Source organism: Synchiropus splendidus, chromosome 8 (genome assembly GCF_027744825.2).
Source record: "Synchiropus splendidus isolate RoL2022-P1 chromosome 8, RoL_Sspl_1.0, whole genome shotgun sequence".
Lineage (NCBI taxonomy): Eukaryota > Metazoa > Chordata > Actinopteri > Syngnathiformes > Callionymidae > Synchiropus > Synchiropus splendidus.
Genome location: NC_071341.1, coordinates 23,633,106 through 23,777,284, shown reverse-complemented (window position 1 = coordinate 23,777,284; position 144,179 = coordinate 23,633,106). Strand labels below are relative to the sequence as shown.

Sequence of the window (144,179 nt, the reverse complement as noted above, 5' to 3'; positions counted from 1 at the left end):
GTTTGTGTGTGGAGTTGGGTTGACAGAGGCGACGACTCTCGCATCCACAAAACTCTTCCCTTCCACCGTATTCAAGAGAATCGCTTGGACTCACCTTCATTAGTATGTAAAACTGGCTACATGTTTGAGTGCCTTTGAGCCAAACAACACGTTGCTTCCCATCACCGACGCATTTCCAAAATTGTACCTTCCTAATTCATCTTTTTTCAAAGCCGAACACAAACAACTTGGAGGTACTGTAATGTCCGGAATATAAGACGCTACCTTTTTTCTCGTGGTCTGAGCCCAGCGGCTTATACAACAGCGCTACTAATATATGGATTTTTACAGGCTGTAATCCGATTAAATTAGAGGCGATGGATTCCATGAAATCAGAGGCTTTTTATCGACCCTTAAAACCCTCAAAATGTGCTGTTTTCGCCCCCGTATCCACAGCTCTGGATGTCCTGGAGGTCTGGAATCGAGAAGCAGCCGCTGAGACCAGCAGTGGTGTCGGAACCGTTTTCAAAACTAGTTTTGAAAAGTGTTTTTAAGCCGGTGCACCGCTGACCTGTCCACAGCGCAGACAGCACCACTGAACCTGTGGCTTATAGACCGCCTCGGCTCATGGATGAACAACATCTGTTTTCCTTCTTAAATTTAGTGTGTGCAGCTAATATTCCGCTGCGCTTTATATTCCAATAATTACAGTGTATTCAGTCCAAAAATAAGGTTAGAAAATATGACATTTACAACACAGGTATCCAGCACTGGACCTTTCTGGGTGAAGTTTGCACATTCTCCCTGTAACTGGTGGGTTTACTCCGGTTTCCTCCCTCTGCCCAAAGACATGCTCACGAGGTTAACTGGACACTCTAGGTGTGCATGTGTGTGAATGGTGCGTGTGATCTGTGATGCACTGGAAACTTGTCCAGGGTGTATTCCTGCCTCTCGCCCCCTGACGCTGGGATAGGATCCAGGACTCTCTGCACCCCTGACCAGGACTGGTTCACTCACGATGTATCTATGTATGTATTCAGTACACAAGCTAGCCAAACCTAACGTGATGAAAAGGTGAGGAGCAAAAGTGAATTGACAGTCTGAGTTGTACATGGGTGAATGAGGTGAGGAGCAATTATAAATACAACCCATCCTCGCGACCATGGCGTCACATACTGACTAAGTGGACTTTTGCGTCCTATACTGACGACAAAGGCAGCCTTCAACATAAAGTGTAACGCAGAGGTGTTTCAATGGACTAAAAGAAGGTTTTGCTTCCATCAAGGCGGAGCAGCGTGTATCATGTGTTGACACTGAAGCAGACTGGATGTCAGCTGCTATTTATAACCCCTTACGGGACTCTCCTCCTGCCGCAACTATCAGTACTGTAACTATGCATGGCCGTTCAATGGGCTTTAAATAGCAATGTGACAGGTTGTTAAACATAGAATGAATGGAGCGCCATCCCATCCAATGACTGACCCTAACCCATACCTACATTTTTTTTCACGTCTCGTCTGCCAGTGCGTCAACATGCAGCGCTGAAGTCTGCCTTTTTTCATCAGTACAGGATGCAAAAGGCAACTTTCCCAACATGCAACGACAGGTTGCATAAATAACAAGGCATATACATATTACTGCACTGCTAACACAGAAGAGTGTCAGCAGCATTGTAACATCCAAATCTCTCCATTGTGGGAATGATGAAGTCAATCTAAGAACAAGGTCTTGTATAGATATGGCATCGCTGTAGAGATGTATGTGCCAGCAAAGTCACAGGGTGGAAAGCGGAGTTGGATGAGGATGGAAACAAGTTGCATTTTCCCTTGTCTTGTCTTCCAAAAAGTAATTTCTCAGCACGCGAGATCGTTCAGCAGGAGTTCAATCCAACATTTGGCTGGCTTAGTTTAGGCATTTCATGTGAGTCGCTTGGCTTTGCGTGCACTTAAGCTGCCTGAGCTCATACATGTCTCCGCCAGGGTGTCGACAAACATCAGCCGGCCTTATCTCCAGCCATCACAAGCCACGGAGGGAAGAGGGGGCTAAACCAGCTGCAACACGAGCAGACACAGTCTTTCAACAAACACATTGAAGAAGTTGTGCAAAACGACGCGCTCAAACAAACACGTGTCTCTAAATACCACGGCGTAGCTTCAGAAGAGTCAATTCTCCTGACAGTGACCAAGACAACAGCCATGCGTTTAACCAGGAAGACAACAGATACATTTGACGAGCTGCACAGCAGTGAGTCCAAGACTTTAAGCACTGACGGCAGTGAGTGGTGCAGCTGACACATACTGGGACGCAGTAATACACCATCTGTCCCAATATTGAAGTCTTGCCGCTCATGCTAGATTGCACACCAGGGCAATGAAATTGAAACCGTCGCTATTTCAGCCAAAGTCAGTTAAGAGTCCGATTTTGTCAGCGGCAGATTTCACGGGGCACCGGAGCCTCAGAGAAAGTCAGTGTTCCTACAGCACACTGCGTGTTGCTGCGCTGAGCCATATTGAGGCGCCTGTGGGGGAACGTGGCGGCACAGAAATATGAGCAGCGAGGCACATCTCAAAAGAACACCAGATTGGCATCTGTTACCAAGGCTGGGCAAAAATGGAAACGCGATGAATTGAACCTTCAACATTGAATCGGGTCGATACATGATGATCTCAATCTTAACTCGTTTAATTCTCTCAATATGTGTAAGTGTTTCAGTGGATTATTTATTCTCTTTATAAATTCAACTTGACTGACTTGAAGGCCTCGGGGTAAAATGCACGGCCGACCACTGCTGGGGTCTATTGGGCCGCTGGTAGCAGAACACGCTAATGTGCTAGCACAGGGCTGGCCAACCAGTCAGAGAGTCAGAGCCCCATGGTTTTACTGTGTCGCTGAACAGAGCCACATGCTACAAACATGTCAGGCTGTGAGGCTTCACCTGAGCAGCTGGTCATGTGACTTAGCAGCAGTACAGCGGTTAAAGCACACACATTTTAAAGTTCAGCCATTTTCTCATTGGAAATATCAAGCGGCATAGATAGAAATGTGTATTTGACTCCTCTATGTTTGGACGTGGCTCCTGCCACCAATAACGTGGCCCCGGTCTGTGTGTGTGAGCTCTCCTCTTCACTCCACTGAATTCAACGGACCTCACCTCCATCAACAGTGAATCACAGGTGAAACACGTGCCAGACCTTTAGTTGAGGGAAGGACAGAGTCAAACGTGGGACTGAGTCCTGTCAGTGGTGTTGATGGTGGATCTGATGACGCTCCAAGTCTGAGGACCCACACTCACATCGGCACTGAACGTGTAAGGTTTATTGTTTATGTTTCAAAGATAAACGCAAGTCAAAGTCTTTTGACATTTCGCTGGAATAGCTCTTACTCTTTCCTCTTATTTCGTGTATAAACCATCATCTCAACAGCAACTTGACCAAAGTCACAGCCAGTCTGGCGGCTCAGTTGCTGAAGAGCCGCGTGAAACTGGGGAAAGAGCCGTGGGTTGGCCAGGCCAGGTACATGGGTTCAGCAACGAGTCTCTGACAGACATTTGACTGAAGTCGATTGTGGTTTGAAAATAAAGCCTGAAATATTAAGCTCGTGGTTTGAATGGCTGCTCAGAAGAGCATGTTGCTGAACTCATCCATAATTCCTTCGAGAGACGTAATCATGGCTGTGAAGTTTGGAGCTCTAAATGTTGTTTCAGTTGCAGCTAATAAAAAGCCGTACAGTACGTGCACATGCCATCTGACATACGAATATGTAACACAACTGAAAGCATTTCTATCATTTATTGAGAACGGCTCAAAGGTGTTAGCTTTCGCTGGACGTATATTGACAACATAAAGGTGTCATGTTTTCAAACGCTATTGAACCCAGGAACAATGTTTTTCTGGTATAAATAACTGAAACAGAATCGGGCCCCAATAAGGAAATTATTTACGACGTAAAGCCCAGATTTGTGGATCTAGGCTACCGTGTCCCTCCCAAATCCTGTTTCATCCCATAAAAACACAATGACTTGATTGTTGATGGCTTGAGAAAATCCAGCTGCTGTCTGTGTTCGCCAATAAGCCTCCGGTGATGCTTCCTGTTTTTTTGTCAGCGGGACAAACAAGGTAGCTGTTGCAGGTAAGCCTCGGAAAAACAACACGTCTTGTCCTCTACAAAGCAAAAAAGGCGCACGCATCCAAAATAATATTTGCTACGCCTGCAGTCTGGAGCCGTCTGCTTAAAATACTGACGCTGGGAAGGTCGAGCCAATGGTGTCCCTGAGAGGACACCAGCGGGAGAAACTGCTTATATATACCAGGCTGGCAAAATAAACAGGTTTATGAAAGGTTAATGTTCAGGTCAGCAAAACACCTGCATCAACTTTAAAGTTCAATTATACAAAACAGCCCACAGTGACTAAACTCGTCCTCACCTGCGTTACTCTGCACCGGGTCGCAGTTTCCATCGTGAGCAGGCTTTCAGCTAGGGGCCTGTCGGAACATGAAAAAATGGCCGCCCAGTTGTTCTCAGCAGGACGCCCTGTCCGATCATTAGTGCCTGGATCATGCCTGACTCGTGTCAGGGTCATCACACTGGTTACGATGAATAGAGTGTTTCTGAACTGTAATTTCGCCAAATACGATAGAAATTTGCCGTTTTTTTTTAACAGTTTCGCAGTCGTAGCTCGGCCGCCATATTTGTTTACCGGTGTAATCTCGTTGTTATCCACATCTGGCGAGTCGCCACACTGAGATTGGTGGGATGTCTGACGCTGATGGCAGGAGGAAACCACAGATAAGTTCCACTCGTGTCACTCATCCTGCCGTCTCACTGAATTTGACGGACTTCGCACCATCCACAATGGATCACAGGTGAAACACATGGCAGACCTTTAGTTTAGGGAAGGACAAATCAAACGTGGAACTAAGTCCACCGTGTTGATGGTAGATCTGATGTCGCTCCAAGCGACTCACGTTGCCATTGAACGTGTGGCGAGGTTTATTGTTTATGTTTCAAAGTTAAACACGAGTCAAAGTCTGACAATCTTTTGACATTTCGCTGGAATAGCTCTTACTCTTTCCTCTTATTTCCTGTATAAACCATCATCTCAACAGCAACTTGACCAAAGTCACAGCCAGTTTGGCGGCTCATATGGTGAAGAGCCGCATGACGCTGGGGAAAGAGCGGCATGTTGGCCAGGCCTGCCCTCCACTGAGTGCCAACCAAGTAGTTAAGTGCCACTCGGAATATTCGGCTCAACCTCGTCATCTGGCCTCACTGCTAAAGTTTATCTGTCCTTGTTTGTGGTGTTACTCTAATGTCACACGATGCTCAAGCTTCTTTCTTCATCACAGGCTTCCTGCATCTGTTGCTGGAACATTACAACACCACCCAAAGGCCTGGCGTGTGTACTGCACCATGTCACTTTGGCCCCAGAGGGAGCTGCAGTGTTGTTTCCAAAATTCTCCTGCTGTGAGTTTTCCTGTTTCAAACAGCACTCAAAGATATACGCCTGCTATCTTTCACAAAAAGACATCAAAGTCGTGACCACCAAATGACTGTCAGCCGTGAACCACTCAGAAGGAAACCTGGACGCCCACAGGAATTTCCCTGACAACAACCGTTCATTTCTGAAGGAGGGGTTTGCTGAGGACACAAACCATGGGAATACAGACACTGAATTCTTTATGGATCTATTTAACATGGATTGACAAAAACCTCAAAAAAATAATCCCGTTTCATGCAAAGAATGGTGAATAATATTTCCATAAGCAGCTTTTGTTGCTCTGGAAAAAAAAAAAAGTGACGGTGATAAAGCAGTTGGGTTCTGGAAAACGAATATTGCTGATGCGGGAAGGAGAGGTGACGTTTTAACAGCTAACTGTTTTGTTTTTGCCTCAGATGTTTCAAGAACGCCTAATAATAACCTACCCTGAGTAGCTGGGACAGGATCCAGCCCCCTTGTGATCCCACAGCGCGACTGCACGTTGGAAAATACATGAATGAATATGCATTAAAAGGATCTTTTATTAACGGAATATGCTAAGCCTGTGCTTCACGTTGAACCCAGATGACCCCATCGCTCCAGTGACTGGATGGGAGTTAACACCCGAAACATCCATTTGTTTCCTACGTAATGCTGCATCTTTTTTTATCAAATTTGAAGAGAATTTGAGCAAAGTAAAGACTTGACATTCATCGAGATGGTGAGTCCAAGCATCAGTCCCATATGAGAGTATAAGAGCATGAGATTTCCCCTCGCTCACCATGATGCAGGTAAATAAGGCTGGATCATCTTTAGACAACTGACATGCACTGCATTGATTTATGCTTATTTGAAGCATGAACTGACACATGTTGCTGCTTGTTACTATAGGAAAAGAGATCCAAGGATGTAGAGGCAGGTTTCTTTTCAACATTGAGAATAAGAGCATTAGCGGGTCATGTGGGCATGAGAGATTTGAATTCAGGTATTCAGACGGTTCAACTGAATTCAATTATCTTTTGAGAAGCAACTCTTTCCCTCAATCAGAGTCAGTGGTTTCTGACACTGAGAGGAGCTCTGAACTCTCATTTAACTTGGCTCTCCCACCACGCTGCGCCACACGTGTTCCACCCAGTTTTGTGTTCGCGTGACCCTTTTTAAGGTCAGCATTTTGAACTCGAGGGGCATTTACTTCTTTTTTTTTTCCTAAAAGGAAAGATGTTTTTTTTACTCCTCTGACAGCAGGCAAACCAGCCCTTTGATGGTGTAGCAGGGAAAGATATTTCCCTGAGCTCTCTCCGAATGATCAAAGATATATCACTGCTATCAACACATTTACGTTAAAAAAACAAGTTATTTAAATGAACAGTCGCAGTCATGAACAAAGCCGTCGAGTTAAAGTCATAAAAAAGGTTACATTTAAATTAAGCTAAACCTCTATTTACTTCTCTGCAGTGCATCTGAAGTGTTTCAGGAACTTTCATTTAAAAGTGCACCAATAAATCGGAAGGCTAATGATGATCGGTTTTGTTTTCCTTTTTCAGCCGTGTTTGAAAAGGAGGTTCAGTTCCGCCCCTGCTGGAAGCAGGTTTGTCATGTTCCGTGCACCTTTTTAAGCTATTGTTTAACTAAATTTAACTAAAATGTTCAGGTTTATTGTTTTTATGATCCAAATGTTTGTTGAAATATTACGCATTACGTCATTTGAGTTTTGTGACCTTCAGTTTCCGGGGAGAAACCAGCAAAACCCAGTTTGAAAAAAACAGTTTAAGCTCGGTGTTAACCCCAGACTGTTTTGCTTTGAGCCCCAATAAATGTGTGCCCATTGAACCCGACGGCAACACCACGGCGTATCCAGCGCCTGGTTGTGGTTGTGTCAAACACTAAACGCAAGTCTCATCACGTCCGCAGCAACACCACATGTCCGATGCTTCCATACACAAAGCTAAAACCATACAGTTCTAAACATGACTCCAATCGATATGGAGTCTGCTCAAGGGCATCAGAGCAACAACTTTCCACGGCTTCCCTGGTTTGGATTGACTCGCCCCTCAACAACCGGGAGAAAACAAAAAGAATTAGCAAGGTCATAAAACAGGGAGCTTTATGAACATGGCAGGCATTAGTGCACACGCCTGCAGCATTCGCACAGATGGCACAAAGCTCTCAGCCCAAACACATTGTCAATCACTTCTCTGCCTCTCTGGCTGACGACTTGCATTATTTTTAGGGGCCGTGTTTAGACCGAGCAGGTGAGCGGCTGCTCGCCGCAGATCATCTGCGCCTACCTTTGATCTCCTGAGGTGCGGGCCTTTAATCCATCTTGCAGCGCAGGGCTTTCTGATCCGGCTGGTTGTGGTAGCCACTTAGCGTCTCCTCATCCCACATGCACTTTGGCACGGTGTTGCCAGCTCCGCTCCCTCAAGAACAGCGACTCTGTATGGACAAGAGAGGGGGAGAAACTGGAATCAAAACCTACAAGACAAGGAGACCTGTTGCTGATAATCTGCACCAGGGGTCGGGGACCGATGGCTCGGGAGCTAGATGTGGCTCTTTCGACGGAGGAGTCTGGCTCTGACCTCACAGATCAAAATACTGTCGGAAGTAACTGCAGTTTCCCTCACGTCCTTCCTTTATCCATCCTCCTCGGCATTTAAAAAAACTAGCACGTGAGGTGCCGTCAGCCTCAACATTTGGATTTTCACCAGTTCAGTAACAGTCAAAACTTTGCCATGTGCCTCCTTGTTTCTCTATCGCTCGGTGTTTTCTCTTTTTTTTTGGAGCCGGAGGTGTTTCCACCACAGTCTTGGCGGTGTTTATCTCTTAGGTGGTTACATTTTCCCCAAGACTCCTTGTGCGGCTAGCTGAGCCACCAAGTCAGAGCTACAGCAGCACTTGTTCCGCACAAACCTTCTTGCTGAAAACCATGTGATCAAATGCATGGCCACTATATACCTTGAAATTCAAATGTGGAACGTGTACAAAACGTGTACAACACAAGCACAACGTTTCTCAGTCCTGCACAAGCAGCTTCACTTCCTGCAAAATCAAGAAGCTTAAAAGTGATGAAAAAAGCTACCGGACAACTGAGTGAGCAGTTTGAAATCATCACAAAAGCCTGGAGCGACGGATGAAGATCTTCAACACTAAATACTAAAACATTGTTGAAGTGACAATAATACTCGGCAAACAGCTTATATTGACCAGCAGATGCCAACAGATGGCTGTGGCTCAGGAGGGACGTGATGCCAGGTGAACACAAGCTCAACAAACACTATTACCTGAAATAAATGAATTACAGAGGCCGTCGCGAAAGATCACGCTCAAGCCTTGACGGTAAAGTGTCCTCAGCAACAGCATGGTACGTCTTTAGCTTCAGTTTCTGAAAACTTGCTCGGTGCTATTCAGCTCATCAGCAAGTCCAAGGTCGCCCTTCTGCTGATGGTTTCCTTTCACTGTTTGCTCCTTACTCAGCCCCAGCGCCTTCCTCCTCACACAGCCAGTCTTGCATTTTCCACAGCCTCCGGATCTCATCAGCATTCAAAACAAGGGCGAGCGCAGATTATTGCCGGACAATCTTCATGCTAAATGAGAAAGTAAATGTCACTTACAAGAAGACCATTCATCTCATGTCACCGCCTTTTAACTGCGCCCTTACTCAGGGGGAATTAGGCGTCTTTGCGAGATCAACTTAATCACTGAGCACCACGATGAGATCACACACGACCGAGGCTCGACAGGAAGCATCTCACACGATGAGATCTGCGAGAGCACTCTGAGCTCGCGACATCAAAGGGACCGAGGCGTGCGAGGAAAAGGCCGCCAACACTGGAAACATGGCAGATAAACACGACACCTGGGGATCGCACCACCTTTCATACTCTTCAAGCTTTGTCAAGTATTCCCAAGCCTCGGCTTGATGACTGGTAAGAGGTAGTGAGAGGTACATGAGGTACTGTGGGAAAGTCTTGCACAGTTGATCAAACACTCTTCTCATTTTTCACACACCTTTGTTTGAGAATTCACGTGTTGCATTGAAATTGTTCCAATCCAAACATTATACAGCAGACAGCGCCATCTGGTGGCCTGTGAGAATCGGGACACTGTTTCATGAAACCTCATCGACCATCACTGGCAAAAGGAACCAACAATGTCAACAGGGCACAAGCATCGTTTAACAGCCGTAGCTAAAATCTAGACCAGAAAAAGAAACACCATCGGACTGACTGACCACCGACAAACGCACAAAGAGTCACAACAGCATGGGATTACAAAAGAAACAAATGCCATGAACAATCATTTCATGGAACAAACACACAATTTTCCAAAAATGCAAATCGTTTTTATTTGTTCTTTGTTTCCATCCACCCACTGAGGACTGGGTATTGGTAGGTATATTGTAGGGATGAACCGACACTTCTTGTTTTTCCAAAACAAGTAGTGTACAAGTACTTGCTTTTGAACACTCACCGAAACCAAGTATTTACGCCATTACACAGTTACCGTCCTGAAAATGAGGGCACTGTATGACAGCAGTGTCCGAAGAGAGTCAGGCAGAAGCTCCAGGCTTCTTGTTTATGACTGTTGTGTTCACGTAAACAAACAAAAACACTCAGAACTACAATCACAGTAGCTATTTGAGAGGAAACCCAAGGTTCTAGACCGACCACTTGCAATCCAAAGTATAAAGAATTAGAATCCTAGACGGTCAGAAACACGATCTGTCCCGTACCTGCTGCTCAGGCTTATTCCAGGCACTCGGGATATAGAGTCCAGCAGAAACGCTTTACGAAATCTATGCATTACCTTTAACACAATTTACAGTTGGGTAAGAAAGAAAGGTCAGATCAGCTGAGTATTTCAGTGCCTGGTGCCACTGCAGGATAATAATGGGGAACTTCTGAAGTGCTGACAGAGGCAGATTTGAGCCGACTGGGGAGTGCCGTGATGCATGCCTTCTACCTTCTTATTCATTCCTAGAATATTCTTCATTCCGCCTGCTCTACGCCGACCAGTGCACCAGCCACACTCCCGGCTCAAGAGTTTCAGGGAAGTTTTATCAGCCTCAGGATGCCATTTATTACTATAAACCCAGAGGGTAAAATGATAAAAACACTCCTCACTGATATTTAAAATATTGACCTTACCTGCGATGGAATTTAAATGTGACATGCAAGTCAAGAGAAGTTTTATGTGAAGAGTGGCAGCTGCAGGATAAGCTTCCCTCCACCGCGTGTGGACCTGAGTGGTTCCGATACACAGACACCTGACATTGACTGATTTCTATTCACTCTGCGTTTGCCAGGACAGAAGCCTGGTGATGGCATCGTGTCTCCTGTGCTTTTCCATACGCTCTCCAGACGTGTGCCTTCATCCAAACCATCGATTACAGAGTCCCACAAAGTGGTCGGATTATCAGCCTTTCTCCTCGCCTGCCTGGATCTGTGAATCCCGATGGGAACCACGTTGCTTCCTTGGTTCTCTTCTACTCTGGCACTGAGAAGCATTTCGCCCGTGACCTGGATTCAGAGAACCGTCCCCCTCCTCGTACTTGTTGGGCTCCAGGCGCTGATCTTCTGCTGCTGTCCTTGGACTGAATACCATGTGCGTCAGTGGTGTGTTGGGGTCCTTTTGAATCAGTTGTGTTTATGATATCAACGACCTTGAGTTGCGAGGCGAACAGCACACCTGTTCACTTATGAAAACCAGGCTGGAAGTTCGGACCAGAATCCAAACATCAGGCCATTCAACAAGCAAGCATCATGCCCTGCTGCTGAGCACTGAAAATACTTCCTCCTGAAAGTGCTTGAATGGAATGCAAACATATTTCGATCAGGTCCTTCATGATGATCAACTCACACACATGTGTTCCATGAACCTCACAGAGATGTATTGCCCTGAAATCAATGCCAGATGGAAAGGTCAGTGGCGCAGTATGGATTTCACTGTTTATGTTTTGGCATGACAATCCATCTGTGGTGCTGCTCTGCAGTGACAGCCAAATGAGACAATGTACAGGAAGATCAAGGACACGCCGAAGAGCTGTTCCACTCACTCTGCTCAAACGGAGGGTTTCATTTCTCCACATTAATATAAAGCCACCATTTCAGCGCGAGGTGTTTGCGCATCATATTGCGTGAGCCATCAAGCGGAATATATTGGCTTCTCTCGCGCAACACTTTTTTTGTTCCTGACGTGTAATTGATGTCATTACAAAGATTCATTTACCAGCGGTGAACATCGAGAGCAGATCGCACGATCACAGCAGATGTCATTCGAATGCACTCCAGGCTCCCAAAGCTCCTTTTGTCATCCGCTTGACATGGTGTAAAACGATTTGGACCGCAGGCTCTTTCATCTGAAAGACTTGACTGGACAATAGGACACTGCTCCACGACAGCTGACCATGGTGCAGAGAAGTCAGCCTTTCTATGCACATTCCACCGGAGAAATCTGCCTTTGACTGAACTGAAACACGCCTGGATGGTCTGTGATGGTCGCCATGATGCAGGTTTTGGACCCGTTGGGAGCCATCGCTCGCGGAGCCTGAGGCATACAGTGGAATGGAGTCCGTCCAGAAGCGTATCATTCACAGGCACAAGAGGACATTTACCATTCAACATAAGTAAACTGTGAACCAAATGTGCACACTGACGAAGATGTTTAACTGGAGCTGGGTGAATATCATGAGACATTTGTTCATATTGTTCAATATCACACTGTTCAATATTCATCTCGATTATTTATTTTTTGTGAGTGTTTTTAAAATTCCAGTTTCCTGTACGGAGAGCCAATGAAAGTAGAGTTGTTTTAACATTTTATTGACATTAAAAACAACACAGCAAGATGATAGCTTGGTGGCTAATGCTACAGTTGCCAAAAACACCAACAAACAACTAATCTACTCGACGTTTTATAGCCAATCGAGTTGCGATCTGACTGAGACTGACTTTTTTAATCATAAATCGTGAATCTCATTCCAGCCTGCAGCCACCCTGACTCTATTCGCTCCTTCAAATGTCTGGCCGGGACTTTAGAGTGTTGCTGCTGTTGCTTAGTTGAATAAAGATACTAAATGCAATTTCACTGCTTCAACCACAGTATTCAAATGCAATATTTTCAAATGCCACACTTGGTCTTTATCGCCATCTGCTGGATTCAGAACATGGGAAGCTTTCGGTTTTTTCAGGGCCTGAAGTCACATTGACCAGAAAATTGGTCTAACTGTCCTGATACATGCATCGGATGTATAGTCCACAACTGAAGAACAACGATCGCAAGATTAAACTCCAGTTGAATGCGTCTTGGATTCAGCCAACAGCAACAACAACTTCAGTTCTAAACTCTGGACTCGAGGTGGATCAGAGTATTGGACCAGACTTCCTCAGTTGAATTTGAATGGTGGTTGTTTTGCTTTTGCTCCAGCGGGGGCTTATCATGAGTGGCCAGCTGATGCGACTCCCAGTAAGCAGCTTGGCCAGGTGAGTCCTGGCAATGATGGTGGAAGACTAGCTTTCATTGCTCTTTCACAAAACTGCTTTTTAAGTCTGTAAGCTGCGTCAAGATCGTTGATGATCCCGCAAAAACTGGGAGGAACAATTAACCTCCGTCAATCCACGGCCAGGACTCATTTCGGCCTTCTTAACTCCTGTGTTTCCTCTTAATGCGCACGAGACTCAAATCCGCTTTGCTCCGTCGGAAGAGGCAATTTTGATGTCATTCCAGCATGGCCCCACTGTAAAGCACCTTTTGAACTGAAACAGACTGCGGAACTATTTTTGATGTACGAGTCAAGAGGCGGTTAAGTGGTCCTTAAAGACACACTGGCCGACTCCGCCTCGCTCGCTGATGTTTCATACGTAACTAAGAGGCAAAGAGGGTGCAGTTTATTTATTTCAGATAAGACGTCTTGACACCTGAATCTTACTTAAATTCGGCAGGTGATTCATTCATTGACTCGATTAATTGCTCAGCCTGAAGTTTATCTCTGTCGGCCTATGAAACCAGCAGGACACACATTTCACAGCTAACTTCAGATACGACTACTACAGTGCCTGAAACACTGGAGAAGCAACAGCAACAACTGGATGCTTTCAGATTCATGCTGAAGAGGTTGAGTGTATTAACTATGGCACATGATCACCATGTTTGTAGGCAGAACTTTGGCTGTGTCCAACAGCACTGAACACCAGCACTTGGTTATGAGCGCCCTCCACTGTGAAGCTCCCTCCACTATGAAGCTCCCTCCACTGTGATGCTCCCTCCACTGTGATGCTCCCTCCACTGTGAAGCTCCCTCCACTGTGAAGCTCCCTCCACTGTGAAGCTCCCTCCACTATGAAGCTCCCTCCACTGTGATGCTCCCTCCACTGTGATGCTCCCTCCACTGTGAAGCTCCCTCCACTGTGAAGCTCCCTCCACTGTGAAGCTCCCTCCACTATGAAGCTCCCTCCACTGTGAAGCTCCCTCCACTGTGAAGCTCCCTCCACTGTGAAGCTCCCTCCACTGTGAAGCTCCCTCCACTATGAAGCTCCCTCCACTATGAAGCTCCCTCCACTATGAAGCGTCCTCCACTGTGAAGCTCCCTCCACTGTGAAGCTCCCTCCACGGTGAAGCTCCCTCCACTATGAAGCTCCCTCCACTGTGAAGCTTCCTCCACTGTGAAGCTCCCTCCACTGTGAAGCTCCCTCCACTATGAAGCTCCCTCCACTATGAAGCTCCCTCCACTATGAAGCTCCCTCCACTAGGAAGCTCCCTCCACTAGGAAGCTCCCTCCACTGTGAAGCTCCCTCCACTATGAAGCTCCCTCCACTGTGAAGCTCCCTCCACTGTGAAGCTCCCTCCACTGTGAAGCTCCCTCCACTATGAAGCTCCCTCCACTGTGAAGCTCCCTCCACTGTGAAGCTCCCTCCACTGTGAAGCTCCCTCCACTATGAAGCTCCCTCCACTGTGAAGCTCCCTCCACTGTGAAGCTCCCTCCACTGTGAAGCTCCCTCCACTATGAAGCTCCCTCCACTGTGAAGCTCCCTCCACTGTGAAGCTCCCTCCACTGTGAAGCTCCCCCCACTGTGAAGCTCCCTCCACTGTGAAGCTCCCTCCACTGTGAAGCTCCCTCCACTGTGAAGCTCCCTCCACTGTGAAGCTCCCTCCACTGTGAAGCTCCCTCCACTATGAAGCTCCCTCCACTGTGAAGCTCCCTCCACTGTGAAGCTCCCTCCACTATGAAGCTCCCTCCACTGTGAAGCTCCCTCCACTGTGAAGCTCCCTCCACTATGAAGCTCCCTCCACTGTGAAGCTCCCTCCACTGTGAAGCTCCCTCCGCCGGAGCCTATATTGCGGTGCTAAATAGAGGTTAGAGGTGTGATGATGCTAACGTTAGCCTGGATGCTAGCCCACTGGTGTTTGTTCAGTAGAAATCCAAACCTACTGTTGAACATCCATGTTGTATTGTTGATGTTGTGGGACACGGTGGAGCATTTGGCTCGCAGACGTGTGACACCAGAGAAAGTCAACAAAGGGAAGAGTGGTCCTGGCTACTAACATGTCCCTGTTGACCTGTCCATCATTGTTGTGAAATCAAGTCCTTTGGTCTCCTGCACATCTCTCCACACTTCATATTCCCACTTGGTTTCAAGTCAGCTCCGGAGCTCCCTGGGTTTGAAGGGATCATTTCAAGTGGTGAACGGCCAGTGAGGAGGAGTGGGACACACGACACTGACGCACGTGACGCGCAGAGCCCAGTGTTAGGGGGAGAGATGGGACACAGACTTTGTCTTCAGCGGTGAGTCAAAGATCACCCCGGATACTAATGGCGGTGCCACACGAAACGAAAACCAACTTCCTGAAATGTCAGGCCTTTCTAAACCTTTAGCATCTTGATAGCATGTTGCAATTATGCGTAATTCTTTGGTAATGATTGCATGAGACTGGTCGTGTCAGTCCGTCAGCCCAACCATCTGTCCGTCTTCAGCGTTGCCTCCAGTTATGAAGGAATATAGCTTCCTATCAGTCTGTGCCATGACCCCAATTGGAGTGCCATATTCACTGCACCACACAGGAGAGATGAGCTGAGATGTGAGGAAGCAATGAGCGGCCCAGGCTGGCTGCAGGGGACCGATAAAGCTTTGAGCATTTGCAAGCTGTCATCAAGCGCTCTGATATCAACACGTACCACGTCTTGGCCACCAACCTGCAGGTGGCGGTCGGACATTCGCTGGAAGGGTTATTATGCAACATTTACAGCCAGGGAAACAATAGAGCGGACCGTTATCGTACAATTGCTTTCAGGACAAAAGGGCCTCACAAGCATCGTGCAGCTTCAAGTGAAAATAATGCAAGAGAAATGTACAAAAGGAAATTAAAACCCTCTTTGGAGCCATTATAAAACTGGGTCAACTAAAAACTTTTCTCTGCAGTTCTCATAAAAGCTTTTCCAAGCACTCACAAATGGGTTTATATCTGTGCCTAAATCCTCAGAGATGCACATGGAAATGGCACTTTGAGAGAGCACCAGAGGACTTCCTGTCACAGACAAACGACAGGTTAAGACACCTTGCTTGATCGCACGGTGTCAGACTCAAACTGGAAAACTACTGGGGAGTTTGAGACACGACACAGTTGGATTGTCAGGGTCACTGTTTGGGGCGCATGGCATTACTTTATACAGAGACAGCAACGTTCTGCATATATAGTGTCATATCATAGTAACATTTCTGTCTTTTGGTGACTCAGGCACTCGTTCTTTGGTTACGTGTCTGTAACCAGGAGGATTTGTGTTTGGACATTTTCTTGTCATCCTTCTTTGAAGAAGAGGTACAGTAGTGAAGGGCAGATGAGGCTTCATGAAACAGTGTCCTCATGTTTAGAGCTCAGTGGGTGGTGCTGTTGGTTTAAAGGTGATGTGAGGTTTCATTGCAATGGTAGTTCAAATGTCTGAGAAGACAGCGCCATCTAGTGGGCTCAGAAAATAAGGACAGTGTTTCATGAAGCCTCGTCAGCCCAGCACTACCTAACAAAATCTCCACTTGTGGGCCGAACCAGCCGCTCCACCCTCGCTCTGCGTTCAGCTAGCAGCACCAAGCCTCTCACATCCAGCCTGAATATTCATTTGGTATTGGGCTGAAACTGAAAACCATCCACCAGATTGATTGAAAGGTTCCATTAGTATGCCACGAGAGCCACCAGATCAGACTGCAAACAAGCACATCACTGGCTCGTCTCTGGTGGATCCTGAAGAAAGCACCACTTATCAAAACAAACCGTGAGGAGCTCGGAGTTCTTCTTCAACATTCTTTTCAGTGTATTCTTTTGAGACGCTGCTCTCTCATTTACATCCAGGACACCTGTCTGATGCACAACACTCCCGCTGCTTTCAGGTTAGACATTAAAGGATCCAGCGCTAAACAAGGTGATCTGCAAACACAAATGCTCATTTCAGGTCTGCGGATCATCACTTTCCGCCAGGGTTTAAGGATTTATCTCACACTTCAGAATCTCCCGCTGCATCACGTTCCACCACCGCCTCATGAAAACACAACTTGCACTCAGTGAGAACGTGAGCAGAAGCGCCACAGTAAAGTGAAGGTATATGTGGGGACCTAAAGGGGTTGCATTTGCTGGCAGGCTGCCACTTTGGGCATGGCAGGACAGAACAGGCTCATTTAGGTGTCCAGAGCTGCCACTGCTGAATGAAGGCAAGAGGGCTTCCTCTGCTGCTGGTTTCAGGGACGTGCCTGGAGTGTCGAGCAGCCCCCTTCCTGTGGCCTGGGGCCTTAAATCAGTTCTGCACTCGACACACCAAAGAGCAGCTGCCCACACACACACACACACGCTCTTCCTCACACTGTTTCTCATGGCCAAAAGAAAGGCCCTACTTGCTGACTGTAACTCAGGGGTGAGACCCAATGACAACACATTGACCTTGAACTGGAAGCCAGTTACAGCACGATGGAGATGCTAAATCAGATTTGATATGTACCGCCGCGGGTGAGTGCCGATTCTTCGACGGCGGCTTGGATGTTTCTTAAAACGCTCAGCTCACTTGTTATAGGACTCAGTTCAAAAAAGACGACTTCATCGCTGAGACCCCATGCTGAGCAACATCCACACCGGACGCTGGAATGAGGTGCTCAGAATGTATAGATTCCAATTCCAATAGGTTTTCCACAGGCCAAAGACCTTCAGATGTTCACTTAACCTACACTAGTTAGAGCCCATTAATAATGCACACGATGCCGTCTCAGGCTAATTCAAGATTGGACGCTATTAAAGCAATGCAGGTCAGTCGTTTCTCACAGCTAGTGCAGCGGGAAAAAGTAACCGGACGTAAACGGGAAGAGGCACTGCTAATCTGGCGCTGAGGATACACAACACGACATTTTATTCGTGGCCCTCGGGGGGAAGCTATGAACAGCTATCTACTTCCACAGTCACTTTGGCAAGACTTGGCTGAAGTGGCCGACGGGAGAGCGACAACATATGTGTACGTGAAAAACAAAATCCTTGGACAATTCTGACTCACCGTAAATTCTTCACAAACCTCAATATATTGACTTCGTCCAGACATCAGAACGCACGGTACATTACCAGAGAAAAGACTTGAGAAAAACGAGTCATAATGATGGATATATGTCTGAAGTTCTTTTTTTTTTTTCCATGTCACAATAGCCTACTGACATACTGCGTCACTTTAGGCATAGGCTTGGGGCAAAACCCTGACCCTTCAGCCATTGCGCCCTTCAAAACATGCCCTAAACATTTGCACTGAACTGACTCTGGTGTCTCTCTCTGATCCAAGTCCAACAGAAACTATGGTCTCGAGGTCAGCGAAGTCGTTTTGCCGTCCACTTCCATCCAAACTTTTGTCTATTACAGACGGCCAGCGTCCGACGTGGCGAAACAACAACAACCTGTAATGGCTCTTTGATGAGATGTTTGACCGTGAAGTCCAGTCGATATTGACGTCGGTCCTCAGAGTGGAGCGAAAATGAGAGGCCATTGCTGGAGTGAAATCTCTCAGTGATTTATTAGTTCATAAAAACCATCAATAAAGGTCGTCTGCATTAGGCCTGGACACATGGCAGTGAATCAAGAGTTTTATGTGACCACATCACATGCACGTGCTTAAACACGTTGGAAAAAACAGCGGGCGCTGGAGTCTGGGAGGGACTCGCGAACGATCTCATATCTCTATCAGGGCCAACATTGGTCTCTGAATTACAAGCAGACAAGCATCCAAGCCACTCGCAGCGGGCGCCCAGATGAACAGACTGATACGGCACAATTCAGCCGTCACTTTGTTTTCCTCCCAGTTGTCCACGCTAATTGTTCTTCACTTTCTCAAGGCAAAGAGTCATTACCGTTGCAGTGAATTTCAGCTTGTTCTGTCTCCATCTGCGGCTCTGGCCACCATTGCTCTGCCTGGCACACTCTTGTTTTATGATTCAAGATGACGGATCAGGGTGATCGAGTCTTGTGCGGCGCGAGTGCCAAACTCAGCTCTGTGTGCGGATGCAATGTCTCAACCTCGTGCACAGTGCTTCAACTCTACTGGCAGTGAACCTTCTCACCCGCTCACACACGATCAATCCAAAGACATTTACAAGATGGAGGCATCTCGTCTTGGATCGTTCATGATGCTGACTGCGCAAGGCCTTTGCAATGACGGGGTCCAGCACAAATTCACGATTTGTAAAGTGAAAAAAAAGGCGTAATAGGTTTGGAGTGGCAAAGATAGGACAGATTTTCTTTTGAGGAAGCGTTTTGCTGTTTGCATGTGCAGGCCTGTCTCAGCCTCCTGAGTCACAGAATGGTCAGCACGTTGGATTATCCAGGGCAGAGACAGTGAAGTCAGTGTTTTGTTCAAATAGAACATAACTGTGATGAAGCTGGAGCACACATACTCCTCAATGACAGAAGAAAAAGGGCTTTTTGGATCAAATGTATTTCTTTTTTTCATGCTATGGGTTTTAACATACTGATTTATGAGGAGGGACTTTCCTTCCTCAACAGGGTGATACATTAATGTCTATCATTTATCTCCGCCCTTTTTTGTCCATATCCATTTCCTGGTAAACAGTTGAGAAGCAGAGTTCCAGTGCGTCTCCTATCAAGCACAGAAGTTAAATAATCGGGACAACTACTGCCAAACGTATACCACGGACGTAACAGTCACACCACAGTGGCATGTCGCGAGTGCACCACAGACTGCATTCATCATCTATATACAGATGAAGTCGCTTGGCTGGAAAGGTGAGACAAATGGGACCTGACAAAAGCCTCTTTTGCCAGAGTTTCATGCCGGTTACGAGAGAATTGGCAGCGCTGTGCTAACATGTTAGCGCTCTCTGCTTAACCGCTGGAGGATTGTAGATACTGGACTAACACCATCTATGCAATGGATGGTCGTCAAGGGCTGTAAAACAGACAGTTGGATATGAGTTAATTGACACTGCTTCTGCACATTGGTCTGTGATAACGCAGGCACTCAATCGCTGAAACAATTTAGCCACCAAAATATTACTGACAGAGCCTGTTCTGGAACTTTGTTACTGCACATCAACCGCTTTGTTTATTTGTAAATAATATATATAGAAGTACAAGAATACAACCAGGGTCACCACTTTGACCAAACGTCACTGGGAAACTGATTTTTATTACGATTCATTTTAGGACACATAAATCACAATCGCGGTATAAATCGAATGATGCCAAACGCATATCGTCCTTGCCCTTCAAAACAGTGTGTGTGTACAAGTTAGTAATTTATTGCAATGCACTTTGGGGACATTTTGTGTCGACATTCAGGAGAAGATTTAGATAAAAATATCCACTACTATCTGAGACATCAAACCGTCCTCCAGAGAAATTCTTTCTGCATTATAATTGTTGTTTTGTTTTGTTTTTTTCCAAAATATTCTTTGGCGCCGGGTGTCCTGTGTGCAGTCCGAAGTTCATTCTTACGGCACCGTGGGAGGTCGGACGTTGTTAAACTGCAGAAATCAAGGATTAATGGCGTTTGAAAAGCTGGTTCAGAGATAAGCGCCCACATAATGTTTGTTCAGAAATATCATGAAGATGTTTTCCAGCCAGAAAGGATCAGGACAAAACTTCTAATCTAACAATTAAAGTGAACAAGATAATAGCAGGCCGGCTCTTTACATCTGATGAAGAATTTGGAAAGAGTCTGGAGAGTCTCATCTCCCCCTTTTTTTCACTCCAGATGTGACGGCGTTCTGCCGCCTGCCCCACAAATGAAATTCAATGAAATCCTCTCCAAAGCCTTCGCAGCCACTCCATCATAATGGCCCCATTGTGCACAACAAATCATTATTTCGCCTGAAATGTTGCTTTTTCTAACTTTTCCTCTGAATTAGTATGATTATTGACACCACAAGAGGAGTATTACCATGCATCTTCTTACAGACATAGAAAAGACCAGCAACAGTATTTAACCACAACAAGTCGCTCTATAAATCTGCATTTCTTAGTTGCCATGCGATCGAATTAGAAAGATGGCGCAGACGGCTGCCGGCAAGAACGTAAGAAGACCTGCAAAACAAACTCTAGATTTGCTTCCTCAGATGCCTAGAACATCTTCTTGAGAGCTGGACGGAGATGCTAGCTGTCAACAAGCCTGTCATTCCCCAAAACAATGAATCACAAAGTTTTAAACACTGTTTTACTTACATTTTGAATAAATACTTTTTCGACCACCCGTTTATTTTGATGAAGATTTTAAGAAAAGGATGATTTAATTCAGTCCTCTCAGGCGAGTGAATGGAATCACAGCTAGTTTAAAAAGCCCTGCTACATTTTCAGGGAACAAATGCACCAAATAAACAGGGGCGCCATCACAGGAAAGAAAAGGTTATAATTGGAAAGGACACCGCGAGTATTGTTCTTCTGACTCATAAAACATCCATTATTTATAATCCACTCATTCATTTTACATTCCTGCCAGCGAGGAGTCGGTGGGGGAAGCAAGCTCTCAGATGACGGCAGCCAGTCCATCATCTTGCACATATAGCAAGGGGGAATCAAACTTTCACATAACCTGGGGTCATGTTTGTGAGCGGTGGCAGGAAACCAATTTACTCACACAAAGACCAACAAGCTAAGAGGCCCGAGAGACATGAATACGGTGGGAAATAATTCTGCCAAGCTAAAGGCCTGGTAACTAACTGGGTTGGACCAGACACAAGGGTGCAGGACATGAAAGATCAGGGAGTATCCCTGAGCCCACATCGCCAGAGTTGGAAGCCACAGAAGGAATACTAAATGTACTACATCTATAAAACACTGACAGTAAAACTCCAGTGTGAGAGCGTGTGAAGTGACAAAGCAGGATGCCGAGGAGCAGCCAAGGTTAGAAGAAGGACAAACAGGTTTAGAAATTCCAAGATGAAGTTGATACAACTTAAAAACGTTAGGACTGCGAGGATAACACCGGTGATGTTGCTCTCTGTTTCGGTGTCCTGGCTGGCTGGATCAGTCGAGTATATAAACAGAGACAACAACTCTTCCCCCTCTGCTAAAGCCACTGCTGATTCAGGAAAAACAGGAGGCATTAGAACCAGAGTGCATTCCCGAAATTAAACATCGGCCGTGTGATGAGTAAGCACGATCATGTAGTTTCAAACACCACTTTCTTCCTGAGCACACTGAGAGGGAGGGCATCATCCTCAGCCTTATTTATTAGGCGTCTCAACGTATCACAGCTTTATCATCAGGCAGTTCAGCCGCTGCATTCCAATACGAGTGCGAGCATGAAGCTCTTTCACACACAGCCGGACACACACACTGCTCTTAAATGCATCAGAAATGAGATCATCAGAAGGACAGCAAGTGAGGAGGAGTTTGGAAACAAAGGTCCAGAAGGTGAAGAGGAGAGACAGTTGGAGACGAAGCAAAGAGGAAAAAAGGAGATGAAGAAGACAACCGGATGAATGAGGACTTGAGGGTGACGGAAAGTGGTCGATTGGTGCCTGTATCATGTCCTACTCTTTGTGTCATCACACTGGTTTCCAAGAAACAGGTGTTTCTGCCCAGTAATTCGGCTGAATATCATTGAAATTCACAGTTTCTTAGCCCTTTGATCGCCGGTAGCTTGGCCATCGCGGGAGCCATATTTGTTTATTGGTGAACTCTCCCTGTGTATCTCATCACATCTCTCGAGTCTCAACACTGGCAGCAAGGAGGAGCGCTGTTATTGATGGTACTTGTTTACAAACAAACTGAAAGAAAAAAACGAGTATTTTGGTGTTTTTTTCAAAGCGATCTTCAAGAATTCTGTTCTATTTACGGTTGGAGGCGTGGCTATCGACGTCCTGTGTCAAGGTCCTAGCTCAAAGGCAGGTGATGGCTGTGAGTAGGACGGACATGTTTGGAGGCAGATGACGACTTCCTGTTGCAAAAAACCCTGAAGGTAAACCAGCAGCAGAATCAGATTAATCCCGGTGCCATGAAGTGGCATTGGGCACACCACGGTGTCAAGTCTGTCACGGCTTTGAGACAAACAATTGCAAACAAATCACAAAATAAAAGGCTGGAAAACTAAGAAAAACAGGAAGACAGCTATGTAAATAAAGAAATAAACCACTGCATTCCCAGGTACGCAGCCTTTAAGGCATTATCTTGCAAGGACACATCTGGAAAACAGTAGCTGCAGAGCACTCGCCTCTTATCCACCAGCAGAATGTCACACACAGCATCTTTGCACTCGCCGAAGTACACACACTTTTATTAGAGAAACAACCAGAGAACTGCACACAAGGAATCCATGTGGACATACTTCAGGCATGCTGCTGTTCAGTCTTTACATTTTGTCGAAGCATTTTCTGACATAAAAAGGTGCAACACCTGTGTAATGGCTCACAAACATAGTCTTTTGGTATTTGCCATCCTCCTTCCCTGTTACTTATTTGTTCGGCCTCTTCAGTCACACTGCTCCTCTTCATGTCCTTCACCACATTCACGAACCTCCTTGACTTCCTGCGCTCCGACTTTAATACATCAGCTTGTGAGCGGCTCAAGATTATCATATATATATATATTTTTAAATGGCAGTAACTTTATAAAAAGCTGGTTGACGTTGAGTTAGACGCTTCATATTTAACCAGAACATCCTGCCCAACCAACTCAAATCACAGAGCGTTTTCCAGACCAACTGGTGTCCTTTGATAACAGTCTAATAAAAAATGTAAGGACGACTAAAGAGTGCAAAACAATCGGGCTGAGCAGAGATGGAGCCCTCTAAGCTGACAGGCTTATGCTCATGCTCACAACCTGTCAAAGCCAATACACCGTTTCATCTAGTCTGTCTGCTCCTTTACCTTCAGTCACAAGACGCACACAATAACGGACAGAAGAGGTGCGGGAACGCCCAGGAACGTACGCTACACAAGGCTCCACACACTTTGATCTGCCTCCCTCCCAGGTTTGACAGCACGTGGAGTCAGAAATGAACCACCACCCAAGTCAGTAAAAACTCTTCCACAAACCACATCAGGAACTGTTTCAGCCCAGTCAACATTTCCATTTTATTACAGTCCGTTCACTCCACTTGTAGTGTGAAGAGAGAGAGCCGACTCGTCCGCTGACTCATCGAAGGCACGGCCTCTCGGTGGAGACATTCACCTGAGCTGAAGGGTCTGTTCAACCAAACGTTCCTCATTATGAAACTCAACAAGCCCAATAAATCATGCGCATTAATTAGAAACCAGATATTTTTCTTAACTGCTGACACTATCTGTACGCCAACTGCTTCAGTGCTTATTTCACATCATCACAGAAAGACCGATTCATCAACACAGAGCAGAATAGAAGAGTGATAAAGTGGTCCAGTCCAATGACGGCCCCATTAGACGTCCCTCTGCGACACCGACCCAGTGTCACTGGCTCGGTCACAGACCAAGGAATGTAAAAAGGACATGTTTGTCAGATGTTTTTGGATGGTAATAAAGTCATGAACCCATATTCTAAATGAGTTTAAAATATATGAGCTGTTCATCTCGAATGAAACCCAGAAATGTCGCCTCTAGTATTCAGTCTTCCCATTCGCTGAGAAAGACAAGTTCGGTGTTCTCTATGAATGTTTTCAGATTCTCGCCACTGTCGATAAAATAGTGTCGTCCGTAGGGACGGGCGATATGGACAAAAAGTTATCGCGATAAATGTTGTAATTTCAGTGATAACTCATTCAGTTCAATAACGATAATTATAAGATAATGATCATGATCAATCCATGTTCCTTCTCCTCCATGTGTTGGGCACTGCAGTCTCTCTTGACACTGTTTCATGATGAAACTTGTCAGTGGAGTTTGTCTCCAACATCATTATTTGTTGATGTTTCAATAGAACAGCGAACTCAGTGCAGAGATGAGAAACTCAATGTTTCACGTCTCGGGTAGAAGCCGCTGGTGTCTGACAGGCAGCTCTGTCTGATGGTGGCTCGTAGCATTAGTGCTGCCTGTGAGAGTGTGTCCGCGATCAGTGAAGCCTAATGGGGACGCGGAAGAGGACGCTGCCGCCACTGTTTTCACCAGCGCAGCGGGAGACCTGCATGTCGTGCGTCGGAGAACCTGTGAGGACCACTCCATCTCATCAAAGAAACAGGGATCCAGAGACTCAGAGTCGACCAGTGTCATGATCAAAGGTTCCTTGGATTCAACATCACTTTCAAACTACCATGGTGAAGCAAAGTCCACCACACTCTCGACAGCTGTCGCATGCCGCGGAGCTGGAGAGCGCGGCGCTGTCACCCTCTCCTCATGTTCATGTGTGAAGGTCCAATGCAGCCAGTGAGCCGCGTGTTTATCAACTTTATCGTGAGGTAGAATTGTGTTTGGCGGTATATTGTGTACGATACGTTATCGTCCATCCCCAGTCATCAGCACGTGATCCACCTTGTATGGATCATTAATGTGTATGATGTTGAACCATTTGGCTCCCAGAACTGAGCCTTGAGGCACTCCACATTCTGTCTCTCTCTCTCTCTCTTCATTTAACATGATCTGCCTCCACTGTTGCCTCCGGCTCAAGTAGCTTCTAATCCAGCCTCAGGACCCTCATCTGAAGTGTAACTGTATTTCATGATAATGAAGCACTTTTCAGTTCAATGTTAGCGCAGGACTTTGCTTATCTGATAGCACATTCGATGGTTTATAAACTGGCATCCTGAGATCATTTACCCGTCCTCTGACAAGAGACTGTCTGGCCCTCAGTTTCCCTCCTGGTTTGATCAGTTGCCTGACCAGAGAGGGACTCGTTCTGAGCAAGTTGTGTTGAATGCAGGCGACTTTTCTGGGTGACAAAGTCTTGAGCCCATATTTCTGTCTCTCCTCCTCCACCAATATTCAGCCGGGAACGTGACGGCAGCTCATGAAGTTGGGAGTGACGACTGAAATATGGGACAATCCCAGCATGATCTCTTCCACAGCAGACGTCTCTGGAGACGTAGGTCCTTGTTTACATAAGACATGTCGGCCTCAATATGAGAAGAACATCATTTAGGTGTGAATGTGATGCAGTCCTTGGGGCATATTTATGGAAAAGGTGAAAAAAAAAAAAAAAGATTGGCGCTAATCTGCGCGGCGCCCTGCTACACGGAACATCCTGGGCTATATCATTTGAAAATTAAAGGCCAGACTCCAAAGGCTGCTGCTGCTCAGAATGGAAATTGGCTGCCACATGTAATATCTCGTGCGAAGGCATGACTACATTCACGTAATGGCCTCCTCTCACTCCAGAAGGGATTCACGGTGAAATTGGATCGGATGGAGGAGGAATAAATTCACACGCAGACAATGGCATGGACATGAATTCAGGCTGCGCTGGCGACGTTCATCTATACATCTACAAGACTCCATCCCGCTGTCAAAAGAAGTCTATGATATCACATTATAGATCTTTAAAGAGCGTTTCATCCCTCATCACGGCCATTATTCACCTCACACTGGTTTCCAGGCGCCAAGCCAAACGTCACCCAGACTGACAGTGAGATTCCAATGCATTTCACATGAGCATTGTTTCTGAACTAGAATACCGATTTGCCAGTTTATGCTAACGGCACAATGACCGATGACCTTCCCTGCACTGAACCTTCCACACAGGAGATAACCTTTTCAAGAAGCCTCCAAGCGCAGCTGATGATTCCACTAATGTAGATATAATGTGCTCACATTGACAGAGGAGCATTGGAGTCTCAAGTCATAAAAATCCATCGCACAAACCCATCGCTCTGAGCATCAGTGGCATCAAATTATCAAGTCAGGTGCCGTGAAATCCTCAACTGTTTGGGACCTCACACACAATGGTCCGGCGAACCCCAGGTATCGGGTGACTGTTTGTGGGTGAATGTAAAACAATTATGCTTCTGAATGTGATGCTTAACAGGAGAGTAGGGAAGAAACTCACCCAGAAAAGTCGCCTGCATTCAACACAACTTGCTCAGAACGAGTCCCTCTCTGGTCAGGCAACTGATCACACCAGGAGGGAAACTGAGGGCCAGACAGACTCTTGTCAGAGGACGGGTAAATGATCTCAGGATGCCAGTTTATAAACCATCAAATGTGCTATCAGACAAGCAAAGTCCTGCGCTAACATTGATCTGAGAAGTGCTTCATTATCATGAAATACAGTTACACTCTCCACACTTCATCTTCCCACTTGGTTTCAAGTCAGCTCCGGAGCTCCCTGGGTTTGAAGGGATCATTTGAAGTGGTGAACGGCCAGAGAGGAGGAGTGGGACACACCACACATGGGACAGTGTTAGGGGGAGAGGCTGAGTCCCATTCACGCGTATTAAGTGTAGTGTGTGGCACTCAAAACCAAGTGGTTGCGTTAAGTGCTAGTGTTCGTATGAGGAATGGGACACAGCCAAACACTGCTGCTCATGTTGAGGACTGCTGCTGGATCACTGTGGGAACCAACTCCTGATGAAGAGGAGCAGAGAAGAAGAGGGAACTTGTGCTCAAACCACATGTGCACTGCAATAGTGGGAGGGAAAATGTCTAACCCACTAACAAAGGGCATGAAGAACATACAACTTGACGGTTTACAAGGAAATGGATCTGACATAGAAGAAAGAAAGAATGAATCATTTCAAAGTAGTTATTGAATTGAATAATTCATTATTTGTTTCTTGTGCCATTTCAGATGGATGAATTCAAATATATTGTCATCTAGCTCAGTGAAACACTTGGACCTGAAGAGAAAGGTAGAAAATAATTGGTCGACTGAGCAACAATGCAAAGTGATCAGCCAAATTCATTTAAAGCAAGCGAATGTGTGCAACTTGAACCGTCAAGCCAATTCAATTATGTCATCAAGGATCCAGGTTTCTCATTAGTTCCTCATTATGATGAGTTCAGGGACTCGTGGAAGATGCAATAAAGACTCCACTGTTGGAACCACGCCACGAGGCGTTTCAGGGGAGGAAAAGGTGATGTATTTTTAACACTACAAATCTCATTATTGACAGCGCATCTCGCTCTTGCTGCTTCAGTTTCGCTGCCTACAGATGCTCACAAACTCAGCGGGTTAAGGCTGTGTCAACAGCAAAATAAGAGTTTGGAAACGCTATATTGACATTTCTCCCCTCTGCTCCAAAACTAGGCTGCAAATATAGAAATGTGTGCGGCGAGGAAATGAATAATTCCCATCCCAAAATATATGCTGAGTCGACGTGCCATTATTATGTCTTGACAACCAAAACCTGGAATATTTGGATCATAATAAGTGTTAGATTATATCTGTTTTCTGGCTAAGTAAAGCATTTGTACATCAGCTACTGGAGCTAATAATAATCTCATCCATTTCATCAACAACAACAAAGTAACTGTGAAAATGTGGTTTTCATCTGAAAAAGCAATCAAATCGAATGCGCTTTCGAAACCCAGAGAAAAACATCTCATTTGAAAATGTAATCATGAAGGATATTTAGCACAAACTATGGGAGCAAAACAGATTGGCAACAAAGCTGTGCAATGAAACGGCGCTGGAGGTCTGTCTGGAGTTGTTATAACTGCAACACGACAGTTGTTCCCTTGTCGTTGAAGAGACTTTGCGTTGCGTCTGCTGAGTGAAGGCAGCTTGCTGTTGTCGGGCCACATTCATCACAGTGTCACCACAGCTGAAGAGTTATGAATGAGATACAGTTCCTTTGGCAATGAACAGCACTGAGGAGAGCAAAACCCTGCTGCTCTTGTCTTGTTAGCAGCTCCAGAGAGGAGGAGAGGACGACTTATCTTCATCGCACAAGTGATCACCCAACCACCGGCGACGCTACGACGCAACACTTCACAAGAGCTCAAGCAGGTCAGAATCCGCTTTATGTCAGTGAGGATCCCACCAACTAGGAAAGTGCTTCGGTGCATCGCGCAATAATGAACAAAAATACATTTAAAATAAAATAAATAAATGTATAAAAAATATAAGTATGTAATAAAGAAATAAATCACAAACTACAATGGACAAAAACATCACTTTTCAAAACACAAATAAACCGTCTCAAGCATTAAAGTTTCATAAACAAACACCTCAACAGAATTGTTCATGAAATCGATTCCTTGCACCCGTCTCTTTTCTCTGTACAGTTTGAAAAAACTGACACAAAATGTTTTTGTCATTTTCACATCGATGTGACACCATTATGTGCTGTGCTAATCGCTTGACATTATTTTGACTTCATAACTGAAGAATGAAGGGCTTCTCCACCTTCTTTCAAGAAGGTATTTCTATGTTTGACAACAGGTTAAGAACAGGAGAATGATACGACTAGCTAACCGGATCGATACATCTGTAGCTTGAACTATTCCCACTGTGCTTTTGCCAACTGATAAGAGCGATGTCCAGGTGTTTCTCGCTCGCGTGGGTGGCACTGAGGAGCCTGGTGACCTTCTAACCACGGCATGCTTTTGAATCTGAAAGGTCTGCATGACTCTTGAACCATGAGGCGGGGCTTAGGGAGTAAGGCAAAGCTATACAGGCAGTGAAAAGAAAATACCGGCTCAAAAAACAATTGAAAGGAAAATAAATGTGGGACCCGTCCATCACATAAAAGACCTTTCACACAATTTAGAGTCACCTTTCAAGCAGGGGTTCTGTTGCCAGGCTTTCTCCCCTCCGCCCCCGAAAAGCCACAGGAGCTGCTTTTCACAGAGAAAATCCAAACGCATTTTGTGTGTCACTTTCTAACCGTGTGTGTGTGTGCATGAACGCGATGCTAATCATAGCCTTCCTGACACAAGCCTGGTTCTGCCAGCCACCATGAAAGGAGCAAACCAAATGAAACACATGCTCAAAGAAACTGTGGCAGATTATTAACCAACACAACTTCAAGCTCCGATGAATGTTTGTTTATAAACGGGTCCAAGCAACGCATGTGTCAAAACCTTTCCGCTGGTAATTGGAGTCAGCACTCGAAGCCACAAGGCAAAGAACAGGGGCGACTTGCACATCTGGATGACTAGAGGAAATCTGTGACTGCACATTATAGCAGGGACTTAAAGCTCATATGCAAACACAGTTTCATACACGAAGCCTAGACGTATGAAGTGCGATGATTCCCAAGCAACATAAATGTTGTGATCATTCGCTCCAGGAGCCATGAATGAAAACACTGCTTTAAAGTAGTGAAAAGACAGAGCCTTCTTGAAGGCATGTTCACACCAATACGAGCACAAGAGTGGTCGCTGAAGCAGGTTCCTCCGCCTCTTTGCTCACGTCCAACAGTGGCTGAATTAGCCGGGGGCGGGTCTAAAGTGAGTGGTAAGTGAAGATGGTGGATCGGAGAGGGAGAAGTGTAGCCCTCTCTCAACTGTGGCGGTCGCTTTTTAAAAGCAAAACACTATATGAACGGCAACATCTCTTGGTCCACCAGAGCATTCAGAGGCGAAACCTAACTTTCCCTACGTGCATACGTCACATTTCTCACCCTCCACACTAGCACTTGGGTCTGAGCGCCCTTCACTACGAGGTGACATTACATCAAGCGTAAATACAACCTAAGCTTCATCAGCCTCCGTGGTGTGTTGTGTTTACTGTATATCGAGACGCTGGAGACGTTTTGGAAACGCCAGCTCCAGCGTTTCTGTAACGCCTCGCATCGGCAGTGACAATCTTACATCAGTTGGTGAACCAACGGAGAAGAAATGAGCGTCAAAGGCGGCTTCTGTCGCTAGATCTGTTAGAGGTATGTCGACATTAACGTTAGCCTTTACGCTAGCCGACTGTTGTTTGTTCAAAAGAAATAACATTTAACATTTGTCAAGGTTGTTGGACGCTTTATGTCACTGATGTGTGACACAAGGAGACAGTAAACAAACGGAGGAATCACCCTTGTAACGAAAGTGTCCCTGTGGTCCTGTCCCCAAATCTTTTTCAGGGCGGTTTCACACTGCGGGTTCTGTCTCGGGTGGCCTGAGTCCCATTCGCCCCATGCTGTGTAGCCTCGCACCGCTCTGCCTCAGGCCATGTCTCATTTTTTAACCTCAGCTGGCGGCGCTCCGCGCTAAATAGCTGGTTTGTGACCCACGATGAAGCAGGTTTTAAGGAACCTGTTTACCACCATCGGCTTGACCTCCTTATTTCTTGGCCACAAAAATCGGGTGTTTAGTTAACACCTGCACACATCGCGAGTCCCGGACCGCCGCGCTACGCTCCCGTTCCCTGGCACCATTTTCCTGAAGCTGAGGCTGCACCTCAATATTCAGGGAGTTTGGAAAGTTGTTTTTGAACCATGTTGTGCTCCCAGACAGCCATCAGACCCTTTACTGCCCGGCATCTATCATGTTTGTGTGGAGTCACGCTTTGCGCGTAGTTTCCGGCGTCTCTGAGTCGCTCCCCCCCATGGAGACTTTCCTGAGACAAGGTGCAGCTCTCCAGTCGGGATCAAGTCTGCGGCACAAGTCCGACTCGCTTGTGTTCACATCTCGTGACACGACTGCGCAGTGTGAAACCGCCCTGAGTCATGTTATTCACTTCACACGTAGGTGTCCTGGGAATCTACCCGCACTTCATCTTCCCACTTGCGGAGCCGACTTTGGAGCGCCAGGAAGTCGCTCAGAGGCGGAGCGGAAGGGAACTGCCGCGGACTGTTCCTGACTGACAGAAGCTGCATTGAAAAGACGTCAGCTTCCGTCACTGCCGGTGCCGTTGCCATGATCATTTGTGCGTTTGTAACACGATATTGAACATGAATTTTTTCATGCATTGATTATCGTCAACAAGGCGACAGCCCCACAAGGCACCATCTTAGGAAATTGTCATTATTAATAATGTATTACCCAACGCAGTGATAAGCGTTGAAATATTTATTTCCAGACTCACCCCTTCAATAATTGAAGACCTCGTCTATGAGAGCAAGAGTCCAACACGCACGTCCACAGTGAGTGGAAACACGGTGATGTCTTGACAGAGCGCGGCCTTCCGTCCGCCTCACTGCAGTTATTCCCGTTTGCCACGGAACGGACGCGTGAAGCCAAGCATCACCCAGGACTGGACGTTCCATCGATTGATGCGGAGCGACACTCCTGCTTAACACAGCAATTACGTGCCAGCAGCGAGTCGCTCATTAAGGCGAGGCAAGGTCAGAGATAATGCACTCATGTTAATTTAACACATGGTGTCAAATGTTCACGCGTTTTCAACATCACAGCGCGTAATTACGTGCCACCACTCACCTAGCTAATTGATGCTATGACATTGCTGTCAATGAAAATTCAAAACTGAAATATTGAAGAGGAACACACCAACTGGACGGTGCAAGAGCAGCAACTCCACCTTCTATTGGGGGCCACACACACACACACACACACACACAGTGATAATCACGTCTGTTTGGGTCCCGATGTTGCTCCCTCCCAATCCAGGATGGTAAGACGGCCGGCTCTGAGGAGAGCTACTGGCAACAATCGTAAATGTTAAACACGTTCAGTACCTAAAACCTGGTAAGAGGCCATCGCTCCCGACCAGAGGGGAGGCCATCAGGACGCCTTCCGACAGAGAAACAAGGAAGCAAAGCAGGATGTTTACTGACTTAAAAATGCTAGTTTTTAGTCATAAGAATCGGCAGCCGTCCTCAGCCGGTCCGTTCTTTAATGTGTCCATGCGCTGCATCCTGTAATTCAGCAAGGATGATGCTTCTTCGGGTTAAAAAAAAACTGAAAACAAAAAATGTTGTGAGTTTTTCGCTTGTCGTGCTTGTCTCCAACTGGTTTCATCACCGAGGATCTCAGGAGATTTCTGGGGACGTGATTCTGGATCGATGGCGAGGCAGAAACTTTGTGTGCGCGACCTACCGGTGCAACATCTCAGACATAACCATATCCAAAGGCAGACTTTGTATTTTAGTGTCTGGAGTCTCTGACAGATTAAAAAAAGAAGAAAAGATTTTGAAAATCCTTACTGTATATGTGTGGCCCCTTAAGTCTTAAGGAGACCTCAGCTAACAGCATTATCCAGACATAAAACAGATGAGGGCTCTTCCTCGTCGACCATAACGGGTTTCCTTTGAAGTTGTCACTTCAGGGTTCCATTTGAAGGAAACAGCAGTTTTTCATTTCTCTAAAAGCTTCCTCTTTTTTTTCATTTGCAAATGAATTTCATGCAACGTTGTATTGACATGTTATTGTCAAAGTAAAACTAGTTTCTGCTGCATGTAAACCATCATGTTGCACCGCGATGGTAAAAATGAAAGCTCCCACGACTTCAGAATTAGGGTTTTTTTCAATGTTGCAAATAAATAATAGTTTGTATGAATAAATCATACAAATGTGAAGTATACATCTGTGCGCTTTTGCTAGTGATGGGCTGGTGAGGCTTCATGAAACAGTGTCCCCATTCTCAGAGCCCACTAGATGGCACTCCACCATTTCAATGAAACCTCGCCTGATTTTTTTATTTTAAAGGAACAGCAGCGCCTACTGAGCTCCAAAAACAAGGACACTGTTTCATGAAGCTTCATCAGCTCATCACTAGCTTTTGCATACCATATAATAATAAAAAATAAATAAATAAGGGAAGCTCTGCCAATGAATGAAAAACGATCAGTGAGGTCTCAACTTCCTGTCTGTTTCTACTGGACACCAGACGGAACACAGCTAGTGAGGACAGCTGCAGAACGGAGTGAGATTTGCTTCTCATGACTAAAAGCTCGTGTTACTGTCATCAATTCAATATATGTCAAAAGACCACCTGAAGAACTGAAGTAAAGAGTGCTGTAAAACCTGGTTTCCCAGGAGGTGCGGCTTTCGTACCATGCTGGCAAGACACATTTGGCAAAGGCAATATCAGTTGGATGGGAATCAAGAAACGGCCTGAGCAAGAGTCCAAGGGTGAACTGGAAAAGCACGCAGCGCAGACCTCTGCCAAGCAGCGAATTTCACCAGACATCATTGGCCGACATTTGACGCTCCTTCTTGATGGGCCGCTGGTGTCCGACTGTACTGTAGGGGGCTGGTATTTTAGCATGAGAGGTGTTGAACATCTGAGTTGGCAAGACTTTGTCAATGTCCTTATTAAAAGTCAAATATGACTGGCTCATTCTCCACTGTCAGCACAATGTTCCTCATGTTTCCAATGACAGTGGGAGTAGCCCTGCTAGCTAGGAAGCTTTCAATAGATCAGAGGAAAAACACGAACGATGTTGAGATTTGACTAGTGAAGTGACAAACCTGATGCACTTTATATTTCACACATAAGTGTGAATGTTACACAGCATTTAACTTGCAGTTTTGGAAACAGTTTTAACTGAATTTGTCCTTTCAAGTTCCAGATTTCAAGTTTTTTGTTGAGGGTCAGGCTCAAGTGAACAGTGAAGACTATCACAATATCATGACATGATCATCTCATCCTGATGTGGATTGTACATCGAAACCAAACAAATCAGATTTGAATCTTTCGAATGAGTCTTAATCCAGAACACCACCAATTGTCAGTTTATCGCCCATCTTCACACTGAAATCCGTTGAAACCCCTCTGAGGTGTTTCACCGACAGAGACACCTTCTGCTGCCTGCCTGTGTTTGGTCACTGCAGGAGACACTCCAGAACATCCAGAGTAAGTGCAGCACGAAGCCTCAATATTATTTTTCAGTTTGCTTTCTCCTTTAGCTTCAGGCCATTTCTTCTATCACAGAGTAACTCGGCCGATCTAACAAGCAGAGTTTGGCTGCAACAAGGAGCGACGAGCATTTATGCCATTTACTGGCACAGAGAAGGCGAGTGAAGCACAAATTTCCCCGGCTGAGATCTGCCACACCACTGCTGACCAGGCATTCCAAGGAGTGCCGGGGGCACCTCACAGCCGAGGTGTCAGCCCAGAAAAACAAACCACACCAGAGTTATTATGTGACAATGTGGGAAAGATAACAGTTCCTGACGCTGTTGGAAGTGGTGGACGGACCTCTGTGTTCACAGCGCCCAACGTGAAGTGAAAGCCCTTCACAGGTATGCAGCTCTCCGCCTGATCCGCAGGTGTGAACGCTGCACTGAACACGCCATGCTGTCTGCAAGTGCACGTCGAGGTGACGCCGGTCAGGAAAATGAATGAAATCCCTTCTGATTCCAGTCTGAGCTCAAGCGGAGGAATCATCAGGTGGATCCATTCAAAACAGAGGTGAAAGCCAAACACTTGACTTCATTCCCTCAGTCGCTGCCTTTCTTGTCAAACCGACGCGTGTGCTGGTGGCCCCTGCTCAGCCTCCCTCCAAACACAAAATCATTACGCAGAAGACGCCTCCCGGGGCACTGTAATTAATAAGAACAATGTCATGGAATTAAGGGCTGTCTCCGCCGTTTATGACTTTGTCGAGTCTTTTTCTTCTCTTCCACCGTCTGCGCTCCCTGGTCCCTCCCGCCCCTCTCTGAACCCCATCACTGCCAAGGAAATTTGAATAAGGTGAAAGGAGAGGTCTGAGGCTGAAGATATGAGCAGAATAACCAATCACGCGGCGGGACGGCAGCAGCCCCTGAAGCACATCATACATGTATATATATATATATATATATATATATATATATATACGCACATCTATGCAGGTGAAACACTCCCACTCTTGTCTGGCCCTTTCAAATCTCAAATGCAGAGGTGCTCAAATGAAGATAAGGTGTGGGCCTGTCTCACAGTCTGAGGCTCCTTCTGAATTCCTGATTCCCCAGCAGCGCGAGAGGGCACGGCTGATTGAGGGCGCCACGTCTGGTGCGGTGACAGGCGGAGCAGGTGATGGATTTGATCTGGCCACGCTTCTGAAAACTCCACGTGACACAAAACGCCTTCAGAGCCATTCGTCTTGATCAGGTCAAATCGCGGAGGGCCCCCTGCGCCTCATCATCGCTCTCATCCATTAAAATGGGGAGGGTCTACTAGCTGACAAGGTCTGGAGCTCAGCAGCTGGGAATTTCTTAAATTGTCCCCCATCATCCGGGCGTCTGGCAGCTAGTGGGGCGTTCACAGAAGATCGAGCAGCGAAGCCGTAATGCCGTACTAGATGGACTTGTTTTTAGAGAAGCTACGGCGTTCAAGTCAGAGATGTTGGCGTCTTGCCCCTGTTGCATGTTGTCTACTGTCTTCAGGAAGGTTGGGCTTCTCTCTTCAGAGACCAATGAAGGTTTGTCAAGTGTGTTCTTGCTTTGTGTCCAAGAAAATCCACTGTGACACTGCTTACAGAACAATCCCAAGTCAAAGAGCAAAGAGTTAACCTAAATTCATGCTAACGCCAAACAACACATCTAAGGGAAAACAAGCTTTTCCGTAGTGTCAAAATACCTATATGTCAAAATTCAAATATAAGGACTCAGCACTGTACATCCTTTATTGGACAACCTTAAAAGGCGGAGCCTGACTGGCGGGTAAAGGCATGCTCGCATTGCGAGTCACATTTCTGGACATGTTGAGAAAAACATGGCGGGAAACTCCCCCTGCACTGGAGCCCCTTACGCCTAGTGATGGGTTGATAAGTTTCAAGAAACAGTGTCCCTATTTTCACCCGTCAGCAGGTGGCACTGTGGTTCAAAAATGATTTGAGTTTTCGATGAAAACGTTAAGGACGCACAAATTTGAAACTTGTGGGCGAAACCAAAGACAATTTTAATGGAATACTACAGAATACCCATGAATATTTTTACTACTTTTTTAAGAAGAGTTAAAAAGGTGTTTACATACATGTTTGTCAAAGAAAGTAAATTTTTTGCCATTTTTATGTTGCAGACTTTGGTTTGCAAATAATAATAATATTTTAAGAAACAAAGCACAATTTTCCATGATATAACAGGCTGATCATGTCAACAGAAGGCTCCAGACAGTTTGGTTGAACGCTCACTGCAAACTGCCATTCTTTTCTCACTCTCCAACACTTTACAAGAACCGAAAACTTCAACACCATATGCAGACTTTGGATCAGAACCACAGTGTCGCCATGGTGACGGTGAGAATGGGTGCTTCATACTTGAAGTTGGGTCACCAGCCGACCAGGCAGCGAGCTGCGGAGTTGGCGTTGTCACCACTGAAAGTGGAGGACTGTGTTGCCAGAATGGAGTCACTGAATGTTCGGTGCAGCCCTCGAAAAAGTTGCACCAAGTCAAACATTATGCATCAGACAGTGCCATCTAGTGGGCTCTGAACCCGAGGACAGTGTTTGACAAAGCCTCATCGACCCATCACTACTACACAGCTGAAGCACGGGGGAGACGCTGCTGTTGTCTTGACCCTCCATTCTGTCTTTATATGCAGTGAAAAACCTCTCATGCATCAACTAACCCAGGCTGAATTTGTCACCAACAGCTTCCTGCACCGACTGGTCATAATGTCATTGCTTTCACTTGACTGATCGCACAGAGAAATGGCCGAGGACCATTGCAACCCAGAACAAAGACCTCACTGACTCAGGTGTCTGATCATCTGCCTGTATAAACCTGTACCGGCTCCACATCAAGAGAATGTCAGCTCCGTATCACAGGTGGCGTTACTGGGTCAGAACAGTGAATCTGAAAAGGAACCACCCCTCGCCTTGTGACACAGCAGCGAAGGTCCCGCAGCAGAACAAATGTGATGCAGCACATTGCGCCCCACTAATGATAAGTAGTTGTTGGAACAGCACTCATTAGCAGCACGTGACCACAGGCCACCACATGGCTCCTGAGCCAAGTTCTTAATTCCTGACGGCACTTCATTAGAAGCGACAGGGAGAGCGACTTGAACTCAATCAATGACCCTGCTTTATTGATAGATGCCTATCTGACAGCAGGCAGCAATTAAAGTGTCCAAGGCACCACATGAAACAAGACAGAAAAAAAAGAGAAGAATCAGGATCCGTTCATTTGCAGGGTCGGTGAAAAGAGCCACAAACACCAGGTCTCACAGGAGCCGCCCAACACCGACGCCAGGCTTCATTTCGCCAGAAAACCCAGTATTCCAGAGAAGCCGGAGCCCAGTCAGCCGGCCACGGCGGTTTATATCTGCTGTCATTTAATGGTTGAACAAGCCGAGGAAATATCAGGATGACATTCAGCGGAAGGCAGGGGACGGGGCAGGCTGGGGGCAAGGCCCGTCACCGCACTGCAGACGTCTCCGGCTGCTGCCAAGCAATTTACATGTCATAATGACAAGCGTTCAGAAGGCGCTCTGGTGCGGGAGATACCGGCTGATCAAAGGCCATCAATGCAACCAGCTTAGCTGACTGGAATGAAGTTGCTTTCAGAATCGCCGGCCGTAATGAAGGAACGGAGTGAAGCACACAGGCCATGTGTTAGCGGGGCGGAGCCAAGACACTGACCGGGCCGGTGACAGGCAGGTTTAACTGAAAACCAACGACACCACATGCTCGGTGGATACCTTGTTATAATGGAACAAAATTAACAGGGAAGCGGATAAAACAGCGCTAGTTTTCAGTCCTCAAATTCTGAATGGGTAAGGCAACAATAGATTATATTTCGACATTAATACATCTGTTCTGTGATGGTGGGCTTCATATTGTACGGGCACAGTGTCTGGCTCTCTATGGGTGACCAACCAAGGGGCGTGTCCTGACAGTGACCCGACAATGGCCCTGTTCAGAGAGTGACCTGACAATGGCTGTGTCCTGAGAGTGACCAACCAAGGGGCGTGTCCTGACAGTGACCCGACAATGGCCCTGTTCAGAGAGTGACCTGACAATGGCTGTGTCCTGAGAGTGACCAACCAAGGGGCGTGTCCAGAGAGTGACCAACCAAGGGGCGTGTCCAGAGAGTGACCTGACAATGGCTGTGTCCTGAGAGTGACCTGACAATGGCTGTGTCCTGAGAGTGACCAACCAAGGGGCGTGTCCAGAGAGTGACCAACCAAGGGGCGTGTCCAGAGAGTGACCTGACAATGGCTGTGTCCTGAGAGTGACCCAAAAATTGGGTGTCGTGAGAGTGACCCACCAAGGGGCATATCCTCAGAGTGACCCGACAATAGGTGAGTCCTGAGAGTGACCCACCAAGGGGCGTGTCCTGACAGTGTCCCATCAAGGGGTGTGTCCTGAGAGTGACCCACCAAGGGGCGTGTCCAGAGAGTGACCCGAAAATTGGGCGTGTCCTGAGAGTGACCTGAAAATTGGGCGTGTCCTGAGAGTGAGCAACCAAGGGGTGTGTCCTGAGAGTGACCTGACAATTGGGCGTGTCCTGAGAGTGAGCAACCAAGGGGTGTGTCCTGAGAGTGACCTGACAATTGGGCGTGTCCTGAGAGTGAGCAACCAAGGGGTGTGTCCTGAGAGTGACCTGACAATGACTGTGTCCTGCGAGTGACCCGAAAATTGGGTGTGTCCTGAGAGTGACCTGACAATGACTGTGTCCTGCGAGTGACCCGAAAATTGGGTGTGTCCTGAGAGTGACGAACCAAGGGGTGTGTCCTGAGAGTGACCTGACAATTGGGCGTGTCCTGAGAGTGACGAACCAAGGGGTGTGTCCTGAGAGTGAGAAAAAACAAGAACACTATTTTTCTTCATCAAATACCGATCCAATCATTGCCGTATTATATATATGATGATATTCACTGTCTGCAGGAGGTTCCTCACGTAGGCGTGGAACTCGTGACCCAACCACCGCGCTGCTTGCACTACGACATGTATGGAAGAAAGTGGCGGTTTTTAATCAGCGGACTCTCAGCGCCGGCTGCGTGCGCACTGCTCAGGGACGCTTATTTTTCCCAATTTAATTACCCGAGCATCTGCTGTGTGCAACTTGAACGTGTCAATATTATTTTTGCTTGGGTCCTGTGTGTCCGCTCACAGTGCTCCGTCCTCCAGGAGCCATTAGCTGATGTTGGAGATGACAAAACCTAAAGACAGAAGCGCGGCATCCAGAGCCAGTGCTCTGAGTTCTGCTGGAAATTGGCTTGGGGTCAGAATAGGAACCAAAATAAAGAAAGTCTGGGTGCGAATTCACGCGCCTGCCTGATGATTTTAATAAACAAAGCAGCAAACATAACAAGCATGAATAATTAACCACTCCAGCCTCAAAAAAACTTGTTCTCCTTGTTTACAGCCAAACAACCAGAGACGAAGAAGCGTGCTCACAGCGTGAGCTCTGTTGTACCATTACACGTCTGCCTGGAACAGGACGCCCATGTGGAGGAATGCTGTGCTCCTCTGGGTGCAGCAGACACACACACGCACGCACGCACACGCAGCACTGGCAGCCAGATTAAGTGTTAAATATTGGAGCCCAGCTCTCCTGGACTCCACCTTAAGTCTTTCATTTGTTATCAATCACAGCCAGCTCTCTCAGGGATCTGCAATTTCCAAATAAATAAATCATTAGTGGCTTCAGCCAGAGGATTTATCAGTGTCTGCCGCTGCCGTTTCCTGCCTCTGTAGGAGTCTCCCGTCACTCCCAGCACATTCACATCAAACCGCCAACACAGGGAGGCCGGCGTCACTATGGTGGCGGAAGGAAACGTGCCACGCAGATCTGCTCCTCTGCTCCTCTGCCCGTGAGATGAGCAGCCACTTCATTACAGGGTACAGTTTTATAGACTTATCTATAATGGAATCTGGGATTGGTGGAAGATCCCACTTTCAAGCAGAGATGTCCCCGCTCATGTTTAAGTGCTGGGGTTAATTGAGTGACAGAGTGGAGGGGGGTGTTGGCATGATGCTGTGAGGTGAGGAGATGACAGAGCAGACGGCTCCAAACGTTTCACAGATGACACAAATGAAGCACGTGGTGCTCCAGGCTGCTCCGCACTTCAGAGAGCCTTAACACAGAAAACATCGATACACTCAAACATCGCAACACCAGATATTTATGACATCAGCATCTGAGTGATCGTGTGGTGTTGTCTTAATTTTTTAAGGTGGATAGATCAATATCTGAGGCATTGATACTTGGATATGCTGCAGCATTTGTGAGGTGTTTCACGCCAACATATTTTTCCTGTTCACTTCATTCCTCTGTCGGAGTGTGACACTTAACTGAAGGTCTGCCTGGCCTGACGTCATCACATCTTTTCAGGCCCATCATATTGTAATGACTTATCCAATTTTCCCCTTAAAATGTTGGCTCTCGTCACAATATATGGTTGAAACAGTATCGCAACATATCGTGTAGGGCTGAACGATTAATTGCATTTGCGATTATATCGCAATATGATAAAACGTGATTTTCTAACCGCAAGGCTGCGATTTGACTGGTCACGTGACTTTCACGTTGGGGGCGCAGCACAACGGTGAGCTTTAGCCATTGAGCTGTGAATTACGGCTTTAGCCTATGAAGGTAAAATGGGTGCAAAAGTGGCACATACCCGTAACACAAGACTCTTATCCATGCGTCAGAGGCACCTACGCGTAACTGCACATTTGCATCCGTAACCCCGTGGCACGTGCGTGTAAAAAGAAGATTTACATTCATACAAACGCGAAAAGTAATTTTGCCTTCATTCTCTAAGTGCACAGACACAAGTGGCTAAACACGAGCTCTTGAAACTGCAATTGTGACACAAGGCTAAGTTTTCCACCTCAACCACCGCCAAAACGTGTGCATAAGTTCCACACACTCGTAGAACACGATCGGTATTTGCGTGCACCCTTTTGCACCTCTTCTCACACCTGTAAATAACACTAATGCGCACTTGTAGAAGTGGCGGCAATACGTGCCTATTATTATTATTATAATACAGATTGATTTATTAGTTGTGTTTGCTGTGAAATACATGAGAAGAGGACCTTGAAAAATAATCGCACATTTAATCGCAATACTGAGAGAAAAAAAAAAAAAAAAAAAAATCGCAATTCGATTATTTTCCAAAATCGTTGTATCCTGTATCGGGATAGGTATCGCAAGACACCGGCCAATACACAGCCCTGCTCTCTGCACACGGCATATTCACAAGGAACATGAGGATGCTGGTTCGTGTAACGCTTTTTGCCACAATAAATATATCAATATAGATAACTACACCATTCAGTGGGGTTTTTTTTATGTCAACAATCCAATGAGCGGCCACTTGACTACTGCAGTGCGCGACAAGAGGAGTGGGAGGGGCCGCGCGGCGCTGCTGGTCAGGAGATTATTCTCTCAAACAAACCTCACATATAAAATACATGATGGCAGAAAAGGTGATGATGCTGGAGCACCACTGGGGATCTGTCTGTGCACGTGAAGTGTCTAATATTCGATGTTGGTTTGATATCAAGCTTGAAGTGACCCCCATTTCAGGCCCATAATAGCAGTAGGACTCCGACGAACAACAGTTCCAAGAGCTTGTTGTGGCTCGCCTGGATTACACCCATCACTCTCACTGATGCACTGATGAAGTCATCATTTTGGACATAAAGACTCACTAATATGCCACTGGAATATATAACTGGCATTTAAAAGGCATCCAAGAAAATAATCCAATAGTGTTATACAGTGAGACTGTGCTGCATTCCGCACTGTCCAGCCAAAGTGAGGTTTGTAACGTTGGTTGTTGCTTTCGCCTGTTGTTATATCCAGGTCCAACAGCTGCAGTTCTGCACCATAGGAACCACTGCTCGCATCGACTGTCAGGGTTCCTGCTGCCGCACCCGAGGGTAGGCGTCGCCAACACGCCCACACTGGCTAAAACTCTTCTTCTGTGGTCCATTTGTTGTCAAGTGTGACTGGTAAAAATAACTTCATCGTGGACCAGTGTTCAAGCCTCTTGTTTGCGACTGTGGCACGGCGTTCTTCGTCTGTCAGTAGAGGGAGACTGTCACACAAGTCCTGCGATGGTCTGAAACTAGGACAGTTCTGAACCTCGACAGCTGCGGTTCCACTCCCAGCTTTTCCCTCACAGAAATATGAACTGACCTTTTGAAGAGAGGACAAACCTCTTCCAAACCAATTCGGACAAGGACGTGACAAGTTACATTTCTAGAGAGCAGTGAATGCTCCAATCTAAATTAAACCTGTCACTTACTTCCGTCTGACTTGCTTTTCCTCTCACCACTCACTGAAATATCTGCTTGCTCCAAACACTGTAAAAAAGCTTTCCACTCTGACGTGCGCAGCGTGTTGTGAATCATTACACCGGCCTCAATAAAGGCTTCAGATTTAAATGTCAAGTGCTAAAAGTTGAGAGCCTGTCGAGAAAACCTCGGGGCTTTATTGTGCGAGTGATAGAACCCCAGTGAGTGCACTTCTGAGTGCAACGCAACACAAACAAAGCAGATCTTCCAGCGAAGTTTGTTAACAGACATTTCACGTGCAGAGTGGAGGCTCATCTCACACAAGAGAGACACGGGAGAGAAGTTGCTCACGTCATGTTGGCACGGGAATTGAACCCACAACATCCGTCCGTGTTGCTACCCATTCATCAAACGTCTTTAAAACCAGCATGAAACCTCACATTTTATACTGATAATATTTTCTAGAGTGTGATTATGTGAATGATGACATAAAGCACATTTAGAACAGAATATGAAAAGGGTGTTGTGTTCTTAATATCACCATTTGTGCTGCAGGTTTGCACCAACAGATCCATCAACAGCATTTTTTCCAAAATATATATTTTGACTGGCAACCATTTATTATTCATTTGAATAATAAATATTTAATATCCCTGTCATTGATGATTGACACGTCGGTCTCAGGTGTTCCGTCTGCAGAAATCCACCCCGAAAGGCAAAATACATAAACACACCACCGACACCGACTGATTTTTTTTTTCACTTGACAAATTCATGCTGCAACATGTTGCTCAGGTTTATGAAAGAATGAAACGTGCCTGAAGCTCAGATGACTGAATTTCCCAAAAGTTCTCCCTTCTAAACAATATTTTCTTCTTAAACATGAATCGTTCTGGAATTGCACACTCAAACCCCACATTGAAGTGACTTGAAAAGCAAGGCTCTTCCGTATTCACGCAGCAGCGACCAACTCCAATAAGCAGTAAACATTGTGTGTCCGCTCCGCCTATGAATATAACATGAATGAAGTACACGGCTCAGTACATAGTGACCACTGAAAGCCCAGAGATTAAGGCAGAAGGTGTTGGCAGTGTTAATTAAGTGATTCAAGGACATACTGCACAATGTGTCCAGGCACAAACCTGACACCACCCCGACCCCTCCATGAGCACTCAAAAAAAAACTGCGCACGTCGGCCATTTCTCCTCCACATTTGCTCGGTGAGAGCAAGCACAGTGTGTCTCACTGAAGCTCCACATTGTCAATTTGATCAATAGCACCGCAAGGCCAAGCGCATACCTTGGTTTTTCCCAGCGATATGAGCTTAAAAGATGGCTTTGTGTTGTCCACACACACACACGAGCCGATCCCACACAGGCCTGCACTTATTATTGTGTCGTTACTGAGATAGAAATATTGGTTTTCATGCCATTGCATGGGTCAACAAGCAGAGGAATGTGTTTATATGGCACGCAAATAAAACACAGGGGAAACAGCAGGGATAAAAATATATGACTTTTTTGATGACGGCGGTGGTGGTGAAATGTCTTAATTTATATAGGAGCAGCCCTGGAATCTTCCAGCCAAGGTCCAAGGTATTTACTGGAGTCTGATCTAAAACATGCCAGTGACTCTCCGTCGTAGAGTCAGTCGACGAGCTCGCTCCACAAGGACAGCCTTTGTGAAGCACCATGAAGAGCGAGAGTCACTCTGAAGCCACTCACCAGCCTCGGCTGGAAACAACACCACTGGAGGCATCGTTTAAGAGCGGCAACTCTTGCTGCCACCGCTGGCAAAACCAGTGCGATTCAGTCTGACTTACAACACTGTGTTGTGATGACAACTCCAGCTGGGAAGGAATCCAACTGTCATGGTGAGATCTGTGCAGTTCATCAATAATTCACATGTCAAAATGAAGGTCAAAATTCCTCAGCCCACCAGTGATGGGCTGATGAGGCTTCATGAAACAGTGTCCCCATTTTCTGAGCCCACTAGATGGCGGTCTCTGCTCAGAAAATCCTTATATTGGAACAACCGTTGCAACAAAAACTCACCTCTTTGTTAAACAACTGAGCTCTAAAGATTCACTGTTTCATGAAGCCTCATCTGCCAATCACTACTGTCCAACGGTACTCGTGAGTGGATGAGGCGTCATGAAACAGTGTCTTCATTTTGACAGACCACTGGATGGCACTGTCTGACGCATCATCTTTGGCTGGGTGCATTGAAAACCCAAATCCCTCTTGAGCCAACAGCGCCACCTGCATGTGGGTGAAAATGAGGACAGTGAAACTTCATCAACCCACCAGTAGTTGGCAGCACTGTCATTGTTGGTTTTATAAAAACTCACTCCCTGCACCAGCCGCCAGTCCTGGTCCAGATCCATTTCCCAGCTGTAGTATTTGGCTGGCCGGCCAGTAATGGACCTGGCCCTGTGTACAGCCGGGAGCAGGTTGAACCTGAACTCCCCTCTGCTCAAGATCAACCCATCAACTTGCTGTTTCTTCATTGAGAGCTTCATAAATAATACATTCGCAACTGTACTCTGCCTTGGTTCCCAATTGGAAAACAAGCAGTCCACACTCTAAAAACACAAACCCACACACACACACACACGTTTGGATCTCTTTCCTTGTGGGGAACGCTCACTGCCATAACCCTTTCCCCAGCCGCTCGCCCTAAACCAGACCATCCAAGACACATGGTTAACCTGAACCAGGACTCTGAACCAAACTGAAACCCAATTATATTGACATTTACAGCCTTAAATTCAATCTTGACAAAAATGTCCTCACAAGTAGGTGTGTTTCCAAGAAGTAGACTCCACAAGGATAGCTACGCAAGCACACCAATACACACACACAACACTCAGATGGTATCTGATTAAAAAAAATCTGGAATGTAACGCAATAGAATTAAAAGAAACCAGGCACATTTGTCAGTGTTGCAGTTACCACGAGTGAATATATGGGATGTGAGTCCAGGACCACGGTGACATGTCATTAAGATATTATTGATAGAAAGAAGGACTTCATTCAGGATCATTATTCCTTTGACAATTGATTAATTTGCCATAGCAGACAATTCCGCTGCAGCTATTGAACTTGGGTAACCCAGATTTATTCACCACAGAAGACGGGAATGATTCACTCCTCCGATGCCAGGAACTAAATGTGAGGATTTATTTCTTTCATTTTTTTTCCTCTCTCTCTGTCTCTCTGACTCTCTTTGGGTGAAGTATAGAAGGCTGCGGTGGAAGCCTGTTTCATGCTCAAGTCAATGTGTCATAGCTCAGACCCAGGCAGGGAAATCCAAACATACGACATGCAACCCTTCAGTTTCAGAAGAGGTGCAGAGCTTCCGTCCGAGTTTCCACCCACGGAACATACTTTGTTTCAGGGACAAGCTATAAAAGGACATACACTTCTTCATACTCGTATCTTTAGCCCACAAAACTCAGTTCAGCAGTCCTCCAGCTTCCTAGTAAAGCTCCCAAGAAAGGCTTTCATCCGCATAAGATGCCCAAACTGAAGAGCCTTTTTTCCGGTGCAAAGATTTTACTTTGAATATCTGACTACTTCTACCTCCTAACAGACTGGTTCTTTCCCTAAACACAGATTTTTACAGAACATACATTTTTTCAGATGCCGGTAACAACGTGAAAGCAAAGGTGATAAATGCCAGGCAGTAAATTGTTAATAAACTTCTCAAACTGCAGGGAGCTGCAGGAAAATTGTGCTTGGGAACAGGAGCGCAGTGCAGCGGTCCGGGGCTCGGGAAGTGTGCGGATGAGTGCACGAGTTCCTGGTCCACTGATCACACTGATGCACAAGACATGTCGCGGCAACAACAAACATGGAGGAATCCCTGAACAAAAGCATCTGTTTGCTTTGGTTCAGGGATCTCTCTGAATAAAATTGAAATTCTTTTACAAATACTTTGTAGACTTTAAAAGAGCTTTAGTTGAAATAAGGTGATATAAAAACTTGACCATTGATTTACTGTGCTGTTGTCAGACTGATGCAAAATACACAATATTCTGTTGTTGAAATGTACGTATGGCTCCATCATTTGATCCAGTAATATACCACATTCATTCACATTGAAAACTGTGGCTTCTTGTGGCAAATATTCTTGTACCATTAAACATTGATTGACATTAATGAATGACAAACTCTCTAGTCAATTAGATTCATTTTTTAATCGAATCCCAGCCCTGCTAAAAAGACAAGATGGCCTCCACGGGAGGTGACTTACCACATCCTGACTTGATGCAAACATGTTTTTATTTGGGGCCTACAAATCCTTTCGAGAGAGAAAAGGCTTTCTAGGCAGCAGGGACAGTGCTGTTTGTAATGGCGCAGCAATGTGAGCCAAAACACGGCTCTATCCCAGCGGAGCCATGGGCATTCATGTGGACCACCACCCTATTACAGGTGTGCGATGGGCTAAATGGAGAAAAATGATGTCCAGTCAAGCGGGCAGGACCCTGTCCCCGAGCAGTTGTTCAGCACTTTGATCTACAACTTGGGTCACCTTGTCCACACGTTTACCCCAACGCCGCGGCGCACTCGAATCCAATTCACAAAACATCAGAGCATGGGAAGATGGATCATGAGGTCAATAGCATCCAGCAGCCGCCCTCCACCCCCACATCTGTAACAGGGCTCCCTGGAGAAACCTACTCTTCAAGGCAAACACCTCTTCAGCCTCGGAAAGAGACCCACTCACAAACAGAGTTCACAGCTGCGACGTTTAAAATATGTTCAGCAGACGTTCATGCGCTAGTTTGATGCTGAACACAGCCCTGACAAGCCTCCCCCAACAATAGCAGTGTCACGTAGAATTTGAGTCACTCCGAATGACTCACACTTCAATGGGGATGTTGCTTAAGCCTGTTCCCTCGATGCTGCAATTTATGTTGTTATAAACAGCAAAAGGTTGGAGGACATTTTCGGTCTTTTTTTTTTCCACTACATTGAACAACAATTCAGCCGAGTAAACAAACTCGCTTCTCATTTGTGCCTCAGCCTGCTCCTCCACCATTATACCAAGCCAGATTAGCCTCCCGAGTCACTCCTATAGAGGTTATATGCAAAGGTTTTTGACAACAACAAACTCCAAAACCAACATGGCGACTGTGGAAGAAGCATTGATCATGTAGCTCTTGCACAAAAGAGGAAACAGAGGCAGGGTTGTGGGAGGCGGTGGTCGGTGAAGCCGTTAAATATATCACCACTGGAGGACGGAGAGTTTCCACCGTTGTTCTTCGTGTCTCAGAGCTACGTTTCAGGGAGTAGCAGCAACACTGCCCCCCATGGTTTCAGGGGGTACTGCTCTATTTCAGTGAGCTTTGTGAAAACGCGCAAAAATGAAGGCAGAGAACGGACAGAAGGCTGTGTCCGGATCCGGTCCAAACGTCCCATTTCTTAAATGCCACCCGTTTGTTGCAGGAACTTTGCTGAATGAGATCAAACCGTGCCGATTCTAGTGCCAATTCTACGCAGTGGATTTGCTGTTCCAATAAGCCACTGATGCCACACCGTCAACACTCGCCCCTTGTGCGATATAAAAACACCACTTTTTCAATTCCTCAGAATCTGAAGTTAAAGTATGTTGAAGTTAATGTCAGAAGAGATCGTCCTGATGCATGGGAGCCACCAGCGCTGTGCACCTTTCTAGAGTCACGTTCGCCCACTCCTGGGCCCTTTAAATCAGAGGGTCAGCTGATGCTCCGCCCAGCAGACCTGGGTACAGTGAAGGCTCTCGCTGATGACGCACCCCAGTGTGAGGTCAGGTCAGGAGCACCCACAGACGCCGTACGGTCACCACTCAACAAAGATTACCAGACTACCAAGGCAAATATCCAAGGCATTATTCGACCAGTGTTGCACTATAACAACCTGCATGTTTAACAATTGGAAGCCTGAGAATAGACTTTGGCGTTACAGGTTCAGGAAGACTCACTAACTGAGTGGAGATAAATTCCAAAAATACATGAACCACTTTCCATTTCGCAGGGAAGCACAATTTTAAAGCTAAATTTTAAAGGACAGCCACCGACGGCTGCTCCACTTCCAGCTGAGTCAAGTCCTCTACTTTCAGCCGGGTTTTTGGACGACATGACGGATCCTCACTCTGATGCATCGTCCAGGTTTCAGATATTATCTCCACTTCTACCTCAGCTTTGCTGCTTCCGAAGGTTTGGGACCATGATGAATCTCTGGATGACTTTGTTAGCATTTCTGAAAATGCTAACATTCATAATGAGTGCCGTCCAGAGAACGGTCTTTCCCCGACTTGATCACTGCTTCAGACAGTGACAGTTCCATTCATTCATCCTCGACCTTCATCCGTAACTGGTCGCAGGGTTACAGCAGTCTCAGCGCGGATGTCACAATGTCCCTTTCCCTTGTCACCGCAGACAGCTGTGACAGAAGTATTGAGGCAATGCACTGGGGATCCAGCATCTTCTGTCAGCCACTGACAAACTGAACATTTCTGGAAAACTTTATCAGTGAAAACCTCACATATGTATTTTCTATCATGTTGCTAATGTGAATGGAGGAGTGAGGAGTCAAGATACGACATTGAACTTCTCATATCGATACGTGTGTCTCTGTGCAAAGGTCAAAAACGCTCATGTTCCTGAGACTCCTCTTCAGTCTTCGTGGCCGTGGGCTTTGTGTCCGCACAGAGGGGTTTGGAGAGCACCTGACCTGTGATGCACTCTGCATTCATTACGTCTAATTCCTATTTTACCACACCGCTCATGTACCCGACCATCTACCCGCCTCCACGTCCAGAATGTCCGCAGGCCGCAACACTCCAAAGTGATTCATGATGGCATCACTAATAAACCTCACAGGAGAGCTCAGCCCAGGGAGACCGAGCGGAGGAAACACTGCAGTTTCTACGCTGCGTCAAGACAGTCAATCTTTTTACCAATCACGTTTTTCAGTCAGTAAACTGAAGCGTAAACAGCTCATCCAATTTGATGTGAGAAGAATCGAGAGCTCTTTGGTGCGTCAGCTTTCAAAAGCAGAAAAACACAGGCCACAAAACAAAGAAGAATCTGAACGTCACATTCATATTTCATCTTCACACGAACAGGACCGCAAAACAAACCCACTTCACCGGAGCTTCACTTTTTTTTCCCCATTGAAATCTGAAACCACCGGTTTTTAAATCATTATGTCACCGAGTCTTGGCGCCTGCGTTTGCTTTGTGAAATCCGCCTCGTTGCTATGGAAACCATTCAGCATTTTACATGCTGCCAGGGGGATTGCAAGACACCCCAACACACCCAGTCAGCATATATGAATGTGAAAGGAACAATTACAACATGCTGTGGCTGATGGCTTCCACCGTCTATTGTAAAACACATCCTCCCTCCTTTTTTGTCCTGACTCATTCAGTATGAAAGTAAGAATTTACACATTGTTATTGCTGCGCCAGGTTCTTGGGGATTCGGTGAACTCCGTTACCAACTGAATACTGGTGCGTGGACAATAGAGCATAGTTTTTGAAAGGTGCATGAAGTAGAATAAGCAAGTTTTACATCCATCACACCAGAACTCCATGGATCCTAAAACTGAAATCACATGACTCGACCTGAATCTGTCCCCCTCATAAACCGCCTGAAAACAAACAGCGCCGACCATGAATCAGTAGAGCAGGAGGTTGCGGGGGGCACCAAAAGCACGAGACCAGAGGAAAGTACGGTTCTGATGAACTCCAGTCACAAGCCATTTCAACAACAAACCGTGATCATCATGAAGAAAAGAGTCTGATCTGATGATGGAAAGCAGGGGTCATCGTTCCATCCTGATCCAGGGATCCACGCAACAGGAAGAATTGAAGGGATGGTGTAGCGAAGGCAGCCTGGATCACCACTTTGCCCAAACGTCACGATCCCCCTCAAATAAATGTTCTTCACACCATAAACTGGGGAACTGTCCAGTGACAAGTGACCCATTTCCACAAGTGAATGTAGGGTTAAAACTGTATTTTTATTTATTTATTATCTGCTAGGATTATAATATAGATAATAATATAGATACATAATATGTCAGCACATAAACAGACCTTTAACTTCAGTGTGCCGACCTGTAAAGGGACAGCAGCAGATGATCCCAGCAGAGTGTTCAGTCACGCAGGTGAGAAATGTATCGATGGGACGGATCCTCACTTGGAAGTATGCTTTTGAGAAAGTACTCCAAAGGAAACAAATTAGCCGTTATCTCTGCACTTCAGTGGCACTCAAACATGTTCATGGAGATTATCGAGGCAAGAATGTGGCCGTTTGAGAACATCCTGCTTGAAAAAGGTCAAATAAGATTGTATTTTAATTCAAGAGTGACGGTGCTAATGACGTTTGACAATGGCGTTTCCTTCTCTGACTGCATAATGTGGTCAGCATTAACATATTGAAGCGCTGTTTTCTGATCTTTCCCACCAGACCAGCAACTATGGCACGTTAAAAACCAACCCGGACGATGTTGGGTGGCCTGAAAAACCCACACAAACGGGACACGCACGGCATCCACAGGAGGACACGCGGGCCAGAGTTATCGACTCAAACCAAGGACCTGATGCTGGAATGACTCCGCCACAGTGTCGAAGCAAATGATCCATCGCCTTGCTGTGCAGTTATTGACTCAGACTCAAGTTAATATCCATCCATGCACTGAAAGTGAATCATTTCAAGTCAAGCAATCTTCTTCTCAGATCCACAAACCTCCAGTGGCTCTTTGACCCTGTAGAATACGGAGCAGTCGGCCCTTTAGACATTACACCTGAGCACCACCCGAGGCCACAATGTGAGGGTATCTTCTCCATATCGTCTCCATAATATAATCAGCTTGAAGAAAAGCATTCAATAACAGCCAGGATATAGTGGTTCTGTATGCAGCGCCACTTCAGCCGAACGGCAATGAAGCGCGGAGTGAATGAACCCCACTCGCCAATGAGAGGACCACAATGGAATCCATCATGAAAAATGAGCCAACACGCCGAGCCACAGGTGTATAAGCATCCTCCAGGTGGAGTTAGTCCTGTATCTGACCCGTCAATCGGGCAGTCAATACAGCTGCTCTGTCACCGCAGGCAAGATTCAATACACACAGACAGAGCAGGTGAGAGCGGGCGTCCGGAGGGGTGACAGAATGAGGAAGAAAACCAATTAACAAAGACCAAACAATGGTTGGTGGGTGAGAACAAGAAAGTGACTAGTCAATGGAAAGACATTTAAATGCTTTCTCTATGGTCGTCCTCTTCACTGCCCCCTGGATTCTTCAGAGCCACACGTCCATGGAAAGTATCCAGAGAAGACATGGATCAAGTCGGACTCTCTTGGGCAGATGACTGAGCTCTGCACCTTCTCTGGGGGAGATAAAACCCAGCCACTCCCCCGTTCACTCACTCGAATGCCTCCATTTCCCCCAAACCTGATCCTGGTAAAGGTGAGAACTGGGAATCTGAGACGTTTATTCGCCAGGTGTCAGAGAAAAACTGACCCGTGATGCAATTTAGAATCTGAGAAGCTGTGTCATCCTCTTGGAAAAACGATGGCAAATCTATCAAAAACAACATACATGTTTCTTCCTCCAGCTGTGGAGCTCCTGCTTCTGTTCCGGAGAGATTCATCTTGTTTCACATCGTGCTACTGCACTGCTAAATGCAAGAGCAAGTCGCCATTAAAAGGAATTGTTGGCCTTCAAAAGGGTATAGAAATGTGCGTCCATCACCATCTCGCAGGCGACTGTGTAGCGAAGTGTATCAGGTGGTTAAATTGGCAACATATTTTGGGGGAGCTAAATATTTGTCTACTCAGCCCATCCTCCAAATTCTCACCACAATATGACATCAGCCCATTCCTTTACATTTTGCTCATTTCTCTAAGCAAAAGACGCGTCAGGTCCGGCATCAGCAGAGGCGAGGACCCGAGGCTAACTGCCAGCGGGCAGAAAAACCAGCCAATGAATCTTCAAGTCGTGCTCCTCTTGTACACCAGACAGTGGTGTGATTCATCAGGAAAAGAAGTGGAGAGCATGTCTTGTGGAGAGTGTGCCTCTGAAACACGGCCCCGAGAATTAAGCTCCGCGCGCTGAGCTCTGCCTGCCCTACTGTTTCCATCTGAGGAGGATGCGTCCTGAACGGCAAAAAGTGGACGCCCTCCTGTCTCCACAGCAGGACGCGCTACATGTCCGATGTCCGAAATACAGGGCGGATCCCTGTATTTTCGCTGGGTATGATTCTCAACCCCTTTGGCCGTCGCAGGCGCCACATTTGTTTACAACCTCACAGTTATCCACATCTTGCGAGTTGCCACACGCTGAATTCACCTCTGTTAACGATTGATATTTGACTCTGATGTTTTTTATAAAAAGTTATTTTTGTAGAAATAGATGGTTACAGCTTCTTTTTTTACAAAGCACCGCTCAAACCTGATCCAGATCCTGTGAGCATGTTGTTTGTCGGTGTCAATACCGAGTACAACGGTCAATGCCGTGTCATAAAAAGGAGAGGACACATTGTGTCTTCACTGAGTTCATCCACCACATCACTGCAACATTTGAATTGTGCTGTGCTGAAACACTGATATTTAGTTTGGAGTTCACACATTTATAAGTTCCATGGAAATGGGGCGGAGTAATGATGTTTGTTAGAGACTCACAAAAAAAACCAACCTGAAATGTAGGTTACCTGAAAATATTATTATAATAACACACAAGCGTCTGAAGTACACAAGACTGAAAGTACAGACTGAGTGATCATTGTTGAGGAGGTTCCATTCTTACAAGACGCCAGACACAACACTCTAAGGAAAACTATTTAAGGGCGACGGAAGAACGACACAAATAAGTCTGGACCAAAAAACGGCAAATGACAAAAGGCTGAGCAGGAAGGGCAAAAGCTACGATGCCGTGAGGAGCAGAAAATGCACATCCTGTCATCAGAGGACCCGTTAAATTCCACCCAATCATCATTCAGAAGACATTACGCCGCACTTCTCTTCACCTTCCCTCCATGGATGCTCAGGAATCGATGTCTCAGCCGAAGGTTGCGTTACAGTCTTTGGAAGCTCCATTAAAACGGCAGGGGAAAAGCGAGGCGAGCTGGCCAGGAGCACGGCGCACCACAACATCAATCTTCAGAGAAGGAGCCCATGCATCCACGTGGCTACGCACAGCAAAGGAAAGGTGTTTCTCCTCTCAAATAAACAGAGAAAACCCTTGGGCTCTGGACCTTTGTTGTTTGAGAGAAATTCTTATGAACACTGTTGCTACTGTCTTTACTAACATTGACGCATGGAGTGCTGCACATGACATACACACGTGAAGACGATAAACGTTACAGAGGTCAGAACAACACAATCGTGACGGATAAAAAAGCGATATTTTAATTTGAGACGTAACTTGTGTAAAGGGTCATTTGTCAGAGGCATAAAAGACAAGAGAAGGCAGGAATGAAGAGTTAAAGAGGAAACTAACTCTGCAATGTCTCTGGAATAGTCACTTGGACGACAAGGATTTCACCCACCTTCCCATGAAAAACAACTGCTCTCTCAGGCCTATCAAAAGAAGTTTGTATTTTTTATTTTTTCTAGCTGCCTATGGTCTCAAAAGTGGTGGAATGAGAGGCGCAACATACAGCAGGAAGGGCTCCGCTTCCTCCAGCACTCTATACGCATTTGGATAAGACTCAAAAAAAGAATATTGATGTTTGATAAAATTCACATTCACAAATCAAAGCGCAGCGCTAGGCTTCCTGCCGAGCGGCCCGGGATCTAGGCCAGCAGGGGGAACACGCGGAGGGCTGGTCCACGAGATGGGAGATTTACTAGTCATGTAGCGGGATGCTTTCAAGAAGTCGGAATCGCAATATTCAGGGAGGAATACATAGGCTCCGTTTCTACTACTCGCTTGACGCCACAGCATAGTTTTCTGTGGAGGCCGATGTCTTCACATAACGTCAATATATATTTTGGTTAAGATTATAAATAACTATTATGTGTCAACTCACTTCAGAATCCGCTGGATGAATGATATCAAAATAAAGTTGGGAAAAAGCTTCTGAATTGCCCCGCTGTAACATGGGTGAAGCAGAAATAATGCAACCAAGGACGAAGCAACAGACTTTACTGACGTGCACGTTTGACCCCAAAAATATAAAAATAGTGTTGCACTTTATGGCAAACTACTTGCATGTCAGCATTAAAACACAAAAGCCTTAAATATGCAACATGATGAATGCTGTCACGGGTTAACAGCGACAAGGACAGAAGCAATTCACTGCACGTCAGTCTTAATAACCTTGATGGTGCAAATATCCGCGACAGCTCCGCGACACACACAGCCTCCAAACATCAGCGAATTTGTCCACAAAAGAGCGGGTGTTTCTCTGAAAGCTTAAACAACCCCTCCACGTCCCTCCAGGAAAAACATTCCGCCTTAAAAGTCGGCGTCTGTGGATGACATGTTTGGTGATACTTTTTAAAAACACGTTTGTGCAGAGACACAACTTGCCGGGTTCATGGGCAGATTCCTGCTGCGGGTGAGGGAGGCTTGGGATGACCACCATGTTTGTGAAACATGAACAAAACACCTCTCAGCTGCTCGGTGTGTTGACGGATGGAAATCCAATTCTATATTTGGCCATCATTTTGTTGATCACCAAAGGACAATGATGATGATGATGAAGAATGCTATATAGATATATATATATATATATATATAGGATACGTTTACCGCATTCTACAACTTGAAATGTCCAAAAAACCTTGCGTATTTTTCAAATCCTTTAGAAAGTAGAATTTAATCGATGTTCATTGCCTTAAAAACAAACGTCTCGGAGACAATTTTGTGGCAAAAAAAACACAAAAAAACACAGCGTTGCTTTGCTTTAATGTGTTATTGATTTGCAGCGCTGAAAGTCAAACCAACCTTCTGGCATCATAATCAGGCTCGGCTATTGGAAGGAGACTATTTATCTGTGTCAACATAACACCATGGAAAAACTGCTCCATTCTCCCTTTCACCAGAGACTCGGGCCATTTTCAAGTCATTACCGACTCCTTGCAGATCGACTCCCAGCATACATTGATGAAAACAGCCACCTCTACAAACAAGTCATAAGCCGTCATTAACTTACCGCATGAACATTGACTAAAGACTCGTGAGTCACCGTCTCACCGACACTATTCGGGCAGGGGATTGTTGAGACCTTCACAATTCAATTGGCTCATTCGGAAGCTATTCGATGTCGATTCAATTTGATTCCAGTTCAAATGCATTGATCCCAGTTCCAGACCAGGCCCACTTAAACCCCACGCCGGTTTGGGTGATGATGGGCAGATGAGGCTTCATGAAACAGGCTGCTTATTTTTAGAGCTCAGTAGGTGGCGCTGTTGGTTTAAAAATTAAAAGGTTGGTTCAAATTGAAACATTTCTCAGCAGAGAGCGCCATCTAGTGGCTTTTGAAAATGGTGACACCGTATCATGAAGCCTCATCAGCCCATCACCAGTTTCCAAGTTCCAGACCAGGTCCACTTAACGTCCACATGGGCTTTCAAGCCTCAGGTTTGACCTGTCTTGGTTAGCAAACTGCTAACGGCTCTGTTATGTTAAAGCCGTTTCCTTCGAGCGATAAATCCCGTCCTTTGATCTTTTTGGGAGTGCTACACTGATCAAAACTGGACCGGATGAAGGTGGTGGATAACACTTCTACACAGCAGCAGACAGCAACACCAGGCTTCTGTGTTCACCGCAGGCAAAAACCACAGGAGCAACAAAGCGTCCATTTGTGTCTTGCATTGTTTTTCCTTTCACTGAGTCCTTCACCTGCTCAGTAGTGCCATCATATGGAGGCTCGAAGAATTGCAGCTCCAGCCAACTTAGTGTTCCTATTCAGTCACAAAGTAGAAGTTGTAAAACAAACTTCTTTTTTTTCTGAAGTCATTGTGACGAAATAAATACACTGAAGTACTGAACATTCATTCACAGGTGAAATCTACTTTCAGGAAAGTCAGGTTGAATACAAATATACGTTTCTTGTAAAGCACAAGCTTTGAATAATTGAACATAAGGGCTGAAACCATTTGTGCCCAGTGGCCATTTCTTCTTCTTCGCCGCAGGTAGGTCAGGATACACGCAGGTACTTCATATTTGGCAGCCTGCCTCGCACATGTTCTCACCCTCGTTCATCACTGTCCTCGCAGCTGACGTGCACTGCAGTGGATATGGATCATTTTAGTCCATCAGATGGACCAATCCCAAAGGCACTTTCCAAAATAAGCCAGTGAAAAAGACTCGGCAGCATTTGTTCCTCGCGCAACACAACGGAAATCTTGACCAGAGGACACGATTATTATTAATACCAGAGAGCTGAGAACACGTCGACTGGCTGTTCACATTAAATTGATCAGAGCGTCTGGGCTGAATGTGCAGAGAAGGATTAAGATTAATGCTGTTTTTCAGTGAAAACTCATACTGGGAGATTCATTTCAGAAGACGAAAGGAAGCCGGCTACATGTTAATGCTAATGAAGGCCGACTGCGTGGATCGTCGAAACCCGAATCACAACCTGGAAAAAAAACGCTGTTCAAAATACCTTCAAATAAGTTCTCCATTCTTTGGGGAAGAGTCAAAGAGAAGCTATTTTGGAGGTTGAGCGCTTGAAGACCGTCCCTTGAGAAGCCACACACCACACTGGCATGAGCCGCAGCGGGTTTCCCGCTCTGCACCGAGGTTGACTTGTTACTCCCTTGCAGATATTTCATTCCTCTCTCGCCCTCTGTCGTCATGACTTCCACATTTCTTTCAAACACCGCAACTTTTAATGATGTCTTTCAAGAACATCATCCTGGATCATTACTAGCAAGGCTCATTTTTAGGTGCTTGTTAACGTAGACACTCTTTTTTTTAACTTAATGTTTATTTGTTGCTGAGCTAACTGTTCACTGAACTGTCTTCTTACAAGACATGAATTACCAAAGTAGACTTCTGTGTTTGTGATTATTTAAGAGTCAAAATCATAGCGTCAGTGTGGATGGCCTGGACATTTCACCGACACGTTCTAAACATCCTGTTCTGCACAGTAAGCGCAGACTAACTTGAGCTGTCAACACATGGAAGCCAGTGGCACCAAAACCCACCTTTTGTTGTTCTCCTTTCTCCATGGCAACAGAGCAACTCGGCTCCAGCACTATTGTTCTACCTGTGGTATCAAAGCAGCTGAGGCCAGTAACATGCACTCTTCGTCTTCACTGTAGACTCTGCTGTATTGACACCTATCAGTAGTGAAGGGCAGATGAGGCTTCGTGAAACAGTGTTTTTCTGAGCCCACTCTCTGCTCATTTTGAAATTGAACAACCATTTCAATGAAACCTCACCTCATTATTAAACAGCGCCACCTACTGAGCTCTGAAAATACGGACACTGTTTCATGAAGCCTCATCAGCCCATCACGCCCTATGAACCATGCATAGTGTGACATCATCATCAAGTGGCAGTCGACATGTTCTCCAGGACTGATAAACTCAGAGTAGGGTGAAATGCTTTGAAGAAGTTCATTTGAAGTGTTGAAAATGCCTTGACTAAACTGCACAGCAGCATTGACAGTTCAATTCGCACATCGCTTTGTGAATAAAATACATACTGCCAAAAGAATTGTTAGCAAGGTGGGTGAACCCCAAACACCCACTTCGAAGCACCACCACACTCTGCCACCCCAAACCATCTCAGTTTGAGGAGTGGTTAAGCTAGTTAAGTTGCCAAATCTGAGTTTGGAAACACACCCTGGAAGACAGTGAAGGAAAAACAGGAGGTCCTCAAGGACTCCAGGCGAAAAGTAGGGCGTCCCTTCGTCAGCACAGGGCGTCCCCGGGACACCCGCACGCCATGTTAGCGAAAAGCCTGCATAAAAAGTACGCAAACATGACAGTATAATGAGGACGATCTTGACTAGTACAAAGCAAGAAGATCATCCCCACTTCATTACACTTACTGGACTAGTGAGCAATGTGTCCGGTGATTATCCAACCATTGAAACAACCATCTGTGTCTTGCTTTAATGAGGAGAAATAATGTGAAACACCGTCGCTGATAATTGTGCACTATTCCAGATAACTCAACTTCATCTGCGTTTCATCATTTTGAGCTAAAAAAATGAGATTTCTGCTGTCATTTTAATAACCATGTTCTGAATCCATCACTTCTTCATACGTTGATTTCATATTTGCCATGAAATTGAAAACCACATTGTGCTTTGGTTTTAAATCTAACCGCATCTTTTGCCAGCGATGCACTTGCGAGATGGACTGTGGACAGATTCCCATCAGCCACTGGGCAGGAAAATGAAAATCACATTGCGGATTTCTTTCCCCCTCCGTTTCAGCTTGCAAGACACTATTTCTGTTCAGTGCGTTTCTGCTGACAGTCAGCCGGGTGAAGTCAGTTGGCTGGACGCTGTCCTCTCCGCACCAGAGGAGCTGATGCTGATCACAAAGAAAGCTCCTTTTCTCAGTGCATGAACGTGCAGCCGTCGGATCGCTCAGTCAACAGCCACCAACTTCACATGGACTCAACTTCAGAACAAAAAAATCGCTGAGAACAAGAGAAAAGCCTGGGTCAAACATGAAAACGTAAACCATAATGAAGTGAAAATGTTGGATCTTCCTGTGAGGCCTAGAATAACTTGCAATCTTCTACGTGCAGCACGAGAAAACGCCCCGATCGGTTGTGCAGCATTTTCTCAGTTGACTGCACCAATTCATTCCCTTCAGTTGATGAAGAAGCTGCTTGACTTAGATGCTCTTTGGAGCGACACCTGTTGCATGGTTTTAGTTCACTGGCGACGCAGCCCTTGACACAGAAGGTTCAAATTGCAGATGAAACTCCCTCCACTCAATTCAACACCAGAGGAATCCTCCGGTTGAGCCGTCAGCCTCCAACACCACCATCATCTGACCATTCAGACCAGACGAAACCACTCAAATGTTTGAAAGCAGAGAGAAATCTAACAGTCCTTCTAGGGCTGCAACCGTTAGTCGACGCCAACGTCAAAATCTGTGCGTCGATGCGTCGTGTTGCTATTGGTGAAAACACACACAGGATGGGCATCGAGAACTGGTTGTTATTCAGAGGCAGTGAGAAAATATCACCTTCTCTGGAATCATGAAGATATGTTCATGCTCTGTTCCTTTCATTGGTTCCTGACTCCAACTGGCCTCCGTAGTTGCATGTCACCACCTCCGACTGAGCGCCTCAGTCACAGTCACGGAGGAGTTCAAGCGGCAACGGGTCGTAGCGTTTTGTTTGTGAAGATACCACGTCTGAAGGATGAGCAAACCCCTTCCACACCATGGTAGAGTGATGGAAGAGTGTTCCGTGTTTGGTCTGTGACGCCACACACCCTCCAGCTAACAGCTAGCATGTGGGTTAGCACGCAGCTACCTTGTAAGAGGAGATGGATTTGTTTTTAATGATGTCACACACGTCACATCTGCACGACTAGAGTGACTTTTGTTTTACAGTGACGTAGTGAAGTGTCCTCAGTGTCTCTCCTCCTGATAATAACCAGAACTGAACTAGGGAGCTGCACTGAACACATGGTTTCAGATTATGATTCAAATAAGACCTTTTGATGTGGATGTTGATCAGATATTTTATATGGGATACATACGTGTTTAGTCATGGTTTTAAATGGACCGTTTTAAAGAGCTGGAGCTCTCTGTCGACTGTTTCATGCCTCATGCTTCACAGGGTTGACACATGTTCCTGGATGATGTGTCATGACTTTAATATACTTGTTTAATAACGTATCACAGTGAGGTGATTTAAGCAACTTTAGCTTCAACAGAGATTCAAAATAGGCTCAAACAAAGGTCATCGCGACTGGTCGACCCATCGAAAAACATCTTCATGAAACAGTGTCCCAATATCAAGAGCCCACTAGATGGCGCTCTCTGCTCAGAAATCTTTGGATCTGAACAACCATTTCAAATGAAACCTCACCTCATATTTAAACCACCTACTGAGCTCTAAACATGAGGACGCTGTGTCATGGAGCCTCATCTGCCCATCACCAGCTCCAGGTGGATCGAAAGACACGTGTGAGCACCTCTCCGCTCTGACTCTCACAAGGTCAGCACAGCAGCGGAGGCCGTCTGGTCGCGGGATCAGTCGTGGCCATTAATGCACACAAAGACTGAAGTCTGAACTCAGTCGGACAGATGCAAAAACCAAGAGTCTTTCAGAGACTGTGGCTGCGTCCCTGGCTGCGAGGATAATTAACCTTCAGCACCAGTCGCCGAGACTTCACAGGGTAAAGTCACCGCCGGCTTCAGAGATGGTGACGCAGGGGTGGAGACGTAGGCCAACGCTGTGGCTGTAAAACTCATTTATTAGCAGCTTATTTTGATGCAAATACCAACAGGCCTCCTGACATTTGACTGTCTGGTGGTTCACTAATCGATTTTTCCTTGTGAGAGCAATAAAGTTTCAATCATCATGTGTATTCCACAGAGGCTTCACAAGCATGACAAGATAAACACACGGCTCAGTCAAAGAAAACCTCCATATTCAATCAGCTAGTTTCAGTTCAACAGGCTTGTATCATGTCGCTTACGTGGCAGGACAGGAGCTGCCTTTTCTGACAAACTTTTGTTGGTCACTTTGCAGCGTAATTCTCATTCAACTCATCTGAAGCCCTCAAAGCACAGCATACACAGGCAGCACATGCTACTAGCTAAAACCCTCCATGGATATAAATACAGTCCACTGCGACACTCATGTCTGTTAGCTTTATGATCCACAAACATCAACATACGCGACACATGAAAAAGCAATGTTCGGTCCGCAACAAGTAGTGATGGGCTGGTGACGCTTCATGAAACATTTTCTGAGCCCACTAGATGGCACTCTCTGCTCAAAACTCACAACCATTTCAATGAAACCTCCCCTCATTTTTAAACCAACTGCGCCACCGAGTGAGCTCTAAAAATAAGGAGCCTGCTTCATGAAGCCTCGTCTGCCCATCACTAGCAACAGGAGAACGTCCATATTGGGAATGTGTCTAGCTCTCTCGCACCCTCAGATCAACTTAAATATTAACCATTCTGCTCATTACAAAGCCGCCAGTCACTCACGAGGAAACGGAGTCGCAGCTCATAAGTCACCTACCACGATTGATCTCATCTGACCATTTCACAGATGAGTTATTTGGAAAAAGAAAGATGAAGCTAGTCAATGCAGACAGCGGCTTGTTTTCAGCCAAATCAATGTAAAACAAAGATTGATCAGTCTGCACGTTCCCGTGGAATGAGAGAAAAACCACTCTATTACTGAGCCAATAAACCCCCCGTAAAAAGTGCAAAGTGACGGAGGAAGGCGGCGGCAAGAGGTGGCAGAGACAGTTTATGTTAGCGCCGCCATACCTCAGTCAGAGGCTGCCGGGATTCAAACACATGACCTCACACAGAGAAGCCATTCAGTTGCTGTGAGACTCTCATTCAAACACTGTCGTGGTTTCTCTCCGAGACGCAGTTGGGCCGAGTGGCGGAGTTTCACTGGCAGGTACCTCGCGACCCTCGCGGGAGGCCTCTGTTGCTGCCAATGAGGGGATCAACTGGCTTTTTTTAACTGGCTTTCGTCATCTTCTGCATTGATTCTCGACACACATCGCAGCCTTCACAAGCATGAAAGTCGATAGTAAACAGGGCTGCAGCAACGTTTATTTTGGGTTCCACCTGAGCATGGTATTAACGCGCGTATCAGCTTGTGTTTTATTCCTGGCTACTGAATAAATACACAGTAACAAGTGGCTTTAGCTTCAGTTTGATCATCTGTCCCCAGTGTGCACTGCCTTTGGATACAGTCTAGAATACTCACATATATATGGAGCCAGTATTGTACTGCACTGTAGAGTAGTGATGGGCTGGTGACGCTTCATGAAACAGTGTCCTGATTGTCAGACGCCACTAGATGGTGCTGTCTGCTGTAAATGAAACCTCACGTCATTTCTAAACCAAGAGCGCCATCTAGTGGCCTCTGCAATTTAGGACGCTGTTTCATCCACCCTGCAACACCGTTCACCTCACCGAGCCATCACCAAAGACACGTGCAACTCCAACACCACTGACTGATGGACCATAGTTTGGAGGACATGCAGGCGTGTCTGACCAATGTAATATTGTATTTACATCATGAAAGCATGAATAAATCAGTGATTTACTGAAGTGTGCACAGAATCTAGCTGCACCATTACTGCACCATGAAGACTAAAATACAGCTTAGACCAAGAACATACTGAGCAAACTGAGAATTAGTGGTAGAAAACTCTGGCCAACACATCTCCACCGATACTTACCATAATATCTGGACTAAAAGCCGCAACTTTTTTCTTGTGGTCTGAGCCCTGTGGCTTATATAACAACGCGGCTAATATATGGATTGTTACAGGCTGAAATCACATGAAATCAGAGGCTTTTTATTTACAATTAAAGCCCTCAAAATGCGCTGTTTTCACCCACAGCTCCGTCAAGAGAGTCGATCTCCTGGAGGTGTGGAATCGAGAAGCAGCCACCAAGACCGGCAGTGGTGTCAGAACTTTGAGCACACGAGCGCAAACAGTTTATTTTGAGGGTTTTAATGTTAATAAAAGATGTGAGACAGAGTACGTTCAGCTCAAAAGTCTGACGTGAACACAAGCGAGTCGAGCTTTGCTGCACCTTGTCTCTGGAAACTCTCCACGTGGAGTGAGCTTCTCACCTCAGGCGACTCTGCACTAGATGCTGGAAACTACGTGTACAGCGCGACTCACATGACAAACATGAAAGATGCCGGGCAGTAAAGGGTCTGACCGCTGTCTGGGCAAAACAACTTTGTAAACTCCCTGAACACTGAGTTGTGCAGCCGGGAGCTGCAGGAGACTGGAAGGTCATCATGCTGAACCCCGTGTTCAAAAGTAGTTTTGAAAAGCGTTTTTAAGCCGGGGCATCACCGACCTGTCCACAGCGCAGACAGCACCACTGAACCTGCGGCTTATAGACCGCTGCGGCTGTAAGAACAACATCTATTTTCCTTCTCACATTAAGCAGGTGCGGCTAATATTCCGATGCACTCCTTTGTCCGGAAATTACGGTAATTGTCCGTGTTGTACTTAACTACACTTCCAAAACTCTGTCTTCCTCATACTGAAGCACAAGTGAGATGTCTCCTTTGTCTTCTGGCGCCCCGTCTCAGCCTCCTCCAGCTTAACCTATCCAGTGCGTCCTCCCCAGCGCCCACCTGTCCTTTTCACGTCCTCCGATATCACATCCATTTGCCTTCCTTGTTTGTGTTTCCTGTCCAACATTCCTCGTCCAACAACATCCCTACAATAAAGAAGGACATCTGTATGCTGGGGTTCTCACGCGGCCCACAGGCCCAGCTCTCGCTCTGCCAACAATGAACTGATAAAAAGGATCACTGTCATAAACTGTCCTGCACAGAAATGAAGCAGAAACACGACATCAAAAATGCACCAAGAGAGTGTGAAGTCAACACCAGCGCTCCCCTTTCACCATCGGAAATCCAACGACAAAACACAAGCGGGCACAGGAGGATTCCAGAATTGAATTTGCCTCAAAGAAATTGGATAATCTGCCAGCATTTGTGCCGCGCACCAAGTGAGCCACCAAAGCTTCAGAGAGCACGGGGGAAACGGTAGTTTGAAGATGTAGCCCATGAGCCTGACCAAAACAACAGGAAAAACACTTTCACATTCCAATCATGACCCGCGGAACAGGACCGGCTTCTGACTGGGGAGAGGAACCTGGGTTGTTTTGGGCTGAGAAATGACCACCAGAGGGCAGCACTGGCTCCACCTTATGTCTAAATGCAAGCCGAAGAAAGGATTGTTTTTTTTGTCTACACAGATAAACATGTAACAAATATTTTACATTTTACTTGAACAAAAACAACTCACTTCACAGACATCAAGCAGTGTCATTACTTGTTTGAAGGCTACTTTTAAAATGGTCTTGTCTTTTCATTAATCCAACTAGTGGAGCAACCAGGTACTGCAACCCTGTGGGTTACTATCCTTTAGTGATGGGCTGATGAGGCTTCATGAAACAGCCTCCTTATTTTTAGAGCTCAGTAGGTGGCGCTGTTGGTTTATAAATCAGGTGAGGTTTCATTGAAATCAATTGAAATTTCATCAAGTGGGCACCTGAAATGGGGACACTGTTTCACGAAGCCTCATCAGCCCATCACTACTAACCAGCTTGTGCGATGGGGGCAGGGATCAAAACAGGTAGAGCTTGTGGTCTGTGGTCAATGAAAGTTCCTTTGCAGTGTCTACGAGCAGCTAGTTTCAATGATCCACCCTGTGTGTGTCTCTTGAAAACAACAATTACAGTGGTACCTCGGTTCTTAACCACAATCCGTTCCAGACGGCCGTTTGAGAAGCGAATTGTTCGAAATCTGAATCAATTTTTCCCATTACAATGAATGGAAAAAGAACTAATGCGTTGCAAGCCTTAAAATAGTCTTTTGTAGGAGTGAATGTAGAGCGTCTGCTGCAGGTGGCTGTTCCTCTATGTGTGTGGCCGCTTCATGTGGGAGGGGTTGCCGAGTGAGTGAGGTCTCTCCAGAAGTGAAGAGGTGCCCGGTGCGTGTCCAGCTCTGAATGTGCGCTTCTGTGCAGTTTGGCCGTGACAAAGTATAAATCAAATAAACCAAGTCACGCTCTGTCCCAGACTCGCCTCATCCCTGTCCCAGCTCCAGCCCACAACAGGACATCAAACCCTGGAGTGCTGCTCCAGCACCTCCCCTGTGACACTCTACCACGGTCCAGTGTGGAGACAGGAAAGGTTTTACACCTCAATATGAAGGAAAAACGGTCAGTAAATGGAGCTAACGGGACACGTCTGCAAACAGAGGCTGCGTTATACACAATAACAGAATGCATCATGGGTCAGCTGATCGGTCCACGCACGGTATGTTTCCTCCAGCTTTTTTTGGGGGTGTTCGAGTTCTGGATTTTCGTTCAAAATCCGAAGCAAAAAAAATCTCAAAATTTTGGTTTGAATTCCGGGACGTTGGAAAACCGAGGCACCACTGTATTTTCAAAACAGCATTTGAGAGCAGATATGAGCCCCACACGGTCAAAAGCAGATCGCTATCCCGTGGACGCCGCTGACCTACTCTGGGCTGCAGCTCTCAGCACAAACACTTGATGATCACAATGTCAGGTCAGACTGGATGTATTTAAAACAGAAGATAACCTTGTGTCTGAATCTCTCCAACAGTGACGGAGCAGTCAGAGACGGCTGAGGACGCACACCCACTTGTACCTGAGCACAGCCACTCACTGAATTCATGTTCCAAAGGAAAACACTATTGAACTGTATAGATATTTAGTTATACAGTGAAGAGTAGGAGGACGAATAAATGTATATATCATGGCTCACCTCCCTCCTCACACACACACACACACACACACACACACACACACACACACACACACACACACACACACACACGCACGCACGCACGCACGCACACGCACACAGACACGCACGCACACACACAGACGGTAGTTCTGTTCATTTACAGAGGGAAATAATAAAAGATAAAAAGATAAATTGCGCCACAGAAATGAGCTCACCATGGGACGTCACTTGGCTCCTAGCTGGACCTATGTTCTTTTCCTGCACTGAGGAGACGCCGCTACGAGCCACGAACAGAGAAACGACCCGCACTTTCACACTATTACGTTTGATTAAAGACAGCCGCCAGCGGTCTTTAGTGTTGCGTTTAATGACCGTGACAACGTCGGAGATTTGAGAGCGAAGCGTTTAGAATCTGGAAATAAAAATGGAGACTCTGCAGCGAATATTCAGCCGAGAAATGTTCAAGAACACACGAGGTGGAACACAGAAGCGACTGGCTTCCACAGCAGCAGCAATCATGATCCACACATCGACCAGGATTTGAATGCAACACCGGTGAGCGCGCGAACTTAAAGCACATTATCATTATCTCGGTTTAAAAAAAAATCATATTTTTCATTTGCAAGTTCGCCACTTGTAAATAACAACATGGTTAAAGTCGATTAAGCACTAATATATTTTGAATTAGTTCACTTGTGAGTGATTTAATGAGGAGAGAATTGGAATTTAATAGCGCAACTGTAGAGTCAAACGGAAATGTTACAACGGTGCGTTGTTTATACACATAATTACCAGGTCTTTTAGGCGCTTGTGACATGCGGAAGCGCTGGCGTTGCGTCACGGCCGGAAGAAACACGGAGGTCAGGACCGCGCAACAGGTAAATCACGTCTAATAATCCTCATGATCCTCACGCACTTCCCGTTATTTATAGCGTGACCGGGATGCAAGCAAACGTTGGACCACAAGGTGGCGCCAGACGGCGCCCTCGGATTTAAAAAGAAGGAATAAACGGTGAGTGACTTTAGTTTTCTATGAACTCGCGTTCAAAACTGTTCGCTAAATAAGGAGATTAAAAGAGATTAAAAACAGCCCTCTGGTCCCCGGAGTCAGTGACTCACGCCATCCCCGACTAATGATGCGATATTAACGCGTGATCCGTATCGCTTTTCACTTCATCCCTGTCAACGATCAGTCAGCGCTTCAACGAGCTCGGCTCCGTCCCGCTGACAAGTCACCATCTGCGCGCCTTTACGGGGCTCGCGCGCGGTCAACTGGGCTGCAGCGCGAGCGCCGGAGTGACACCAGCACACGGAGTCAGAGACACAGACGGGTAGGAGAGCTCAAATGCAGCCGCTCGCCACTGACACTTGAGGTGAAACTTGTCAAGTCCTACCTCATCCAAAGTGAAGGACCGGATCCTCGGTCCGCGCTGACGCGCTCCTCCGCCGGTCCGGCGCAGTTGTGCGGTAGTTTTCTGGAGCTGCGGGTGAAGTGCGTCCCCCAGTATAAACCGGTCCACGAGCTTCTGCCTCTTCACGCGTCCTCACAATCCGTGTTCAACGAGCGGCGAACGCGTCTTTGCGTCCGCTTGGCTTCCAGCTGACGCCAGCGGTCCTCGCTCACTTCGCGCTCCGAGCCCCAACTCGCGAGTTTCTACTCTTCCTGTTGACTCTCTCCATCCCCGCGCGAGACAAGCGTCGGCTTCTGAGGAGGATGCTGCGACTCCGGCATCCCACCGGCGCCGCCGAGGCCAGCGAGGGAAGAGAGAGCCGCAGCTCCGGAGGCTCCGTTCGGATGCTCCCAGGAAACACAGACGCCCGGCCGTGAGGCGTCCTCGTCAGCGGGCTGGATCCCCAGGATGCGGATGTCTGGAGCCACTGCGGTCCCGCGGAGATGCAGCGCAGACTGAGGCGCAGGCGGCCAGATCTTCTCTCTCTCTCTCCTGCGCACGCGCTCGCTCGCTCGCGCGCCCAGGCGGAGGAGCATGAGGTGCCCACCTCCCTGCGCTTCTCCACTGGAGATGGAGACGAGCTCTTTCTCACCCAGACGTCGATGCGGAGAATTATTTTATTAAACTCATAAAAACATTGAGGCAACTAAAAACTTTTTGTCACCGACATGTTCCTGTTGAAGCTTACTATATAGTTCAATGTCAGTCTTTAATGCAAGTAAGATAAAAGAGCCATTTCTCTCTTTCATTCCAGGGAGTCACAGGTGTCAGGAGTCGGCACCATCAGTGAGAGAGAGGCAGAGGAAGCCCAGTCCATCCCTCTCTCTCTCACACACACACACACACTTGGACGGTGAGAGGAAACCAGGAAACCAAACCAAGATCCAAATAAACCCGTGTGGTAACCTGCCCTTTCACCTCAGCAGTTGCTTCCTAAACGTACCAACCCAGAGGAGTCATCCCACTCCACCTGTCCCCAGAGAAACACCAGACCTTCCAGCAGTCCCAACACTCAGATTTACCTGTTGCTACGTTCCACAGGTAGAAGCAAGAGCCCCAGCGCTCACCTGGATGGATTAGCTCCCTCTGATCTGATGCAGACGCCTGGCTCACTGAAGGAGAGACAATACAGGTAAGTAGCTTCATCTCCTCAATGTTCAGTTGTTTCCCTGAAAACATGCTCCCTGCCTCCTTCATGTGATGCAATAAGGAGCAGTTTCATGAGGCTTCATGAAACCGTGTCCTTATTTCCAGAGCCCACTAGCACGCTCTGCTCAAACATTGGTGGATCTGAACAATGAAACCTCACCTCATTTTCACACCAATAGCGCCACCTATTGAGCTCTAAAAATGGGCCAGTGAGACCTCATGAAACAGTGTCCTCATGTTTAGAGCTCAGTGGGTGGCGCTATTGGTGTAAAAATGAGGTGAGGTTTCATTGTTCAGATCCACCAAGGTTTGAGCAGAGCGTGCTATGGGCTCTGAAAGTAAGAGCACTGTTTCATGAAGCCTCATGAGACCACCACTGCTGCTCCTTATTGCATCGCATGAAGGTTTTGATATTGGTTAGGTGAGGTTTCATTGGTTGTTCAAATCAAAACATTTCTGAGCAGAGAGTGCCATCTAGTGGGCTCTGGAATTGGGGACACTGTTTCATGAAGCCTCATCTACCCATCACTAGTGGGCAGGTTCCCCCGGAGACAAGCCTGTTTTCCTGAGGGAGACAGTATGGTGGACATTAGAGAGGAGGGAGCTGGCACCACAGTTCGCACATCACGAATGGCAACTTGGTTACATGAGTCTCCTACAGATGTTTGGAGGAACGTCTCTGCTCCCGGAACATTCAACCACACTGTCAGAATGTGACCTTATTTGCTGATGTAGTTCACTCCCTCCAGTGACTTCTGGCTCCATACACCACCTACTGACCCAGTGGGCGCGGGGACGGCAGGCAAGCATGTGACCTGAGGCTGTGTTTCGCTCCTGATAAGATTTTGAGTGAGTCCCAAACACCACGTTGACAGAGTCCCAGCTTTCACTGGGAGGCGGGAAGATAGTGGCTAATTCCCTGGTACAACAGCATTAAAGGCAATTGACTTGAAAATCCATTTTCACAGTCTTGGGAGGAAATAGATGAAGGAAATTGGTGCAGAACAGCTTGATTCACTTGTCCGTCACGGGGCCAGTGGCCAACACCGGCGAGCTGCTGATGGAGCAGCAGAATTGGAACATGACGGCTCAGTGGAAACGGTCCAGCAGAAGTGGCCGTGAAACACAGAAGGATTTTCTAAATCTGATGGAAACACGTATGAAAACATGCGTTTAATGTGTTAAAACATGTTAGTGGTGCACCTTGATACAGACCACCGTAGCAGCTTGTTGTCCAATCCCACAATGTGGTGAGGTAAAACCCTCAAGAAACATGAAGGTGGGCAGAACGTTGGTGGTCTAGAAAAGTCCCACAAGACCAAATGATGGCACGATGGAAGGAAAGCCTAAGTCAGCGAATGCTTAGGCCGGCGAGGATGGAGGCAGATGAGAGTGAAGATAAAACCCTGGTGCTTTTATTGCCACCACATCAGTTAGTGCAGGAAGCCCTTCCTTGCTCAAGTCACATTTAAGGTTTACAATTGCTGGCACCGAACGTTTCAGAGCCAACTATCGGGACAAATTCACCGTTTGGCAGACCCCAGACCACAGGCTTGTCTGATGGGACGCTCTTCAGAGAGGGAGGGTGACATTGCGTTGGATCCGGAAGGTGTGAAACTGGAACAGAAACAGCCTGATTATCGTTGGGCGAGTACCTTAGAACTCGCTTTCCAAGACTGACTAGTTCCTTTAGCAATGCTAATACAAGTAACATCCGACTTACGCCCGGGATCGGTTCCGACCAACCGGTCGTAAGTCAGTTTGGACGCGAGGGTTATAGGCACTACTGTAGTGGTAGATGGCAGTGTGAGAGTGAGATGCTGGGAGACTGTGCTGATACATTGAATAAAAGAAAATAAGCATCTGCTAGCCGTGGTTGTAAGTATGGGTGGACGTAGGTCGAGCAGGTCGTAAGTCGGATGTTACTTGTAGACGAGCAGTGAGGCTCATGGATGCAGTTCATGATAGCACATGTGAGGCGAGGTGGGTCCAACAGTAGATGGGAGAAGCTGAAACACCAAAAAGGAAACATGGAACGTGGCACGTGGCCCGAATGATTCCACGGACTGGGGGCCACTTCTCTGAGGCCGTTTCTTCTGGATGAAGCGTTGTGATTGAAGAGCAGCAGGACAACACCGAGGACAAACCAACAAGCTGTCAGATAAGTAGCACACATCACCTCCAGAGAGACGCTCCTGCTCTGACCTTGGCGCCAATCAACAAAGCGCCTGGAGCGGCCCCCCGCACTTCTGCACCTGTCGGGCTCCGGAGGGATTTCATGGAGCAACATCTTTGACTGGACAATGTTGTTGTTGCATTGTTTTCACACCTGCCCTGCTGCGCTCCAGAGGCCTGCTCCGAGGTTGAAACGGCGCTGAATCCCTCCCCAGCAAATGTGTGTTTAAATACCAGCAGCAGAACGTGACACTGGATATCGAGGGACGAGTGGGAATCATCCGTTGACACTCCGCCCCTCCTTCAACACCCCCAGCCAATCATCTCCCACTTGTCATTGGAGTGGACAGGCTGCGAGGAAATATGGAAGAGTGACCCCCGCTACATGCAGCCACGCAGCTCTGCACAAATCGTTGAATTACGTATCTCAGAAGCGGAGAAAAAACACATTTTCTGGGTGCCAGCATCTGATGTTCTTGAATGAGAGCCAGACAAAGGCTCTACAGGCAGGAACTCATCTGCAGACGTCCAGCGGCACCAAGACACAGCCTCAAGAAGAAGTAGCCCTGAATAAATCCTCGCACACGGTCCCTTCACCCACATGTGGAAGTGAATTATTACTCATGCAGTTTGCATCGCACACGACGGCGGTGGAGTCATTTATATACTATTAATGATATAGAAATCAAATCAGCACGCTTCAAGTGCGGCTCAATGACGTGACACCCGTCATTATACCAGGGCAGAATGGAAGCGTAATGGGATATTTGTGCCGACTAATCCAGGCACTGGCCGCGTGAATCTTGCACGAGCGCCCGGGGCCAAACGCAAGCACCACGATGAAGCAGCCTTTCGCTTTTCCCCCCAAATCTCAAGCTAAAGCTGAACGCCGTTATTCTGAGCATTCCGGGAGTTTCATCCGCCCGATGGCAAATACGATCGGATCTGTCGCAGGCGTGCTGCCACTCAGTGAGCGAGTCAAGCAGGAAATCCCACTCAGATTGAAAAAGTGAACCGCAGCTGCTCGCAACTCCAGAGACTGACGGATGGCTGGTGTCACCGCATCACGTGTGGTCTCTAGCACCATTCAAGGGCTCTTCTGACCGTCTTCTCAGGTTGATGCAGCGGGGTATTATGGGATGTTGAGCCAGAGATCGGCCTAATCTGCCTGTTTCGCACATGGAATTAAAACACGAGCATCGGACGTAAATCTGAAGAGAGCAATCTCTGTGGAAACCCAGGAGAGAGAAAGCTGTGAGAGAATCCCAATATTAAAAGAGAAGCCTGTCGCGATAACATCAAACATCTCAGGTCTGTGATGCAACTGTCACTGAGGAAAACTCTGGAGGCTGTAAGACCTAGTAGTTTTGGTAGTTCTGCCTGTCGCCTGAGTGAGATCTCTTAGGCCACAATATTCCTCCTTCACACACAAGTCAGGACCATCCTGGTGGATCATGTTCGTGAGTCTATAGCTCAGCAGTGTGTGTGTGACACCTGTCCAGGGGCACCTCAGGGGGAGGGGCATGACCAAGTCTTCACTTGAAATAGGATTAAAACTACTTCACTGGGAACATATTGCAGTTAAATAGATACAAAGAAAAGAATAAAATGAGACAAAGTGTCATGTTAGGTTTAAAGTAGTGTTGTTCTCGTGAGACTTCATGAAACTGTGTCCCCATTTTCCTACTAGTTGGCGCTCTCTGCTCAAAAATCTTGGGATATGAACAACCATTTCAATGAAACCTGCTCCTCGTTTTTAAACCAACAGCGCCATCTACTGCGCTCTAAAAATAAGGACACAGTTTCATGAAGCCTCATCGACCCATCACCAGTTTAAAGTCATAGCAAAAAAGCAGGTGAAGTTTCATTGAAATGATGTTTCAAATCCAAGCATTTTAGAGCAGAGAGTGCCATCTATTGGGCTCTGAAAATGGGGCCACTGTTTCATGAAGCCTCACCAGCCCATCACTAGTTTAAAGTACAAGTAGGGGAACCCAGCGGTTCAGTACTTACTGTGTCGGGCCACGGTTCATCTCCAGTTTCCTCCCTCAGATCCAAACCACATTCAGAGGTTCATCCCTGACTCGGCTTCTGGGGACCTGTCCATGGTCCTGCCTTGAGTTCAAGTACACTGCAGCCAGCTGCCCGTCCAGTGTAAGCTTTAACATCAATGATCAAGTGTAGCTTCTGATCAGGAGTAGTGTGATAGAATCAAGTACAAACTTGCATCATGTTGTCTGTGAGCGGTTTGTGATCGTGGCATTTCCCGCTCCTCACAGTCAGAGACCCAAAGAGGTTAAGCACCGCTGGTCCACGTAGAGGGAAAAACACATCCGGACGTCTCTCTGCAGCGCTGGTCTGAGAAGGATCGGATATGACTAAAGCACGTCCTGCATCTCGAACAGTTCCAAATATTTCCAAATGCCAGAAGCTGCAACAGGAAGAGGAAGGTGAAGAAAGTAAAGAAGAGCAGACTGACATCTACCGAGGAACATAAGCCCTGCGGTGTATCCTCGGTCCTGAGAAACTGTGCACAGTGCAGTGTAAAAGTGCAAAGTTGTTTTGCCATCACCAGGGAAATAAGATGCACTTCAAGATGCACTTGAATCCAGGGTGACATGAAGAGAGAAGCGCCTCACTTCTATCTTGAAAAAGATGGACGTTGTGAAGATGGATGGCCTGTTGAACTGCCAACAAAAACCACTCCACGGCTCTTCAAAGTGGCTATAACCAGTATTTTTATATGAAACATCAATTGCTTTCACGGATTGAATAAGAAATATCGCAGCTCTGCGCCGCTCCTCTCATCTCCACACAGAGGTAGCTGCCGCACAAAGAAGCCATTATTTCAGAACAAACCTGAATCACAGAAAAGGCTGAACTTCTCTAAAGGATGCCGTGACTCAAACGACCAACGCTGTGGCCCCAGCAACACTGCAGAAGCTTGGTGCTTCAAACCAGGGATGATAGGAGTATGAAGAAGGTGCTCACCCCTTCACTCGGACTGTCACACACAGTTCAGCTGGGCTTATTGTGTCGTCATGGCTGGACTCATGAAGAATGTTCTGTTGGAGATTTTTCGCATTTTACATCTATTCATCGATGAGTTTTTAGCTATGTAGTCGCAGTATAAATGGAAAAAAAGACAAGAAACACAACTGGATTTTTCAACTTTACAACCTGATGACGACTATTAAATGGCATAAATGAGCAATGTTGGTTTTTAAATTTGAACTTTTGACTGTATTGCATATTTACAATAATTCACCTATTTACAATAACAAATCTTCACCCTTGGCCTTTGTGTTATCCAGGTGTTGTAACTTTCTCACGCTTGCTGTGTCTGGAGCCGTGAGCCAAAGTGTGAAACCGTACTCTCCAACTAACTTTCTTCCAGAAACAATCGTTTTCTGACTCATTTCCTAAGTTCAACTGCCGCTCTGCTCCTGCTCTCTGTGCGCCTTGCATTCAGTGAACTTTTAGGATTATTATACAAGACACCATTTTTAAACGGACCCATTATTTAGGAGTCGATGCATCTGTGGGAGCTTCACAGCCAACGTCTGACTTATTGAATTATCTCGATCCAAAACAAACCTTTGAGTAGTTTCACTCATTTGCATATTAAACCCGGCATGGCATTGGCTGCCTGACAGCTTTGGACTGGACCGAACTCATTGCTTTTAAAATCCATTTGGGACTGGCCCCAGAGGACACTGTGGAAATGCTGACCTCCCTATGAGTCAGTCAGGATCCCAAAGGTGGGTCTGTCGCAGCCAGGATGAGAACAACAACAACAAACATGGAGGAATCCTTCCTGAACCAAAGCAAACCAAAGCATCTGTTTGCTTCGGTTCAGGGAGGTTTTTCACTACACAATGACCAGGGTTTCCACTGCTCTGAATGGACTTGAATTTCTTATACAATTGAAATTCCTTCACAAACATTTTCAAGACGTTAAAAGAGCTTTAGTTTAAATAAGGTGATATCCAAACTTGAATATAGAATATGGTGATTTATTGTGCTGTTGTCAAACTGATGCAAAATAAACAATATTGTGTTGTTTAAATGGCTCCATCATTTGATTCAGTAAAATACCATATTCATTCACGCGCACACACACACACACACGCACACGCACGCACATATATATACATATATATATGCTATACCTCCCTCACCTCCATCTATACCTATACGTCCATCTTAAATATCCTTGGCTGTGTTTGCGTCGATGCAGATCTTCAAATTTCGCTAAACTCAAGCGCCATAATTGAAACCATGGAGTCCATTAATGGCAGAAAAATTTAGCGACAAGGTGTTGGAAAAAGTGACCGGCTGTACCCTCAATGATCGGAGCTCCCAGGGACAAATATAATCCTCCCGTTTATGCTGAACATTGGAAGTGTCTGGAAAAGGTCATGCTCAGATCCACTGCTGTGGAGTGTCTCTCTGCTCTGGAACCACAGGCTCCACCACTGAAGGTTGAGCTTCACCAACAGTGGAGGCGCCTTGCTCCTCTCCGCACCACACAGCTCACTGTCCCTTTAAACCTCGTCGCTTTTGGCTTGTGCTGTAAAGAGAAAACCATTTCTGACTCACTCCTTTGATGGACTCATGTGATCGTTGTCAAACTGTCACTCCAAGTGTTTCCAACAGCAGATATGAGAAGTGACACTTCCTACATTACGGACGCTGTCACTGAAGACAAAAAGGCGCTGTCAAATTGTGCCGCGCTGAACGCAGATCGCTGATGGACGCCCGCTCTCGGCAGCGCCGCGGCGCTCGCGAGTGTCCGGCTCAGTCGTAAAAGTCCGAGTCTCCTGGTGTGAAATATGCTGTTAATGGGGCGAGGGAACAGTTTCAGCTGTGGCTGAGCATCTGACTTGTGGATCTGCCCCACTGACAGCTGAGACAGGCTTCTGCACAGTGGTGGTGGTGGTGGAGCAGGAAGGACATGAACACAGCTGCATTGATACATGCTCAGGCGCAGCTCGGCAATTTAACCAGCGCCTGACTCAGCACTTATTGACCAGGTCCTAAAATCCAAAACGAGGTGCATGTGCATGGGACGGAGTCAAATGTCAAGACAGGGTAAGTCACCTCTCCATGACGCCTGCAACTCGCCGGGACGCCGGTGACGCATCGATGCTGAAGTCAGACGCTGCAGCCATGTTGACGTATTGATTGATAAGAGCTGGCAAGGTGCGCCGAACAAAATACACTGACAAACCGGGACATGGATTGTCAGCAACTTCCCTTGTTTGCATTCAAAGCATCACTCTGTAAGCAGCAGCGCTGAATCCAGGACTGGAGTGAGTCTAGACACGGAGGTTCAAGTGTGGAGTGAGGAGGGAAAGTTGACTGGAAGCTAATCCTCTAATGGCCCAATTCAATTTCAGGGTGCACCAGGAGTGTGCGCTGGGTTCGCCATTCAAGGACAAGACCTCAGTGGAGGACGGAAAAATGTGACGTCCCGGGTGCGACTGTGATAACGGTGTCATTTCCGGACGATAAGCCTCTAACCCAAACACACGTCCCTCTTCCGCAGAAAACATCAGTCTCTTCAAGTCGAATCCTGCGATTTTCCGTGTGAATTCCCTCATCCGCCAATTCCGTCGGTGATTCTGTGATCGCGGCACGTCATAAGGTCGTATTATCCGCTGTCACTTGAGGATGTATTTTATCGCGTTGACCCCGATGTGCAAAGACAGTCACTTCCCAATTTTTCATAATTTTGTGACGTTAATTCGCGTCGCCGTCGACCTTTAGGCCATTAACAGGTGTACCATGTAGAATCAAAAGAGTTCCTCACCTAGCCTTGTGACTGCCCAGGGTTGTGTCAACTAAAGCCCAAGGCGTCAACATGCAACGCCGGAGGCTGCCTTCAGCGTCAGCATAGGACGCAGAAGTCCCAACGTCTATATATACCACACTCTGGGGTGAGTTTTAGGACACTGTCTGGTCTAACCCCTCGGCCTCAGCAAAAGCATTCCTGAAATACCGTAGCGATGCTTGTGCCCTGCCCGGTTTCAGAACCAAGGATCTATTCTGTTCACTCCGTCATGTGACTCGTGCAACACTGCGCCACCGTTGGTGAACTATGGGCATTTAAAGTACTAAGGAAGTGGAGTGGCTCCACTTTGCTTTTCAATCCACTGACTTCCGACCTTCCAAACGGCGAGTGAGACTCTACAGAAGCACAGCGCGGAGGTGGGACACCCTCATCGCCTAAAGTCGCAGCAATCATCACACCAGGCCTAAGAACTTCCGAACGCTAAGCAATGCGAAAGCTCCCAGCGGAACTAAGACGTAACATTGCCTGTGGTCTCTAAGGATGGAGGCACGAGCATCAGACCGACTTCAGGGCAGGAAGGGAACCTATCCTCCTGATTCTGCCTCAGTTTTCCCTGCGTATTCGGTCCAGAGGTTTCGGGCTCTTTGGCTGTGGCGACCACTGGAGTTGCCGAGAGTGATACGGGCTCCGTCAGCCGGCAACACATGAGTAACGTTGGCGCAACACTAAAGCTGTGGCTGTGTGATTCTGGTGCGGCCAGGGTCACGCTTCTGTTTGATGTCTCAGGAAGTGAAGTCCGCGTCACATCAGGAGGGGAACTGCATAACCTCACAGGGCACATAAAAGCAGACCCTTTTGGGGAGCCAGCATCCCAGCTCCTTGAAACTCCTGCATTAGATTGTTGGAATGTGATCAAACGAGGACGTAATTGATGCTTCCCGCTGCACAGAACTTTGGAAACTCGGTGCTGAGGCTCTCCCTCCCGCCACAGCGAACAGTCCCACCGGAGGATGAAAGACAGCACACATAAATATGTACACTTCTGAGGCGACCTGCCGGCCGCTGATGCACATCCATACATGCACGGCCGGAATCAAACCTGACAGCTGATGGATGCACAGCCTTCAGCCAAAGGTGGTTGGGTGTCCCCCGAGTTCCGAGCACAACCCGGCCGCCTGCTAAATATTCAAGAGAATGAATCAGAGCGGCGTTGCGCTGGCGCGTCGCGGCTCCATCCGTGTGTCGGCGCGTGCGTCCCGGTGTGTGCGAGATGACCTTCCACTGCAAATGTTGTGTGACCAAGCATTGAGTCAAACCCTGGTGATCCCGCAGACTGACAGCAGGGTAATGACTCTGGCTTTCCTCCAGTAGATACAAAGAGATGGGGAAACATGACATGAGGGACGAGACAGTCATTAACAATGGAGCAATAAAAGGAAGCAGAGGGGCATAAATTTCAAACTCCTTCTTCCCTGCGCTCTTGCTACAGACGGCCAACCCAAACACCGTTCGGAGAGCGATCCACCCGCGGAGACGGTCTGGAACCGGACTTAATGGGCTCCGCTCTGTGTAACGGACACGTGCGCGGCGATTCACAAGCTGCTGCCCAGTCACACTCTCGCAGAAGATGTTTGGATTCCGCTAAAGCATGTTGAATGTTGGTCAATGGGAAGACGCGGAATGAAGCTAAATCCAAACTGTTGGATGGAGAACTCAAAGCCAATACAAGTGGTTACGACGTCAAATGTTCTGAGGGATGGGAAGAAGACGAAAGGTTTGTTTAGGAGGAAATCGGATCCTCCCCGTCAGAGAAGGGACAACAAAGCCCTCTTTCGACTGGTGACATCAAAACATCGCAGACACCACAGTCGTCCTGTTGCAGACTGTATTTCTGTCACATCCGTTGATAAATTCATCTGAGAGGAAAGACGGGCGCTGGGTTCAAGATTCATTTATTTTTCTAAGTTTCTAAAACCTAAAGCTGTTTCACACCAGTGCACCGCCCTGAAAATCCGCCTCTCAATGCAGTCAAGGCTGATGACAGCGCCGCCGCACGTCAGGCCTGATGGGGAAGAGTTTTTTCTTTCTCTTTTGACTCTGATGTCAGAATTAAAAGTTTCTTGCTAAAGGCTGCTTGCACCAACCACAGCCAACCTTTGAGTTGAGCTAGACACGGCTTCCATGGTTCCAAGTGGTCCATGAACTACAGTCTACAATGAACATCGAGGTCTTTTTCTTGGGAAACGTGTCAAAGTCATGGCCTGGGGTGCAAATCTGAGCCACCAACTTTTACCAAACGGTGAAGTATTGTATAATATGCATTAAACCATGCACAAATGCACAAAGAACTGGACGTGGAGATATTGAGTCTTGGGACGATGATTTAGAACGTGGCACTCAGTTGGTCAGCTGTTCAAAACTGTGCTTGTGAGTTGAATTGAGAATTTGCTTCCATCCTGGGGTTTCAACGTGGTCCAGAAAGGGGCCACAGTGGGTGCAGGTTTCTGTTCCAGCCAAACTAGCACACACTGTTCAACCAATCAGGTGCAGCTGAAACAAACGTCACCCAATCAACCCTTTGAGGGCCAGTTTGAGACCTCTGTTTTAGGCCCGACAATAGCAAGCGAAGGGTCTTTTGTGGCTGCTGACCCTGCTCGCGATCACAGAGGCCAATTTGGTTTGTGTCAAGCGTTACGTGACTCCGGCTCCTCAGACAGAGACGGTGATGAGTCGTTGATTCGCTCAGAGCCACGTCCGAGCCAGAGCCCAGGCAGGGTCTGAGCGTGGACCCTCAGGGTCCCAGCTGAGATCCAACTGAATCAACAAAGCCTCACCTCGACCCCAGACCCTCGGAACCGACTGCATTTAAAGGTATTCAACACAGATGTGTTGCGGCCAGTGAGTTTGTTTCTCACAAGCCTTTTCAACGGAATTTTATTTTTAGCCTGACCTTGAACGAAGCCTCACGATAAGGATCAAAAGAATCATCCGAATCATCACTGTACCAGTGGGAGGAGAGCGCCATGCATTAGCTCCATCAGACCAGTGCGAATGATTCAGCTCCACTTGTCAGTCGACAGATTTAATGTTGTATTGTCTTTGTTGAAGCAGATTCTCTTCACGCTAATATTGAACTACAGCGCGGCAACATGCGCGGCAACATGCGCTGATTCCCTGCTCAGACTGAGCCTCCGGAAAGCCTCCATCCTGCTGAGCACGAGTCAAGGCGGCACACACCTCTCCACCCGAGCACAGCAGTCCGTTTGAATTAGCCCGGCTTGGTCTGCAGGAACACAAACACACAGGTCAGCGCCGACACACACAGCGTTATCTCTCGCCGCCGCGCAGGGATTCATCCGCTCCAGGTGTCAATCACAGGTCTGCACTTCATCAGGGGTTAAACTGTGCACATTACAATCTGGCTCTGTTCATTAGCAGCCACCGCGCAATTAGGACAGAAACGCTCCGCGCGGATTCTTCAAAACAGAGTTAGACAAAAGCCGCGCCGAAGCCGCTTCTCTTGCCCTTTCAACCCAAGAAGAATAAATTAAATGTTGAAGTTGAAGCCTCAACGAGAGTCGACCTTCAGTCAGAGCTGTGATCAGGTCCTGTGCTTTTTATTTCCTGGCCTTCTGATCCGGTTTTGGGTGGATTATCCGGACCCCTGACTGGAGTCCGTCTCTTCAGAACTCTGCCAAGTCTTGAGGTCGCACCAGCAGACTTGGATTCGTGGCCTTTCAGGTGAGTTAAAGCGTCCAGCAGGAGGCCTCTCCCGTGCAGTCTGGGCTGAGGATAATCGCTGGAGATGGCCAAACAAAAGAGTCCGGCTCAGTTCCGGTCAGACTTGGTTATTTGGTCTTTAGCTGTAGTCCTTCTGGAAGACTCTTTCTTTCCTGAAGCTGACAACCTGACGGGAGCCTTATTGATCAGCACTCTGCACAAGCATGTCAGGTAGATTAAATCCCTTGACCCCGGCGAGGTCTCGCCAACTCTGCCTCAGCCGCGTTTCGCCGTTTCCCATTGATCGTTGAAATCCAATCAACCTGTTGTTGTTCGGTTTGATATTCAGCTCCATCTTCTCAGTTTGCTTCCTCTTTTCTTCTATTCTGAGGAAGGCGGTTATTCATTTCAACCACTGGTCCATTTCCTTTTCCTGTCAGGTGAGGAACTTCCCAACCGCCTCAGCCACAGCCTCCTCCACCCCGCTCTGTCCTGTGCACCCACCCAGCCTCTTAAGGTGCATCCCAGTTCCCAAGTCCCAAATGGGAAGTGCTCGGCTCGGAACAGCGTGGAGATGAATGGCTGGTGTGGGTGGGATAAGGAGCGGGACATTCTCCTTTCTCTCCTCGCCACTCTGGCTGACGGGGTCCTGGATGCAAAAGCCTTTTGGTCCAGGTGCAGCCACATGTCACCATTTGTTCAGTCAGTACTACAAGTCCCTGGTGGTCACCGTCCCGTCTAACGCTTGCTGAAGGTCTAGTTCACGGCCCTCGTCTCATCAGTGCCATACTGAACACTGTTATCGGTCTGTGGTTCCAGGCCACCTGTTCTCTCACTGGCAGCTCCACTGGCCAGTAACATGAAAGTGATGTCACTGAACACTTTCCAGCACAGCACAGCAGGAGCAGGTGAAACGGTGTCAGTGACGCTAACCAGCGCGGCGGGACGGGTGCAGCTCATCTGTTGGATCCATGGACCTCAGTGAGTGTCTTCCAATGGAGGTATTTTGTACCACAAATAGTGCTGTTCCAGAAGTTTCACATTTTGCACAATGAAAAGCCAATAAAAATGAAAGGCTTTCCAATATGTCATGGCAAAACGACCCGGAACACATTTGCCAACATCGACTTTAAGCCACTCACAAAATTAATAACTGCTCTTTTTGAGCTTTCCTGCCGTTTGGTTTTCAGATTTCCAGGAGCTCCAATGTCAGACAGGGTGAAGGGAACTCAACTGTGTGGGAAACGCCACGAAGACCAGGGACGAAACTGTCTGGGGACGCCAGCTGGTAAATGGCACATTATCTTTAGATTTTCCATGATATCTTGGAATTCTGCAGCGTTACGATCTTTCTGGATGGATATAGTCCACAGGAAACTGGGCTACACAGGAGACGTGAGCAGAGGCTCAGCAGAGCGCCATCACTGAGCCGACTGTGTTGGCATTCGGCAGCCCTCTTCATCTGCAAGTGGAAGTGCGGCTTCCACGTGACAGAAAAGCGTTCAAGTTCTGGACCTTAGAGAGCAACACGTTGACAACCATGGAGACGGTTGGCTCAGGTAGACCGTTTTAAAAGTCCGAAATCAGCACTTTCTCGCTCCCAGTGTGTCAAATACCCACTTTTTGCAAGTGGACTTTTTGTGTCCAACGCCATTGTCAGACTTCTCTGTTGGAATCTGAAGCACAGGTGTTTCAACCAATTTTTCTGTGCTGCCTTTGAGAGTGAGAATGAGTTGCGTACAATGTATAAAAATTATAAAATGATTTGCAAGGATAAAAACCAAAAACTTCAGACTGAAGGCATAGGATCGAATAATGCGACAGAGGCCTGTGCAACCCATCCTCACTCCCACGGCGTCATATATTGCCGTTGGGACAGTGGTCTTTTTCGTTCTATACTGATGTCAAAGGCAGCCTTCAGCGTCTCATGTTGACACATACGAATAGGTGTTTCGATGAGTTAAAAAATGTGGTACTTCCCATGTTGATCCAGACAAGGGGAAAGGGGAGACAAGGGCAGAGGAAAAAAAAAGTTTGACTTCCTGTATAGCGTTCCAGGTGGGTGTGGGTCGCAGAGTGGGAAGGGAGAGTCGTGCGGAAGCTCTCTTCACTGAAAGATACTGGATGTCAGTTGCTATTTATGGACTCTTATGTGGCTCCCCTCCTACATGACGGCACCATATGTCACAGTGACTACCTACCGTGGACGGCGCCACATGTGCTTCAATTCAAAGCCTCAACATGCGACGCTGCCTTTGTCGTCAGTATAGGACGCAAAAGTCCACTTTCCCAACGTCAATATGTGACGCCGTGGGAGTGAGGATGGTATGGGTTGGTATGTGAGAGAGTAAGTGAATAACAGAAACAGGACAGTGGAAGAAACCTGACAAATATACGCGAAGAAGTCGAGTTAACACCACGAGCCCTAGATTTCAAACCTTATGGGTTTAAGAACGTGTCTTTCTGTCTATGGAAGTGATGATCTCTGGATTCCAACAACAAAGGTGCCAGAAAAAAATATGTTCTCTTCTGCAAAGTTTAATTCAGTTTTGAAAAACGCTTGTTAAGAATCACTTGTTAAACCACAGCCTTGTTTCCTGTCTGTTGTCTCAACCTCACATGCTCGTGGTTTTCCATGTATTCACAGATATCGAAGAGTCGGTTGGTCGGCAGAAAGGACAGACGTGAACATGACATGATGTGGTTGTGTCAGGTGAAGGAATGTCTTAAACTACACCTCGCTGAATTAATGTCGGAGCCTAAATTGGATTTGGAGACGCACTCAACACTCCCGTCTCACTGTATTAGATGTGCAGGTGTTTTTTTTTCATAAGTCACTGTTTACGAAAGCTGTCTCTGGAAGACAAACCTGTTCGCCTTCAACGCTCATGTAAAATTCATGCTCATGCTTTAAACATAAAGCGAGGCAGCGGTGGGGCATCAGCCTCACATAAGAGACAGCGTGTTGTAATAATGCGCTCCTCGTACCTGTGTACAGCGCGCACAATTACGCGCCGCATGTCGACACCGCAAGACGTATGGCGTCCGGACGCGGTGGGAGCCGGGAGACGCGCTCGCACTCTTCAGTCTCCTGTTATTAATGTCATGATTCTACAGGCCCGGAGCATCGCTCTTCATTGGATGTGCTTCTGTCTGGTGAGGACACTCACGGAGCCTCCTCCAGCCCAGATGTTTTGTCTCCCGGCTGCTGATCTTGCAACTAAGTCAATGGTGGCTGGGTATATACTGTACGTCACGGTCGTGGTGGGCAGGTGAGGCTTCATGAGACAGGCTCCTTATTTTTAGAGCGCAGTAGGTGGCGCTGTTAGTTTCACTGAAATGGTTGTTCTAATCCAAACATTTTTCAGTGCCGTCTGGTGGGCTCTGAAAGCCAGACAGGACTTCTCCACCAAGCAGGTTTGAATCCAGCTTCTGGGTGTTTTCTCTTCTCCTCATGAAGCTGCGATAGAGTCCCGCCGCCCGCGACCTCCCCGTAACGTCCACGTGGTTTCCCCTCTGTGATATAACATTGATGTAGCGAGCCAATAGATGAGGCTCTAAACATGTTTTGAAGTTTCGGTCTGAATCCCTGGATTGGTCTCCAGGCTGACGTCTGTATATTTGGGCGGATAACTGGGTCAGCGTGATCAATTCCAGAAACAGATCTGCTGTCAGCCGCGCTGAGACAGTCTCCATCCATCGCTGTCACACGCAGCAGCTCCAGCCATACGTCTGTCCAGCTGCTTTTTCCTCCCGTTGCTCTGGCTTTTGTTGACGTGGCCTCGGGTCCAGGAGCAGCAGAGGATGGAGGAACAGCTGAAGTTACCCAAGGAGCCGGAGTGGGTCGTGGCACCCGCTGCCTCTTTCCCTCCCTCCTCCATCGCAGCGCCTCGCCGTAACTAGACAAGGGCAACGCCGCCCCACAGGTGCCTGCTTATCATGGGATGGGTGGATCATTCGGCGGCGCAGCCAGGAGGGTCAGCGGCGACAGCACTGTTCCCGCAGCTGACACTGTAGCGCGTTCCTCCCACGTGAGGGAGCGGCTCCATTCATCTCCCCCTCTGTCTCCGCCCAGCGCCACGTTTTCGCCCCAGACTCACTGTCGTGCGCGGGACAGTGATTACTCCAGAGAGGCAATGGATTAATCCGACGCTGGAGCGCGCATTGATCTCCAGTCCCATCCATCTGATATTGGCTTCTGCTCAATTCTGGAGGAAAGAAGTGCAGCATCAAAATCAATCCCATTTGGTCCGGCCTGCCGTCGAGGGAGGGGCTTCCACGGAGGTAGCAACCAGTGACAAGGCGTCATCCAATGCCCTTGAATTAAGGTGACTTACTTCTGGGGGTCAATAAACTGGTCCTTAAGCAGGACGATTTCCAGGGCGACAATTATGAGACAATCTGACAACCTGCTTCAGTGATAACAAACGACCTTCACGCCTCACATAGAGGTCACACCTCAGGGACGATAACCTTCATATACTGAAGACTCAGGCAGCACCAGGACTTTCTGACCTGCAAACATGTCCATCTGGAGGTGATCCTTGGGACCAGCTCTGTCTGAACAGCGCCTCGGAGAGGCCTGCTCAAAGGTGACGCCTGTCGCTTGTGAGACGCTCGGTTTGAATCCACCGCTTCGCCATCTGGTGGCAGTAGTGGGTCATTCAATTGACGTCAGGCTCAAAGGAGCAGAAGAAAACAGCCTGAAGTTTGCGAGAGTGATAGTGGTGGCCCCTAGTGATGGGCAGATGAGGCTTCATGAAACAGTGTCCTTATTTTCAGAGCTCAGTAGGTGGCGCTGTGGCTTTAAAATGAGGTGAGGTTTCATTGGAATATTTGGCTCTGAAAATGGGGACAATGTTTCACTAGTGACGAGCCCCAGTCTTTAAAATTGTACAGAAAATACAGAATAAATAAATTACATTTATTAAAAAATATAAAAATATAAATATTAATAGCGGTAGTTTTACTTGCACTTTACATCTTCTTTACATTTTATTTTGGGAAAAAAGCCATTATTTATTTTTATTGTTATTTTATTTATTTTTTTATTATTATTTCACAATATACAGATATTGTTTGCCATATTTATTGTATCCATAACAGTTTGCATCAAGTGTATTTTTTTTATAATTTCGTAAATTTGATGAATATGACTTGAGTCTTGCTGGAGTTAAATATCTGCGACAATCACATGGTTTCATGTCATTTCACATGGTTTTGGTAAAGAGTGGTCAAGAGTAACATTGTGAATTCAATGGGCGCTTGCAGTTACGTTCTCTTGTCAAATAGTGATGGTCTCATGAGGCTTCGTGAGTCTTCATTTCCTGAGCCCACTATGTGGCGCTCTCTGCTCCAAAAATCTTTGGATTTGATCAAACATTTCATTGAAAGCTGCTCCTCGTTTTTAAGCCAACAGCACCACCAACTGAGCTCTAAAAATAAGGTCAGTGTTTCATGAAGCCTCATCCGCCCAACACCACCATCAAGCCACCACATCATCTGCAAACATCATTGGCCTTTCACAGAGTTTAAAGCGGTTCAAATCTCTTTCCAATATTTCAATACTGAAAAAGCCAGTTCCCTCCTGGATCTGACCAAAACACACATTCACGTGGACCAGCAGCCGCTCTTCATTAATCGCCTGCTGATTTATCCCGACGCAATTTGAACTGTTCAAAGTCGTCCTTCTGTTCCATTCTCATCTCCGACATAATTGCTTCTGACGATCACCAGGCAACAAGACAGTGATTTATGGCGCGGCGAGCCTCGGCAGGAGCGCGGTCCAACATGAACGTGGCTAATTCTGATGCTGACTGGGCTCAAGTCTGACCTCCCGCAGGCCCCGGTGATGAAGGGCCTCCAGGCCGCACCCTCCCGTGAGTATCGATGCCACGCTCGCCGCACACCATAAAAGCAGCAGAGCTGAGGTGAGGACGACGCCTGCTCGATGAATGATTTGCTGAGTGACAACTTCCAGCCTGGTCGCGGAGCAGTGGCGCGTGCAGCAATAATCCATAGATATGTGATAAATAAATCAGCCTCCACAGAAGAGGCGTTCGGAAACGCATTAGCATATTGATGGGAAACTCTTTTGGGTCCCTCACATGACCCGAAACACCCGCCAGCGAAGGAGAGAGCGCGGCTTCCACCGACGGGTTTGTCGACGTGAGGTCGTCTGCAGCCAAACGTAACCTTCGGCTTGGTTTTGTTGAACACTCCACAAACTTCATTAACCACAGCGGCTTTTTATTCTCGCTGGTGTGAAGTTTTGAAAGCAGCGAGTGGGACTCTCCTTCGTGTATTAATAATGCTGCTCTTCTCATGGTGCCTTGTTTTGTTTCAACATCCTCCTCTGTTTCTTCTTCCTTTCAACACATTTCCCAGTGAAACATAAGAAAATATCATGGATACTGAAGTCGCTTTTCTTAAACAACTAATGAGACAAACATATACTCATGCGAATCTTTGTATCTGTGTTTAAAAACTAATAAATCCAACAAGTCATTCATGAGATCTGCTATTAACTAATAACTGTCAGAGGCCACCAGGGGCAGCGTTTGCTGTAAAATGTTTGGACTCAAACAACTAATCCAATGAAACTTAAGTTCATCTCTAAACCAAAAGCACCATTTCGTAGTGACGGTCTCATGAGGCTTCATGAAACAGTGTCCTTGTTTCCTGAGCCCACTAGATGGCGCTCTCTGCTCTAAAATATTTGGATATGAGCAACCATTCCAATGAAACCTGCACATTATTTTAAAACTACCAGCGCCACCGACTGAGTTCTGGAGGGACACTGTTTCATGAAGCCTCATCTGGGCATCATTTCCGGAAATTGCTTTTGATGAGTTGTTCACGTCCAAAAAAGTGACAGCAGACAGCGCCATCTGGTGGCCTCTGAAAATCAGGACACTGTTTCATGAAGCCTCATCTACCCAACACAAGGAAGGAGAAAAAATGACTATTTTTGACTTTTACCTATAGAAATAGAAGCCCCAAAATATGTTCAGAAAAGTAATAACTTGACATATTTTAGAAGGAGACTCAATTTTAACTAGTAAGATGAAACCGGGTGGGGGAGGGAGGAATCAATGCCATTGTGAGAGTGGTGGTTTCCTTTTATTTTCTTCCCCTCGATGGTATTAAATTCACATTTTCAGACATGGAATCAAATCCCCGGGTTGCAGCTGCCTGCTTCATGAATAAAGTTTGAGTGAAGACTTGTGTACATCACCAGTCTGGTTCTGCTTCCTCAGTTGTCACCTTCTTCAGGAAAGGTGGGGGGGGGTGGGGCTCATGCTGTCATGGCAATCTGTGAACTATCTGGAGCTCAGACGCATGAACAATACAGCTGCTGGTGCTTTGACTTGCCTTTACTTCTCTTCTTTCTGGTGACCACGTCATGACCTTGAGCATCGAGGTTGACCTCTTCTCTGAGAGAGAGAGGGACGTAGCAAAGTTGGACTGTATGTTTTCAGCTGTGTCGAGAGAGAGAAAAGGAACGGATTAGATCTAAAATCTGATCCTCCACTGGTGAAACTCACAAGAAAATATTGCTTCAAATGCATAAATAAAAAGCCGCCCACGGCTGTTTGAGTGACAGGAGATCCTCGGCAGCAAGAAGAGACTGTGACTTTTTAGGTTTAAACAAACCTGTTTTAAGTCGGTGCAGATCCCTGCCAGGTCGCCACCTCCACCTGAGGAGTGAAGAGGACACACCGCTGGTGGGCGGAGTCATAGGACAAACCCAGGACACGACAGAGGGAGGAAGCCTGGAGCTCTTCGCTTGAACGACTGCCCCTGCGACCTGACTTCGGAGAGACAACAGGATTGAAGGATGATTCATTTTAAGGAACGAAAAACTAGGAGGCGCCGGTGAAATCAGGAGAGAGAAGTTCCACCAGCCGAAGGTCTTCAAGAGACCAAACTGTGAACCACGGAAGGATCCAACAACCAGCCATCCAGTTTAAAAATGAGCGACGGGAGCAGAGCAGCAGCGAGTGAAGCCCAACTGGAAGTGTTTGGAGAGGGAATGTAAAGCCACCCTCGCTGTCAACAGCCCCCACCCTCCACCACTCCCGCCGCTCTGCTCATGCATCCAGGTGAGTGCAGTCGCTGGGACAGAGAACACTTCTTAGCTTGAAGCCAGGTCGGCCGGCAACCCTTCCTCCTCCGCTCTCCTTCAATCACTCGCCGTGTACTACTCCCCTATGACTGCAGGGAGGGGAGGCGACCACCGCCTGACGCTACACTTCCTCCGAGGAGGAGACAAGGCCTGGCTGGACTCGATTGGAACTGACACCTGCTGCACAACAAAAACACCGGAATTCTGCGAACATCGGAAGCAAAGGAGTGTGGGGATGATGGTCCCCGGAACGAAGGTCCTGACAAGAGGGCAACAGCTGGTGATAAGAGAAGATAAGAAAATCCTTCATTGGCTTCAGAGCTGCGATAAGAACCTCAGTGATGTGTGTCTGTCTGCTGGAAGAGAAATACAAACCCTTTCGGTGGCAAAAAAAACTGGAGGCAAGTCGCTTGTCTAATGTCTACATTCAAGAAAATCCACTTAGGTTCGATCCATAGATAACGCCACACTACATGGTTTCATGAGGCTTCATGAAACACTGTCCCCATTTTCAGAGCCCACCAGATGGCGCTGTCTGCTCAAAAATGTTGGATTAGAACTCCCACTTCAATGAAACCTCACCTCATTTTCAAACCAACAGCGCCACCGACTGAGCTCTAAACATGAGGACAGTGTTTCATGAAGCCTCATCTGCCCTTCGCCACCAAACTTCATGGGTTGTCACATGGGTTGATGAGGGTTTATGAAGCAGTTCAGAGCTCTGCAGGTGGCGCTCTTGATTTGAAGGTGAGGTTTCATTGAAATAGTTGTTCAATGCCGGATATACAGAAGACAGCGCCATCTGGTGGCCCCCTGAAGCGACTCCACATCGTCCACAGCCGTCGTCGCACTTGCCGAGTCCCACAAGTGAGTCAAACAGTTACCGTGGAAACTGCTGTGTCGCCCTTTACATCGGAAATATCGGGTGGAAAAACACCTCAGTAGTGCCGCTGACTGTGGCATGTTCTCAGGTTAAGCACCTAAAACCTGTCGCCATGTCGCCGCCTGATCATGCTGCAAATGAATCCGTGTTACGGGGGTCTTATGGGTAGAGCCCCTCTTGCTCGGGTGCTTTCTTTCGTCCCGATCTCTCGGACTGAACTTCCACGTACTGAAGTGCTCCGGGGCGACTGTTGTGTACGAGAGCTCCGTCCCAGCAGCAGGTTTCACACGACCAGGGACTGACACACAATACAAGTCGGCCCAATGAGCCATGGAAACACAGAGTCTCAAAAACATCCAGGAGTGGTGACGGTGGCAGCATGGAAGAGCACATTTTCGTGTTTCCTCTTTCTCTGCGACACACAGCAGCCGAGTCCAGACGAGCCGGTGGCGGTCATGTGACCTGAAACGCCGACGCCGAAAGGCTTGAAAGAGGGAAGTCTGAGTCCAGCCAGAGCAGAATGGAGCAGAATTCTGCTGCCTGACTCATGTGCCGCACTGTTGCATATCTGAGCAGGGGAGGGGGGAGGACTCGTCTGATCCCAGCTCGACACGAACCCCCGCTCTCCTCCTCCTCCGGTGACTGACACCTCTCTCCCCTTGGTCTCCACCACTCCAATTAGCTGCCAGACAGGTGCATGTGGAGAAAACACACAATCAATTAGGCTCCTCCTCTCCTGCCCCCATTTCATCATGTAACTCAGCCTCCACTGCTCCTGATTCATACCCTGGCTTCACTGCAGTGGAGCTGATGGAGGGAAGGTGTCAGTCCCCTCAGCCTGGAGAGGATGCTACAGGTGCGGCGTGAGCGCAGCAGACAAAAACAAGCGCTGGAAGTTGCTCTCCTCCTGAAGAGATTTGTCAGACGGCTGAGTCGAGCACATCTGGGAATCAAGAGGCACCGAGAGTTATTTTAAACCCTGATGTCACTGCAGGTTTAAGGGTGGATCCTCTTCCACTGAGGTGGAGAATGGGGAGAGTTTGCCACCTGCTGGATGAAAAGCCATCCAGGGCTGACGTCACTCTTAGTGCTGACATTATACGGAAAACCATGCGTTCAATTGTGACACATAAACATAATAAGCTCATGTGCATTAACATCCAGGACTGCAGTCGGCTATACTTATGGTGCGGTACTTTGAGTGACATCTTACCTAAAAAAAGACTCAAATAAAGAAGAATTAATTAAAAATAATTGTATAATATAAAACATGCTTTTAGGCTCCACCAAGAAGCAACATAAATGAATTGTAAGTACAGCAATTGTTATTTTTTTATTTTCATTTTTTTAGGAAAAAATGTTTTAACCAAATGCCTAGAGATATAAATAACCTGACGGCTGTTTAAAGCAAGATTTCACGTCATTCTAAAAATCTCTATAAAAATGAGGATATTAGAAAATGTACATTAGGAGGATTACATGTCGGGTACTTGCAACACAGTCATCCCAAGCTCTCCAGCTCCAAGAGAAGGTCAGCGCTGACACACAGCAGTGACTCACCTCTGGTCCTCGCTGACACTTTCATCGCTTTCTTCATTAAACTTAATCTCCTGCTCCCATTACATGTGCCGCCTTGGCCGACACTTTTACAGCACTGTAAACATCCAGGCCCCATCACAACCATCTCCATGTCTCTGTCACACAGCGATGGAGGCAGTGAACTGCAGTGACATCTGCTGGTGCGATCGCATCCTCAGACTCTCTGGCAACTACAAATCAACCAGGAACACGCTTCTCGCAAATGCGAGTCATGTGGCCCAGTCACTTCCGTGTCAACATTTGGGAAACAAGATGAGGCAACTGAACAGCTATTTTATCAAGCATTTTTTGAGGGACAAACCTCAGCCTTTTCTGAGACTCTGGTTTCCTCCCTCACCCCAAAAACATAAAGATGGTAAAGAATTACTTGGGTGCACACTGCGATGTCCTGGCAACCTTTCCAGGGTGTCCCTTCCCCCACGTAGAGAGGGAATTATTGATTTATTTTCTCTCATAGACCAGCAGAACTAGTGAATAACTTCACGCACACTTGAAAAAAAAAGAAAACTGCTCAAGAACTTTCCTACAATATAATATTCTTCTACAATATTTATCACTCCCGCTCAAAAGAGGTGAACTTTCGTGGATTTTTTGTACTGAATTTCACAGTTCAGACATATTTAGTGATGAAAGAAACTGGTTTGTGAGTGGGCAGAGCAACTGGAAAACATTGCAAAGGTTGTTGCGGTGCTTACCACTGCACACGGAGGCAGGCGTCCACTGACGACTCTAAATTTCTGAGTTATTAGTGCTGGTTGAGAGAAATGATTCTGAACCTGACAACAGGATCTGGGACGAAGCACAACAGGGTTCATGAGAAACTGCAATGGCGTTCTGACGTTTAACACGTCTAAAGAAGGACACAGCAACACAGCAAAGCTTTCTGCAGATGACTTACTCAAACGGAGCTGCAACTGGGGATGAGACAGCACATTCAGCGCTGAGAAATAGGCAGGTCTTGTCCGATGAGTCATGGCACCGTTTATTTATTAAAGTGATGCATAACCTTCCAAGTTGATCATTGTACAGTATATGTTGAACTTCATGACAATATTAGAGTATCAGGCAGTGAGATCAGAGGAGCCGGGTCGGCCCGACACCTCAGAGGCGGAAGCGAGTGAAAGGGCCGAGGAAAGAACGGAAGCTGCCGAAGCTCCGACGGCGGACGCCAACTGTTCACGGGCGGGAAAAAAAAAAAAGAGGCAAAAAAAAACGGATGGAAATGTAACAGGACCAGATCAGAGCCGTCGGACTCTTCATTCTAGTTAACTCCACGGTTGTTCGGGGGGTTCTGACACGGTGGGGTCTGGTTTTTTTGAGGCCGTCTGGATAAACTCCTGCCATTTCTCCAAGTGGAGCTCGCATGCACACGGCGCCAGTGTGCACTCCAACACACACACCAACCCTGTGCGACTGAAGCAGCCAAAATTGTAACACAACGGCCAAAACGCATGCAAGCAATGCACGAAAACACTTAAAAAATGAAACAAAAGAAAATAAATACATACGGGATAAAAAAAAAAAACAAAATCTAAATACATTATCTTAAATTTTTCCTTTTCTTGCTGCGTGTTTCAAATATATAGATATACATATGCAGATATATATGTATATATGTAAAACACATCTCTTTGTACATTTTGGTATAAGTTCTCTTTCTCGCAGGAGGAGGGGGTGAGGTGGGGGGTCACAGAGGAGCGAGGTGATTCTATTCTGGGAGGGAGCAGCCCCGTGTCCCTGATTGCCTTGTGCTGATGGAGGTGGGTGACGATGACTCCACCCCTCAAAACGTTCTGCTTTCACTCTCCTCTCTCCTTCCCTGGGCGACTGCGATGGACAAAGGGGGGGCAACAGCAGTGAGAGGACAAGCTTATAGAACATCCAGAAGCTCTCCGGACTCAAGTAGTCGCAGCAGACTGCTACAGCAGCTTCCTCTTTGGGAACAGAGCCAGAAGCTGCGGCATGAAATCCACACTATCTCTTATCTGGAAAAGACAGAGAGGAACCTGAGGGTGAGATCATTCCCCAGTCAAACCTGCCACTGAATGAGAAGAGTCAGCAGCGCCACCTTTGTTGACGTCTGCTGCCGACCTCTCCGGCCTTTGGCATAGTAGATTATTGTACTTGGCTTCGACCTCCTGTGGAAAAAGAACAGGCCTCAGTCAGATCGGACGTTGATGCAGCCAAGTGAATAAGAAGTCGGAGTGAATAAAGAACCAATTGACCTTCAGATAGTTCAAGTTGCTCTGGAGGCTTCTGAGGTGAGACAGGACTTGTCTGCTGAAGGTAGAGAGGCTGCCGGCGTGAGACGCCGAGGAGAACCTCAAGTTGATGCCGGAGTCGGCGGCGCAGCCCTGCGAGGTGCTGAGCTGCTTCCCTGTGGTGGCTGCCAGGATGTCGTCGTCCGTGCTGCTTTCGCCTGCACCACCGTAGCCCTCCAGGACTAGGTAACCTGCTGAGAGATGCAGACGTGACGCTCTGTTAGCAGCAGCAGACGGAAGCAACACAACAGCAGCAATTGTTTTCGCCGTAGTTTCTGTCGCATCGATGCTCAGCCTGACAAAGCATTAGTGTAAACATGTACACAAGCATGAGCAGCAAAGGGTGCAGGGCTCGCAGCAGGTGAAAGTAGCAGTGAGAATTAACAGCCGAAATCAACCAGGTAGAAGCAGGAAGGAAAAGTAGTCCAAGCGATCATGGCTACGGGTCGAGGAAGTTTCAGCAGTGGAGCAAGTTTTACTCGCGATGGCAGGTTTAGTAAGTGACGGAGATGTGGCTGGTGCAACTGCATTGGAAGCAGCTGCAGCAGTCAGGATGAGAAACTATCGTCATCATGGCAACAGTGAGTCATCGCCGGTTGTTGCAGCAGCAGAAGAGGAGGTCTAGCAAAGGCCTTCTGTGAAAATACTGGGTCATGCAAGCTGGACACAGGTCCAACAGGCCTCCACACGATCTGGCTCTTTACTGTACTTGGTGGCATGTTTTGGCAGTTTGAAAAGCATCAGCATGATCGTGGCAGCCAGTTGGTGACAGGTGTGTAAGTGTTAAGGCATCGAGTCGTAGTTCCAACGTGACGTAGTAGTTACTGTTCCCAGCACTGACTTCCATTTCTAGTATCAGGAAAGAGGTAGAAAGACTTCACAGATCGACTCACCATAGTCCTCAGGAGAGTCGAAGAAGCCCGTGTCCCCTGAGCCCAGGTCCTGAGCCAGGTCCTCTGTCTGGGTGCTGTTCCTCTCGGAGCCATTGTGGACCAACACCCGCGCACACTTCTCCACAGGGGTCCTCAGAGAGGTGGTCCTGAGAAGACGAGCCCCTGTGGACCTCTTGTTCCTCTCCGCGGCCTCCTGCGACATGAGCTGGGTCACCAAGGCCTGTTTCAATGCTGCCACTGCAGGAAAGAAGAGGGCGCCGCGTCAACACCACCAAGCACACGAAGCATGTGTCGAGCGGGGCCAACGTCCTCACATGTTTTTAGAGCTTCATCTGCTCTGGAGGGGAACTGGTTGAAAAAGTCGCCTTCTCTGCTGTCGTCGCTCACTTGGAAGGGAAGTTCCGGGTCCACAAAACCTTCCTCCTCCTCTTCCTCGGCCTTCACCACCTCAAAGGGGTTGGAGCACTGCATCACAGCCCTGACGGCCGGACTGCCCTCTTTGTCTGAGAGAGAAGAATACTTCAGTGCTGAACCCGTTTATCTGGGCGACCAGTTCCACCTGTACTACCTGAAGACTGCGTGCTGCCGGTGGAAGTGCGGTCCGGATCCTTGCTCAGCCTGGAGACCCCGGCAGTGATGATGTCCACGCCGTCTCTCTCCACACTGCAACACAGAGGACATCAGCGACACAGATGGGAGCGAGTCACTCAGGTTTAGGTGTGAAGGTGCCAACTGACTCGGTCTGAGGTAACGGGATGACGCTGTGAGGCTTGACTTTCATGGCATCAGCTCTCTGGGTGATTAAACGCTGCCACCTTGTGAGCAAAAACAAAAAAAGGCTCTATTAATTCTGAATGTAAATGTAGGACGGTGTTGTGGTTTCTCACGTTCTCTGATCGGAGACAGTCGGAGCCATCAGCTCGTAGATCTGAGCACCATTGTCTGACATGGAGAGGACGAAGAAGGACTTGTTGTCTGAAGGAGAGGAGTAAAGAGAGCCATGGGTGTTTGTCCTGTTATTTATAGCCACTTTGTTCCACTTTCAACAGGGGCTGTTGCTCACCTGTGGCCACCGAGCGCACCAGCACAGAGTTGAGCTTGATGATGGGACTGAAGATGTGTTTGGTGTCCGCCGTCCCTGCCAAGTTCTTGCTGTGACACTTGAGGATCAGACGCTCGTCTTGTTTTTGTAACAGAACCAAGATGTCCTCCAGGAGGAGAGTGTACAGCTCTGGAAGGAGAGACAAGCTTCAGAACCACACTCAGCGGCCAGCGGTATTTTATTTCAGGCCATAATGTTTCAGGCCAAAATTAATAACGATGAAAAGCGCCCACAACGCAGCGCAACAGTTAAAGCTCTTTTTGCCGTCTTGAGTTTTATTCAATAGGACACTCCACCTTGATAGCACTATTTCAAAAGCTTGAAATGGTTAGGGATGAAGGCAAACAAAACAAAACCAAAAAAGAAGACAAAAGGTGGGGAAAACAGTGGAAGAAAGTATTTCATGATGATGACTGTTATTACTATTTTTATTATTATGACATGGTCCTATGGTTATTCTCATGGCAAACACGGCACGTGGTGATGCTACTGTATGAGGAATCCAGTTGCAGAGAGTACGTGCAGTTGCAGTACTCAACACAATACCATGAAAAGAGTCCCTGGTCATCACACATGTGATCTAACTAATTCATATACGTTCACAGATTAAATGTCAAGTGATTTCATTCCAGACATAGTCTGAGGAAACAAACCTATTGTTTTGTCCTTGTTCACTTTCCATGAGAGAGGACCCTCGTGGACCATCGTTTTCTTGGTAAGATCGAGGTTCTGAAGGAGGAACAAAAGACCCGTTGTTAAAGAACAACAAAAGAAACAAGAAAAGGCTGCTGCTGTGGACAAGCTACCTTGAGCTCCAGGATCATGGGGTTGTCTGTCTGTTTTAAGGAGGAGAGGTCCAGCCGTCTCTGGTAGTCTTCCAACCTCTGATGGGAGAAGAGGCGCAGAGTAAGGCAGTGATGGGAGAACGAGTCTCGAGGACAGGCTCAAGGAGCAACTCAAACCTGCTTGTCCTCCGATTCCTTCACAGCCTGGTTGACATGATTGAGGATCTTTCTGCAACAATCTGCAGCCTGTTTCACTTTATCCTTCTCCACAGTGTTATCTGTAACAGATGAACAACTTGGAGTGAAGCTCTGCTTCCGGTGGCACTTTCATTCACTTGACCCTCAAATAATCCAGACCAGGGTGTTGGCTATAAACAAAACTAAAACTCTGCACAGTGTGGTCTCTGACAAATGATATTTTACAGACCTTCGGACAGGATTATGGCTTTTTTTCTTTCCTGGACTGTAATGGTTGCTAATGCTGGAGTGCACACTTGGCATTTCCTTATATGAGGATTAATATAACGCAGTCACATTCAGCACTACAGTAGTGGTCGACCTGGCTGCATTGAAATTTGTCGTTAAAACAAGTGCCATGCATCAGTCATAGTGCTAACCAGACCTCAGGTACAGGGAACTCAAATGTCACAATACATTGGACATAAAACGAAACATAAAAATGTGCTGAACATGAGAGGGAAGTGCTGTTAAAGAGCAGCATAGAGGACCGTTAAAAAAATTACAGTGAGAGAACTTCATATATTCATGACGTTAGTATAATTTTGTTGCACAGTTGAATGATGTCTCTGGAGAATACTGTCAAAGATGTTGAGGAATTCTACACATGAAGTCCACAATGCTTGATCTAGTGACAGGGTCAGCACTTCACATTATCATCCAGATTCAAAATAACCGAGAAGACCCAAATATGTTATTCGCCCCCATCAAATTCAAACATTATTCTTGATAGAAAAAAAAATCAGAGCATAGCGCCACGGCACCTGTGTACTTGGCGATGTTGTCCAGTAGAAGCGGGTACTTGGTGAGTCGCTGCATCTCCACAGGGATGATGTCCTTCAGCTGCAGCCGCCGACACAGTCTGTTACTCTCGGCCTCCTGAAAAAGACAAGGGGTCATTTTGTGTTAATGTCCTGCCACAATAACGGCGTGTTTGTTCTCACCTGGATGAAGGAGGCGAAGCGCGAGTCTTTCTTCTGCTTGCTCTTGATGATCTCCAGAGCGAAAGGCTGGTTGCTGCAGAACGTCCCCACCGCCAGCTTGATCTTCTCTTCCTCTCCGCCACTGAACTGGAAGCACCCAAACCAGGACAGGAGTTAAGATGGCAATCACTTCGATTTGGGTCGGGATGGTTGCCATGGTTGCAGCGTGTCAGAACTCCCACAAGGGGGCTAGACTTAAGCTGTTGTAGAAGAGGGGGGCTTAGGTTTATGTAGAGGAGATCAATGGTCAGACCCTCTGGGGAGCGTTTACCCTACTTATCCCCCACAGAGTGACTTTACCCAGGGTTCCAAGCTGATGTGTGGCTTCCTCACATCTCACATTCCATATCAAAACTCAGAGATGTCAGCCAAATCGAGGGCAGCGTTACAGGCCTCACATAACCCCCCCCTTTTGCCCCGCTCTTACACCTTTCTTTTTTTCACTTTTGTCACAGGTTAAACGTTAAAGGCCCATTAAGTGTAAAAATGGCCGGCCGCTGCACCACAGCTCACCTCTTTCTTGTACATTAAACCTGTCAAAATAAACAGATGTGAGACTGCAAAAGCAATCTGGAGGCGATATTTTTTTCTCTTATGAAGCAATTTTCAGCAACAGTTCAATCTCTCACTGCACAATACATTTCCCCCGTCCACATCAGTCATCTGGAAATGTATTCAATATCAGAAAATGTTTGAGAGAGAAAATACAATTTCAGACCGAGAACTGTACTCACCCATGAGAGCAAGTCATCTCCTATCTGATCAATTACTGAGGACTCATTTCTCTTCCGAATGGCTGCCATTTTCTCCAGTATTGTGACTGAAATTAAAAAAACGGAGGCAGGGTTGGACAAGGATGTGTGTCTGCATACTATACGGCAAATTATGATAAATAACAAGGTGCAGAATTGTGCCCAGTATGTGCATTGCTTTGTCCCATTTCCCGACCAGTCATTCACATTCGGATACCATGTAGCTGCAGAATCTCCTCCAGGTTGGTAAAGATGTTCCTGACGTCTGCGGTGGGCAAGATGGAGTCTTTTGAAAGCTTCTGGTAGAAGACGTGATCCAACACCTTCAGCATTCGCACATGAGCACGCTCTGTGTGAAAGAGTTCTGCAGGGGACAATGAGCCACATTAGCATATGACCACAATAAACCTATAATAAAGACAGAGATACAACATCCCCACCATTTATGACTTCTTGTCTCTTGATCTCATGAGGCCTCAGACCGGCCAAGACTTCCCGCCCAACAAGTTGCTGCCAGTTGGGCGGGTCGTGCTCCGAGTCGGTTCCTTGATCGTCCTCACTCTGGACATCTGCGGCGCCCAGGCCTTCCACCCTATTAAAGATTCCAAAATGAACCCCATAAGACAAATGTAACACTTTGGGCGAACTTCAGATTTGGAAACACTGATAACAATAATGCTTGTCACAGTTTCTGGGCCACATGGCTGCTAATCTTTTACACCTCAACACACATTTTTGTAAAAAGCTAAAGAGCTTAATCACAGCTTACGCTCAAAAGCTTTAAATGTGTGTTTATAGATGATGAAGTATTACGTAAAGCAGGTTGACAAACCTTCTCAGAGCTTTTGGTGTTCCATCATGAGCTCTGCAAATCAAGACATCCAACATAAATCCACTCCCTTTCCAAAAGTAAAATCATTTCCACTAGAGTGACTTGAATAATTTACCTTTCAATTTCTCGATCATCCTCCTGCAGCTGGTCAAGGCTGTACAAGTCCAGGTGTGTTGGAGGGTACGATAAGCCATCCAGAGCGTCAGAGGGGAGGCCATCGCTCAACCTTGACGGTCCAGAGGTTGGTGTCCCACCTGAGTGGAGAGTCAGAGTTGGAGTGTTTGGTTTCTAACTGGAGGTGTTGAATCGGTTTTCATCCCTCACCTATGTCAGCATCTCTGCTCACGTCTGAGCTATGGGTGACGCTGTTCGGGGAGGACGTGTTGATCGATGTGGAGTGTGTGAGCTCCGAGCCCTCGCTGGATTGGCTGCCTCTCAAGCGTACGGACTCGGAGTGATCGTTCGCCCCCAGAGAAGGCTGAGATAACTGCTTCTGAGGCCGAGGGCGACCGTCGAGGGCTTTGCCCACTGAACGCAGTGATGTTTGGTTAGCGATGACACTGATTTCATGTCACACCACACTACTGTCATAACTATGCAAGTAAACACAACAGAAATCACCTGAAGACCAGAGAAACTAGAACTAAAGGAACCATGAGGCATCCCATTTGTCATTTTCCCATGTGTCTGTTACATTATTACAAGTGACCTACATAAGTTGCCAAAAGCAATTGTGCCTTCCAGGCTACACACTGACAGAGGAAATCTCAGAGAGAAAAAAAATCTTATTTTTCTTGTTATATTATCTATATATCAGAAGAAATCCTGGTGAGTGAGACTTAAAAAGAGGTTTTGTGTGCAATCACCTGAAGCTGCTTCAATACGACTGGGTCTCCGCTGAGGTCCAAGGATGCTGGGAAATCTAGGTTTTTTAACCTTCTCTTCTCCTTCTTTTTCAGGCTTGATGGTTTTCTGATCGGCACATTAAAGCACAGCAAGTCAGTCTCTGGGATACAAGGTTGACAAGCACATGGGGAGAAAGGTGAAGTAGAATACCTTGATCTTGGGCAGGAAGTTGATCCGAACCCGTTTGGACTCCAGGCTGCGAGGTTCTTTGACCCTCACACCAAGGTGCTTCATGTATGTATAGATGACATACTGCATTGTAGTGCTGAGGAAAAGCAGAAGACAACATCTGAGCTTGGCAGCACACGGGTGAACTTTAACCAAGAACACAAAATGGTGGCAAAATATTAAAAGTGCAAGCATCCACGTTGTGACACGCACCATATGTCAGACCGGTCCGTGTCGTACATTTGCTGCACAAACCATCTGGAGTTTGCAATGGCCATATGGCATATCAAACAAAACTGTTTCATTCACACTCACTTGTGAATAATTTAGCATCGCTTTAATGCAATGTTTTCCTTAACAGAAAATACAAATGACATCATTTAAAAGGAGGTCTTTTGATGACATTCAAATAAATTGCGTGTCTTTATGATTGAATAATTGAATTCTGATGGTAATTTTGATGAGAGTAATACAGAGATCCACTTCAGTCTTAAATAAGTCAGACACAAATTTGCTTACCACTTTTCTTCCTCTGTATTTTGTGTAGAGACCCTAAAAAAAAAGATAAATATCAGCTGTTTGCTACAATTTACTGCCAACTTGTCTACACAACATCTGGTGTAGTGGTGACTTACAAGATGTCCTCTATCTTCGTGATAATGTTTTCGGCATAGGAGCGCTCGCGTTCGAGCGTGACGCGATCGCGCACACACTCCTGGTCCAGTCTGGTCAGCTCCACTTCTGCTACAGTCAGACCCATACTGCGCTTCTGCCTGCAGGAACACACCACGCATACATTATCATGGAGCGAAACTTGACAAACGTTACCTGGTGGGGACGGACCTGTAAAGGGAAACAGGAAGTGATGTTCGATGACGATAGGAAGCTTGAACCTTGTAACCCACCTATATGGTCATCGTCTAACTATCCAATGAAAACTAGCTAAAATGACTCCTCCTGCTTCTTGCTGAATGCAGTGAGACCGACTGATTGATTGTACAAAAATGTTTATTTTTTTAGATTCACATTGTCTTTCTGTAAGACAATAACATGACTAACATGTGGACGTAAGGACATTCAAGAGGAAGTGGAGATTGAATGTTTGCATCACCTGTAGCTGGTGTGATGGAGAATTGTTTGTGTGTTTACCTAAAATCTTCCAGGTTTTTCTGAATGTCAGGAAGCAAGGACTCTTGCAGGGTTTGAACATGTTGTCGGTTTATTTCCTCTGGTATCAACTCTGTCCGTCGTCGATCTGCAATTCAGAACGTGAGTTACCATCAGTTTGTTTTGCATGACATCAACCTCAATACGAAGCTCTTACCTAGGTCAGCAGATATGGATTCAGGAACTGGAACTTTCAAGTTCTGAAATTAAAACAAATGTGTGAGCTAAAACAACTCAATAAAATAACTAAAATAGACCAATGACTGTGAAACTATATTTAAAAATAATGAGGTTAATGACTTGGGAAATGGGGAAAAAGTTCAATGAAAATACTAACATAGAGTTCAGTAACAGTTATGATGCAATGAATGTAGACATGTAAAGCAAACTGTTGAGGTTTCTTAAAACAGTGTCCTAATTCTCAGACGCTCTGGAAATCAGGAGGAAATCTTACTGCTCCACGGTCAATGAAGAAGGTGTGGAGGTCCATGAACACCCGTCTTGTCTCTTTGGAGTTGGTCTGTTTGTACAGGTCAGCGTAGAGGTAGCACAGCTGGGGAAACAGGGTGATGAGATAAAACGTGACCAACAAAACCAGGAAAGCAGACCTGTCCAAGAGTTCAGGAACGCTCGTCTCACCAGAGGAGCTGGATCGAATTGAGAGATGACGTGATGCAGGAAAGCTGCCAGGTGAGCCGGCCGAGACTTAAGTTGCTCCATGCTGCTGAAGCGGTTGCACTGACCGTTCGCCTGAAAGAAAAGCAAGTAAGATTGTGTTCACACAATAATAACAAGATCATACTACACCACTGCTGCACACATTCAAAATGATTTGACGATGTTAGATGAGGATTAATAGACAAGCAGTATTGGACAGGCTCGAGACAGACTATCTGACGGTACTTGTCTTCCTCAGAAAACAGACATTTCTTCTAGTTAGGTATGTGTGTTCTGGGAGCGGTTCCGGATCACAAAGACTGCACAAGCCGTTTGTTTTTTTGTCTAGTCGTGTTTGTGCAAATGACAGTGGCGATAATTGCTGTTGCACAAAAGTGCTGGTGTTTTCATGAAGACTGTCAATGATATTGAACCAAGATTAGCCAGCATTTTGTGAATCAGCCAGATACTTCTGCACTTTCGGGGCTTGAAGAGCAACTTATTCAAAAAAAGTAAAATTAATAAAGAGAGATAAAAAAACATGCAAGCATTTTCACTTATTTAAGGTGGACAAAGAAGTCACCATTCCGTGTGCAAAAATACTTACGTTATGGGCGAGTACATTTACATTTGTTGATATCTTAGGATCAACCTGAGTGACCTTTGTTTAACATTGGCCAGATTATGAGATTATATGCCTGAATAACACAGACTAGTCACAGTTTCAAGTGTGGTACCTGTTCTTGGTCTGAATCAAAGTAATCATCTTCAGCGCCAATGATTCGCGCAGGAAGGCGAGAGGAAGGGCTGCTGACAGCAGTGGGAGACAGAGAATCCTGTAGGAGAGACAGTTTGAGTTGTGTTAATAAACCTAACGTGACTGAGACCGGAAAAGGCTCCAGCCTTCTTGTAACATGTAACTTCTAAACTGAGTTTTAGATTCAGATTGGGGACCATAAGCATTATGTACTATGAAGAAATGTTTTTTTATGTTTCTCATATGATCAAATTTGTGTCTTTCTTTGAGGTCATTGCTAAAAAAACACGATGACAAAGCCAAAAATAAACCAACCAGATCAGTGGTATCCTCTGCGTCTGGGGAGTGGCAGGAGTTGAAACTGTTCCTGGGCGTCCCTTTTGGACTTGGACAGGATGAGTCTCTTGGGTAAACACTATCTGGGGAGCTCAGCCCAAGTCCACCAGAAATCTGTAAGTATTGCAGAAGGAATTTCGTTTATTAATTCTCTTCAAAGGCAAACCAAAGCCGGACTTAAGTATCTTAAGTGAAGTTAAGTAAACACTTACAGGAGTACTTGTCCAAGACAAGTCTGTACCGTGCTCTCCCTTAAAAGGTGTGTGCTCTGTCTCAGGTATGCAACCATCATCTCCGTCGCCACTTGAAGTGGCCTCCTACAAGTGAAGCACACAAGTTTCAAGATATTTTCAGTCAGAAATATTGGTGTTGCTTATGACCTAGCTGTAACTGGGTTCAGGTGGTTGCACCTTTATATTAATAATACAACACAACTATAGCAAACGTTTGAGTCATCTATCACACCGTGACATGACACACTAAGGTCGTATGTTCTCTGGTAACTAAAATCAAAGCTTCACACGCCACAAAAATCGTCCACACTTATTGGACCAGATAAGAACCTCACTTTAGGCTGCCGTCAATGTTGACATCTGTACTCTTCCAAAACTCAACTTAAAGTTACTGTGGTCACAGAATACACTCTAGTTATGAAGAAAATAAGGTTACTTTGGATGTGTAAGGAGGTCTGGAACAAGGCAAGTTGTTTTCCATAAACAAAGTCTAATTCCTTCAACAAGGATTAGGATTAAGGCTAGTCTGGAATGACTCCTGAACACCGACAACAACATCACACAAAGCAGACCACCACCTCAGTGTTAGATCAGTGTTTTGATAAATCCCACTCTTCAGGCTATGGTTGAAAGTGTGTGGCATCAGAGGTTAATTGCTCTACCTGTGACAGCCCTGTGGACTTGAAGGGCTGACCCTGTGGCTGAGGAATGTGTTTTTTAGTGTCCTGGCTGTCTTTCAGTAGTTTGGGGGAGGGGTTCCTGCCGTACTCCTCCTTCATGGCCTAAATAAAGAACAGAAAGATGTTTATATTCCAAATAAAGCTCGGATTAGGAAAAGAACAATGCGTCAGGGGTGAATCAAACGTGGAGAGAAGATCCGTACCCATGGCGGGTGTGTGGAGGAGAGCCGGGTCTGAGGACTGTACGGGCGTTCTGTTGCTGGGGAGTTCGGGGAGGAAATACTAACGCCCAACATTTCAGATTCAGCTTCTGACAAAGGGATCTGGGCAAGCCCTGGAGGGCGACCCAGGACTGTGAGGGCCACATAGGAGCCCGCTGTAACACACGAGAGGACACGTTATTTAAGAGATGCTCCATCCAAAACCATGCAACTAAGTGAGTACACAGTTTACAGACTTACATTTGATAAGCTTCACCACCTCAATGTGATTAGATTGTGTCACAAGAGTTCCATTGACCTGAGGAAAATCAACAAACCAACACACTTGTGATGAGGCACTGTCTGTCCAGGAGGTGGCAGCATACTATCTGAGTAACAGCAAACATGAACTGAGTGATGAAAGAAGAGGAAAGACTGAGCCAGATAAACAAAGTACCTTGATGATCCTGTCGCCTGTCTGAACACCTGCCCGCATGGCGGCTCCATCTGGCAAACACAGAGATGAATGTCAAAGAAACAAAGGTGGCCACAAAAGAGTGTTGAAAGCACATGATAGAAAGGTTAAGTCTGGCTGATTTCAATGCAGTGGCACTCGCTAGATTCATAAATCCCCGACAGACCAGAATCTGAGATGTAACTATAAGAGTGATACTTAAAAAGACCATAACAATGGTTATATTACAAGAAGGACCAGTTTCACAGCTCCACCCCAAACAAAGGGATTTAAGAGCAAGACTGGTTATTATGACTCTGTTGTCAGCAGAAAAAAAGCGGAAACTTTTTGTCGCCAGAATGTGGTTCACATCATTTCAGTAAACATGAAAATATATAAATAAAGTGACAAATTTACTTTAGTGTGTTCACATTCATCACCACAATCTTAATCCAACATAAAACAATAAAAGACACTATGAAAAACAACTCTTAGCACAAGCTGCTTGCCTTGATTTGGCTTCATCAAAATTTGTTTCTTTATGGCGGTTTCATTTTTCACCCTAACTTCCTGTGTGCGTCCTGATTGCTGCTGTGATATTAAGTGGCTCCACTGTCAGACCGTTTGCTAGAAACAAAGCAAAGTAACAACAAGATTGTTTACGAAATGTAACATAGCACCACTAATAACAGTGGAACTAAGGACAGCAATATACCTGTAAAGTAAGTGGTATGGCAACCTTTTCAAAATCCATGTTTAGCCCCCACTTCCAGGAAAAATACAAGCGATCTGGCAACCTCACCAGGCTCATGAAAGAACATAATACACAGACCTCAGACAGCCGTAACAATTACTGTCTCAAATTGGGTCATGTGACACCAAAATAGCCAAGCAGCTATTATTAACTAAAAACCTTATGTTGCATTCTGAGAGAACCGCAAACAAACAACGATAATGAAGGTAGGACTCAGTGACAAATACAAGCCACACAGGGATAAGAGAACAGTGCTAAACAATGGTCTCAGTGCAACTGGAGCACTTGACCTGCCATTTCTGTCTCACTCCACTACCCCACAGACCGTGTAATGTTGTCTGTGACCTGGTAACAACCTCGTTCTCATCTGCACACAGTGAGAGACCACTATTGGACACAACTCTGAATGAAGACGAAAGAAACAAAACAAAACGAGGAGGGTGACGTCGAAAGTCTACGTCAGGCTTACCTTTTTTAACAAGCTGCACAAACACCGGGTTGTCACCGCTAACAGTGAGCCCAAAGCCATTTTCATCTTTCTGGATGATGACACATCTCTGGACCAGACCTGTGGGTGAGACGAATGGTACATAATGCTGTCAATGTGGACCACTGAAGACGTCATTTATTCAACACAGTGATGGAAATTATACTATATATACGTATTGTTATAATGGGAATTAACAACTTCACCGCTAAAGTAAAGGCAAACAAAGACACATTTTATCACATTTCAAACCTTGACATTCATCATCAGTCGATTGTTAAAACAAGGAACTCTGAAAGTCAAAGTACTATCAGACCGATCTGTAAGCAAAGTCATGTATAAACATTTCCAGTAAAGTCTTGTTTTTATGGACTTGTAGAATTAAACTAAAATTTTGGGTCGATTTCAATGAAATTGGAAAAAAAACTTCAGTGGCACAGTTTGGCATCTTCAGCCAAACACACTTTAACTCATTTCTGCAGCAGACAGAATTTCCATTTTATCCCATGGTGGATTTGTTTGCGCCTCGTAAGGTCACATGACACACACGAACCAACAACAACAACAACAATGAATATTTTATAAAGTGTTGTCAGAAGGGAGATAGATCTGCAGACAAGATGATGTTGGGTCACTCTAAATATGGGGGAGGTGACCCCTGAACATGTTGTTGTTGTTGAGATTTCCTGGCCTGTACAGCATGAACCAGAGAGGTGAGCGGATCAATTAAGGCCGGGGCAGAGTGGGGGCTGGTGAGTGGAAGAAACAGGAGCTAATAGATCGGGAGAGGCAAGGGAGGGGGGGCGCTGGAGCCCCCAGGGTGGGGGGAGGAGAGAACCAACAGGGTTAGGTAAAGCTGAACGGGGGGAAGGGAGGAGGGGAGAAAGCATGGGTGTCAAGAAAATAAGATGAAGCCACAAGTTAAATACCTGGTTCAGTCATAACTCTTTATTTAATGTTGAACAAGTATTTGAAACCAGTTTTAGCTTTTGCCAAGCCATTAGAAGCAGTGGTGATGATTTTCTTGATCATATTAATCAATCTAAGCTCATGTATTATTCAGACTTTTAATGTATCCATTATCCATTTGGTGAAACATTAGGAAATGCAAGGTGGAACAGGAACTGACCTTTAAGAATGAACATCGCACTCAGCCATATCAGTCAGTCCACTCACAGTCTTATATAAGGGTTTTTTCCCCCCATCATCTTTAGCTTTCAGTTCCACCATTTGTAAGTGTAGCCTGAGAATCGGTGTGTGTGGATGCACTTTCTGACTTTAAAAAGCTGCGCACCTTTGCCACTGAATGTATGGCCATGAAGGCTGTTGTCTGTATAAATGATGTGCTCAGAATGCCATCAATATTTAATTCACTGTCTTTCCATTTCATGCTTTTTTCATTTGTTTGTTTGGTTCCTATGCAATATCCCTCATAGTTCCTTTAAAGTACTGATCTTTGGAAAAAAACCAACATGGATAATAAGATGAAGAGCTACCTCCCTGCTAAAAATAAAGCAAACAGCCAAATAGAACTTTCAAGTTTATAAGTTTGAATGGGATCTTTGAAATGACCACCAATGACATTGACATTTTGCATTTAAAGTTTGGAGTATTTTCGTCCGTGTAAGCCAGTTAAAGTCATGGTCAGGCATGAGCTGTGCAGCAGTGTCCGAAAACAATGATAAAAACAGGAGAAACAGTTCCTCAAATCACAGTCACAAACACAAGACCCGCAAGTTTGCCACACACATCCTTGAAATCCTAGAAAAACTGCAATTGCTTTGTGTCAAACAAACATTTAGAGGCATTTTTACAGCAGAAAGTGAAGCGTGCATGGTTGCAGCTGTCACACTAGTCATTCCAGCAGGAGCATCTTACCACAGGACTCAGGCTTCCCTTCTGCTATCACACTGCTGCTGCCACTCTTCTGCACCACCAGAGCTTCTGCTCACAGCCCCCACCAGGCAGATAGAACAGCAGCAAACAAACACAGAACATGGACCGACACAAGGAAAAGAAAGACAAAACAGGAAGAGAAAATAATCATGAGGGAGAATAGATCATGGGCAAAGGGAAATATACAAATAAAACAATGGTTTGGAATCACGCTTGAATGAAACGTAAAGGGCTGTATGTACCCAGACATGCTCATAAGACGCATGAGAAACTACAAAAATGGAGGACACATTACGGGAAAAGGCTGAATAAAGCATTTCGATTGCTGTTGGTTATAAATGTAATCGAATGCTGTCATTAGTTCGGTGGTTATTTATTAGACAATCTTGAAGAGCTACATTTTACAATCAGCAGCTTTTGTTTGAAGCTGTTATTTTCTGCAACTCACGAGAGCAGAGCTGATGCGCGTAAGGAGAAATTTGACATTCTGTTTTGAAATTATTTGCAAAACTTAGTGGTTAACACTGAATTTATTTGCTTCATATTTACCTTTAAAGTTTTGGGTTTAATATGCAAAAAAGTTACTCATAAGTCCAAGTAGCTGCGTTATGAAAACTTTAAAAATGTATCCAAACCACTTTTGAGTCAGGCAGATGATGCAAACAGAAAACGATAAGGTAAAAGAATTGGTGATGAGATCATGGAACTTGCAGCAAACCAAAAAGAGGCAAACAGACATGCGGGTCGGGAGCATGCAGGCAAGCAAAAGGACAAATGCCAAATTTGAGTCTGGTTGAAAACCAGACTGTAGAAGAATGTTTAATAGACATTTGTCCCCGGGGAAGTTCAACAGGGCATTCAATTAAAGCCTCTTAAGTATGAGGAAAAATACAGAGGACCCTGATGCATCTTGTGTAACATCCCTGAGAAGATACCTAGTCTATTTATCATTGCATCATGGAGAGATAAGTCACCATGTGCTGCAGAGGATTTTCTGCTCTGTTTTGAACACACAAGCTTTAGCCGTATCTCACATCATCCGGCACAGGCTGCTGACAAACACCACAGGGAGTGTCACAAAAGCAAACTGGAGCGTCTCAGAAACTTAACAAGCTCACCCTGCAATAAAGTCGAAATTGAAATGGCAAACAGAGTTAGAGGATTTTCATGCCCTTGAAAGTTGCACTTGGCCCACCCGAACACACAGTCAGGCCCGAGTTATCTGGCACAATAAACGTGAAAATTCTAATGTTGCCATTCTGAAATGCTGTTGCTTAAAACGGGGGTACAATAATACTGACAGAAGCAGTACAACAACAACAAAAAAATAAGCGAGAACGCACAGACTGATAATAGGCTTTCATTAAGCTGCCAACGTGTACAACTCATCTGTCACAGTCTGCTTTGCATTTGACAATCAGGACTGAGGATTTGTTGTTGTCCAACACGTAAAAGAGCGATGCGAATTTGACCAGCCATTGTTAGTACACCACGCCGCTGGCTCAGCTTGGCGTCAAAACCTTTAAGCTGAATCTCACACTCAAGATTTGTTGTGTCAATTCACACACGATGAAAAACTAAATCCATGAGAAAGTGTTGCCATAACAACACGGCACAACCACAGCATTAGACTTCACATTCGACTTTCGACGCCATTATATCAAAATGTTTTCTGGAAAACATCTATAATAGTCAGAGAAATCCAACTTAATGATTTAAACTGCACAAAACTGTGGATAGATTCTGCAACTTCTGCAAAAGATGCACACTACTTCACCACCACCACAAAGGATAATGCAACTAGTCTGACTCAATACACAATCCATATCTGGACAGCCACACCGACAGACAGCAACAAAGATGGACAGGCAGAAAAGTAGAAGACAGTAAGATTGAGCGGTATCCAAAATCCCAGAGGAGAAAATGAAGAAGGAGGTATTGTTACCTGTAGGGTCGAACTCATTAGACGAAAGTGAAGTTTTGTCACTTTTGGGCTTCTTGTCTGGAGGGTGGTCTTTACTTAGAATGCTGCTGGTTCTGCGGGAGACAACACACAAGAGGTTTGCACGTGACTCAGGCGACTCATAAAGTAAAATACAATTCACTTTATAATGTTATACAATTATTATTAATTATTTTCCTTTTTGACAGGAATAGTACATTTTAAAGGCTATAGATTTAAGCTATCACATCAGACTTTCCATTCTGCGAAGGGAAAAGCAAACATTTTTTTTAACAATTTATTTTATCACAGCTGAGATAAATACAATTAATATGTGAAATATCCACCAAATTCTGATATACTACTGAAGATTAATCAATAAAGGTGAATAGGAGACCGCAGACAGGGTAAAAGAGTAGAGAGCAGCCAGAGTGAAAGAGAGGCTTTATAGGACGTAGTGAGAGCTGCCATGATGTATGGGTTAGAGACAGTAGCTCTGACACAGGAAGCTGCGACGTCGAAGAAGCTCAGGTTTTTTATTGGGAGTGGCTAGGAAGGACAAGATTAGAAATAAGAATATCAGATTAGATGAGAACATTTATTTGGAAATAGACAGGTGACTTGGAGACAGACAAGGAATGGTAGAAAATGGAGGCGGAAGAGGAGGATAGGTGTGATGAGAGAGAATAAAAACAAATGAATTATCTAAAGGGTGTGTGCGATGCAATTCTTTTCAAAGTCAATATGCCTTTATCTCTGCTCAATTCATATGCGAGAAACTGCCGGCCAATCAGAACTCAGAGGAACTCGGGCACAGACAAAGGAGAATAATGTTGTATCAAGAGTGAGTCATGCTGAGTGTGTCTACTGTATAATGTGACAGGCGGGGAGGATGTGGAGTCGCTCTGCTGAGTACCCAGAGAGCAAGGCCAGAGAAAGGACGCTCGTCAGAGAGGTTGCCACAGGGCCAGACTGCAGCTTGGACCTCAGTGAGCCATGTATGGCTGCTTCTGCCCAATGCCGGCCCCAACTGTGAAAGGCCACTGTTCTGTTCGTAGTGAAAGGCAGTGATGGGCCGCTCTTAGAAGAGGGACCCCTTTGTCCCTCGCCGTGTATGTGCGCGTGTGTGCGTGTACATGAGAGTTAGACAGGGCGGAGAGAGACGGTATGTTGAGTTCAGACTCTGAGGACTTCTGTTACAGCACACAAGTCTCGGTAAGAACCTGGCTATAACTGCACAGTTCATACTTACGAGGTTGTTTGATTTAAAAAAAAAACAAAAAAACCAGACAAAACAACTCTTACCTGTTTGCTTTCTTGGGAAACCTAAAGAAAGACAAAGTCCATTAGTATCTCAAAGAAGTGACATGGCAAAAACTGTCGACATAAATAAAGATGAGCTGCTTATGAATATGCAAAAAGCGCTTAAGCGAGAGCCAGTCTCACGGCTTTGCCTAAGAGCCGCAGTGGTAAACATGGTAATCCTGATCAAACATCAGAGTAGTTGGGCTGCAGATTAAACCTTTTTCCAGGTCATATGCCCATGGCCTCTTCACAGCAGGACACTATGGTCATGTGTGTGCATCCCAGTATTTAGTTCATCACAGCTATTGTGTGCGGCCTGGACAAATGGTCTAGAAATCACATGGCGACTTCTGAGTACAGTTCTGAAGAATGCAACCAACACTGAACTGGTCTTTAACTTAAACAAGACAATCATATCACTACATATTATATTCAATAAATATAGAGAGGTATTTCATTTCGTGTTGAATATTTGTGCTTTTTTAGCTGTATATAGAACTGAGTTGTAGATGAATGACAATATTTACAACACACAAGTGAAGCAGATGCAAAGCTATACATTGCAGTCATTTGATTAATGCTCCTTTAATCGTAGTATTGGCTTTCTACACAGACAAAATACTTCAGCCATCTGTTTCTTGTTCAGGCACTTTTTTTTTTTTTAACAAAGATGCATGTAGCCACATATAGGATTCCATAAAGTATATGTCCCGTGGCACACACATAAAACTCCATAAAACACTGTACTGTCCTTTCAATTGAAGAAAGGTTTTGTTTCGCACTTTCACTTGAAGACAGCCATAACTTTCTGTAAAACCCCAACATTAGATTGTGACACCCTCAGCTTTGGGATGAATCATCCCATCTAAATGACAATATATTTCCGTACAACCATAACAGCTTCAACTTTCAGGTTGGGTCATGATGTTCACTAGTAAATAAGCCCGCAGAGAGTGCAAACCTCCACCAAGCAGCTTCAGTCCACCCCCAACAACAAGTAAATAAAAAAAAATAATGATAATAAATCTTGGGCCCAAATGCCAAAAATGTTCCCAACTGCCAGTGTTAAAAAAAGATGAGTGATTCAGATATTGATCTGAATAAATTGAATAGAAAGGACAGACAGACAAGCCAACGCTGTCTAAAACCCAACCTCCTTCAGCTCCACTTGATCGAAACATGTTAATGACCGTTAATTTGGCAGCTCCGAAATGATGTAGCAACTTATTTTTCTATCACCAGAACAAGTGCATCACATGTAGCAAAATGTTTTTTTACAGTGCAAATCATCCACAGGACTAAAATAAACCGCACAATTTCCACTATAGCGACCATTTTTACAAGGGGAACTGATAGAGAGGAGTAAATGAAAAAGACGAAGGAATGTTTTATATCTTCTCAAGATAGTAAGCAAAGTATTAGCAGTGCGAGGGAGTCATGCCAACAAGCTAACCTTGAGAATCCCATCCATCATAATGAAGAGCTCCCACTAGCTAGCAGTAGCTCCTTCACCTAACGACAGTGTTTTTCATTCAGCAGCTCAATGGTGCGTTTATGAAAACGCGGAGGACTGTAATAAGTTCCAGAGACTCGAGGCGAAAGAAAACTGTGCTCTTAGTTGCCCACTCCCTTGAAACCTCTGAATTGAAGGGATGGAAAAATCTGCACATAAACACACTGTCTGAACCGGGACATGGGAAACCCAAGTCAGGAGATGGCAAAACTGAGTTGGCAGATGTTTTGGTTACTCCGTCAGGAAACAAATGAAGACAAGACAGTCAATTTTAACTGAGGACATAGAAGGGAGAAGAAGCAGTGTCTCTGTTACAAATTATTGTCTAAGAATGTTCGCACCGTTTTCATTGCATTTCACACATAGTATAATATTTTTAACTGTGGAAACAGTGTAATTCTCTTCTAACAGGGCAACTGTAACGTCTGGCACGTGGAAAAAGTATTGTCAGCAAACATGGTGGTGATTAAACTACCTCAGAAAACATGTTTCTTGACGACATTTCATGTAGAAGAGTATGAATGATTTGAGTTATTTCTTCCCGTGGTGTAAACACGAAACAAAATCAAGACAACCACATCAAAACCAGGATCAATTTGGGATTTGGAATCTTGCTCAAACATGTACATTACATAACACCACTGGAATGGAAACTCAAACGTGCAACTGAGTGAGTCCTTTTTCTCCTTTTCACAAACACCAACATGGCGTTCTTTTAGACCAGCAGTAAACATAAGTCATTCTTAATATCCCAACTGTTTTCATTAATATAATTTACACACTTAAAAGCACTGAGATCCCTTAACTTCAATGAATGTACCTCACTTTTGGCCTAAACTAGTCATACATTTTGAAGGAGTAGAAGTCGAAAAGAATATGTTTAAAAAACCACTCAACCACACCAATCCATTGCGGGGCAGCAAGATCATACCCATGACTGACTACCCAGAAGACTAAATTTCTAAAGTACTTGAGGAATAGGAGTGTCATACGATCACCAATATGCAACTAAAAAATTATCCAACCTTTCTAGGCGTCCCATTCACGTAAAAAAATCCACTCCAAATGCTCAATTTGTTTCATGGGTAATGAATTAGAAAAAGGACTCAGTTGGGCAGCTCAGCAACATCTACTGAGCTCACATTGTCAACTTGGCCCAAGTATTTGTGCACAAATTTATGCACAGAACTAAAACGACATAATTTAATAATTTTCCATGTGCAAAGAAAGTCACAAATCATTCTCTGGATTGTGGCCCAGGCGTAAACGAAACATGTTTTTTGACTGCTTGTAGGACAGCAGTGATAGAAGTGGGTTTAACATGTTTTTTTCTCTCACAAAAGTGCAGGAGTATTAGGTACAAACATCACAGTCAAATAATATCAGGATATATGGATTTCTATTTCATCTTAAACCCACTTCAACATTCACTGAAATAATTTCAAACGGTTTTAAATGCTCTTTAAATTTTCAATTTCAACCACAGCCCCAGGGTTCTCTCTACACATGCATGAATGGGCCCAATGGACTTCAGCCCAGTCCGAGAAACAAAGGCAGGGTTTTGTAAAAAATAAGGCTGACTGGTTGATATATGCTTTTGATGGCCAGGTCATGGCAGTGCAATGACACATGGCCGGTACAGTAAAACAGTCAACAGCTGTTCTTCAGGTGCTGAAGAGCTCAATAGTCATCTTGCCCCTCACTTCTACAACTTACTTTTTTTTTATCAAGACAATGCTAATTTAACTGGAAAAAAACTATTTAAAACTTTATCTAAAGGTATCTAGAAGGATCCCCCAATATAAAAACTATTTTACCAATGTAAATAAAATTGAAATCTGCTGTGTATTATTGATATTATTGATATGAAAGGTAAGCCAGTCAATTATTAAGTTTAAATATAAATACGTCACAAATAACAGCCACACGTACATTCATGAATAAATGCATGGCACAAATTATTATTCTTGACAACACAAATTTAAAAAGAAAAGAGGTCTTGGAAGGTTTGACGGTAGATCTTCCATCAACACTAAAGTGGGCTGTCAGACAGATGCACTTACAAGAACTTCATGAATCAGCTTTTATTAGTTAATATGATTCACTGAAATGAGTAAAAGGACCAGTCTAATCTGAGCGTCTCTACGTCTTAACCAGGATTCCTTCCCGGATAAAGTAGTAACATTTGCAGGGAGAGTAAAGAGGAGGTTTACTGGGTGGGATGGGAGGGAGGGGAAGGAGTGGAGCGGGCCCGGGCTTGAATGCTCCATTGAGGTTTGGTGTTTTGATGGAAAACTGTGGCAGAGCACGGCCAGCAGCAAAAGCGGCAAAAGGAGAACACGACTTGTCGAGAAATAGTAGCCAAGTGAGATGGAGCGCCTGGAACGTGGCTATTTTTGGTTGATGGGCAACCAAACGGGAGGAAAATGTGTTTAATTAAGAGCTTCTTGTCGTGAGTTCCTTCGAGAATAAGTTTGGGCATGTTAAAGCAGTTCCTTTGGCAGCTTTTAACAGAGGAAGAAGTCAAACACTGCGTCAATGGGTAACCAGACCGTGTTGAAATTAATTGAGCCAGCTCACACAAGAATGAATGAGCCCAAAGATAAGGCTCAAACATCATTCACGTGTTGACAAAGCTATAGCAGGCGTGGCCTGTCTGAACCAGGAGGGGAGCGAAGAATCCTGCAAGTCTCCTTCAGGCTACTGAAATCAGGCTGTGATACTTTCTGTTTCACAGCGTCAAATAAACACAGAAAATGGTCACGCATCATATGAAGTCAAAACATTTCCTCACAAACGACGTGAAATGGCTGTCGCGTTCAAAAATCTGGATAAGAGTGGGGTTCTTCACACATGTGTAAGACACGGCTCAATCCTGACGCACTCAGATACATCACATTAAAGCAACAATTCTGAGCACGGTTTACAGAAGGGGTCCCTGGATGGGACACGCATGGTCTGCATGTTATCTAATCAATACCACTGAGTCACACGAGGTGACTGAACACATAGCCACAGACACGGCATGATGTCACAAAAGTTCACCCCGCCTTCAACCTAGAAGTCTAGACTTCCAGCCATTTTCTCCTCAGACAGCCCCCGTGATTTTAGTGAGGTCTACTTTCCTACACACTCACAACCTCCACGTATATTGAGGTTATCACCGAGTCACGGCTTGAGATGAGTGCCAGACAAGAGAGGTGTGGTATGGTGTGTGTGTGAGTTAAAGAGACAAGAGCAATAGTTGTAGAATCCAAGCTACACCCTCAGGGGAAAACAGTGCCCTTTCTGCCCCAATAAACCTCATCAGGATTCCTGACATGAGGGCCGGGGGATAGACATTTCTTCACGCTATGCTGTCTGTTGTCCGCAAGCACTGAGAAAGGAAAGGAGGTTTAACTCACTGTGGCTGCTAATGTGGCTAAGTTCTGGGATCAATGAGACTCCAGCACAACCAATTAAAGCCTACAATACAAAAGTTCAGACTTTATATTTCCATTTGAATAAAACAAGTTTACATTGAAACAAAACCATCAGCGGATAACACTTGCGAGAGATAAAAACTACAAAAAAAAAATACATATCATTTAGAGAGAATACTTGCTTGACTAGTGAAAGGCACCAGATTCAATAAGGGAAGGGATTTCACCCATTAACCTGCGCAGGAAAGCCAGGAGCCAGAGCGGTAACAGGCTCCAATACAAACTCAGACGAGGTGCAGAATGAACTGGCCATAAAAATGACTGCAAGTTAGAACATGGGGCTGGATAAACAAAGCGGGCAAGTTGTTTAATTTAGGTAAGTGAGGAGCAAGTTGGTCTCAAGATGGCATGACATTGTGCCCCAGAGTACGACCTGAAACAAAGACATGCTGAATGCTTGGCAGCAGCTTCACCTACTTAGCCTTTCAAGGACGACACCCAGGTTCAGGACTTATCATCAAAAGCAAGCAAAACTGATTTGCTTGAAATAAACATGAGAGAAATAAACCTGGCATTGAATTCCAAAAGAACCAAATCTATTCTTTTGGAACACAGTGTACATCACTCCACTGCTTTCATCTCGGTGGCGTCAACCCAGCGTAAAGTCTCATGAAAGATCAATGCTTTAACTCCCTGAACACACACATCTGGGGGGAAACCCACCTCTGCCAGTGCAAACGCTGACAATGGAGAATGGGCATCAACCAACAGACAAACCACAACAAAACGGGCCACACTGACACACACAAAAAAACGTATAGCCCTTTTTTTCAAATGAAAGAAATAAGCATCACATGATGTCAAGCCATTAGACATCACGCGTCACTATTCAATCAGTCCACCACCACAGTCTAACCAGTCAACAAGAGGACAGTAGCCCAGTTCACGCCAGTAAAGCAACAACAATGTCATGAGAGCACATAACACTTGAACTTCCTCGACTTGTCCCCCTTTTCTCCATTATAATGACCCTGTCTTTTGTCAAGTGAAAGTAACGTTGGAGCCCTGGAGCTCTCTTGACAAACGTGAGGATTGTAGAGGGTGTCCACAAGCATCAGCATCACACTACTAGGGCGCCGACCCCTGCACTAGCCCATGCACACAAAAGCCCCTGGTGCCTTCAACACAGTACCCACATTTAGAAAGGCCTCAGGGCATCGCCTCAATATTTTTTGATAGTGTCTTACTTGGAGCGTCAGTTTAGGCAGACTACTGATGACCTGAAGAAAGATAATCTCTCCATAAACTACAATTAGCAAGTCAACTGTTCATCACAGGAAATGAATTGTGACAAAATAACAAAAGTGAACTAAGGGTTCAGCTGGGAAGATGACAGGTACGTGAAACGATAGAAAGTTTTTACAGGTTTTATATGAACATATATGATTCACTTTTTAACATGACTGCTCTGAAGTTTTAATTTTAATTTTTCATTATGTAAATGTGGTCATAATCACAAATAAACACTCCATCAGTCCCCGGATGACACGAATCACCAGGAGTTGAGAGTTTGTGTTCAATAAACGTAGAGTGGACAGATCAGATAGTCCTTCTTCCACTGTCAGTGAGTTCACAATCTCTATCACACACTTCACGTGATATTATTCACAGTGCTTCAATTTCAGAATCCCACAGTTGGTTAGCCAGCGTGTACACACTGCTAACTGGCCACCTGTAAAGACAAGGTCTATGGTGAAATTTGTTGTGTATCTGCCAAATTGACAACAAGGCGCTACCTGACTCTCATTTACATTTATGTGAAAGCACAAGTTGCATTACCGGAATGGATTCACGGTTGTAAGACTTAAGCATAAGAATATTCTTTACATTTTTTTAAATAACGGACAGTATAAAACTTCAGTACTAACTGAACAACTGCAACCACCAATAGTGTCCTGAGACATTAGTTTCCACTTGGTGCGAGAAAAAAGCCATTTCGATGACAAGCCTTAGGTTGACTGGAACCTTCAAATTCATAAGTTGTTTTTTTTTTGTTTTACACCTTGGGGCCGCGAGACACTCAGTTTTAATGCATTAGACGCATATGGTGGCAGTAGTGTGTGACTGAACTGACTTGACAGCTGCAAATCTGTGATAGTTAACAACTATGGAGAAGCTCTTGAAAAGAAAAAATGATAAAGAAAGTGTTGCTGCCCCCAACAGTAAACACTGTTCATGAAGGCACCTGTTGGAGCAGTTTTGAAAATGAATTATGGTGACATTTTCATTTACACTTTTACTTACTTTATCTTCTTTGGAGTTTAAATAAAATATATAATATTTATTTTATGATATTTAGACATGGTTTTATTATATTCATAATTGTATTTATACATTTATTTGACTTGCACCTGGTTCTGCTGCTGGTTGGACATTTCGATAAATACAATGATCACATGGTTTCATGTCATTTCAAGGTTTTGGTTTGTTTACGTGTTAATAAATTAAATATGGTTATTGACCACAAATGAAATCAACAGTCATGAATCAGTTCTATTTCTTAAACGGGCCCTGACATGAAAAGGGTTAAGATCCCCTGCTACACAGCACAACAACAACAAGGAACCCTATTGTAAAACTTTTTAAAGGCAACAGTTATAAGAGCCCAGACATTAGTAACGGTCAGATCACTTATTTTAAATGAAGCAAAAGACTGTCAGCTCCACACACAGCACTTGGTAACTCAAGCCCACTTGGAGGCAGAGCTACCACAAAACAGATATCTAGAGGCCTGAATGATGCCGAATCTCAAGGGTTGATGGTCTGTTGAATGTGAGCACAGATGATTATATACCATCTCACAAGGGCACATAAGTACCTTATCTTTTAAAATTAAAATAGCATTTATCCATGCATTATCTTTGGAGCATATCGACTAGTGACGTACAGCAAATCTGCGGACACATCCCAACCACACAGTCCAGAAAACAGTGGAGGGCAAAAGATAATAATGAGACAAGATAGTGAAGGAAAACTGTCTCGCGTGTTGCTAAATAACACTATTCTTGTAATTGGTTTGATTGCCAGATGAGCCGATGAGTAAATTTGCTTCAGGGAATTCATGTGTTTTTGGGTCATTTACTTGATATGTTGGAGCGTTTCTTCACCCATATAGTCATGTTCAACTACTGCACCAGTGTTCTGACTGAAGGTTCTGTGCAGATGTTAATGCTTCCTGCAGGGCAGCACAATTAACTGCATCTAATTCACCATCATGTTTTTCTACAGCAAGTGAACGCGATGGTGATTTTCTTAAAATCCCCCATGCTGCAGTCCTGGATTCCCTTAAGCACGGGAAGAAAACCTCTGACTCATCTGCACATTATGAGTCTCTGTGGTTGAGTCTCTATCAGGCGGGAAGCCAACAAAGCCTGGTGTCTGGTGTGTGAGGGATGACCTGGCAGAGCTGGGCACACGAAGGAACTGTTGCCAGGTCAGGAGCTTTGCAGCAGAAAAAAAACCCCACACTTATGTGGCAAAAAAGATGGTTGATCCATGACTTTAGTTGCTAAAATCGATTGACTGATGAGCATCTGCATAAAAGATATGAGGTTTTGTCTGTTCAAGTTCACGACGACCCCAAACAGTTAGATATGACAATGTCTATTCTGAAGTTAGCGCACAATTACACTCTTCCTCCGTCCGCTTCAGATTAGATCAGCGCTCTAAGTGACTTCTGGACACTCGTTTAAATGGACTGCTCAGAGCAGCTGACACAGCTTCCTCTCTCGTGTTGCTGACTAGATGGAGGCAGCTGCATTATCAGGCAGGGATGTCAAATACAGGAGATGCACGCAGGCTGGAACAGCTGGTGTTTAGACAAGGTAGAAACACTTATCTCAAGGAAACTCCACTGCAGAGCTCTGCTCGCTTCATTAGCACGCATTAATTGATAATGATTTTGGCAAGGAATATTAGCTATCTGTGCTTTATACCAACAGGGCTGCACCCAGCTCAAAGCAGCCATCGTCTAACTCTGGACAGGGGGTTGTTATTAAATGCAGCACTTCCAACATTTATCTTAGTTACATAAACATTATTCAACAGACTATTAATCATTGAGTAATAAAACAGAAATTATTGCTAAAATTAGATCCTTATTGGGCTCTTACATTTTCAGTGATTGATGCATAACCCACAAAATATAAAATAAAGGGGTAAAAACCGTTTGATTCTTTATTACACTCATTTTAAATCAGGAAAATCCATTTGCAAATGGCACATTTTGCAGCAAGACCTCGACCTCTTAATGTAAAAAGCCTACAGCACTACATCTACAGAGAGTTCTAAAATTATAAGTTTCCATCTTGAATGTGACCTCGTACGCTTGGCAGTACAGAATCAAGAGGTTATTATTTTCCTCAGCCCACGGAGTAAACTGTTTTGTTAGGCTATTTTGGGGATAACAGAGTGCCACCACGTCTCATGTTTTTCTCCACACGGACCATTATAAGCAGAAAGAGGCAATAAAGTCAGAAGCCTGAGAATGAGATATCACTATGGCAGAGAACTCAATATTTGCAGAAGCCAATGAAGACAGCACCATACATAAATGTATCACTTTGTGTGAAACCTCGAAGAAAGTTGCTGGTTTTCCCAAGTATGAATCTGCTTCCTTATTTCTTTTCTTATAAGGCAAGTGTTTGCATTCAAAAACAACGGTGACATTACGTAAGGCACAGCAGGCTCTGCATTATTCCCATATATTCTGGCCACAGCCCAACAAACCTCCATGAATGTACCTGACCTGCACACGGGATAATCACTTTGCTCCCACTGAAAGCCATTGTTTACTATTTAGTGATGTCACCAACACTTCCCGGGAGGGCCTCAGGGCGGGTGGAGAGGGTGGGAAAAACGTGGAGATCAGCAGAACTCCATGACAAAGGGCGAGCAGCACACTAAACTGACCCATCAGTCAGCAGCCCATCCCCAACTCAAGCGCCACACATACTCCCACCACAGCCAACTGTGTGAAAACAAGTTACTGAAAAGTTAAAGTCCAGGGGACTTGCACGACGTCGGCCAAAAAAAAGGGTGCAATCAGTGGTTAAATGGCGAGACCGCAAATCAATAATACAGTCATTGAATGTGAGCTACTGCAGAGAGCACTGACACAACAGCTGCAATTTCACACTGAGTTAAGCTTCAGCACAAGCTGACAGATCAAGCTCCAGGCTACACACTTTGCATCGATTTGACATGAACATCAGGTCACAATCCAGCACAACTGGGAGCACCAGTCCAGAACATGTTTCAGGGGGAAACCATACCAACTCATGACCCAACGCTGGTCCACAGTAAGACTACAACACCAAGATTCGGCAAAGATGAAAAACCCCACCATATGAAAGTCACACAAACCTGTCCAGATTAAAGGATATCTATCTATTGAATCATCTAAATTATAGATAAGTAGGCTGAAGTGTTGAATTATGCATGTGCTCATTCAGCTGGAGTAACACTGTAGTAACACACTACTGTTCATTCAAAACTGTTGGATTGCCTCGGCAGGTGGGAACTATAGAATCGCACATTGTTTTCACCAAATGTGACGAATATTTCAGCACTCAAACCAATGAATGCTTCACAGCCTGGGGTTTAACAGTTGCCGTCCACAGCAACAGCAGGCCGCCTGCAGTGAATATTGCACGTCATGCTTTATATCCACCAATTCCCCACAAAATGCCAACCATTAGAGGGATTACTGGGACAAGTCATGCCTATTTTGATGTTACATTAAAGCTCTACAAGCAGCTGTTGCTACCAATATATAACCCAGATGAAGTATTAGTATCAAGCCTGGCTAGTCTTTTGACTCTGCCGCTACACCCCAAAACTGAGGTGCGAGGTCATATGACATGAGGCACATGATTCTATTCCAATATTAAAAAACGAGAGTCACGAATTCAGAGTTTGTGCCAGCAATTGGTGTCATCACCACAGTGGGGGAGGGTTGGCGTAAAACAAGAGTTGGGCTTTAACCTCTAGTTTATGTCCTTGCCTTGGGGGTGCTTCATAGCTCAACCTGTGCAATAAGCTTCCTCCTGCTAGGAAAACGGCAACTGCATTCCAGTGTGTAAGCCTGCTCTCTTTGCAGGTATGTGGGAATCAGATAGAGGGTTTGGAAATAATGCAACGCCTGCCCTCTGCATCATTCTACAAAGAGGAAAAAAAACAAGCTTGAAGATCCAGTTACTGATGCGAAGATAGTTGACAGAGAGCTCAATCACATTTCTACTTCAAATCTGACATCTTCGTTTTGTGGGTAATAGCTCGCTAAAAGCTGTTCATTTCAGCCCAGACAAACACAAGTTTGTAAACTGTCAACACGAGCTTTGACTTAGCGATCAATCTGTGGCCAAAATCAAAGGTTTCAGATCGAATGGTGACTGACTCTTTAAACAAAACGTTTCTGCATTTTGCGAGAATGCCAAGGAAAATCTCTCACATGTCAATTTGATGAAGTATTCTACAGCTCTTCAGGTTCCAATCCCCAAATAACAACAACAAAAAAACTCAGCTTATTTGTAGCTGCTGCTACCTTTAAAGTCATATTAGATGGTGACAAAACATCTGTGATGTCAATGACGCGTTCTGTTCTGCAGTTTTATTCACGTTCAAATTGACAAAATAATGACAGCAACTGCTATTTATTACAGCCACCAAGTTGGTTATGTTTTAAACAGCGTCGGTTTGTTTGCGTGCAAGGTAACTTGATATGCTGTGGACACATTGGAACAAAATTCTCAGGAAATATGTGAAATGGGACAAATGTTTTGTCTGTAGCCAGGAATTTTCCCGTCCTGACTCAGTGTATATGTACACGTATGCAACCTTGCATGTGCACTGAAATAGAGACTGGAGATCTAAAGGTCTCTGGTTCAATCCTGGGTTTCGGCAGTTAGAATGGGATCTAAAATGGGGTCAGTTTGTCTGTCCGTGTCCAAAATAACTTTAGTTATTTATGCATGGTTTCAGATGATATTTACTGGAAATGAGTGCACTGGAACAAGGAATAAATATTCAGTTTGGGGAGTGATCCTGATCACCATCTGGATCCAGTATTTTTTAAAGGATTCTTTCACATTGGGAGATAGGATTTTCGGCAACTGTACCAGATGGGTATTTGAATTCCATTTGGATTTTTTTTAAGTATACCTTGTCATTAGGAGATTGCGTTGGAGTGGACTGAAGCTGCATGACGGAGGTTTGTGCTCTCTGAGTGCTGTTCTTGCCATTGACAGTTATTGTGGACGTTAACCAGGCAATCGAGGGCGCATCTACCCCGACCATGAACGGGCCACAGAAAATCAACCACAGTGCAGTCATTATCATGGCCACGAGAATGACCAATGAATTAACTGCCACATTCAAGCTTTTAGGCGAAGTTGACTGACGCCTGGGATAAGGTGATTACCCTGCAGGGATCAGGTTCGGTCTAAATCCTGAGATGGCTTTAATAGGTGTAGCAAGAGGAAAGCTTTAACGGCTTAAAGGTAATAGTGATGTTGAAACGTATACATGGATCACTGGACGAACAAACAGGGGTGAGCCTGCGCACCTATTCTGAAAAAAGCAGGCCTTAAGTTTCAGTGCTGAGATCAGCAAAGTTCCATAATGGCACGGTGACCCTCCTTGATAGTTGCATTATATAATGGTTATGAGTCAACACAGCACCAACAAGCGTGTCCATACTGGTCAATACATGCACGGCTATCTGTCATTCCTCCGTAGCAGCATGAACACAAACAAGTCAGATCCCCGTCACATGAATGTTGGACACACAGCAAGTCAACAAAGGTCATACTGTACCTGTCAGTGAAGCTGGACTGTGTGTCACTCATTGGGCTTCCGGGTCTAGATTTTTAACCAGATATATCCGATGAGCATTTTCCAGAGTGTGACGGTCCGATGTCATGGAGTGTCCTTTTCATGAATTCGTCTCCAGCAGCCAAGGAGGACAATCGCGAGGGTGATGGGGAATAAATGACTTGCAGGAAGCGATGTGGCACGGCAAGAATTGGCAACGCGGCTACCTCTTGTCAAAGCACAACAGACGCAGAATATACACCTGAAAAAATGACCGGGGCCTCCTGCGGGTGAGCTGCGCAGACGGACTGGATCCTGATCAACAGAATATTTGGGGAGCAAACACTGCGCCTATGTGAACTCCGCGTGTGGATCCTCTAGCGGTGAAGCTCCGGTGTTTCGCCGACATCCAGGGAAGCAGCAGCAGCAGCAGCCGCCTTGACTCGGCGATGTGGTCCGTCTGCCACCACCCCGCGCTCGGCTCGACGGTCGCGGCGACTAACTGGTCTTTAAAGATGCTGGGAATTCCTGCAGTCCCATCTGGTATCCCCTGCTCCCAAAGGCGCCTGTCTGTGGCTGCGCGGACGACGGTTCTCCCGTGACCATGGGCTGGTTGAAATAACTATCCAAAAAAGGCTCTCTGACAAAGCAGGATAAAACAAACGCAGAGCGCGTCTCGCCACGTATAGTTTGCCAGCGAACGAAACAGACGAGCTCTTTCAGCGAAAACCAAAAAAAAAAAAAAAACTTCGCGTCAAACTATGCAAAGTCCCATCGACAACAATGAGTCGAGTCCAGCAAAATATCTCCACAGCGCATCGGTTTCACCGGCTCTTCCCAAAAGATATGAATTAAAAAGTTTCCTCGACGATGGAGGGGGAACAAATCACGGCGTCGCAGCCTTCCTTGACTCCATGTTTCCAGAATCCACTCGTTTCTCGGCACAATTCCCGTGGATGGAAACAGGCTAGGCTATCCGGCCAGCTAACGGGGCAGAAAGTCGCGAGCAGTCCTCGGAAAACGGCAAGAAAATCCACCAGGAGTCTTGCAACTTGCGGGAAACACAGAGCGCCGCTTTTCCCCGACACGAGAGCTCTCCGGGATTTGGCCTGAAGTTGTGTAAATGGTGCAAAACCCCACTTTCTGCCGCTAGCAACGCCCTAGCCAGCCAGCTAGCTGCTGCTGCTGGAGTCCGATAGCGCTTCCACCAACCACTTCCGCCGGGATGGCAACACTCCGACGGCGTCGCCAAAACTCTCTTCTGGACGTCAACACTCACCGCATTTGATCCTATAAACTCATAAGACATATAGACACATATAACGTACACCAATTAACACACTTTTCCTGAGCAATATTTGGTACAAATGGTCGTTAAAATTTGGTTTAAAAATATGCAAATACTAAATAAAACTATATAGACGGCTCATTCTCATTTATGCTAATGTATTTTATTTTCAGAATTAAAAAAAACATGTAAAAAAAAGTATATTCGAGATTTATTTTTATGTTGGATCAAGCCTCCGTCACGACAGTTAAGTGTCGTAAAGTGCTCTTGAATGCACCTCGATAAGAATGTGACCGCAATAATTCCATTAGAATCGTTGGTTTGACACAAAAACTCCCGCAACACGCAAATGAATCGCTCATAAATTATTGACATGACACCATCTTGTGGACAAATGTTGGTGATTCAGTCTCATGCAGCTGTGAAAACAGTTGTTGGACAGACTTGTTCACAATTCAACGCACTTTTTGAATGGGAAATAAGGAAAGCGAAAATATATGTGTGAGACAGCTGAAGAGACAGTAAAATGCAAAGGAGCCAAGCTTTTTCAGTGATCCATTTCCAAATGATCAGGTCAATGTACTGCTTAAATAAAATTAAAATACAATGCCAGTTAGAGACTCAAAAGTGGAGGTGAAATAGCAGAATATAAATATATATTTACTGTAAAGGAAACCCATATGAATCCTGTGTCAAGGTTTTATTGCACATCCAAGCACAAGCTGAAAATAAACTCATATGCCAATAAAACTTTATTTAAAACTGCCTTTGCAACAACTGGTTATCTGAAATTACACATCAAATGAAATCACACTGCTGCGATCTTAGTTTACATTCGATGGCATTAAAAATAGTAATGTTGGCGAATTATTTTTTTTTCACAATTTCCCTGAGTGCACGTTAAAAAAAACATCTGTAATATTCATACTATTACAATATACATATTAATAACAAGCGAACACATTTCAGACACGTTTTCCTTCCCTCAAACATGTGTTAGAAAAGAAGCGGGACCTGTGAAATGTGCCCATCCCTCAGACCCTTCTGCTTCATCCTGTACTCCTCGGTCACTGAGGACTGGAGCCATTCCCAAAACAACTAGTATTGGAAGTAGACATGCTGACTTGTTTGACCATCAAAATGGGCCAAATATTTAAAATAACTCAGAAACTGCATTATCAATTTTGTATATAAAAGAAAAGCTCAAAACAAGTAGTCCAAAAAACAGCAGGCAAAAACAATTTGAATTTATAGTGTTCCACAGTGGAAATGTTGTGCGTTGTCGCCCCCTGCTGGCGAGCAGGACACTAGCAGTTACTGCCACATTTTGAAGTTCAGAAATGTAACGAAGCTGAGGTCTGTTTCATGTCTTCAGTTTCCACCCACATCCTATGATGTCATCCCTAACAATTAAAGAGTATAGCATGATATATGTAGTCAATTAATGAGCAAATCCGTGGAAGACCCACTGGGTCTAGTCAATCTTTTCCCCTTCATGGCTATTGGAAAGCGTCTGCTGCTTGTGCCAACTCTTGCTCTTTCTCACTGCGAACCTAACAATGTCCACCATGAACACCCAAGACAGCGCGTACATGGCCACTCCCCCACACTTGATAAAGAATCTCGGTCTGGGGGAGATGAGTTCACAGTACAGCATTGTGCCTCCCACGAAAATCCGCATCACTACAAACAGCAGCACGAAGAGGACGTCCACAACGTCCCCGAGCAGAGTTCTGTAGCGCCCCGTCTGTTTGAGGAACCAGCGAGCCTGCAGCAGCGGGTTGGTCACTTCACTGCCAAACAGCACGGCACAGGACTCGATGCCAGACTCGCCCAGCCAGAGGGTGAGCAGGATTCCCAAGATGCTCATGGTGTGGTGGGCCAGCATGACGGGCCCCTCGGTGCGGAAGTAGACGCACCAAGCCATGTCGAAAATAAAGTAGCCCAGGCTCAGCACCATTGCACTTATCTGGAGGGGAGTGTTCTTGGTGCCTGGAGACCGGAGAGACACAGCGGTTATTCAAAGTAACACCACTTTTTTTAACAACAAACACCATGTTTGCAATTCCTCTCGGGTCACATGACCACACGACGGGTCATGCCTCTTCATTGAAATGATGCACTTCCAGTACAGACATATACATGAAGCTGAAATATATGTATATAAAATGCAAAGCAGTTTTTTGAGTGATCCATTTCCAACTTATCAGGTGTATGTACTGCTTAAATAAAATAATAGGTGAAATAGCAGAATATATATATATATATATATATATATATATATATATATATATATATATATATATATATATATATATATATATATATATATATATATATATATATATATATTTCCAACCTTTAGTCGAGGAAGCATTAAATACTGCACTGGAATGAGGCCTGTGTTTTATACTAATAATGTCACTGTTTAAGTTTCACCTGTTTTGTCATGCGCTTGTTTGCCCAACTAAAGACATTATAAGCTGCATACATGAAAGCGAAAAGCATCAGTAAAAGCAGCTCCTACCTGGATAGGTGAAAGGCCAGGGGCCGTCCACATAGCCAATGTATGCGGTGACGGAGACTGCCAAGATGCCATGTAGCAGTGTGACCAGGCGGCAGTTCCACTCGAAGCTCCGTTGCCCGTTCACATTACAAAGGACAAAGTAAAGCGTGACCCAACCGAACAGGCTAAGGAGGGCACAAACCACAATCATCTTTTTTTCTGGCGTGAAAACAAACAGAGACAAGTCATTAAAAGTTATCCGAGCGACGGCTAATGCAGAGACAGGAAGAAGCCTGGGCGATCATCCTGAGCTCTAATATCACTTACAGCGGAGAAAGATGGCATCTGAAGGCTTTCACTGGGAACTGCTTTGTGGGAGAAAAACAATTCGCCTTTGCTTGCACTATAATAGAACTACAGTTAGCTGGCTCGGTGGGGTGAGGGGGGACGTCTCATCCTCGGCTGTGACGTTTGTGCAAGGAGGTGAGACAGTTCACATGGACGTGCCCACATTTCCTGCGGCTCAATAAAACTGGATGAGATGTTAACCGGAGCTTAAGACAACAAGACACGTCGCCTTCGCTGAGCAAATACAGAGACGTCTTGTTGGTTTAGTAGGGCGTCTGAAGCAACTGCTCCAGTGGAGCAGAGTGAAGGCTGCATGTCTTCATCTGTTTACTAGTTCAAAAGATAAATACAGTAAATCAACATCAAATGTTTTTCTGGAACTTAACATACTTAAATACTACTATTACTACTGACAATAACTTATTCCCGAGTGCTTTTACATGCGCTACAAAGCCCTGTATACGCTTGTTTTTCCATACAGAAATGAAAGATCAGCTTTATTAGCAGTTACTTAGAAACTTTGACATGTCGATGTGATATACTCAATTCTTAAATTGAGGTCTTCACTCTGGTTTGGGAATGTCTTGCGATTCCCGTCTGCACTGGAGCAGCAGCAGCAGCAGCAGCAGCAGCAGCAGTCATGGTTGGGGTCTCGTCTATCTAATAGTGGGTGGGTCCAAGCTGTTTTCTGTAACATGGTTTCGGGGTGGCCATGTCAGCCCCAGCTTCCCCGAGCACGCTGCCGCGCACACCCCGGTCCCGTCACCTCTCCATCAGACAGACATCACCTGCACACACCTGAGCTTTTCCTCGTCAAACCCCTTTGAACCCCCAGAAATACAAGCAAATAAGCAACAGCTGCCTTTTAAACTCGTGCACTCTCAAACAACCGCATCCGATTCTGTTTCCACGAATCCATTTTCTGTGTTGAAGCGACACTTTTCTCTGATATCACATTTTGTCTCCACTCATTCAGCCATCCACAGCTAGCAGGAGCAGCTAGCATGCTAACCGGTAGCATGTTCACGCTGCAGCTCCCCACTACGTTTACTCCACATCACAAGTTATAAGACGCGTTTGTGACTTACCCGCGTGATCCACATGTAGCCGAGCCTCCGTTTTACATGATGGTAGTTTAATTGATCAACAGATATCGGGTGTTTGCGAGCCGACAGGGCGCTGCTTCACCAGGGGCAGGGACTCTCAGCATCCCTCTCTCCTCCAGCTCCACACAGCTGCTTCTGAGTGGCACCTGCAGCAGCTGGATTTAGATGCAATACATGGCGAAAATATCACCATATAACAGGAAATACGAGAACGCAATAGCCATGAGTCTCACGACTTCTGGCAGCCAGCACAATAGACGGGACCCACTGGAACCGGGGTGTGTTGATAAATGTCGACACCTAGTGTTATAAACGAATAACTACATGTAGAATAAGTTTTGACCTGCACTCGTCTTCTTCTTCCTCTTTCCGCTTCTCCCTTCAGTGGTGGCCACAGCGGATCATCCTCCTCCATCTCCCCCTGTCCTCTGCTTCCTCTTCTCTCAAACCTACAGACCTCATGTCCTCCTTCACCACCTCCATCAATCTCCTCTGTGGCCTTCCTCTCCACCTTCTACCTGGCAGTTCCAACATCTCAACATCTTCATCTACCAATGTACTGGCTCTCTCTCTCTCCTCTGTACATGTCCAAACCATCCCCATCGAGCCTCTCTGACTTGGTCTCCTAAACACCTGTCCCTCTGATCCTATCATCATCCTGCTCACTCCCAGAGAGAAGCTCAGCATCTTCATCTCTGCTACCTCCAGCTCTGCCTCCTGTCTTCTCCTCAGTGCCACTGTTTCCAAACCATACAACATTGCAGGCCTCACCACCCTTTTGGACACTTTCTCCTTCATCCTTCTGTCACACATCACACCTGACACTTTTCTCCAATGATTCCACCCTGCCTGCACCCTCTTCTTCACCTCTTCCTCACACTCTCCATGGTCCTGGACAGTTGAGCCTCAGTACTGCAAACACATGGATTCCCTCTTACTGTGGCTAACCTTCATTCCTCACCTTTCTAAGGCAAACCTCCACCTCTCTAGCTGATCTTCCACCTGCTCTCACCACAGATCACAATGTCATCAGCGAACATCATGGTCCAAGGGGCTTCTTGTCTAACCTCATCTGTCAACCTGTCCATCACCATGGCAAAGAGGAAGGGGCTCAGAGCCGAGCCTTGGTGCAGTCCCACCTCCACCTGGAGCTACTCTGTTCCACCTGCTCCCAGCTCTCACCACAGATCACAAAGTTCAACCTGAACTCCAAAAGGTAACATTTCAAGTGGGAAAAGTGGATACAGAGTGTCAAGAATGACAAAGAACAGATAGTGCAGTGCAAAGAGAAAGTTTATTGACACAAAACAGGTGTTGTCAAATGCTTTTAAAATCTTTAAAAAAATACGTGGAGCGATCACTGCAATGATCGCGATGTTAAGGCACATGAGAAACGGGCCACTGGCGAAACGTCTTTTAATCATTTGGCTCTTTCGTCACCTGGGCGACACATAACAAAGTAACAATGAACACAGACGGCACAGAAAGTCATTAGAGTTTGGTCCCACGGGTTCACGAAGTGCAGCTTGATTGATAAGAGATGATGGGTTGGATATGACCCTGAACCATCCTGGAGCCCTGAATCAGAGGTCAAACCCGAACAATGCCAGACAGAACCAGGAGGGGGCAGTGTAGACGGGAGCAGATCCAGGGTGGAAAAACACTTCAGAGAGGAGCTGTAACTCTACACCTCTCGTTTGACAAGGTCTTCCCTGACTTTGGTTCAGTTGACACATTTACAATGCAGCAGAAAGTGAGTTCCCTTCAGGAAAGAAAGGATCAGCACAAGCTCAAACAGTCGTGTCAGGGAGGAGAATGAACCTGAGTTCAGACCTGCTCAGACACACACACAATAAACCAACTGAAACCTGATAAAATACTCTCTGAATGGTGACGATTTAAAGGGACAATGTCAAGAATCAAAAACGCATCAAACATTCCTCCATCATTTCACTTTGCAAACTAAATAAATAAGGCCAGCGTTGCTAAGAGCTATGGGCGACCGTTTCATGTCACAATGTCGGTCCAACTTGATCTGCACTTCAGCATTTTCCTTGTTTTTGTCTGATCACAATAGGACTCCACCAATGCTCAGCCAGCGCCGGTCATCTGCACCGGCAACGTCTCCCACAAAAGGCACAGAAGAGTAGAAAAAGTGAGGTTGTTCCCCCCAAATGAAGCGTCCTCCTGTCGCAGTTTTTGGTCGCGCGTGATACCTGGGTTTGCTGATGTGGGGAGGCAAAATCTCTTCATAAAATGATGCTGATAAGACAGTTAAGTCTCCTCGTCCCATAGACAAAGCTGTTTTTGGGGAACGTAGTAGGTGAAATGGTATCCTTTACTGCAGCTCTTGATGCCGCACTTGTAGCTGGATCCTCTGCCGGTGGTGTCCCGGCTGCGGCAGTACTTCAGCAGACACGGGTACCACTCCAGACGCAGGCTGTACCTGCAGAGACACGGCTGCCACATGTCTTTGGTGGAGTGGCAGGCCTGGACGCTGAGCTCCTCCGTCTTCTGAGGGAGGACTTCAAATATGGAGCCGTCCACACCTGAAAACCAGATCACTTCATGAGACCTGAGTGCATGGACAGTACACCCAGCAGCTGCCAGCTACAAAAACACATTCATTTGAGTGGAGATGGCCTCGAAGTGCAACAACATTAATTCATATTTAACAAATGATTTTTGTTTTGAGCCTATTTTTTAGCCTGTAGTCAATTTTCTCCCACAATTACAACCAATAACAATAATATAATAATAATAACTGCAGGATTTTTGCCAGTAATGAATCATCTTACCGTACTGTTACACCTGATCATATTTTACCCTGGAACGTCCACCAAAGGTTCGCTCTTAACAACACTGTTAACAGTAAACAATCCAGTATTTATTAATGGTTATATATAAATATGCTCCCCAATAGCAGTAGGTTCTCGTGATGAGTTGATGAAGTTTCATGACACAGATCCTAATCTTTGGAGGCCACCAGATGGCGCTGTCTCCTGTATAATGTTTGGACTTAGCAGCTATTTCAATGAAACCTTGTGATGGCCAAATGAGGCTTCATGAAACAGTGTCCTTGTTTTTAGAGCTCAGTAGGTGGCGCTGTTGGTTTAAACAGAGGGTGAACAGAGGGTGCCATCTAGCGGGCGCTGTACATTGGGACGTGTTTCATGAAGCCTCACCCGCCCATCTAATAAATCCTCACATCATTTCTAAACCAAGCTCGCCATCTAGTGGCCTCTGAAGATTAGGACACTGTTCCATCAACCCCGCAATACTCTCTCATGCTACTTCGTTGACCCATCACTAGTAACAGTAGTAGTACAGGCCACCAGGGGTCCAGTTCAAGTCGCTAAACTCTCACGTAGTGGGAGGAAACCGAGGCAAGCACAAAGGAACATACACAGAATGGGTCCAGGTTCAGGTCAGAGAAAAAAATGCATCTTATTCACAATTTTGTTTTTACATTGCTTCGAAAAATCGTCCCTCAAAACTACACAACTGGAAAAACACGAGTTTCCTCAGCCAAAACTGTGTCAATGAAGCGCACACAACCGTGTGGACGGACATGAGTGCATCGGAGGAGATAAAACAGTTGGTTCAAGTGTGTGCGCCTGTGTGAGCGGAGCAGGCGCTTCGCTTCAGTTTTGTTATGCAAAGCAGATGCAGCCCTGATTGTCTGAGCAGATAACGGTGAAAACCCTGTGACCATCATCATTGTTTCCTGCTGCTGGAGCCGTCATACTGATTCTCCTCGCTCTGGATCACAGCGCTTCAGTTAAGGGGCTCGGTCTGCTGGGATCTTCATCCCAGATGACGCCAAACATCTTCACTGCAGAATCGCAAACCACTTGATTCAAGATGGAGGCTCAGAAGATACGTTCAGGCTCTTATGATGGAGTTTGGTTGAGGCAAAGCAAGTTGTTTTTATTCCCCATTGATGGACAGAAATGACATATCTTCATTTATCTCACAGATAAGACTGATAAATGCGAGACTTCACCTTTATCCAGCCAGTGTTTGACGTCTGACTCCTGGGTGTAAATGGCGTCATGAGCCTCACTGCACATGTTGTGGATGTGGGAGCTGAGTTGCGCGGCCCGACTGAGATTGACCGCCGCGCTCATGGTCAGCTGCTCCAGTCCTCTCCTCTCCTCCGCCAGTCGAATGGCCTGAGGGTTTTTCTGCGTGAGAAAGGAGAGTTGTCAGCTGTTGCACATATCAAACTTATGATGGCGGAATCGATACACTGGACCAGCCAAAGAGTAGTGATGGGCTGATGAGGCTTCATGAAACAGTGTCCCCATTCGCTGAGCCCACTAGGTGGCACTCTCTGCTCTAAAATCTTTGGATTTAAACAACCATTTCAACGAAACCTGCTCCTCATTTATAAACAGCACCACCAACTGAGCTCCAAAAATGAGGACACTGTTTCACGAAGCCTCATCTGCCTCATCACTCTGCTCATCTACTGTGACATGGCTTCTGCTTCAGCCACTTTAGCAGAGCAGGGGAGCAAATGAAGGCAAAACAGTGCAGAGTAACGTCAGAATCATGCGACACAATTCTAATACATTGCACATTTTATTATCTGTCCTTGTATCACGTTGTATATAGATGGTAAAAACACATTTACACTTTAAAATCACATCTGTTTTTAGTGACCAGAAGATGAAGTCATTAAGACAGAAAAACTAACAGGTTACTAGTATCATCACCCATTTTTAGTCCAATCATTTTTTTAGTTTACTTGGTTTTAATGGCTGGTTTTTCATTATTTAATGTGTTTGATGTGTTAGGGTTCATGAAACCATGTCCTAGTTTTCAAAGCCCAGTAGGTGGTTGAGGTCTCATTGAGATAGTGATTCAAAGGCAAAGATTATATGACAGTGCCATCTAGTGGCCTTTGGAAATGAGGGCAGTGATTCACGAAACCTCAACAGCCCGCCGCTATTTAATACAACGTTAATGTCCAACAAATAATGAGGTCACAGGGTCTTGTTCGTGTTCCATACCTGTCTGAGTCGAGCCATGGACTCGCTGGGGATGATCTCATTTCGGTTGAGGCGGGACACGAAACACAGCGCTTGGTACTGGTTCTGTCCCCTCTCCAGCTCGCCCAGGATCAGCGCTCGGAATATTTTCACATTCTGCGGGACACACGGCACCAGACGTGAGTGACTGAGTGGATAAACAGACCAAGACATTGAAGCGGCGCGTGAAGTTATCCAAACACGGAGAGAGTTGGGCTGAAGGGAAACAGTTCTCTTCTCAGGGTTCCTCGCTGCAGCACATTTCCAGACGTTGGGAGTAATTCAATATGTCGCGCTCAATGATGTGCAGACAACTGTCTGCTGGAAATGAATGACACCGCGCCCAAGTTTTACTATCACAGAGTAGTTAAGCTCTGCCTTTTAATAAAACCCCGCTGTGAAACGTTTACCAGGAAACATGCAGGGAAAAGTCTGCCTGATAAAGTTTGTTGCTGTTGGCAAGTTTGTCAGCGATCGGGCGCCAAGCACAAGCCCATAAAGAGCGCTGTGAGAGGACGTGCAGAGCATGATGGGAAGCTTCGGACCTGTCCTGCCATTCATTGCTCCCAACCCCCATTTCCAGTGAGAGCTGTGAGACAGTTGCACACAGCACCCCTCCTCCGCATTTCACACTCCCTTCTCAAGCAAACAGGTTTCGGAGGAGAAGCCGGAGACACACGACCTCCATGGCCACACCTATTTACGACCATGAAAAAGAGCCTCGGATTTGACTTTAGAAAGCGCAAACATCGGCGCAGAGTTTGAGTCGGCTCATACACTCCTGCACCATTGTGTTGTCCTTCATAAGGACGGTGAGTTGCAGGCGGTTTAAGTGGCGGCCTGAGAGAGGCACTAGCAGACATGAAAGCACATAAATGGACGCAGTTCAAACCCCAGAGAGGAAGCAATCATGTCGAACTTTGATAAAAGGCTGATCCTTGAGTAGCTCTTCATAAAAAGAATGTGTGCCTGAATGAAAGGCTGTGGAGACTCTGACTCAAGTGGCAGGAGAGCGGAGCCTCAAGACCTCCCATATTGAAAACACATGGCGCTGCGCGGGGACACACTGTGTGCGCGTCGGCCAAGATCAAAAAGAGACGGTGGTGTCCTCCACTTGGATATTGACCCCAGGATCTTTTCAGGAATGGCGGAGCCAGTCCACCAAGACACAACCAGACGAGGTGCTGGTTGTGACTTCAGGAGTCCAGTTTAATGATTAACTACTTCTGTGTGGCAGCGGTTGGACTGAGGCCAGCAGGTCAGCAGGAGGACAACAGCGGTTTTGTGCCTCCTCCTTTTCTCAAGAAGCCTGACAAAACATGAAACGAACTTTAGCTGCACTGAGGTTTAACGTTGTCTTCAGCAGTTCTGCTGATCTATACCTGGTATTTTCAGCATTTCTGAGTCTAAAACACGACTCGACCGCAGTCACGCTCCTGCTGGGAGTAACAGGAACAAAACACTAAATCATTGTGAATAGCAACTCAACCTACACAGATACTATTGTCCAAAAGTCTCTCAGTGTCTGAAGCATAGCAAGTCTTTCACCCTGCACTGACGCACCAGAGAGCAATGACCTCACGGATCTAACTTATTTGGGAATTTCATCCGAGGACAGAGGTCAGAGTTGCGATTTAACAAACCTGGTTTAAAACGCTGCCGGTGAGGGAGACGACTATGATGCAATGAGGGAAAGACAGATCGGTGACACTCTTGCACACAGGCTATTGAACCGACGCGTGTGGGGGAGAGCTCCGATTTGGTCATATCCAGGGGAGTGAGACAGAAGCCACCATGTTTACATGAACATAATAGTTGGACTGTACAGAGTGTGACTTGTTATATCTCGTATATCAGTAGGTTGCACTGTACTGTGACATCATCGCGATGTACTCTACGCTATTTCCACCGATGAGACAGGACAAATCAGGGACGACGATTTGTTAAGTATTGCAACAACAATAGTAGTTTAAGTACAGAATGAGTCATTTCCATGATGGCAGTTCATTCTAAGGGTGGAAATGTTTTCAGAATTTGAGGCCACCATTCGATTTTTCGATTCAAAGCCACTTCATTCATGACGGCTCTGACCTCTGTTCACTAATCCTTTCCACATTTAGTAGGTTTTAAACATGCTTCCCTGCTTAGACGGTCACATGCTGCTTAAGTAACAAAAATAAAAGTGCCTCAATATTTAATAAAAAATAATAATAATAATAAAAAAATCCAAAAGCAAAAAACCCTTTTCTCTGCTGTTGTGGAAACATGCTCAGTGTTAGAGTGGGAACATTCACGTTGGTCTTCCTCGAGCTGAAATCTCTTCCTTCTACAACGTGCGCTCAGATATGATGTGGAGGTCAGAAAAAAAAAACCATACCCAAGTAGCAGCTTAAAAATAAAGGCAAGGCCTCCGAGTATCTAAATAGTACCTCAAAACCATGCGGCAGTAAAAGGAGTCGACCACAGTCAGACGTGAAATTAGGGGTTGGAGACCAACATTTAGAGCAAATCAGCAGGTACGGTCGCGAGGAATTAAAAGGGTGACATTTCCCCATCTTGAAAACGCCACAATCAAAGGTCGGCCGAAGCCGGAGTTTTTTCCTTTGACCAGAGCCTTGCAAATGTCAGCAGAGCTATAAATAAGCACAGATTCCTGGGCATTGCTGCCCGACACCCCGGACTTAGTCCACTTGCAGATAAACTGCTGGTGGCCCAGAGCCAAACACAAGTCAGCATTCATGCAGGCCGGCGAGTGGCTCCCACTAAGACCTGTTTAACAGCCCAGGCGGGGCTTGCCTCACTGGTGCTTGCTTTAGGTGGGCCAGATTATTTAGGCAGCACACAAAAGCCGATTCAGATTCCCAGGGTGCTGTTTACGGTCAACATTTTTGGTCAATGCCGTCGTCGCCCAGGTAGCTGGAATCAACAGCCCTCAAAGACCAAGCGACGTGGTTCAGTCCATAGAAACGCAGCAGGTTAGGGGAAGTGTCGCATCTGAAACTAACTGCGCTCACTCACACTCGCACGCGTGGTTGGACATTGGAACACACACATTAGTTCGTTTCCCAGTCCTTCCTGTTTCCCAATCCCTGCTAAGACCCGTTCTGATGACACGGCTGCGGGCAGTTCAAGAGGGACCCCAGGACTGACCACCCACTGCCGGACACTGACTCAATACTCAAGACTAACCTTTGCAGAAGTTAGCATTAATTGAAACTTTGAAGTGAAAATCTCATGCAAAGAAAGTGAGACCGGGGAGTTGCTGAATCCAAACACGAACATTTAGAACAAGTCAATTTAGGCCAAGTCACTTGCAGAAACAGACTGAAGACATCAACTATATGAAGCAGGATATATGGGATTATGTAGCAAAGAAAATACAATGTTGAATAACTCTGAATGTGTTTCATATTTCAGACAACTCAGAGTTTGTTGGCAGCGCTGCAAACCCTTGTCCAGCTTCATGATGCTGATCAGGTGACCACATCATGAAGCTCATCACGAGAAGCCAAGAGTGAGCAAAGTAGTAAAAACAAAGCAAAGGGAGGTTGTTTTGAGGAATCATTCCACACCTCTTTGTTTACTGCATCATTCCATATGTGCTCATTCATAGTTGTGATGCCTTCAGTGAGAACCAACAATGGAAATAGCTGTGGAACTTAAGAAAAGCTATCAGATCAAATTCAGAAATTGAGATCCAAGAGGACCACAAGATGGAACATGAACCTCCAACATTTCAGTGATATCAGCTCACACAGAATGGCTGTTTAATAAGCACATGGTGCACCCTGAGGAAGATGTTGGCTGCTGGTGTCACAGACTTTTTCCAGCAGACCTCTGCCAAGCAGCTCATTTCTGTGTTCTCATGGTCCTACACGTACATTTTCTCTCATTGTCAATCAAATCCAAATGGACCAAGTGGGACGGCAGCGGACAGCAGCAGTGAACCACTCTCTCGTACAACATGGGAAAAGTCGAGTCGACAGAACCGGAAACACCACCACAAAGTAATCGCTTATTCCTCATCCAGTCAATAACATAAGAAACAGAACCCTTCATTTTGCAAACATTAAATAACTTCAATGGCTCAGGTGAAGACAAATGTATTCCAAGTATTTGCTGGACAAGATTTTGCTGCCTGAAGAAACGATTGTTCACACACGCATCTTACATCTTTTTCAAAACAATACATTTGATCACAGGGAACTGCCAGGTCCCACCGCCGTGGGACACAGTGCTGCACTTCTATTGGCCCCCCAACATGCCCCTCCCTGAAAACAACTGAACCTTGTTTGGCGGGGGGGGGGGGGGGACATTTTCCTTGGTGCATGAAGGGAGGCCAGTGAAAGAGCTCAGGTAGGGAAGGGATTAAAGTTCATGCTAGGAGAACGCAGCGAGGGACTCACACAGACAAAAGACGGGGACGAAAAGCCGCTGCTCTGAGAAATGCCTGACTTGAAGCTAATTACAGAGGCTCTAAAGGCAGGAATGCAGCCTCACATTTGGAAGCAGTCACACCTGGCTGTCTATAGAGCAGAGCACACAAGAAGGGACGGCACAAGAAAAACAGCAGGGTGCCGAGGGAGAGCGCGTCACATGACCGCGCTCAGGGGGGCGGGGGGGACCTGCCGACTCTGTCGCGGACAGGAAACAATGAGGTAACCGCGGATTAGGACGAATCTGGTTACAATTACCCAGACACCCAAACTGTTTACGGAAACTTTGCATTCAGGAAATGAGAGGAAGACAAGCGGCCAGCGCCAACAGAGACGGAAATGAAGACGCTAGATAAGAGATCAACAAAAGAAAACGGCCTCCGACCGTTATTCCAAGGATTTCATATCCGGTCACGATGTCCTGCTCGGCTATTGTTTCATGGCTCTGGATGAACAAGTTACCGCTATATTTAACTGCTCCGGAGGCAGAGGCCCTCAACTGAGCCACGGTGAGCTACGGCAACGCTCAATTCGAAAACCTCCAAAAGAGTTAAAAGGTGCACGGTGATTAGACTTTGAACACGTTAGAATGGCAGATTACATTTGATCCCATTTGTTCGGAGCCAAAGACTGAAGTCACTAAAAGGCTTCCAACTGTCCCAGGAGCGTCTACTCAGGCGGGTCAGAGCGGTTGCTCTCAAATCTGCCCTTTCTTCTTCACGCGCTTGAGAGGGACTGTGGGAAAGGGAAGCGTTTTCTTTATCAGCAGCATTACCGAGGGACATCTGGCCTGCTGGTGGGAGACGGATAAAGACATCAGCGGCGGCCCAGAGGCCAAAGGGGGCAGCCGCTGGCCCCGGAGGGCCAGACAAAAGCACCGAATTTTTCAGAATCTAAAAGTCGACAGGCACAAAGGATTGTTGGAGCAAACAACAATGTGACCGAGCTGATCCTGGAAACTACCATCTGCCTCTCAATTCTTCATCCTGACCTTAGGTGGGAACAGAAATGCACATGTAAATCACAGTAGACCATCTTCATAGTTCACCTCTCGGTATTCTTTTGTATCAGGTGTCATTTTCCCAACAACCGGGCGAGTACTTCCTCTACAAGAAGAGGATGTTCACTGTCATGCGAATGAGCTCATTGACTCACAGAGGACCCCTGATCGTTGTCTCGAAAGCATGACTCAGGCCTGACGGGTGTCATCAAAAGAACCTCCCTGAGTGGGTGACACTTACCTGAGAAATGAAACAAGTTGGTGCAAGTGACAATGTGGGAAGGTTTCTCGCGGGTGAGCGAGAACCAAGGTGTGGCAGTGACAAAACAACGCAGCAGTCTGGCAGTTTCCAGAACAAAAAGAAACTCATTTCCCAAAACAAATAGGCGGTAAAGGGCTTGCGTGTGCGTAACGTCCGGGGCAGTAGTGACATGTAATAAATGCAGAAATGAAGCCTCTTCTGCAGCAGAACTCACTTCAGCCGTGACCTATTTCCACACCAGGTGAGGCGACGACATCCGTTTCCACTGGAACAATGCTGTGCGTGGGTTGTGTGAGCCGGGATTTTGTCTTCCCATTCACAAATCTGTTTTCCCACTTTGAAGCTGGGCGCAGTGGAACGCGTGTGCATGAGACTGTGTTTTCACGCTGTTGACTCAGACTGATAAAATGAGTCACTCACTATCGACGCGCATTCAAACTGTGACAGACAAAATCTCTGCCTCATGGAAACTTGCTCGACAGCAGTCATTTGGAAAACTCTAACTCAGAACTGAAGGATTCGTTTGAAATAAAGGAATCTGCCAGTGCTGCTTTCAGCCTGAGCTCATCCCTGTCAGGGCAGAGGGGGCACCAACCCAAGCAATGAGCCGTGACCTCTCTTCCCCAGAGACCTCCCTTAGCTCTTCCAGGAGCATGTGCTTTCTCCAGCAGGTCCTTGTTGTGCCCCGGGGCCTTCATTCAGTGTGAGACATGTGGAGCACCTCACCTCAGAGTTGTCCAAGAAGCCGCTAGTCGAGCTCCGCTCAATGCGGAGGAGGAGACCCTAGTTCTCATCTTCGAGCCAAGACAGAGTCCTTATCTGCTATCAAGTTCTGTTGGATCCTGAGTCAGGCTCATGACTCCAAAACACATCTCCACCTGGGGAAGGAAGTTTTTCCCAACACGCAGTGGGAATTTCACCCTTTTCAATCTGAGCCCTGAGCGCTCCAGGTCACCACATCCAAAACCTCATGGCTGAAGAGGCTGCACCCATCTGCCTCTCCGTCCCTCCCTCACTCAGACTCAGGAGCCAAGATAGCTACAGAACCAGGGGCAGCCCTCACTCATCATAAACAGCTCCAGTGATCCACCTCTGAGCTTATCTCCTTCCAAGTTCCAAGGCAAATCCTGACTTCTCTCACACATCAAACAGCAGGACGGAGGGCGCTACACATGAGAATTCGCCAACGCTGGAAAGTAGCGATGATTCACGGGACACTGATGCGCTCATTATATGGCCACATGTACGGCGTGATAGTCGGAGCGCTCCTCTCTCAGCAGCATTCCTGGCTGGCGGCAGCTGGAAGTGACAGCTCCTCCAACTTTCCACAAAACTGGGAGATAGTGCAACAAGAGCTGAATAAGAACCATATGCCGGGGTGAGGACAGGAAGACATCAAGCAGGAGAGCGAGTGGGGGGGAGGAGGGGGGAAGAAAGAGGGCGGATGTGACCTACAACTGGAACTGGAGTACAGTCATATCCAAACAGCTCCATATGTGCACGTGCGGCTGACCTTCAGCCAGCGCCTGTGCAGCGCAGCCAAGTGGCCCAGCCAGCAGCGCTCCCATCCCAGCGTGTCCCCCGTTACTATGGCCTCCTCTCTTTCCACTCCAAATTAGCCGTTTTGGTCGGTGGACCAAACGTACGGATCCAAAAGGTCAGACATGCCCACTTAATCCTGGCCAACCTCCCCCCTCACATCTCAGCAGCCCGTCAGCTCCTGTGTGACAGCAACCATCAGACACATGCCGTCGCCCTCGGAGCGCCGCTTTCATTTCCCCGCCGCGCTTTCGGATCACTTGGGTGCACTTCTCTCACAATTACAGTCAAAAGTGGATCGAAAATAAACTCGGTTTTGTCCTCTCACTTACTTCTCAGTTTTATTTTCTTTGATGAACTTATAGGCCCATGATAACTTCATATTATCACCCTTTATCACTGATATCATCCTCATGTTTATTCATTTTATGAGGGAAAACAACTTCTTTCTTTAAATATTCTTACATTTTTGTGACGGAATAACAATGAACCAAAGTGATTAACCACATTTAGGCTCATAATTTTTCAATATTTATTTTTCCTATGAGTAAAAACAAGTTATCCTACAATTACTGTGCGATTATTAAATCATTCCTTCATTTAAAAAAAGTTTTAATAAGGAAAAATATAAATAAATTATTTATTGAGTTTCAGGAGGGAAAAAAGTCAACCTACGACCATTTTACATCACTTAATATTCACATTATTTCAATATCTTTTATACTTCACATAAACACTCATATCTTTCAATGTATATTCATTTCTTCACTTAAATTTTTATTTTTTATAAGGAATAACAAGTCAACCTACAGTAACCTCTACATGATCGACCTTTACGATCATTTTGTCTTTATTTTTGGAGGAGAAAAACCAGTGAATCTATCATTCACTTCACGATTTACGCCCATTCAATATTTGTTGATGCCACTGTAAACTTGCAGAGAAAATGACTTTACTAAAGGTTGCACATTTTCACTTTTGTACTCTGATCCTGAGAGCAGCTCCCAATGTTTGGGGATTACAAAGCTCCTTATGTGATAAAGTTGAAGCTGAAAAACCATCACAAATGCAGTGGCCGTATGAGACGGACACATGATCCAGTGGTCCACTTATAGAAAAACGCTAAACATGGCAGCTGATGCGGGACGGGTCACGGTTAGATCTAGGGTTCACGGGGGTCTGTGGGCATCCACATCTGAGAAGCAGCAGCTGTCCTGACCTCCGTGAGGCGGAGATGTTTCAAGATAAATGTGCCCAGCCCAAGTCGATGTGGAGGCTCCAGGCTGCTGGGATGTTTTCACTTAAGCTACACTCTTGCCTCCAGGGGCGACTGCACCGAGGAAGGCCACTGTAGCATTCAGGGCAGAGATCATCATCCGAGACAATCTGGTGGGGTCTTGTTTATAAAGGATATGGTCAAACAGATGCACCAAAATATGGTTCAAAAGCAATGTAGAGTGAATTTCAAATGCAGGACTTTTGAGCCAGAATAATGCATTTTACATAAAAACTAAATAAAAGTGGCTTGTTTTCTTTTGAATAAAAGATCATATTATTACAGTCTGAATTACACAACCTTTCATCATGAGTGTTGTTTTCAAGACCATGTGCAAGTTAAGGTTGAAAGGTCTCAGGTCAAGGTGTTTTTACCTGACCTTCATAACATAACACACTGAAAAGTCTGGTGTGTTTTCTCAGCAATATTTCCGACTGAGACACAAACAGGCTTGAGTATCTGTCCTCGCTGTTTCCTGGATATTTGGAATAAACACTATATGTGGCAGTTTAAAGGCGATGGCACCGGTGAGTGGCAGAACCCACCTGAGGATTTGGCCCAACTCACCTGTCTAAAATCCGCCAGAAAAGTCACCAAAGTTCCGTCTCCTTGCTTGAACTCCAGCGATATGGAGTCTCTCTCGCTGTCCGCCTCCAGAACCTCCTCCGTCACCAGTCCATCCGCGAGCCGGACTCGAACCCGCAGCTCCGAGCCCGCCGCCGGCGCCACGACGATCAGCGCCAGGGCAAACAGACGGGTCAGTAGCCGAGCTGGAGCGGACATCCCCGCGCACGGACGGTGGGCGCCACTCGTGGAGACAAGCGCGGCCAGCGTCCGCTCATATCCTCCAGCGATTGGGCCAGATCAAGTCAGATCCCGCTTCATATGTGTCCAGCCCGCAGTCGCGAGTCTACGCTCCCCGCGGATTCCAACATCCGGACAGAGAAACCCCCAAACCTCAGCCCCTCACTCCCGAGGAAAAGTCTGGTGTCGATCAGAGTTCGCAGCTGCGCACCAGAGCCGCGCGCGGACGCTCCGAGGTTCGCCTGGCTTTGTGTTGATCGTCTCGTCTCCTCCGGCTCGAGTGGGTCCTGGAGCCCCCTTCCCTCCCCAGCGTCCCGCCGCTCCGAACTTCGCGATGGTAGTCAACTCTTAAAGCGACAGAGCCGGAGCCGGCCCCTCCCCCTCCGCGCGACTCATGTGATCCCGAGTTTCCACGACTCCGCAACTACGAGCGTTTGGAAGCCACCGCCAGTGGACCGGGAGAAACATATGTGAGCCGGTGAGGACACACTGGGACCCCCACAACTGGACAGACCAACGAGTCACAGTCCACTTTATTTCACTGGAGCAAAGTCACCGTGGCAGCAGTGCAAGCAAAGAGCATCCAGGTCCAGGGTTCCATGGGTCCCGTGAAACTCGCCGTGTGGCACCTCTGAGTCTGGTAACATGTGTTTTGTATTGTACTGTCATTTTTTATGAGGAAAAACGAGTTGACCTACTACTATTCAATCTATACAGTCGGACTATTTCACTTTCTTTTTCTTTTTTATAAGGAATAACAAGCAAACCTACAATAACGTTATCAACCTTTATGATCATATTTTA

General features: G+C 46.0%; 4 protein-coding genes across 11 annotated transcripts in view; all 4 read right to left on the bottom strand.

Moving 5' to 3' along the window:
• The window catches only part of grik4 (glutamate receptor, ionotropic, kainate 4), a 281,752-nt gene extending 213,594 nt beyond the window's left edge, over positions 1 to 68,158 (bottom strand). For 3 of the 5 annotated variants that reach the window (XM_053872391.1, XM_053872394.1, XM_053872395.1), the window contains exons 1-2: positions 67,673 to 68,158; positions 7,744 to 7,891 (exon numbers count right to left, since the gene is read on the bottom strand). The gene's annotated coding sequence lies outside the window, so the exon portion shown is untranslated. Of the gene's footprint in view, positions 1 to 7,743; positions 7,892 to 26,868; positions 26,952 to 66,493; positions 67,360 to 67,672 lie in introns of those variants that run through there. The other 2 variants (XM_053872393.1, XM_053872392.1) reach the window with 2 other exon arrangements.
• Positions 68,159 to 92,146: 23,988 nt separating this feature from the next.
• LOC128763709 (rho guanine nucleotide exchange factor 12-like) lies at positions 92,147 to 124,968 on the bottom strand. 2 transcript variants are annotated; one of them, XM_053872809.1, is made up of 40 exons: positions 123,778 to 124,968; positions 110,968 to 110,988; positions 109,666 to 109,757; positions 107,703 to 107,768; positions 105,807 to 105,905; positions 104,587 to 104,636; positions 104,391 to 104,448; positions 104,133 to 104,305; positions 103,912 to 104,031; positions 103,229 to 103,333; positions 102,996 to 103,130; positions 102,661 to 102,759; positions 101,906 to 102,016; positions 101,721 to 101,819; positions 101,424 to 101,466; positions 101,249 to 101,354; positions 100,735 to 100,872; positions 100,619 to 100,651; positions 100,082 to 100,196; positions 99,892 to 99,997; positions 99,350 to 99,553; positions 99,141 to 99,279; positions 99,026 to 99,058; positions 98,634 to 98,785; positions 98,411 to 98,557; positions 98,176 to 98,261; positions 97,403 to 97,528; positions 97,223 to 97,337; positions 96,399 to 96,499; positions 96,243 to 96,320; positions 96,090 to 96,165; positions 95,398 to 95,565; positions 95,222 to 95,309; positions 95,072 to 95,149; positions 94,903 to 94,997; positions 94,649 to 94,837; positions 94,335 to 94,571; positions 93,406 to 93,635; positions 93,249 to 93,318; positions 92,147 to 93,165 (listed from the first exon to the last, which is right to left on the bottom strand). In XM_053872809.1, the coding sequence occupies exons 1-40, from the start codon at positions 123,807 to 123,809 to the stop codon at positions 93,155 to 93,157; spliced, it is 4,224 nt and encodes a 1,407-aa protein (XP_053728784.1). In that variant the 5' UTR covers positions 123,810 to 124,968; the 3' UTR covers positions 92,147 to 93,154. The 2 variants fall into 2 exon arrangements, with proteins under 2 accessions (XP_053728784.1, XP_053728785.1); XM_053872810.1 differs by lacking the exon at positions 107,703 to 107,768.
• A 489-nt stretch (positions 124,969 to 125,457) lies between these two features.
• tlcd5a (TLC domain containing 5a) lies at positions 125,458 to 129,285 on the bottom strand. 3 transcript variants are annotated; one of them, XM_053872995.1, is made up of 3 exons: positions 127,896 to 129,285; positions 127,590 to 127,787; positions 125,458 to 127,054 (listed from the first exon to the last, which is right to left on the bottom strand). In XM_053872995.1, the coding sequence occupies exons 2-3, from the start codon at positions 127,777 to 127,779 to the stop codon at positions 126,537 to 126,539; spliced, it is 708 nt and encodes a 235-aa protein (XP_053728970.1). In that variant the 5' UTR covers positions 127,780 to 127,787; positions 127,896 to 129,285; the 3' UTR covers positions 125,458 to 126,536. The 3 variants fall into 3 exon arrangements, with proteins under 3 accessions (XP_053728970.1, XP_053728969.1, XP_053728968.1); XM_053872994.1 differs by having other exon boundaries at positions 127,590 to 128,714; positions 129,005 to 129,285; XM_053872993.1 differs by having other exon boundaries at positions 129,005 to 129,285.
• A 1,012-nt stretch (positions 129,286 to 130,297) lies between these two features.
• On the bottom strand, positions 130,298 to 143,690 carry oafa (OAF homolog a (Drosophila)). Its single transcript, XM_053873311.1, has 4 exons — positions 143,139 to 143,690; positions 134,041 to 134,175; positions 133,029 to 133,209; positions 130,298 to 131,571 (listed from the first exon to the last, which is right to left on the bottom strand). The coding sequence occupies exons 1-4, from the start codon at positions 143,352 to 143,354 to the stop codon at positions 131,297 to 131,299; spliced, it is 807 nt and encodes a 268-aa protein (XP_053729286.1). The 5' UTR covers positions 143,355 to 143,690; the 3' UTR covers positions 130,298 to 131,296.
• Positions 143,691 to 144,179: the final 489 nt, after the last annotated feature.

Bases quoted from the DNA above. Each gene is read 5' to 3' on its own strand.
- oafa (XM_053873311.1), bottom strand. From the start codon at position 143,354: ATGTCCGCTCCAGCTCGGCTACTGACCCGTCTGTTTGCCCTGGCGCTG. The intron at 134,176-143,138 runs GTGAGTTGGGCC...TGTGTCCCGCAG, and splicing joins TTCTGGCGGATTTTAGACAG to AATGTGAAAATATTCCGAGC. The intron at 133,210-134,040 runs GTATGGAACACG...TTTCTCACGCAG, and splicing joins CCATGGCTCGACTCAGACAG to AAAAACCCTCAGGCCATTCG.
- tlcd5a (XM_053872995.1), bottom strand. From the start codon at position 127,779: ATGATTGTGGTTTGTGCCCTCCTTAGCCTGTTCGGTTGGGTCACGCTT. The intron at 127,055-127,589 runs GTAGGAGCTGCT...TCCGGTCTCCAG, and splicing joins CTGGCCTTTCACCTATCCAG to GCACCAAGAACACTCCCCTC.
- LOC128763709 (XM_053872809.1), bottom strand. From the start codon at position 123,809: ATGAGTGACACACAGTCCAGCTTCACTGACAG. The intron at 109,758-110,967 runs GTAAGAGTTGTT...TGTCTCCCGCAG, and splicing joins TTTCCCAAGAAAGCAAACAG to AACCAGCAGCATTCTAAGTA. The intron at 107,769-109,665 runs GTAACAATACCT...GGCTGTGAGCAG, and splicing joins TAATGAGTTCGACCCTACAG to AAGCTCTGGTGGTGCAGAAG.